General features: G+C 39.7%; 2 protein-coding genes across 3 annotated transcripts; one reads left to right on the forward strand and one right to left on the reverse strand.

Moving 5' to 3' along the window:
• Nucleotides 1-4,291: 4,291 nt before the first annotated feature.
• On the forward strand, nucleotides 4,292-115,737 carry LOC105930857 (ras-related protein Rab-26). Its single transcript, XM_012869246.3, has 10 exons — nucleotides 4,292-4,430; nucleotides 4,515-4,692; nucleotides 7,797-7,907; nucleotides 47,007-47,048; nucleotides 49,666-49,732; nucleotides 65,529-65,581; nucleotides 100,153-100,218; nucleotides 103,994-104,050; nucleotides 104,671-104,747; nucleotides 114,759-115,737. Exons 2-10 carry the CDS (start codon nucleotides 4,519-4,521, stop codon nucleotides 114,859-114,861), a joined length of 750 nt encoding a protein of 249 aa, XP_012724700.2. The 5' UTR covers nucleotides 4,292-4,430; nucleotides 4,515-4,518; the 3' UTR covers nucleotides 114,862-115,737.
• LOC105923731 lies at nucleotides 87,727-92,065 on the reverse strand. 2 transcript variants are annotated; one of them, XM_036142494.1, is made up of 3 exons: nucleotides 91,989-92,065; nucleotides 89,425-90,461; nucleotides 87,727-87,918 (listed from the first exon to the last, which is right to left on the reverse strand). In XM_036142494.1, exons 2-3 carry the CDS (start codon nucleotides 90,419-90,421, stop codon nucleotides 87,878-87,880), a joined length of 1,038 nt encoding a protein of 345 aa, XP_035998387.1. In that variant the 5' UTR covers nucleotides 90,422-90,461; nucleotides 91,989-92,065; the 3' UTR covers nucleotides 87,727-87,877. The 2 variants fall into 2 exon arrangements, with proteins under 2 accessions (XP_035998387.1, XP_035998386.1); XM_036142493.1 differs by lacking the exon at nucleotides 91,989-92,065 and adding an exon at nucleotides 91,098-91,140.
• Nucleotides 115,738-144,179: the final 28,442 nt, after the last annotated feature.

Here is a 144,179-nt window from a genome sequence, read left to right on the forward strand (position 1 = left end):
TAGAGCCACAGTGGACAGTTGTCTGTATTGTCGATGGCTTCGCAGCAAACCCTCATATTGAGCATGTACGAAGCGACAGTGGAGAGGAAAACTCCCCGTTAACAGGGAGGAAAACCTCCAGCAGAACCAGGCTAGTTGTGAATGGTCATCTGCCTCGACCAACTGGGGGTTAGGGAAGACAGATCAGAGACACAACAAGCACAGAAACACACTGATTCAGGAATCCTTTCTATCTTATATAGTAATGGCAGATGATCTGCCCCTTTGGATGGTATCAATATTACAATATTATCAAAAAGTCAATTTGTTTCAGTAACTCAGTTAACTAAGGTAAACATCTTATATAGATCTGTTGATCACATACTGATTTTAAAGCCCTTATTTCTGTTAACAATATTGTTGTTTTTTCTTACATATAATGAAAGCACGACATTTAAGATTAAAATTTTACATCAAACCGATAATGTGGACTTAATGAAAAGCATGTTTAATAGTTTCTTTAAGGTTATTTTTTACTTCTAATCTGACAAATGAGTCTCAGTGGAACCCATATTCAAATCTATTGAACATGACTGTACATGCGCCACCTGGGGAGTGCTGTGGTTTGAGGCGTATTTGCGACAGTAGTCTCTAGGGGTTAACAGTGGGAATCCACAAATCCATTCTTTGATTCACCTCAGATCCACCTGGAAGGTTTTCTGCCAGAAAATTTAACCTTAGTCTCATTTTGGTTAAAGCACCTGGTTCAAGGTAAAGTTCCAGCAGAGTTATGCACACGTTTGTGACAGTAACATCTCCAGTGGGCATGTAGATTGGGTCCAATGGTTGTTATGGCAGCTTGTGAGCTTTGGGGATTTTTTTAAACCTCCTTTGCCATCCTGTGTGCTGTGCATTGACCATGTAAATATGGATCTTTATACAGCCTAATAGCCAGTGGATGAACGATTTGGGTCTCTGTGTCACACCTTAGTTATGGTTCACTCATTGGAGGTTCCTAGAAACTCTGATCAACTTAAAGTATAAATAAAAAATGCCTGGAGTAGTTTTTTGTAAGAGGATTGTTCTGGGATTTTCTCACCAGTGACTTATTGAATAATTATCTTACCTAACATGGAGTTTTCTTAATAATGCTGTGTCTCTTGCCATAGCGCATTTAAATATTTGTTCTACTGTTACCAATACAGAAATTTTTTTTTTTCTTCCCATTAAAATGTAAAGTAAGATAAATGGATCTACACAACAGCTAGACCAGTAGGTCAAAGTGTTCCTCCATCAGTTTGCCTGGAAGTCCAACCGTGTTGCAGCAGCAGTCATGAATGGGTGTGCTCCACCTCATGTTTGCGGCTCATTGGTTTTGATACATCAATCGCACAGCAAGGGTGTTTTTAATAGTCTCCCCTCCACACGGATCTGCATGCTTTGTTGCTGCGTCCCCCGCCTCCAGACTGCAAATCAATTTCCTTGCAGCCCTTCTATCAGGTTTTTATGGGTCTTTGACGGTTTACTTACAGATTGCACACTTCATCACGCCGCCGTGTATTTCAGGCCCCCAACCGGGTCGCATGGGGCAGACATTTCTCATCATCCACCGACTTAGATTGGGATGTTTCCGGTTGTCCTCTGGCTTGACGTTGAAGCAGACACGGTAAGATTAGGAATGGCTAAAGAACAGAGCCCTGCAAAGAAAAATCTACCCGGAAGTGGAACGTGGCTCCCATTACATGAAGAATAAATATCAAAACTGCATCAAAAGTTCTTAAAGAGCTCTTAAGTTCAGTGGGTTGGGGCAGAAAATAAATAATAAAAAATATAATTTTATTGATCTCACAAAGGAGAAATTTACTTCTGCATTTAACCATGATGACCTGCAGATTTTGCTCCAAAGTGGCAACAATATACAAAAACATACTGGACATCTCAGAATTATGAGTTACCCATACTTACAAAAGTGTCTTATATGGAGGTGGTATTGGGTTCCTAAAATGCATACATCCAGTTTAACTAAAGGAAAACTGCATTGAAAGGGGAAACTGAAGTTCTGGAATGACCACATGTGCTTTTCAGTTGATTTGTACATGATAGATGTCATTATTTGTGTAAAAGTAGTAAAACGGTGTATCATGGTCTCATTCCTTTCGTCATGTGCAAGGTAAGGGCGAGCAGAATGGTTATCTGGCTCCCATTGCTAAACCAAAAATATTTGCTAAAATAAAATAAAAGAGAACTATAGGGCAATGCAGTTACAGTATTATCAGTTCATATGTGTGTGTGTGTGTGTGTGTGTGTGTGTGTGTGTGTGTGTGTGTGTGTGTGTGTGTGTGTGTGTGTGTGTGTGAGAAAATGCAAAACACTGTGTCTCTACGCTCTTTCAGGAGGAGTGAATGCTGCTTGTCAAGACTCAACGCAATCTGCTGGGTTTCCTTAGATAGGAAACCTTTTCGACCGATGTGTCTGGATATGATTGAATTTGACTTTGTAGAGTGCCTTGAGATGGCGTGTGTTGTGAATTGGTGCTATATAAATAAAACTGAATTGAATGGTGTAGGTCTTAACGTGAATTGTGCTCAGTGATGGGTGCAGAGGGGCTCGTTTTGTTACAGCACAAAAATCTGGCATTTTATCAGGGGCATGCGCACGTTCATGAGCCGCCAGATTGACTGGTCAAACACTGAATTGTTCTACGGTAAATACTGATCCTTTGAAACAATGGGACTTTCAAGTCTTTCAAGTGTACTATCAACTTCTATGAAATACATATTATCAGGTGTCTGCAGTGTTTCTCCTCCAAATGTTGTCGGGGGGGGGGGGGGGGGGGCATTAATATAGTGCTGCTTCTATTTTGGGTGGTTGCAAAGATTTTCCTTCCACTTAACTTTCCATTAATATTACAGAATACAGCTTTATACGAGCAGACAGCTTCTGTCTCGATCTTTCCATCCTGCTGTCTCCTCCTCTATATGTTTCTGTCTCTAGCATGTATCTTTATATATGGTCATAATTTGAAGGCTACTTGCCTATCTTTCTTCTGACTTCTTGATTGAATAAAAATCTCTTTAAAATCCAGAGTGTCAGAGTTTAAAATATTATTGAACGTAAGTGTATTCAATTTTAATTCTATTACATTTGGAATCTGTTTCTGATTCATCCATGGAGTCTATCTAGCAACAAAAGTGTGTTTTCCAAGAATAAAGCGGCCATCTGTTTTTCAGTGAAGGACACATGAAGGTGGGTTTTTGTTTCCAACAGACTGTTGGTGATGTGCGACAATCAAAGCAAACAGGATTTTTATAGGACATCTGGAAATGACCATAGAGCCGTTTACTTGTTGAGAACGTGCTATATTGATTGTTAATGTTTACAGCAATCAAGTATAAACAGACGTGATCATCGTCACATTAAACGTTCTCGGTATATTGAAGTAATCAGGGCACCACGTGCAATAAACAAATGTGTCCTTCTGTTGTAACACAACAGAAAAAAACGGACAAAGGACACATTTATCCCATTGGATCCCGCGCTCCCAACGCAAACTATACAAATTCTGTCGGGGATAACTAGTTGGTCATTTAAGCGTTTCACTTTAATGCCCCGTGTTCCCCCATCAGAACAGATTCCGCCGACATCTTGACAGCCAGGAGACGCTCAGCACTCCTTACTCCATGGGAGTTTTTAGTGCAGCCGTCCTCAGAAATTGGGCCCGTTCACAAAACGCAGATGTGTTTACAAAGGCAGGAAAAAAGTATGTCGTGACGCTGAGCTCTCTCACCTAGCGGGTGTGTGAGTTTACCTGCACCCCCCCCCCCCCCCCCCACCCCCTTGTTGAACGATAGGCGAAATACTGGTCTGTTTTGGTAAATTAGACAAAAGTTGCATGTGTACGGAAAATATTATACTTTTATTTATTTTGCGGATGGGGTTTTGTCACCGTCTGTGTGTTAGGGGGCCCTGGGGTGGGTTATGGTTTGCCCAAGGCAATATTTATGCTAGAACTACCCCTGCTATGATGTTGGGAAGCATTGATTTCTGCCTTGCAGTCATCAGTTTGATATTGGACTGGAAATAAGCCTTTGCATAAAAAGCCAAAGCATATTTCAGATCGTTCTTTTTTTTTAAGTTGTTTTATTATGTTTGTGCATTTTATGGAGACCTGTTATTTCGCATTAAGGTGACGAAACAACAGGCTGAGAGAGAGAGAGAGAGAGAGAGAGAGAGAGAGAGAGAGAGAGAGAGAGAGAGAGAGAGAGAGAGAGAGAGAGAGAGAGAGAGAGAGGTAATCAGTCCTTCTTATCCAGCTGCAGCAGCGGGACAACAGCCGCCCCTTCTCACAGCCGGAGCTCTGACGTTTGTTTGTTTTTTTACGCACAGCCATGATCCTGACGCACAGGTGAACTTCTTTCCTCAACAGCGCAGCAGCAACAACTCAACGTGGGGTAAAGTGTTTCCTCCTCCCTAAGCATCCCGAAACTTCGCGTTCCCCTCTCGTTAAGCTTCAAAGTTGAACCGGCTTCTACCAGAGCCATGTCCAGGAAGAAGGCAGCGAAGGGAAAAGGGAGCTCCAAGAGCCCAAAGGCGTCTCCGAGCGGGGGGCGGACGGCGAAGGGTCTGGCCGCCGGCGCTCCGTCCTCGGCGCTGGTCTACCCGAGTAGACCCTCCATCAGCAACAGCGGCGAGTTCTACGACATCGCTTTCAAGGTGAGCGGAGCGGAGCTGGCTTTCAAAACGCCTCCCAGAACGCTCGCGCCGGCGAGGGTGCCAGTCAGAGAAAGCACGTGCAAGTTTCCCCGCAGCTGCAAATTGTACTAATTAGGCTTCACGCGGGCTGGGTTAAGTCTCGAGGCTGTCGTTAACGTAAAAAAAAATAAATAAATAAATAAAAAAAAAACTCAACTAAAGTGCGTAAGTACGATTTTTTTTTTTTATCAAACATTATTTAAAACTTGCGCTTTATTATGGCAGCATATGGAAAGATGTACTGCACCAGAAAGTAGAATAGGACGTGTTATTTATTAATTCTTTTCCCCCACTCGCTTTCTTGATTCATATAAAATAAAAAGTTGCATTTTCGACGCGTTCAATTATCGGCTGTCGTGGACATTTCAACCAACAACATATGGTTAATGTAAACGTTTTCATGTTACATTTCTGTGTTTCCTCGTGCCTGCCTGTGGTCAGACCGAAGTGGTCAGTAATGTTTCTTGGTGATGGAGGAGTAGGATGCGTGTGGCTGCGCCTCAGTCCGGCGCAATAACCCAGAGGAGATGATGGAGACAGGTTTCTATAATTAATGAGATCAATTATAACTGCAGAGCAGGAGGAGCAGGGGTCCAGCTCATAAAGTGGGTTTATTGCACCTACACATCCTGCAGTAGTATAATATTATCATATATATTTTTGAAGTTATCACCATAAAAAATACATAAATTAAATGCAATTCTCCTCATACACTAATGTGAAGCTACGTGGTAGATTCCTCTGTAAAATGTGAGGCTTGTGTTGAAAAACGTCTATATTCGGAATGTTTTGTTTTCCTCTTAATTCTGTGGGAATGCTGGCGGCCATAAATGAGCATCACAGTGAAAGGATTTGTATCTCCAACTTTTACATTTTAACATAATACATCCACAAAACTGAAGGATTTTATATGATGGATCAATTAGTGCACATTTGAGAAGTGAGAAGAGGATGGTCTTCAAAAGATCTATTACCATTTAAAAATCAAAAAAAAAAATAAGTCATTTAATCTCAGGATAAAAACAGTGGTTTGGTGAAGGCTTTTATAATTCTTTTAGCAGTTGTGGAGAGGTTGGAAGCAGAGTTGGGTCATAAAGCAGTAATCCCAAGTTTTCAACATTTAGTGGAACATTGTCCAATCCCTTACCAAAAAAAAAAAAATTAAAAAATTAAAAAAGGGAAAGGTTATGAAGCAACTGCAAGGATTGCATTGATCAGAGAAGCAGCAGGTCCATGCTAACTCAGGTGGAGCTTAGATGTGCATTGCACATATTTTGGCCTTTTTAAAGGAGCATGGCGCTTTTTTTTTTTTTTTTTTTTGCAGACGTCTTCCCCCTCTGGCCCCGAGTTGAAATGACACCAGTGTTGTGCAGTGTTGAAAAGAGGAGAAGCATGTGCCGCTGCGACTGCAGAGTTGTTTTTAATTTAGAGGCGTAATGTCTTGTGAAGTAAGAAAGTATTGAAGTTCGCCCTTGTTCGCTCGCTAATGCATCAATTATGGTGGAGACTCTACAAAGTAGCCGATGCTGCTCATCACCTCATGGATGCCTTTCTGCATCCATGAGAGAGAACTGGTTGGAGCTAATGCAGAGATGGAGGGACCTAAATACAAGCCAATCCTGGGAGAAAAAATCCTAAATCAGAGGTGGAGATGCATTTTTTTCAGAGTGCAGACATACAGTCAGAGATGTATCATAGGTGTCAAACTTCAGTCGTCAAAAGCTGGGGTCCTGCAACTTTTAGCTGTGTCTCTGCTTCAACACGCCCATATCTAAACAACAGGGCTCTGTAGAACTTTATGACCTACTCAGGATGTAGTTTAGTCATTCGATTTCTTATTTTTTTTTCTTTTTTTTTTTTTTTTAAGTTACAGACACTGGCACTCGAGGACCTCAGTTTGGCTCCCTCGTTTTGTGTTAGGATGGCTCCGTCAAACTCGAGACCTAGGGGCTCATCCCAGCTTAGAAACGGAAATGTATGCAACAGTTTTCAGAGTTTTGTTTGGAAAAGTCCTGGGAACCATGTTCCGTTTTCCTTCCACTTCATAACTTTACTCAACTTTTCGTTAAGACCGCAATAAATCGCATGGAACTTTGTTTCTGACGAAATCTGGAAATGTTCAAGGGGAGTGAATACTTTTCCAAGGCGCCGTGCTGTTAATAATTTAAATGGTGATTATTTGAGGGGCAGTGGTATGCCGATGCTCCAGTGCTCAGTGCTTTCCACACGGCTTAGAGTGAGCAGTGCATCAAGTGATGTAATTACTGTTAAACAGCCTGCTGTTGCTCAGACCGTTCCCAGTAGCTTTAGTGGGCTGTAGAGACAAGTTGAACATACAAGTGTTGGGAAAGAGCTGCTGGAAATGGCAAAGCTCTTTTATACTCAAGCTTTTTCAAACTGCTGTGGGACTCTTTAGAGCTTCTAACATTTAAGTTACCGTTTCACACAAAACCACAGCTGGAAAATGTTTTTATTAAGAAAAAGTACTAATTGAGATTGTTGTTTAAAACCTTGAGTATCTTTGAATCTGCTCTTAGTTTAAAGTTGAACAAAGCCTAAAAGCGACGCTCACGCTCAACGGTGCTACCATTCTACAATTATGGTACAAAAAGGGATTTAATTGAAGCTTTTCTAACGCTGCACTCAGGCTAGAGTTGTTTCCTAATTTTCTATTGGTAGTCAAATAGAGCACAGAGCAGTGTTACTTTTCCAATATCTGAACAGGGTTTAAAAGATTTAAATATTTAACATTGCATGGACAAAGTGATGGATAATCAGGACCCGCTGACGCAGAACATGTAGATAATTAGAACTGTAAAATGCAAATCAAAACTGATCATAATCAGTCCTGAGGGAATGCCAATCCAATCTCTTCATCACGCGCGTAGCGACTGGTATTGATTTTAACTCCCCAATCAACTACTGTACTAGCTGCCTCTGCATCCAAGTGACACGTTTGAAACCGTTTTAGTGTTTTAAATGTTGCGTCTAATCACGGCGAATCATTGATTGTATTTAAATTTCATCAAGTGAATCACTACAGTACTCTCTTGTGTCTGCTTTAGGTGATGCTGGTGGGGGACTCGGGTGTGGGAAAGACCTGCCTGCTGGTTCGATTTAAGGACGGAGCCTTTTTAGCCGGGAGTTTCATCTCCACTGTCGGCATCGATTTCAGGGTAAGCGCCGCGCTCACATGAAGACACGGCCATCGTGAAGCTTTAAGGTCAACTTCTTCAGAGGTCATCACCTTTTGGATGCTTCCCTCCACAGTGCCTTACAAAACAACTTTTCCATATTTTGTCTCGTCCACAAACTTTGATGGCTTTTATGTGACAGGTCGTGTGCAATTGTGTAGAGCAGGGGTTCCCAAAGTGGGGGTCGCGAGGCATCCCCCAGGGGGTCGTGAGATGATTTTGATGCTGATGTGCTTAAAGGTTTAGCATTTCCTTTTTTGTGAAACCGATACCAAAGTATAACTTTACAAGATGCTAAACATTTGTCATCTTGACGCAGGGAGAATGCTGCACTTTCCTTGTAAGAGTTCTTGTAAAAATACAACTTCATGTAATTTTACGAGACTTTATTCTTATTTCCACCAAAAAAAGGATAAAAACTTCCACCGGGCAGAAGAGGGCCGCCAGTCTCTGTCGCTGTTATTTTGGAGGTCGCAGGCTGAAAAGTTTGGGAACCCCTGGTGTAGAGAACAAAAAAAGCTACAATTTCAAATTCTTTTATTTTTATTTATTTAATAATTTATTGAAGAAAACACAGATCTGAAATTGTGGCATAATAATTTGTAAAACTGTGTTTTGGTGCATCTACCGGCTGAAACATTCTGGCTATTCTTCTTTGCATTTAAGCTCAGTCAGATGGCATGAAGAGCATGTGTGAAGATTTATTTTCAAGTCTTGCCGCAGATTCTCAACTGGATTCTCTGGATGAATCCAGTTGAGACTATGCTTTGATCTCAGCCACGCTATTGCAGGTTTTGGTGTATGTTTAGGGCCCTGCAGGAACCTTTTATTTATAGCCTTATAACAGGTTTTCTTTCAGGATCTGACTGTATTTAGCTCCACCATTCATCCCAATAGCTCCAACCAGCTTCCCCATTTCTGCTAAAGAAAATCATTCCCACAGCCTGATGCTGCCACCACCATGTTTTACTGTGGAGATGGGGAGTTCAGGACATGTAGCCTGGTAGTTTCTGTCCCACATCGCTTGTTGAATGAAGGCAACAAAGTCCAGTTTTGGTGTTGTTTGACCGGATAATATTCATCCCTGTTGTCTGCAAAGTGCCAACAGGACTTCATGTAACTTTCCTCCGACAATGACTTTGTTCTTCTCGCTATTCATCATGAAGATCAGACTTGCACAACGAATAGTTGAGCTGTTGACAGTTTCTCTTATCCTGGCTGTGCATCTCTGCAGCTCCTCCAGAGTTACCATTGGTCTGGTAGCTCTGCTCACACAGCCTGCCAGTTTAAGTGGTGGCCACGATCTGGTAGGTTTGTAGTTGTACCATACTTTTTGAATTAGATGGATTGAACAGAGCTATGTGAGATGTTCAGGTAACTCTGTTTGTTTAATAAACTGTCATTAAATGCTAATAAGTCCTGGCAGGAAACATTTAGACTGACTTTATCTGCGTTTACCCTCGATGTTGTCCTGGTGACATTTGCATATAGCATAAGTTTTGTTTTATGCCAATTTTTTAGGAACCTTTAATCCAGTATAGTGCATTAGAAAAATAGTTTGGGCGTTCTGAATAATTAAAAACATAATTTTTGTTCATTCTGAAAGTAAAACTAATGGTTGTTGTTTGCAGCAGAGAATTAAGCTTCTCATTGTAAAATTATATAGGACATTTTTGACCAATTTGTATAATATGATTGAATTTGACTTTGTAAAGTGCCTCGAGATGACATGTTTCATGAATTGGCGCTATAGAAATGGAATTGAATTAAAATAATGTATAAAGATTTCCAAAGAAATTTGAATGCTTGTTTACTGGTAAAACTCAAAATAGAAAAATAGATTCTTGGGATGATACAGGGAACCAGTTTAGCTTGATCTGATTTTCCATTTTGTTGTGACTGCAGACTGAAATAGCTTTTACGTTAAAAAAAAAAAAAAAAAAAAAAACAGGAACACGACAGAATATCAGCATCAAAGCATATATTTCTCACACTTCAACATGACGGCTTCTTTATGAGTTCTTCACTGTTAAATGTTTCTGCCAGGAGATGCTGAGCTGCATCAGACTGAGATTTCCTTTCCTGTAAGGAATCTCAAATGTAAATTATTATGACATCATCCGAGGTATTGTCCAGAAATGACACGCTCAACAATAACTGATCTTCAGGAGAGAACCGACCCTTGTGTTTAAAATTCCTTAAAGTCTGAACATTTCCTACCTTCATAAATAATCAGGCGTGTTTTTGGCTTTGATGATAGGTGTCCTTTTAAAAATGTTTAAAAACTGAGTTTTACAATCTTGGATTTTTCACCATTGTGTCCTGAAGAGGCTCAAGGTGTTTAAACCCTTCTTCTTAACCAGATATCTTCCTTTATGTTCAACAACACAACTGACCCCAATGAAGCAAAACTACAAACAATAATTTAAAATGACTATGTATTAATGCCTGAATGCATTATTGATTGTTTTACTGCTAGTGGCAAACCCAATTACTGGCCACAAGGCCTTGAGAAGCAGTTAAAGAAGAAGGGTGTTACAGTAGCAATAAAATCCCATTAAGTGTGGCTGCTGAGGACTAGGAGCGGTGACCTGTCTCCGTCTTTTACTGCCTTGTTGGTCCCTAAAGCAAGATCCTCCCAGAATGTGACGCGGTGCTTTAGAAACCCCATCCCTCAGGAGGCTTTCCGAGGCCCGTTTCACTGATGCTGTCAACCAGAGCTGTTTATAGGCGAACAAGGGCAGTAGAAAGATGCTAAGATCCGGTAAATAAATGCTCATGGATGGAAGCAGCAGACCTGAAAGGTAGTGTTAAACCAGCCCTGCAGGATGCCTTAGGATATGTAATAATTGATGGCAGGAAGCATTAAAACACGCAATATGTAGAGCATTGAGAATATATATATATTTTTCATTTTAACCTAATTAATCACCTGAAATGCAAAATCATTTAAGAAGCTGCACATCAGGTCAAATTACTCTGTGCTTCATGACGAGTTGCACACACAGATTTATAGTTATTCTCATTCTGTATATTTGCATTCTGCTCTAAAGACCTGTAAATCCACACTGGGTTGGTTGATCATAAAGAAATATCAGCATGCGCCATCACAATGAAAGAAAGCATTCACACATCGCCATAAACTTCATCTGAAACATTAGAATTCGGTCCTGTCCTCCTGATCACCTGAGTGATTGCTTAAGCATAGCTTTGTGTTTATGACGTCTGTTCTTGACATTGATCACTTTCTATTTTAGATTCTAACTACTCTCTAAATATAGCATTTTTTTTCATCTGCAGTATTAGAAACTTCTTTGATTCTTTCCTTTCTGCCTCCCTCCCACTCACTGACTGTAACCTAGTCGGCCTCTGTTGCGTCGGCTGTTCCTCTGTCAGGCCAGTTATCACGGGCCCATGTGGAAACGCGTTGCTACGAGTGCAGCAGGACAACAGTGCATCTGGATATCACACACAGTGCAGGACATCATCCCTGGCAAAGATCTGTAAATAGAAATCTATTGCTTCATCTTGAGTTGCAGCAGCATAATCTCACAATGATCAATTTAACAAAACAAAAAAACTTTTAATTAGATCATATTTGTTCAGTGGTGAAAAGACAGTCCCATTGTTAAGAACAGTTTTTTTCTGTTGTGGGGAAAATACTGCTCCCCCCCCCCCCCCCCCCCCCCCCCACGAAATTCAGAGGCATTTTAGAGGATTTTTAATTTAACTGAGGTTTTGAGGAAGTTCGAAATAACAAGCACTTCTGGAAGCCCCTGGATGCTAGGCTAGACTAAGATCCATGTTTCTAACAATCTCCACCAGTAGCTAATGGACTATGAACAGTAGCTACATGCTAGCAGTGGGAATCTTTTAGCAATTCTCCATTCACTTATATACTGCCTGGCCAAGAATAAAAAAGGTCACTCTAATATTTCGTTGGTCTGCCTTTAGCTTTGATTACAGCACACATTCACTGTGGCATTGTTTTGATAAGCTTCTGCAATGTCACAGGATTTATTTCCACTCAGTGTTGCATTAATGTTTCACCAATATCTTGCATTGATGATGGTAGAGTCTGCCCACTGTCCAAAGCCTTCTCCAGGACATCCCAGAGATTCTCAATGGGGTTAAGGTCTGGACTCTGGTGACTGATTCATGTAAGAAAATTTGTCATACTTCCTGAACCACTCTTTCACAATTCAAGCTCGATGAATCCTGGCATTTTCATCTTGGAATGTGCCCATGCCATCAGGGAAGAAAAAAAACATTGATGTAATCTGGTCATTCAGTATATTCAGGTAGTCAGCTGACCTCATTCTTTGAGCTTCATACTGTTGCTGAACCTAAACCTGACCAACTGCAGCAACCCCAGATCATAGCACTACCCCCACAGGCTGCTACAGAAGGCACCAGGCATGATGGGAGCATCACTTCACCTGCCTCTCTTCTTACCCTGATTCACCCATCACTGGAAACTCATCAGACCATGTGACCTTCTTCCATTAGTCCTGAGTCCAATCTTTATGCTCTCTAGCAAACTGGAGCCTTTTTTCCAGTTAGTCTCACTGGTTAGTGGTTTTCTTACAGCTACACAGCTGCTCAGTCCCAATCCCTTGAGTTCCCTTTGCATTGTCTGTGAGGAAAGCTCTTACTTTCACTATTAAACATAGGCTGGAGTTCTATTGTTCTTCGATTTGATTTCACCAGACGTTTAAGTGATCGTCAATCAGGATCATTCAGAATGTTTTTCTGGCCACATTTTTTCCTTGAAGACGATGGGTCCCCACTATCCTTCCAGTTTTTAATAAAGTGTTAGACAGTTCTTAACCCAGTTTTGGTAGTTTCTGTAATCTCCTTAGATGTTTTCTCTGCTTGATGCATGCCAATAATTTGACCCTTCTGAAACAGGCTGTCATCTTTTCCATGACCACTGAATGTGTCGTTCGACATGGTTGTTTGAAAAATGAGAAGCAACTCATTACACCAGTTAAAGTTAAAGAACTTGTTGCCAGCTGAGACGTAATCGCCCATGGCCATTATTCAATGGGAGGCTTGTACCTATTTGCTTAGTTAAATCCAAGTTACAACCTATTTTTTTTTTTTTTTTTTTGGCCAGGCAGTGTATTCCCACAAAAGAATTATAATTTAATTAGATAAAAGAAATTATTCAAATCAAAATTATTGTGGTAACCACTACCCACCCACAAAAAAGCAACTAAACAAAAACCTGCCGTTCCATGGAGTCAAATGAGACTGAGATTGCTCCCGTCATCCGTTACTAAAACTAGATCCTTCATAGCGTTCTGCCAACCCTCTCCTACATTCTCTCACAACTCCTTTATTTTTAGATCTGAGTGACTCTCATTCAATGCTCTTATTTGAGACACTCATGTTAGCTGGTATGCATCACTTGGGGTGCGTTGACAGAGATGCTCACGGAGATCAGGTGGGACAATAACGTCCCACCTGATGTTGTTACGATGGACGTTATTACAACTCTGTGCTATTGGTCGCTCTGTGGAGTGTTGGTCAGTATTCCTTGGTAATAAAAACGGCAGCAAATTTTTTTCATTATCTCAGCCTTGTGTGATTTATTTATTTTGGGGGGATGGCATAATCCAGGGTGCTGAATATATCATCATGGCCAACTAGTGACAAGCCACAGGGTACATCTCATTTTATTGCAAATATTACTTTTATGTTCAGAACTGCTACGTTTTAATTGTTACTGTTATATCTGTACACCGAACCACAGTGGCTTTTAAGTAGACACATATTTAGTGTGGCAAGTAATCCTGTTCTTCATTAAAAAAAAATACAATCCCTCTAAAGGGGTATAGAAATATGTAATCTTTAATCATGGCACTACTCTCAACATAATCTGAACATGACAAATGACTTCCAGGTAACTGAGACAAGAAATGACGGGGGTGGGGGGCAGTTAGCCCCGAATAGGAGATCTCCAGAATTTCTAGCACGCTTATTTGCAACAATCTGGAAGACTTTTATAGCTGTGGTCTGTAGTTTGGTCTTTGGACAAGATGGGCGCATGCAAGGAGGCAAGGTCAGAGATCCCTCCCTCTGCATGATCCAACCTAATCAAATGTTGCAGGAGTGGAGTTGTTGTATTGGGTTATACAATTCACTGAGTCAGAAGGTGCTGTACCACTGACTTAGAAAGTGTAATTTTTTTTTATTTTATTTTTTTTTGGCATCGAACAAGCTAATATTACAATTACACAATACTTGTTACATATTGTGAGGCTGTGTTTCTACCATTGTGGAAAAGGTCAATCGTAACCTGTCTGAACGTTTAACCTCTGCAATCCATAAGCACATTTATAAGCATCTGTCTTAAGTCAGAACACCTTTATTCATGTGCTCTTACGATCTATGGAATGTTTCCTTCTGTGTTGAGCACTTTGTGACTATTTGTATTCATTACTAGCCTCCTGAACGTTGCAGGAAAGGACTTAAGAGCTGCCTTTTGTTGTTGTTTTTTGAAGATCCTTTTGATTCTTGCTAGATCCACACATTTATACATGCAGATGTATAAATGTGTGGTGTCTGAATTTAAAATTTCAGTGAATGGTGTGTTTTGTAAATAAGCTTGCCTTTTTGACAGGTCTTGACTGTTTTCAGATCACAGCAGTGTCTTTATTTAATATCATTTTAGTATCATTAAAATAGTAGACATTAAATAAAAAATACAGAACATCTTAAATGTAACTGGAATCATTCAGTTAGACGTCCCACTTTTCATGAATGATGAATAACTTTAAAATGGATCTCCCTGAGGTGCAGGGTGTTCTTATTTTTCGATCCAATTAAAATCATGGAACTTCGAACTGCCTTTAACCTTTAAAAGCTGGTTCTGATAAAGCTTGACTTGCTGATAAAGAGTTTAGCAGATTTCACGTTTTCATTAACAGCTCTGATATGAGAAAATATGCCGTACCATGGAAAGGTACTAGCTCCTTACATATTTATTTGTGTTCTGCTTTTTATCTAGTTACGCTGGATAAGTCACCCTAAATCTCCCTCTGGTGGTTGTTTTGTGAGATTGTTTTGGTTATGCTGGGGAAAAAAAGAAACTAGAGGAAGCAGACAGATCCAAGATGGCGGAACGTAATGCTGAGTGTTCATAGATAAAACTTGATGAGATCTGTCCCTAAGTTCTGGTTAATGACGAAAATAATAGTTGCCTCTGTTTTGTGTAACATGGTGTGATAATTTGTACATTTAGGTAATTTATGAAACTGTTTTTTTGTTTTTAGCTTGCAGTAAGCAATGTAGCAAGCTAGTTTGCAATGTTAGTCGGCTAATACCATGCTTTGTATATTCCAGTTTTAAGATGGTCAAAGAGAAGGCAACAGTCAGAGGCCATTCTTCAGTAAAACTAAAAGAAAGAAAGTCTGTTTGTCGGCGCATCGTTGTCTAGCTGGTTAAAAACTAGAAAAACTCCAGGCGAGGACAGCATAATTTGGTTTTAGTGATTTTGTTTAAATATATCAGATAAGTTAAAAATGCAGTTTTCAAATGCTATTTTGCTTAATTAAATTTAAAAAGAAGTTATCCAAACCAACCTGGCCCTCTTTGAAAACACAATTGTCTCCTAACTTTAATAACTGATTGTGCCTCCATTGGTGGCAACAACTGCCATTAAGGATTTGGGACAACTGGCATGGATTCATCATATCTTTACTTAGATGGAGTTTAGCCTCCTCTCTTTAGCCAAATAGTTTGAATCTAATGTTAGCAGTGGGTTTCACCATGGATGCCATCTCTGGCCGTCTCTTTCCTGTTGTTGATTCCTGAACACTGATGGTGCACGGTGTGATTATTAGCTGTCTTAGATAAAATCTTTCATCGTCAAAGATGAACTCTGATCGTGAGCTTGACTCGGTGGCCTGTGGTCACTCAGTGGTTTCACACTCTCCCAATATAAGTTGACTACATGAAATATTAAATGGTGTGAAATGTTTCAGGTAAAATCATTCAGTGTGACTGCTGCTGTAAACCGTATCTGATTGTTATTTTCTTTCCCCCAACTGTAGGAGCTTCTACTGCTGTCTTGTTTTTACTCAACCTTCCCTTCTATCTTTTCACCTTTAGGTCTAATATGAGTCACACTTTGCCGTCTATTCATTAGTGCTTTTGGACTTGTCTGATGTGGTTCTGCTGCAAAAACAAGTTGTGCAAACTTGGTCAATCTTAGTTGGATTTTTGAAATTGCACACTGTTTACCAGGCTCTAGGTGGAGAACTGTTTTCCTCTGTGACCTCCTGGTTAAGTCTGTGTTGGTGTAATTTTGGTTGGCTGGCTATTCCTGGTTAGTTCCACCAATGTTTCATGTCTTCTCCATTCAGCTCTTACTGTGGTTTACTGGAGTCGTAACGTTTGAGATATTCCTCTGTAACCCAGTCCAGCCTCATGCTGGTCAGGGACTTTTCTCATCTGCTCTTTATGCCGTTAGATCAGTGGCACATGTGTTGTTTGACGTGTTGATTCAGTTTCTGTGATTTCTTTATTCTAGGGGTTTGGCCGTTATCAGTCCTGGGTGTGGCAAGTCAATATGAACCAAATAATTTAGTTAATAACAGCTAATTTGTCATTTAACAAGGGGGTCAGTTATATTTTAACTTAAGTGCACTCACTTTGGATTGATTTTTCTTCACCCTTAAAATATGAATTATCATTTGAAAACTACATTTTGTATTTACTCACAACTATGTTTAATACAAAAGTTGTTTAATCTCATGCTTGGGAACGTGACATAAAAGCAAAACAAAAAATCTATTGGGGTGAAAATATTTAACTTCATAATATCTAGGTTTACATTTTAAACAGTTGTGAGCATCTTATATTGGTTATTAATTGAGTTACTACAAAAACAGTAATCTGTGTTGTCTAGGCAATCCTAACATTAATGCTAAGGGCCAGCAGTGTTTCTAAATCCAGCTTGTTTCGCAAAAAAAACTGACTTTGAAAACTAGAAAATAGTTTCATTCTGAATGCATTTAGAAATCCCAGAAATTGGACATTTTATCTACAGGAAACGGAGCCAGTTCTTGTCATTTAGTTCACATGTTCATTTGGAAATGTATTTCCATCTTTTGTGCCCATCAGGCTCCGAAGTGTTATAATGTTCAGCTTTTGAGCTAATATATGCAGTTAATGCAGCAGTCAGAGTTAAACAGCAGCACTTTTCAGCACCGTCAGGAATATGCACCAGTGACCTTCCTGATAATGAGGTGAAGGTGTCAGAAACCTTGAAGAAAAGGCGATGCTTTTTCTCTGGAGAGGATGGACTTGTGGCAACTTCCTGTGCTGTTTATGTTTTCCTGAAAGAGACGACACACCAGAAATCAAACTTCAAACGCTGCTCTTCCTCCCTATTGTTGTCTATCTTTTCCAGGGAGACCTTAGTTAGAATTGCTGATGAGTTTGATCTGTCTCCAGACTGGAAGAATTTAGATTCTTCAGCTCATTGTGTCTCAGAGGCTTTGATGTCTGTGTCTTTTTATTTTTTTCTGCTTCTCATCTCCATACCTGCATACTATTTTCATGTGTTTTTGATGACTCTGCACTTCACTGGACAGTTCATCTTTACATAAACATGTGTGCTTCTCCTCCACACAGACACTAGTGGTTGATACTTTGCTTCATATTTTAACATGGTTCAATTATGTTTACTCAGCATACAGAAAGTTTTAACAGTAGAACCACCAGAGGGAGTTTTTATACTGCGCCTTTTACTAAGACAATCTAGACGTTTAGAGAGGCGGTTTGTGTTTTTCTTTTTCTTTTTTCTAAGCGTTTTCTAAATTCTCAGAGGAAGAAAAGTCCAGATCAAATCCTACACACTCATAACCTGGAGTTCTGCCAGAACTACCATTATTTTGGTCACTTTGTCCCTCATGCTGGTAATCACTTAACTGAGGAATTATTCATTAACTTACTTTATTTATTTAATCCTTAATCACTCAAACATTCGATAGTTCCAGCATTGTGTACCACATCCTACTGACAAGGTTCATATGTTTATCTCTATCACCTGCTCCAACGGACCTGCATGGCCCTGTCTGCCATTCAGTCTTTTAACAACACTGCTTCAGATTTCATACATTTGGATATTTAGGGACATTTTAAACTTTAGTTTGTTAATTTTTTATATATTATTGGATATGTGTTTGCAACAATTGCATTTTATATTGTATCACTCTTGGTCACATACAAATATCCACACAGTGACAGAAAGAATAACCTAAAACATACCTTTTGCCTTCTGTGTGTAACGATGTACTCTATGATGATTATTATGATCATTTTTCTTTCTTATAACTTGTGTTCTTTATGTAATGTTTTTTGACACTTAACAAATACAGATGAGTTCCTTTTCAATATTCCAAGCTGGAAATGAAGAATTCTATTAAATCATGACTTTATAGGAATATCTCAGCATCGTTACATGCACCTTATTTTGCTCACCAAGGTTATTGAAAATCTGTGACTGAAGACGCTGAGAGCCAAACGGCTGCGTCTGTGCAGCGCATCATTACAGCTCATCATGTCAAGCTTTTCCTACTCGCATCTGGACTCAGGTTTGTTCATGATGATTCCGAATGATCCATCTGCTTTGGCTCCAACACTAGATTGATTGTCAGCCAGCAAAGCTACGTATGGTTCTTGCACACAGCGAGTTCATCACCAGCTCTGCTTCAGTCTAAAATCCATTCCTTTTTTATTTTAATTCAACAACGGTTTTGCACAGCGGCAGATCAGGCTGCACTCAGGTCCCAGTTGATATGAAATGAAATTTGACAGCGGTGTGCTACTACGCGTAGTCACACAGCCGACAGACAGGATATCTATCAAATGGCCTCAGACCGAGCAGGAAGCAGCCCGTCAACGTGGAAACCTTCACAGGCTTCACACTGCTCCCTGAATCATAGGACCTCATCATCGTTTTTCTCCATTGTTGTTCCTTCACCTCTGTCTCACTATACCATAACATACTCAGGTAAAATGTTGCCATAAAATGTTTCAGATTTTGCTCTGGTTCTTTTGCGCTCTACTCTGCTGTGGATGAATAGAACTTGGTTGTTGTAGATGTTGTCATCGTCACATATTAGTAACTTTCTATGGAGTTTTTGTAATGTCAAAGTGGGGGAATAAAGATTTATTTATTTTTAATTTCAAGTGTTTACAAAGTTGTCACATTTTCTGCATTGTGCGTCTGTTGTAAGATTAGTAGCACCTTTTGAAAATGGCAACCTTTACACAGGATTTTAGCCTGATTTATTGTTAAAGGTACCTTTCCAAATTTTTTTAAAAAACCACAATTGTGCAAGAAGCAGAATTTAACTTAAAGTATACAATCATGGTTAAAAAAACAGGCCAAAGTCTTAATTCTAACAGTTTGTCAGCATGTAATAAATTGTGATGTTGGACTATAACATCAATGTAAGAATATAAATGCAGTAAGGTTAAAATATTTTCACCCAAGCATTCAAAGACTAAAGTAGTTATGTTTCCCAACTACTTCCTCGTCTTCTTGTTATCATCCTTAGCTTTTGAAACAGTTTGGCTTCTGCCTCAAGTGGTTACACAGCAGCTGTTTCCAAGAGGGAAATGTTGCTGTGAACATTAAGCGGGTGAGATTACAGCAAGCTTTCCTTCCAAGAGCATGAAGCAACATGTTCATGGGAAACGTGTTAATTTGAGAGCTGGCAGTAGTACTGCTGCAAGATGCTTAATCTCCTGAATGATCTCTGTAACTAAATGAGGAAATTAGATTGTTGTGAACTGCCATGTTGAGGAATGCAGTGCTTTCCAAAAGTCATAAAGCTCCTTGATCTTTTTTGGATTTTGTCCTGTTAAAAACACAAATCAATCTGTTTTATTGGGATGTTTTGTTGGGAACAAGCACAAAGTAGAGCATGACTGAAGTGGAAGGAGAAGGGTTCCATGTTTTCAACATTTATTTTTGAAGAGGCTATAGCATGCAAAACCAACTTTGCCACTATCTCCCCTGCCCCACTCTACTCGCCCTGCCCCGTGTCTGCTGCGCTGTGCTCCTGTTGGTTTCCCACACACCCCGGCAGGGTTGGTGAACGCCTCCTGGACGTGGCTTTAAGGCCCACCTTTAGCGGGCAGGGATGTTTGCTCCCTGCTGCTATTAAGCATTAGTGGAGCATTAGCTCTAAAGAAATGTGAGAAACTGTAGAATAAAAATGTAAAGAAATCGTTATAAATAAAAACATAAATAAAACAAAAAAAATCAAACAGTATTATTGTATATGCAAGAATGCCTTGAATCCACCGCGTAAATATCTGGATCACAGATCAGGCTGAAGTGTGTGTGTGTGTGTGTGTGTGTGTGTGTGTGTGTGTGTGTGTGTGTAAGAGACTCAAGCAGAGAGGGGAGAAGAGACTGATCTGTTCCAAACTGCCTTGCGGAGTAAATTTTTTATTTTATTTTTTAAAAGTTGGATTTTGGGTATTCACACTGTGCTACGCTGATTCACTGGAGTGCTCTTTGGGTTAGAGTCACCTGCTGCGGCAAAGGAAAGCTCCAGCAGCCTCCACGCTACAGACAGCAGTGTGGAACCCGCTCGGCTTTTTTTTAGAGAACATTAGTGGAAAAATCCTCTTAATGAAGACCAAGGACACATCAGCAGTGAAGATGTAGAGAGGATTTAAGCAGTGTTGCAGTGTGTTTATAAACCATATACTAAAGAGCAACTCAGATGAGACTCAATAGTTGTTTTTTTTTTTGTTTGTTTTTTTTGGCTTGTGTACAAAATGTCATGCATGATATAAAACATTGGTACATTTAGGATGATTGGCAATCGTATGGGGAAATGTTGAGGCAGTATCAGCGCTTGTAAGGACATGGAATCTGATCAGAATATGAATGCAGGGCAGCCCTGTTAGAAAACCTGATGGAGGCTGCAAAAGATTGGTTGGGGTTGGGGCTCACTAACAGGACACTTCCCTAAAACATACAACCCAAAGCAGCAATGGAATATTATTGTAGCAGCAGAAAGTCGCGTGGTTGCAGTTTTTTGTTGCTTTGTTTCTGTTATATAGAAAGCAGCCATGTTTTGTTGAAGTTTGAACTCGTGCAAAATGTAACGTTAGTGGGAATTCTTACTTTTGGAGCAACAAATAAATAAATGAAGAATAAAATATTTCAATTTGGTATTCAACCTAAAATTCAACCTTCTGTCTTTCAGGTCCAAACAGAACATACCAATACCCAATTCTATCTGTGTGGTGTTGGCTGCATCACTAATGAAACCACAGACTGATGCTAGTATTCTGCCCAGGGAGAAGTGTTTGATTCACAGTGCAAAGTCATGACACAACTTTGTAATAACCTGATCTGCTTGTTAGTCTTTATTTTATATATTTCTGGATGTCAATCTACTCCTGATGACCAGTCATAAACATACAGACACAGTCCAGCTGCTTTGCCTGCTGGGTTTTACCTATTTCCCTTTGCATCACATGACTCCTCGAGTACTTGTTGGACTCCCAGGAGACCGTTGTTACGGACAAGTAACCATGACAACATAGCAACTGTGTGGTGCCGGCTTCTATCAAATTCTGCCCGTTCAGCAGGCAGATGGCTCTCAGGCTTGTTTTGCCTCAGGTTTGCTTGAGGTGGACATTTAGAGTGTTTAACTGTTGTCTTACCCACCCAGATGAAATCTGGAAACGGTGGCACATTTTCAAATGGGTCTTTCAGACACTGTTTTGATTTGTGCCAAGCTAGCTGGAAAAATGGTTTACCTCAGACCTTTATAGCTGACTTCTCTCTGAGAGCTGGAAACGTTCCAAGTCAATCAGGGTGCTTCAGTGAAGGCTGCTGAACAGCTTCACCGGAGCGAGACCGGGTTAAAGTGTTGATCTGCTCCCCACGCAAGGCTTCACGTGGAGAATTGATTTCTTTCAGTGAGAAACAAATTATTTTCTGCTCACAGCATTACAGAATGGTTGATTGTATCCAGGCTGCTTATGAAAACACAACGCACATGTTCTTCCAGTTGTTGGTGTGATTCAGAAATGATGTTTGGACGTGTTGCTGGGGGGCAATTCAAAGATGGAGGCAAACAAAAATAATCTGCTGTCCTCTAAAATAAAATAGTAAAAAAGGAACAGCCCACAATGGTCAGGTCTGAAGCTATAAAACTGAAGCTCTGTCCACGCAAATATTTGTTGCGTTTGCACCTCTGTCACATGCAGCAGTTTTTCTTTAGACAAGTTCAAATGAACCACTGTGTAGACTGGATATCCAAAGATTAGATATTTGGCAGTGATGACCTGATGCATATTGCTGAGTTCATAAAAATGAAAAGATTATAGATATATGTGGCATGGTATGAAAAATCATCTCATCCTGAATGTGAATAGAATACAGGGGATGATGGTAGATATCAAGAGAGCAGGGAATAGGTCCAACACTATTACTACCTTAGGAGAAGTGGAGGTGGTGGAGTATAAATGCCTCCAGTGTTCACCTAGACAACTGACTGGACTGCAGACACAACTGTGAAGCTGTCTACAAGAAGGGACAGAGCAGACTGTATTTCCCGAAAGGAGCTTAGGCCCTTCAGGGTTTGCAGCAAGATGCTGCAGATCTGTGAGTCTGTAGTGGAGAGTGGGATCTCCTCTGCCATCATCTGCTGGGGTTGCAGCATCAGAGCGACTGACTTAGGCTACGATCACACTGCAGGTCTTGATGCTCAATTCCTATTTATTTATTATTATTATTATTATTTTTTTTTTTTTTGAGGTGGCTGTTCATACTACTATTAAAAGCTGCCATCATCAGACTTCTGTTTGAACGGTTCAAGACCACAAAACAACCAAACAAAACAATGTGACATGACCAATTAGGCTGTGGATGCTTTGAAAAATATCAATGTGTATCCGTAATGCCACATATGGAAGAGGCTCAAAGTTTTGTTTAAAAAAAAAAAGCGGGGGGGGGGGACTAGGGTGGAAAACGCAGATAGCGGCCGGCTTCTCTCCTTATTATTAGAAAGCTGTTGCGCAATGGGAACCAATGATATTAAGACCATATGATCACAAGATGAAGTGATGATGATAGGAATTGGGCCATTCACACTGGCATGAAAAAGACAAATTTGGGTCACATTTCCCTGCAGTGTGAATGTAGCCATACAGAAGCTCGACTAGCTTATGAAGAAAGGCCCGCTCTGTTCTAGGGACTTCTCTAGAACATCTGGATGATTTTACAAAGAGGACTTTATCATAAAAGGAAGAACATTATGGACAACACTTAGTATCATTTTCATCAGACTCTAATAAAGCATATTCTGTCAGAAGCTTCTCCAGACCTGCTGTAATACAGACCGCTGCAGGAGATGCTTCCTGACTACAGCCATCACCATCTACAGCAACTTGTTGAAGAAGCCCTAGGTTAGAAATATAAAGAGGCATTTGTTCTTTAAGAAAAATAAGAGCTTAAAACATGTTAATGTTTAATTTGACTATACATTAAGTTTTAGACATTTCACAGCGGTAACAGTGCTCTCTATACGTGATTCTGCTGCCAGTTCTCCCAACTTTCCTACTTTTATGTTTTGCATAAGCAACAGTAGGCTTCAAAGTTTGTTTGAAGCGGACTGTAACCAAGCCTTAAAACGGCCTATTTTAAGTGTTATTAAATTAGCATTTCCCCAGCACTACTTTTATTTCCGCCCATGGACCAGAAGTGGAGTGATATAGACTAACCGATAACAGGAAAGCTGATCCAATTTTAAGTCCCCGGCGAAACCCATATAATACTACCATTTACGTGTTTATACTTTTATTTGGAGAGTCATTAATGTGGACATTCTCATGAAGCTACAGGTAACATCAACAGATAATGAGCTATTGGTGCCCCATAATCAGCCATCACTGGCTAATCAAGCACATCATTTCACAGTAAAGCAGCTGCAGTCTATAGCTGACATAACAGCTTCTTTTCACTCTGCAATGTAGTCCGCTCCAACAGTAGGAAGGGGATTACATCGCAGGGGATTGTGGGCAAATGCATTTATAATTGAATAATTATACTAATTAAATTACTCATATATTGTAAATGCCTTGCTCAATGTCTGTGTTAGCATGACATCAGTGCAGCAAAGTTGTACTACTCGTGTGCCACCACCGTATACAGAGCTGTCTCACCCGCCTTGTCTAAAATAAAACATTGTCTGTGGGCCTCTGCGTTATCCTCCACTCATGCTGATCCCACTGTTGAGTTTGCCAAAAAGGTCACACGTCATGCTTTTCAGTTCTTTCTTTTTACATTGAAATCGTTCAGTTGTGGTCTATGTAAAGCGGAACTGCAAGGTTTCGGTCTGAATACTTTATTATTTACCCCAACGTTCCCCCTTTTTACCCCTCTTCTGAGGTATGTCTGAGAGCAACTGGTTTTGGTCTGGCCTCTTTAGAGGTGGCACTTCACACTCAGACCCCCTCCTGGTCACAGAGCGTTCCACTTCACCTCGATCGACCGTTTCTGTAGGATGCTGGTGGACTGTGTAATGAACAGCTGATGACTTTGCCATTTGTAGCTTCGGCATCCTTCAGCTTGGACTACAAAATGACAAATTTGTGAGGCTGGTAAGCTGGAAGTACATGGCCTTATTTATTTAGCAAATATTGTGACGTTAAAAAAACACATTAGAAAACAGAGAAAACTAAATGGCTTGAAAAATATGACCTGAAAACACCTTTAATTTTTCTATACTCCTAGACAATACTAAAAAAATGTAATTTAGCATAAAATGTCCTTTAAGGACAGCCAAAGTTCTGTGGTTTGTGGAGTTGTCACCATAACAGTGAAAACATAATCAGCTGGGTGAGAATAATCATACCATAGTTGAAAGTGTTGATCCGGATAGTCACTGCTTATTCACTGACCCCCAGCAAGTTGTTTTCTTCCCATCCAGGGATCCAGGCTGGCATCTTTTGGCCCGTTAGCTTATATCAACTTCTACTTTTAATTTTAATTATCTTTTCATAGATAAATATGCACAAGAATTGAAATGCTGAACCTCAGAATATTGTAGTCACTAAATCATCTTATAATTAGAAATGTTGTAGGAAGGAGGTCGAGTTGTTATATAAATCAAAGGAATAGGTTTCCCTTTGAAGACAGTGCTATGACTGCTGAATCATTCAGCTTGCTCCTGCACTGGCATGACAGAAACTGTTTCTGAGGGTTTTTTTTTTTTTTCGTTCTTAGTTCTGGTGAATTTAACTGAATGCATTTTTAGAAGGATGGAAATGGCTGTTTGTTAACAAACTGCCTCATCTTGCACGGTGCGATGGAAAGATTTGTCTGTAATTTTTCACAGTTGTGAGGACTCACAACACAGCTGTTATAACGTCTGCTACCCCCATATGGAGCTGCATCTCAGCTTCATTATTTTCACACGACTGCAACTTCACACTGCGTGTTTGTTTGCTTTTAGATATATCCATTTCCAATTTAATTATTTTAGCAGGAAGTGGAGCAGGATCTGCTCCGCTTGCAGTTTACAGTAGAGGTGTCTCAGGTTCTGTCTGCAGAAAAGTTACAGAGAAAGCAAGTGCTTTCTAATATTTTTAGCCCAAGCATGCATTGCAAACAAATGTAATAGAATATAATGTTATGTACCAAAATCGAAAGGCTTTGCTCAAGTCCATGTAATATTCCAATTTGTGAAAGAGTTGAGTAGGTACTCTGGGCGGGTTCTTTGTCATACCTGTCCGTCTCCTCTCCAAGAGACTTCTCCAGTCAGGAGTAAGTAAGTCAAAGTAAACTCAGTCTTATAAGCAGTATCTTCACATAGTGGATCAACAAGCTTAATGGTGGCAATCAAAACTAATTGTTTTACATGCAAAAGAGGACCATGAGATTACCAACCAATTGTAAATCCTCTGATGGCCGCTTCTTATTCCCCGGGGGGGATTGTGAGTCATACTCTCAATAACAGCATTGTAAGAGCGGGACAATTGGACCTGGAGGCCTATTTGAATTTAGTAGCTGCTGAATACTGATCTCTTTTGTAAAGCTATGACCTTCCAACATCTGATTTCTCTTTCAAAACTAAAGTATAGAAATATGTGATAATGGCATTCAAAATGCATTTCTTCTAGCCTGCCTAAGGGGGTGGTCTTGGTAGTACCTCTGTGGGAGTTTCTCGGTCAGTGCAAGGAGTTTGTGTAAGACACGATTGGAACACATACCAAAAGGTTGTTCTAAGTTACTTAAGCTAATTTAACTAGCGATACACCGATTCACTTTTGGCCAATCTGATACCGAGACCCGGGCTGAGCGTATCGGCCGATAATGCTTCCAAATATCAGACTTGGCTCGGCTCATGCACTTGCTCCATGATACTCTGTGTTTGCTCATCACTTGCTGCTGTGCATCGTCTGTGATGATGTAACCTGCCATTGCAAACGTAGAACTGAAGTGACTAGATGGCTGTAATTGTATTGCTGTCTATGATATTATTAAAGAAATTAGTGGAACGGACTGCTGGATGGAGGTCATTCATTCGTTCCAGGTAATTGGTCAGTAACGGACTCAATATCCGATCCGAGTATCGGATCGGTGCACCTCTAAATTTAACCTCATTCCATATTCTTTAAGATGAGGTTTGGTTCTCTAACTTGGATCTGCATTGAACCCAAGATTCACTGAATCATTCTTATGATGATGGTCCTTTTGTTATTGTGTGTGTTCATAGTTCCTTAGTTTCTTTTGATTTTGCTTAGTAGTTTAGTTAAGTTTCACTAGTCTAGTAGAGAGAATTTGTTGATTCAAATATATTAATTCAGATTAATAATCTAATATTTTTCTATGTATGTTCATTTACTTCTGTTAACATATTCTTATGCTTGAAGAGATGTTGTCATTAATTTTTTACATACCTGTGCAGAGTTTGCGGTTAGAAGAATGCCGGTGCTTGAATCATCCTTTGAACTATTGTCCTAATATCAGCTGATTGAACTGATATTCACTGGAGAATACCAAACAGACCGAGGGTTATTTAAAACCATGCGTAATGGCACAACAATGCTATTAGGCCAACGATATGTCTGTTACGCCTAGACAAGAGAGAAACTCATATTTTTCTTGACATAGTGTTGCACTTTAAAAGGTTTATTAAAATGTCTGATGAAGACGTGAAAATTCTGTAGAATGATGAGGAGCCAGACGTTGAAGAGCTGGCAGCCCACAGTATGTGGTGACAGGTTGGCTGACGCTGGCGGCAGTTCTATGAGGCTAGCGTGGGTAACTTATCAGAAGAACTGACTGGCAGACAGATCCAAAGAGCAAGGCAAGATTTCATGTCCAGAGTGCAGAAAGCCGATGAGGTGCCCAACAGTGGCAAGGTGAGAAAGGGAAATCCATGGAAGCAGAACTTGATCATAAACTTGACAAGGCAGGCAAAGAATGCTGGACATCTGTTGACAATGGTTTTAAATCATCTGGCAACAGAAGGCTGTGGCAACCGAGTTTATAAAGGCAGGTGAACAGGTGTAAAGCCTTGACTTGATTGAGCTGCAGGCTGGGGGTCACAGGCGCATGGAATGAACTAATCGTCATGGAGCAGGAGCGTGTCAAACAGATTAGGCCAGAACTTGACAGTCTACATGTCAGAAAGTCAGGTTTCCTTTTAAAAAGTTGCATAGACCTTTGGCCATTATTTTAAACATGAGAGAGACTGAAAAGGGAATTAAACAGCCACATTCAGGTGAAATTGCTTTGTAGTCTTGCATTTAAGACATGCATGACATGTACACAGGTCTTTGAGGATCTTATTCTGGCAATCAATGATTATATAATTGGCTTCTAAGAGCAGTCTAGTAGAAAGTTGCAGGTAATTTCATGCTTTTCGTATGTACAATTTGAAAGGTGAAGACCTTACAGATGAGGGGATTTTTAGAAGTATTCAGTTGCACAGAAAAGATGTCATCAAGCTTGTCATTTAGCGTTTATCCATTATTACTGTAGAAGATGAAGGATAATGATGATGTGGCTGCTTATCTTTCACCCCCTAAAAAGAGGATCTGAGCTAATCATATTTTTCTTGGGATTCCTTTGTGTGATATTACTGCACGCTGTTATATTATTGTTTGCAAGACAACCCAACTAGCTCCTTGCAATCCAACTTAATTTACAGTTATTGTAATACTTAGAGCTGCAGCCAACAATTATTTTAGTAATGAGTATTGTATTGATTATTCTGATGATTAATGAAGTAATCAGTTAAAAAAATAGCAAATTCTGCAGATATTGCATTTATCTACTTAAGCCCATTTTATGACTAATTAAAATACACGAAAAAGGGAACGCCAGGCAGCGTCTGTGAGCGGTGTCCACTGCCCTCACCATTGTCCCTACACATTTTCAGTCTGAGGCATTGCAAGCCCCATATCAGACAGAGATCTAGCTGGTCAGTATGCTCAGTTTGAGTTGTAGAGATTCTTTCAACATCGTAACGTTATCCAAATAAAATAGAACCTATGTAATAAGGTTTCTAAGTGGTTTCTCAAAAGATGAGCTGATATGTCTCAGGATGGTCTATAATGGATAAAAGTTCTAGGTTTTACTAAGGAGGCACAGTTGACCTTACAGAACAGAACGTTATTTTCTTGAATTATATTCTTTGGAGAATTTACATATTCATCAATATCAACTACATGAAATGGTTTATGCAGTGATGTCATGGCACCTCTAAAGTTATTTTATTTTTGCAGTGAAGGTGCGCTGCTTTGTTGTTCCATTTTAAACTGCAATCAGATGCATCTTCACATTCAGGACAGGACAACACTATGCACTCACTCATGCAACCAGCTTCTTTTCTGTTGCTGTTGGACTGGCTGGCTGCTTTCCTCCTACCAGCCTGTTCAGCCTTCTACCGGCTTACTCTGCCATCATTTCCAGTTGAGCCTGTCACACTTTTATGCAACACTGATTCCAGCTGAATTATCTCCGCCTGGTTCATTACATTTAGACTTTTGCTTGTGACATCTTTATGTTTGAGCCTTAAAAACCATTGGTCATATCTAAAGCACTTCTACTGCATCTTGTATTTGTGGCTGTTTACCTCTAGCCACAAATGATGCGCAGGTACAGTATTGATGACATGTCTGGTAGTACCATCAATCTAGACAAGTTACAGCGCAGCCTCTAGCATTTACCAACCTCATAACCTTTATCTGTTGAGCCTGAAATTATAACTTCCACTAGCAAGAATATAAATGTCTCTTGGAGAAGTTGCTAAGTTTATTAGCACCGTTAGACCAGAGGACACAGAGATAAGACATCCAGCTGTAGCCTGTAGGCAACAGTGGAGCAGGAAAGAAGAACGAAGATAGAATATACCTTCAGTTTGAGACATGTTCCTCAGCTGAACAACACGGTATCATTTCTTTATATCAAAAGTGAAGAAGCAGCTGCCAGAGTGGAGGAATGGAGTGAGGTTGCATATTTTCCTCTCTGTGCCTGTTGTGTGCAGAAGACTTTATACTTACAGAGTGGCTTAATACACTCTGTCAGAGGTGGTGTCAGTGGACAAACCAATTTTATATTTGTGGTGTTTTTTTCTGACCACCACTTTAAGGACAATTTGGGATAAAAAATTATTGAAAAATGTTTCCTGTAACCTAAATACTAAGTTGTTCTGATTTACTGTTTTGCCAAACAACCAAGTGATGGATAGATAAATATAGATAAACTTTATTCCGGACTCATGATCCAATAAATACATAAATAAATAAAATGAATAAATAGATAAGAATCAAAACACAATAAAAGTGCCATTATCAATTAAATTGGAGCTTTAAGAATACAGGAATACCAGTGTCTCCACAGCTTAGACTGGTACGGATTGCACTACATGTGGTGTCAGTAAGTGACAAGATATCATTGCCAAATGCATTTAACCCACAGATAAACTTATACATTAACTTTCGTAAAACAGCAGGTATGGTATTGACTCTTGCTGTGACAAACATCTCACTTGCACTAGTCCATTATGGCCATTTCAAAAGTACCCGCAAAGCATCATTATAGGCCACCTGCTGGTTGTTTTTTCTAGATGTAGACCACAGGTGAACGGTGAGCAAAGAGGTGCAATATGCGTTAAATAGTTCCACTTTGACTTCATCAGTGCATGCACCGAATTAACGAGCAAGGGTATTAGCTTGAGCATACAACATTCTACATCGTCTACAGATATCATCATCTGACAGATTTTCTGTGATGATGTGCCCAAGATACTTGGTTTTGTTTGAAACACCCAGCACAGTATTTGACAGCCGAAAATCTGGAAACTGAATAGATTTATCTCCTACAGATCATGACCACAATTTTAGATGGATTGTACTTAATGTCGTGTTTCAGACCATAGTCAGAACAGATGTTGAGTAGTTGCTGTAACCCAGCCTTACTTGGACTAAAAATTACTAAATCATCTGCATACATCAGGTGATTAAGTACAGAGTTACCAGCCACACAACCAGTGTTACAAGTTCTCAACTTGGTTGATAGTTCGTCTAGATACAAATTAAAGAGATCTGGGGACAAAGTCTCGCCCTGCCTCACCCCGTTACTAACTTTGAATGGAGCCGAGACACGGTCCCCCCCCCCATTTAATCTGCAGTGTTTGCTGAGCATACCAGTACTTCAAAATACAAACTATATACTCTGGTACACCTTTTTGTGTCAGTTTCATGAATAGTTTTCTGTGATTTATCCTATGCTTTCGGTGCATCCAGGAAACGCATAAAAACTGAGGAGTTCTGCTTATTATATTTATTTATAAATATAATATTTATTTAAATATTTATTTATAAATGATCTCTTTTAGAGTATATATACACATCTGTTCCCAGCCTAGCCTTAAAACCAAACTGGTTACCTGTAGATTTGATAACCTCATAAATCCTGTCCAGCAGGATTGATTCAATAATTTTTGAAACTATACTGGCCAGCACTATTGGACGGTAATTATCAGAACTGCCAATCTTCCCAGTTTTATCTTTGATGACGGGTACTAACAGGACACATAAAATAGAGTAAGGTAAAAGACCATATAAAAGAAAGGCTGTGAAACAAATGTAAAGTAGAGGAGCTAGCCTTGCACTTGCATTCTTTAAATGCTCTGAGACGCCATCTATATGGTCAACATTATTTACAGTGTATGGTTCACTGTGAATACAATTAATCTACTGTAATGTTGGTGCCAAAGCTCCACAATATTAGCAGTGCCTGATATGCCATCAACCGCACAGGGCAGGGATGTTTTGTAGGATGTAGTACCTCTAACTTCTTTCCAAACATCTTGCGTATTGTTACAAACGAGTTTCTTGGCCATTGAATCAGTCCTTATTGCTCTTTTATTTTTACCAATATAACACACAGCATACTTGAATTGGGCATTGGTAAACTTAAGTTCAAAGACAGGCCCAAATCCCGGTCTCCCTGCCTGAAGCCTACCGAGCTCTTTTATAAATTTCAGCCACCTGGGTACTCCAACCTGGCCTGATCTTATTTTTCTTTTTAATTTGTTTATGAAAGAGTTTAGGTGGTGCAATCAAAACATTAACTAGTTCATTATACACAGAACAGATGGATCCAATGTGCTCAGAATTTTTACAATTAGCATCTCTACAGCCGACTGCTTCTCTAGGCAGGTAGATATTCCTAAGTGAGTTATCTGTGCACATCGAATAGGATAGCAGTTCCTCCTTTGAGAGTGAGCTCCAGTCTAAGTGTAATTTGTTACACTTAGACTGGTTGTACTTTTCTGTCATTGGTAAACACTGTAAATGTATCTGCATCCCAAATGGAATATGATTGGCAGTAGAGAACTCATACAGGATTTTAATGTTGGTCAATGAGGCATGTGCATCTGCTGTGGTTACACAGTGATCCAACCATGAGGTTGTATGCCATGCCTCACTAATTTATGTAAGACTATCTGTAGGCAGCAGGACTTTAGTTGAGAGAATTAACCCACTATCCTCACAAAACAGGTTTAAATGAGTACCAAATATAGATTTAATATCAGTGATATCCAGTGGTGGCTGGCCCATAGGGGGCGCTCGGGCACTGCCCTCCCTAGGTGTGGAGAGGAAAAGTCAAAATACATATAGATTTTTTTTAAGTATTATTAATCTCAGTTTTTACTTAATAGTACGTGGCTACATGTAATAAGAATTATTAAAACACTTCTACTAATTGACTCTACCAATTGACTCTCATTTAACAGTGCATTTCCACCAACAGAACGTATCATTTCTCTTCTTCTACACTTGTGGGGCTGTCACTCAAGGAGCCCCACAAGTGTAGCGAAATAACCAATCGTATACTGTTGCTAAGGAAAATTTATAAATATTTGGCCAATCAGCATCGCCAAAATGAATGGCTTTGGGGCTACTGGAATCTTTGCCCCTGCTACACAGTGATAGGTGAATAGACCAGTTCACGCGTGACGTCACGAGCTACATCCGGGTAGGCAAAAACAGTACTGTTTTCGCCTACCACAGTGACAAAACGGTTTCAGGCTTGTCGCTTTCCTCTCCTCACAACAGCACTCCACTTTGGGGATTCAGGCAGATATGTAGTTTGACCAGAGATCTTGCCATCTCCAGGGGCAACTTCCACGTGCAATGGGCGTGGAAGTTGCCCCAGCATTTGCTGCAAGCCCAGCAGCCTGAGTAACTGGGTTCCCAGCGTTTGCTTCGGAGATCAGACCACAGTCTTTGCCACATCTGCGCTCACCATCCTTGTGGTCGCTGTCACTGCGTCCGTCGCCTCCGCGGTTGCCGCCACCACAGGTAACAGGTGCAGATCCACACCCGACTTGGTCCTCGGGTACCGCAACCACTGCACATTCCAGGCTGCACACCCGGTGGTTTACATCCGTTGTGATCACATGAAGGTCTTCACATATGTCCACCTGAAGTATTAGTGCACACTTCATGGCTCCAACCTCAGCGTGCAGTTGCTCCATTCTATTGAGCAGACCGCAGACATCCATGTTTGAGAAGGTAACAGGAGACAAATCATCCAAATAATGAGACAAAACGTGGCACATTTTCCCCACATTCATTAAGGACCTTCAGAGAGCTTTTGATGTTGTTTATGTCTTTTTGCGCTCTTTTGTGCGCTATATTTCGCTGCCTAGTAGTGCACAGGTCAAACGGCACTTTCTTGGAGGCCTCTATAGACTTTGTGTCGAAAGTGTTAATAGCCAGCAACACTATCTCATCCTGGCTCAGAGTTTTGATTTTCACAGCCAAACACTTATAGATGGTACATTTATTCTTTTAATAAATTTTTTTTGAGAAATGAGAAAAAGTGATCAAGGAAAAAAAAAAGGGAAAAGTCAACAAAATATTAAACAATAAGAACATGGCGTAGATATATATTAACATGTAGAAGGTGCGATGTATTGGTTCCAGAGTTTCCAAAGGAGAAAAAAAAAATGTTCCACTTCATGTCTTAGAGTAAAAGTCACTTTCTCCTTTTTTGTTTATTATTTATTTATTTATTCATTATAAATTATGAATCACGTGCAGTATGAATCACATGCAGTAGAACCCAAAAGATGCATGTGCTTTATTGGTAATCTATGGGACAGCAACACAAAATAAAAAGATGAATGGTTTTCAAAATATTTTACAGATAAGTCTGAAAAGTGTGAATTTGTATTCATTTCCCCAGAGTCCATCACTTGCAGAATTCCCCCCCCCCCCTTATTTCTAAATCAGCTGCAACCGTTTTGCACTTCAACACACTGAAGTTTTAGCCCCTTCTGGTTTCTAAAATAGCTCAAGCTCAGTCAGATTGTAAAGAGTGCCTGTGAACATTCAGCTTCCAGGTTTTGCCACAGACATATTGAAATTAGTTCTGGAAATTACTGGGTTAATTTAACATATTGTTATGGTTCTGTGTTCTCGAAGTTCTTTTTGTTGTTCATGTCCGCCTGCCACTGCTTTTGCTCTTCTACCCGTCATTCACATGAGATGATGGCTGTCATGTGAGTGGGAGTTTGGCAGAGCAGCAGGGGGCGGACCCTCTTAAACGCGCATTTCTGGGCCACGCTCACCATCTTTTCAATCTTTCTGAATCGGTGACGGTGTTCAGCATATGGAGGTTTTGATTGTTAGGGGGGTGAACTGCAGCTTATTGTTCAAAACAAGACCAAAACAATAGGACCTCCATGTCCATGCCATTACAATAAAGATATACTTTAATCTAAACCTTTTGGTTTGGTTTGCTGCTTTGGCCGTTTGTTTAGGATTGCTTGCTTTACACCTCACAATTATTCACTTCTTTGTGTTGATCTTTCACATAAAATCCCCCATAAATTTGCTTCCAATTGTGATGTGACAAAATATTGGAAATTTCAAGGAGTGTAAATACTTTTGCAAAAGCACAGTAATATTTTCTGAAAGGTCAGAGCAGAATGAAAATATTCACAGCAGCTATGTGTGAGTGGGACTCAAGGACACAGCTAAATAAAACAAAGGCTGTTAGATCTGAAGGAGGAGCAGAACTCAAAGCTTTGACAAACATGAGCGTATCGCTGAAAATAGTTTGCCCTCTGTTGCCGCTATTTTGAATCTAATAAAACAGAAACACACTTTAAAGCTTTGCAAATGTACAGCTAATCTGCTCTGTATCTATAGCAACCACATATGCATCATTCAGTATGAGTCATCCATCATTTTATTTAAACTGCTGGCGAGTCAGGTGGATAATGCTAATTATTAAGGGATAATGCTAATTATTAAGGGATGGAAATCTTTCTTGAACCAATTAGATCTCTGAGGTGCAAAACATGCCCAAAACACCAGCATTTTAAAAGGACCAAAGCTGCCATGAGGGATGACCCATAAGTGAACATGAACATTGTTTAAAGGCATACTATGCAACATTTTTCAGTTAATTAATATGTTCCATACCGTTTTGGATGATTAAATGAGTCATTTCAGGTTGAACTAAGGTTTTCTCGGCCGCCCTGGTGGTCTGTGGGGGAAATACCGCACTTGCAATTGCAGGAGCACTCGGCCCGCATTCACAGGCTCAGTAGTCTCGTGTGCATCGCAAGAGTCGGTCTTGCTTTACGGCGAGAACTGCTACACGCCCGCAGTGAAAGGTGTGCTCGTTGGTAGCGCAGTGGCGATATTTGTGCAGTTATCATGGCGGAACCAGCGAGAAAACAGCGAAAGCCCATGTCGGAGCAGGCAAGAAAGAGGAAAAGGGCTCTGGACAGAGAGAAGAGTCGTACACGGGTAAACATAGAAGGCTGCCAGGCTGACGCGGACCTCGCGTTTCTGCTGATGCGATTGTAAGTAACATTGTAGGGTTTCCCTCACGCTACCGCCTCGCCGACATTCCAAAAAAATAATAATAAAAAAATAAAACTAACTCGATATGCACGCCCTGCTCCGCTCAGCCGGTCAGCGCCGCAAAGTTTGTCTCCCCCCCGCTCCGCTCAGCGGTGCAAAGCTTGTCTCTCCCCCCCCCCCCCCCCCCGCCCCTCCGCTCAGCCGCTCAGCGGCGCAAAGTTTGTTCCCCCCCGCCCCCCCCCCGCCCCCCCCCCCCGCTCCCCCCCCGCTCCGCCGGTCGTCCCAAATTCCTAGGGGAAACTCTGCATAGGAATGGTTTCTCTCTCTCTGTGTGCATGTTCATACCTTCACTGTGTTAGTCATTTTTTGTACTGCCGTTTTTTCCACTTTTGTATTCGTTGCGTTCGCCTGTCTGCTAAGCTCAAAACAACCGCGCCTGGCTTGACGGACAAACCAGGAGAACAGCTGAGCATCTTTACGACAGTGCACTTTTACTTTCGCCCTCTGGGGGGAGCCTCGCTGGAAAATCAACGCCGGTTGCATAGTATACCTTTAAGTGATAGTCTTGAGTTGGCTTCTGTCATTAGCTTGTTTAGGGGTGTCCAACCAAGTCAACATAAAAAGTCAGAATAACGTCTGGCAGCATTGCAAAGAGCTGCACAACAAAGTAGCTACACATTTTTAGTAATTCAAATGCCTTAAAACTATTTTTCCCATACATTTCTGTATTAGATTTTCTTATTCATCAACTGATTACTTGAAAATAAAACAACTTAAGCCAATAAATTGACACTAACGTAATCTTCAGCTTCTGTCAGCCTACTCTCGTTACTTAACATCCCAACAGAACGAAAACTTTATTTGAAACTCATGATATCACACCCTAACCAGCTAATCAACTTAAAACACCAACGAAGGTTTCCTGAGCCTTTAAACGGTCTCTCACTCTGGGTCTGTAGGCGACACAAGTCCGTCATCAACACCCTTCACAAGAAGGGTAAGCCACAAAAGGTCACTGCTGAAGAACCTGGTTGTTCAGAGTTACGTATCTAAGCATATTAACAGAAAATTGAGTGGAAGGAAGAAGTGTGATAGGAAAAAGTGCACCAGAAACAATGAGAACCGCAGCCTTGAGAAATCCATTGAAGAATTAAGAAGGGGGAGGCTTCACCGACTCCAGCCTTCACTGAGACTGGCATCGGTGCATCAAGTGCCCCACACACAGACCAATACTAGACACGGGTTACAAATATTGCATTCCTTGCATCAAGCTACTGCTAAACTATAGACTGGACTCTTACTAAGAGGGCCAAAGTCCTCGTCGCAGATGAAAGTAAAGTCTGCATTTAATTTGGAAATCAAGGTCCTAGCGTCTGGAGGAAGAGTGTAGAGGCACAGAACGCATTGGTTGAAGTCCAGGATGAGGATTCCACAGTAATGATGATTTGGGGTGCCATATCATATGCAGGTGTTGGTCCACTGGGTTTTCTCAAGTCCACAATTAATGCAAACATCTACCAGGACATTCTTGAGCACTTCATGCTTTCTTCTGCTGATGAGCTGTATGGAGACGCTGATTTTATTTTTGACATAATCAGAGTCCTGGGGATCCTAGCAGGATCACCATTATAATGGCTCAATACCTGTATCTTAATCATGTTTCAGATTTTTTTCACCTTATGCTGTTTTTGATGTCAGCTAATCAGCTTGTAGCTAAAAAAATAGCTGACAGTCACAGTGGCAATTTTTTGCATAATAAAGACTGCAATGCATTTTTTTAAAGAAATGATACCAGTCAAAAGTTTGGTAATACCTTCTCAGTTAATGGGTTGTATTTATTTTTAAATACCAATGGGAAGTCCTTCGGTACTGTTGGAAAACCATTTCATGTGACTATGGCCTGAAGCTCGAGAGAATGCCAGGAGTTTGCTAAGCAGTGATCGAAGAAAATGGAGCTATTTTGAAGAATCTAAGATATAAAAGATATTTCGAGTTATTTCACTTTTTCGTGTGATGCAGAAGTGTATATAATTTTGTAGCAAAGTTTTGATGCCGTCACTATGGATCTACAGTCTAAGTAATAAAAACAGGAAAAGCCATTGAATGACAAATGTGTATCCAAACTGTACAGGTAGTGTGTATTTTATAACTATTTTAAAGATTGTTTTTGTTATGTTTTGTAGGTAGGCCCAAATGCAATGCATAGTCGAGACCAAAGACGATGCTTAATGAAGATCAAAACTTATAGAAACTGAACACTGGGAAGGCAGGACATGACACACAGGCATGGAAACTGGAGGAAGTAAACAAGATAAACCAGCAACGTGAACATGAAGCCATACTGTTTAAGATCTTTATAATAACGAATAACTCCAACACATTACTTTTTAAAAATATAATAAACACAGGAACCCATATAAACTGACCACTGAGCGTTGTTTTAAACATGCCAGACGCATAGAGAGCAGTGACCCGCTAAGCTAAAATCTTTGTCAGCCAGTCAGAATCCTTCAAAATAAAGGCGATGTTGAACAGCATTGTGCCTCAGTATTGGGATGGAGAGTTGGAATAAAACAGCCTCTAAGCGCTCTTTATCCTTTGCACCTAAATGTATTGGAGCAGCTGGGCTCATAAAAACAAATGAGCGAAAAATGTCTGAACCAACTGTAATGTTTATAACTTTCCTTGTACGCTTTTACCTCTTGACACTGAGCCAAGAATTGCTGTGTGGTACGACCGGAGATGGCGTAGGTTAGCAGTGATTGTGTCTGCTTTAACATTGGAAATATGTCTAATCAATCAAAACCCCAACGTAGAAATTAGCCCCTCCATGACAGCATTCATTTTTCCTCCACTGCATGGACAAGTCTATAACAATGGTCATGTGACGTCACAAACTGTGATCTTATCATGTACACACGCAGACTCAGAAACTGAGTTTTTAGAAATCTTCACTATGGATGGAGTTTCACAATCATTAATTTTTAGAGATGTAAAACTTTAGAGTTTATGTGTGGATAAAACGCCTAACCACACAAAAATGTATCCGTTTTCCCCGATATGCGGCTACGTGTGTACTAGGCCTAACTACTGGGAGGGAGAGGGCATGAGGACCAGGTGGAGTTGATGAATAAACAGGAGGGAGCAATGAAGGCTGAGCTGAGCAAGAACAATGACAGGACAGACAGGGAGGAAACAGAAATCTAACAGCAACATGATACAAGAAGGAATAAACAGAATCTACCAAGTAAATAAACCTCAATAAAAGGTGAAACTAAAGATTGCACAATTCCCGGAACTTAAAGAATAAGTTCAAATATGCCTAATACCAGGGGGTCGTGACAGGTTTTTGTTATCGGCATTATTGATGATCCAGATTGTCATTACACCCATCTATTGGACTGCAGTAAAAATAAAAATTAAAAGTTTTGAAGCTTTTCTACAGGATGGAGAAAGAGGCTTTGGGGGGGAAATGTGAGTCTGACTTCGGTTGGCTACCCTTTGTTTGAAATCTGTGTTGACTTTTGACAGTAAGACAAAGACGGAGCGGGTAAGCGCTCTCATGGGTCTGTAACTTTTAGATCCATAAGCCGGACTTCTTTGAGAAACATTTCAGACATATCTACACCAGCCTGGGGGGAATCGAATAACAATAGAAAATACTGTAGATAAGGGAAAATAAAGAAATAAAGGGAAAATCTTGTTTCAGCAGTTTGTTTGAAAGGAAACTCGGGGATACAGATCGGAAGATGTGATCATTCCGTCGACTGGTTCAGGAAGCAAAGATCAAAGCTCAAAGGAACAAGAATGTAATTGGATGGATGAACGAGCTTGTTTACTACATGAAAGTGACTGCCCTATAGATCAGTTTAAATCTTTAGGCTTCAGAAGCACCAACATTGGAAGCTTATAACAGGAAGTTTGCCATTGTAGACTCTGAAGAAAAGCCAAATGAAGTCATTTCTAGTCAAATATATAGAAAATAGAATGGGACGAGGAAGCGTGAAAGAGAGAAATTGAGGACAAATTTTGGATTATCATGTTTTATTACCGGATGTTGTAGATTAGGATGATAACAGATTTTATTTACAAGAACAAAGCATGAAAAATATGAGTAATCTGTGTAATATAAAATTGCATGGAGAAATATATTTCTGATGCTAATTGTTTTAAAGGTTGTGTGGTGTAGTGTTCCTCTTAATTACATTTTTCCCAACGGAAAAGGATTATCACTGGTTTTCTTTCAAGTTCTTTATTTTTATGCTGGTGTTTTTAAACTGCTCTGAATCAATATTTGTTTGAGAAATATCAGACCACATAACAACTATATGTGGTGCTTGTCAGAGCATGAAAAACAAGCTAAACGCTACACAAATTAATATTCGATTTTTTACATGGTGCAATTTCACATTTCCTATCAATCACACTTCTTTAGCAACATTCATTGTGTTTTAGTTGTTTACAGAAGTGACATTATTTATTTTTAAAACAGTTTTCATCAGAAGCATTGAGGTGCAATCATGTGGCGAAGATGCAGCAATTCTTTATTTAGAAAGAATTAAGTCATTTATTTTAAATATTTATTATGGTTTATATATTGTTTCAAAATAAGCAACTTTATTGTTTTTCAAATGCAGACATTTCAAAATGCTACATTCAGAACTGCAATCATAATACCGTAATATCGTGAATACTGTGGTATTGTGGCCTAATGATATCATACTGTCTAATACAGGCCCCTGCCTAGTGTCAGAAATTGAAAGTTTCTGTTTTACCATATATTTTACAGGTGGTACCATGTGAGTATCATGTTAAGAAGTATATGTAAATTTCTGAATGACACCCATTTCTCATGGTTTGTTTTGATGGCCTTAATTGGCAACAAGATAATTTCTGCTTGGCCATGTTGTTGCTGTCGTTGCATATATGGAGATCCCAGCCTTAGAGGACATATTTTTACCAGATTCATCAGGGTTTAAATTCAATGAACAGTTGAGATGCTAACACAACAAAGAACGTTCACAGCAGTTGTCTTCCACTTCTAATCAGCCGATTCCATTATGTTGATTACAACTTTTATAAAAGCAGGCGTATGTTGATTTTGGTCCCCCTGCCCCCACCAAACACAGAAGTAGGTCCTTCATTAGACGCAGTTCTGTCCAGACTGAGCCAGAACATGGTGTTTGGCAGCAACAGGACAAAGCAGATGTTCATGCTACATTGGATTATCTGAACCCAGGGCTAATGAAAAGAAATTACTTTTTATATTTCCTTTCCCTTGGTTGGATTAAGGAACAGATTTGTCAGTGTCAAGCCCGTGCCTTCGGTAGTTCCTGTAATCATCCCTTTTTATTTATTTTTTTGTAGCACACAGTTCTTTTTTTTAAATATTTTCTCATACCTAAACTCTGAAAACTTGAGGAGCCAGCAAGTTGTGATTATTTACTCTCACTAAGTCCACATTAATTGGTCAGAGCAATGTTGGCATATGCATTGTTAAAGCCCAGCTGTGTTTGTTGAATAAGCTTTTTGGTGTTTGCTGGCTGTTGTCTCCTTTTCAGCAGTGAATCATGTAGAAGCTGGGGAGGAAATTAGCAGCAGGTGAAAGGCAAATGCTGACGGATTATTTTGTTTCCCTGAAGTTTCTCATTATCTACTTTGCTGGCAGAACTTTTCCCTTTTCTATGTGTTGTTGAGCTACTTTGTTTGAAAACTTGCAACCTTGACAATCTTCTTTGCCTGCAAGTTCACTCTTTAGAGATTAAAATTCTATTCATGCAGGTCAAAGTTCATTATTTTAAAATTCAGAATTTCCAAATGAGAATATCTTGTGAAATCTAGCAGACTGTTGCATGAAAGAAACACACCAAATCCTTTATTATAACTTTAAATTTGGCTAAAACTAACAGTAATGTTTTTTCATTTCACAGACTGAGATTGAAAAACTAATTCGCATAAGTTAAACTGACTTATATAGATATAGAGCTTATATAGATTTTTTACAAATTGATAATTTTATTTAAAGTTTGTATGTGATCATTTTGAAACGTGTTTCAAAGTTGAATATTATACGAGACCAAAGAAAAACATTTTTTTTTTTTTTTTTTTTTTTTTTTTTTTTTTACTTGGATGTCAGTGAGAAAAAAACATGGTGTCACACCTCAGCAGCAGCGCCTCTATTATAAGGTTTCCTCTAAGGGTACACTACATGAACACACATTTCAGTAGGCTGACATCACAATTTACTATATACTACTTTTCAGATACACAACATGTAGACTATCCCGAGCTAAAAGCCACATGCATAATAATCTAGTGAAATTATCGTTTTAATTATTGTCTGTCCAGCGAATCTGTTATGTTTTAGTCTTTGAATTGAATTAGTAAAATAATTTTTTAAAGTAATTCAATTGGCAGTAGAGGTACTATGTTTTTACCACGACTTAAGCATATTATGGGCATCTGGTTTTGTTGTTTTCTGGTTTGCAGATTCTGTTCTCTATTCTGAGATGCTAAACATGTAGTATGTCTAATAGGTTTTAAAGAATAAGTCTTTGAATGCAGACCTTGAGGTCAGCATTTGTTGTCTACTGCTGAAGGACATCTTGTGTTTATTCATATATATTCAGAGCAGGTTCTGGTCAGGCTGGCACATTGATTGGCGTGGAGTTTATGGCTGCTGTTGAATGTTAATGGCCATTTGTGTGTAGGTGTAAATCATTGTGTATTTGCATGTTTGAATTATCCTTTTTGTATTTTTAGTTTTGTGTTTCTGTAATTGAAATGTTCTGCTCCTGCAAAACATGCCTTCCTCAATGTTGTTAGTCTGTCCTCCTGGTGTGGATATATGTGGGAGTGTGTGGGCGGGCACACAACCCAATATACTAAAAACGTGTCAGTCTTTTTAAAAGCCTATTCCAAAATCAAAATCTGCCATGTTCCTGTTGCTATGCATTTCAGAGCTGCCTCAGTAATCTACGCCCAGCTTTCAGCATCTGTTTCCACTGCTCCTTATTGAACTTTTGTGCGGGGCAAAATGGACACATCAGCAACTGTACCTTTTATACTCTGTTTGAACAAATCACATTATGAATAGTGTCCATAACACCATTCACCAGCAATTCTCTTCAACAATGCTCTGTTCTCAAAAGAAAGAGAATATTAGTGTTAGATTTAATTTTTTTTATGATCGTAAACAAAACTGTCTGAAATTGTAACTCAAATGAGATTTGGTGTTCATCTGAAAGTGTTGTTTTGTACGCCACATATAAAGTAAAGGTGTAGTCGTGATCAATGTCCCTTTAAGTCTACTAATGCGTTCAACCGGGGCAAGATGGAGTTGTCGGCAGCGGAAAGCATTTGTTTTACTAGTGTTGTACCTCACAGCCGTGAGAAATCTAAATATTAGAATGTGATCTAGCTCCCTTTAAGACAGCCATGAAAAAGAGGAGCCTCACAGCAGGCCCCTCTGGGACCTACACATCGTTCCTCCCGATTCAAATCGATCTCTTTTCCCATGGACCACCACAAAGTTAAAACTGGGGAGCTGCTGCGTCCAGTTACTGGCCAAAACAGACTTCAAACTGGAACCAAAGCTAAGTACAGTCTGCTTTCTGCAAAATCGGTCACAAAGCAAGCACCCACCACAGAAACAAGAGGCTTGTTATCGTTCTCTCAGCCTTTGAAGCAGAAACTGACCCAAGACTGAGCAAAGTGGCTTTTCCCTTCCTCGGCAGGGTCACGAAGCCAGGACAACCGAGAATAGCCTTCATACAAGGATAGTGCCAACTGCAGCCCGGCCGGAGACCCAGCAAGGCTTCCCCAGGGCACTTAGTTCCCAAGACAATCGCCTTTCCCCAGTTCTGATCATGATCTACTCATAAAACATGCCATTTGAAATATTATGATCGGGATAAGATCAATTGGAATGAAATTATCCAAATAAGAGGTGTGGTTCATGCTGATTTTCATGCATGCAAATGCTTGTTAGGATCAGGTTACTTTGAATGTGGCAAACTGACCTCAATGCGCATGTGCGCCCAATGTAAACGTGACATTTCTGCATTGTTGAGTGGTGGAAATTTGTCGGCAAGCAAAACTGTCTGTGCTCCTGATACAACCTTTCTATTCGAAACATTAAACAAGCTCAAAATTGTTATTTATTCAGTAACGTTTCAACCATAATTAGGAACTGTGTAAGTCCAGCCTGGTTGCTCTGAAGACGAACAATCTCGTGCAATAGTGCTTTGCTTACTGTTTTTTATTGTTCAGCAAAGACGGAAGTACTTCTTCTGTTTTATTTTTTTATTTTTATTTTTTTTAGGGAAATTTGATAACTGCCCATATCACAATAGTTCTAGTCTGAACAAAGCCAGCTCAATATAAAGACCCCTTATGATAGGATTAATTGATTGTGTGCTCATATAAATGGTACAATACAATTATAAAAAAAAAATAAAAAAACTGAAACATTTCAATCCAATCGTGAAATGTTTTGCATATAAACATAGCTATAGTTTGGTTAAAACATAACATTTGTGTTAGTTTGTTCCACAATTGTGTGATAATGCCACCATCTTAAGCTACAAATATTTTTTTTTCTGGAGAAATCATTACATTAACAATCAAATGTCCATAATTTTTATTTATTTATTTATTGCTCAGTTTGATTTCTCTTGAGGAACTAAAAATGGTAGAGCCATTTTCACAAACATTAAATTCCAAATACAGTTCATTTGACATTGTCGGTTTAAGTGCCTTACCCAGAGACTCATGGACTTATGGCAGAAGTATGATGGAATGGACTTTGAAAGCAGAAAATGTATACAAGAGAGGTATCACTAGCAAGAAGACTTAGGTAAAAAATAAAATTGTTGCACATCTAAGTTACTCCTTCAAAAAACAGGCTAGAACACACTACCTTTTATTTATTATAGCTATACAGAGGCCTTAAGCTACTTATTTGTCCAACAAGATTTAGTTATTTATTTGGACAAGAACTGACATCTCAGTGTCTGTAAGTAGTTAATACTGCAAATCTCTGCAGTTAAACAAGATTTCACTTATTATAAAACAAATGCAAAACAATTTACATTTTAATTATCTTTGCTATATTATATTAGCATTTAGCAAGATTAAAGCAGATGGCGTAACTATTGACAGTCCCTATGTGATAATCTACAATAGGCAGACCCTTTCATGTACTGTAAAACTTCCAGTCTTGCCAAGATTTCTCAATCCAGGACTCTCCCTGACAAACAGATCTGAACTAATATAAAGGATAAAACAAAGAAACTGTCTGGTAATATGTTCAGCTTTCTCTGCTGTTTTTAGTTCTAGTACTGTACTTTAGCAGAAAAATATTAAATTGATATGGTTGGGAATTTTTTTTTTTTTTTTTTTTTTTAAATATTGATTACAACCAACCCAGATTTTTGGACAGTATGTCAGCTTTGAGTCTGAACTGAAGCAGTGTATTCCCTTGGATAGTTCATCTGTATATTGCATGGCGAAACAAAGACAAGTGACAATTATTCATTCACACACTTTAAGCTGTTTCACAGAGCAGGATAATTTGCCCGATTTTTGCCCCGATCTTCCTCTTCCGACATGTCCCGACTATTGGGGTGGCTCTTAAGATAATAGGAGTGAGGGGCATTTGAACACATTTGTGGCTTGTTTCATACTAATTCTAAGAGATATTCCTGATGTGAGTGGTTTAAGAGTATTCTAGTTTTCTCGGGAGGACGTTGGTACCATACCGACCTCAAATCGGGAATATTAAACATCTTGGATTGTCTATCTAATATCCTAGCGTATGGGGTGTTCCCCGAGGACAAATAAGCACACCGGTCGTTGAATGTGATATGTAGCCAATCAGAAAGGTAGGTGAGAGATACCTCAAGAAAATCCCCCACAAAACTCTCCTCTACATCATAGTGTAGCAAACATAGAGTCCCTGTTTGCGCTACCTCCACTCCTGTAACCAAGGGCTTTGTAATGTAATTTCTCTGTTAAAATCAGACCACAAACTACCTCCAATATTCTTCTTTCACATCCATGTTTATGCACTCTAAACTCACGTTTAATCTTGAGAAGTTTAGCGAGATTTCCCGTCCGAATGTTCCCGAGGGAAATCTGTTGGTGTGGTGTGTTATGACCGGACACCCCACACTGTTCGAGCAAAGCTGTTATATCTAGGATTGTTTATTGCTATATGTAGTGTCTCTCAGGCTTTGAAAATCAGCCAACAATTTTAAAATGACGTGTGAACCAGCCTTTACTGCTAAGGGCAATTCAGAGAAGCCCATTTACCTAACACACAGGTGTTTGGACTGTGGGATGAGGCCAGAGAACCCAGAGAATTGTTCTTGTACAGTAAGAACATGCAAACATCTTGGAGGAGGCCCTGGCTTGGATTCAAACCTAAGACCTTATTGCTGCAGGAATGTGTAGCTCCATCCTCATGGTTAAAATGTTTATTATGTCACAGCACATATTTTACTATATTTGTTTACAACCGTGGTCTCAAACTGAAATCCTCGAGGTCTGGCATCCTGAAACTTCAGGATGTGTCCCTTGCTGTAAACACCTTAAATGTCGAAACTGCCTCACTCAGTCAGGTGTGCTGAAGCAGAGACGCAGCTAAAAGTTGCAGGAGACTAGTTCTGGATGACTGTTTGAGTTTGAGACACCACTCAAGTGACACCACTTTAGTGTCTTGTAGCGCTACACAGCAATATCAGACATACAGTTTTACACTTATATTGTATCTATTATTTAGAAGTATTTTGAGAAAGCAGGTTATAATAGCCAACTCAGCCTTTACACAGGTTTTCTTTGATTTTTAATACATTTACCTGGCTGAGAACTGCTACTATCATCTGTTTTTAAACAATGAAAGATATGAAGCTGTCAGTCATTTGTAGCGTAAAGTCCTTTTTTTCCCCATCTTACTCTGCTTTTTCAGTAGAGTTCCCTGAGGTATGACCCGAGAGAAACCTCAGTCTGTCAGTGAATACCAAGTACTCTCACAGCAACTCTACCTTCTGTTTCGTCTGTCTTCAGGGGACAAATATGTGATAGTTGTAAGAATGGAGTTGGTGAATGCAATACACGAGGGCCATGATTCAGCCTCAAACCCCAGCAGGATTCAAAAATAGCTGTTTATCAAGTGTTACAGCTCTGCGTCATCTTTGCATTTTCTTTTTTTGTAACTTCAATAATCGGTTTAGATCCTGATATCGCCAAAGTCTGCTGACCGAGTCCGTGTGGCCATCCATTTTATTGGCCAGTATATCACAAACCTTGTAATGATCGATGGCAAAGTTAGCTCCATTGGAGCAGAATCATTCCTCATGAGGTGACACTACAGAGGGATGGAAATGCTTTTGTGTATTTCTGTCCATTATGCAAACTGCCTTGCAGCCACGGTGTTGGTAAATGATGCAACTCTCTGAAACAAAGGCTAAATCAAGCAAAGCTGAGGATTTGTGACTGTGACCTATAGACGGTACAGTGTACTGACAGCATTACAGCAGTGAAAGAGGGCGTCCCTGGAGAGGCCATTCCTTTTTACAACAACTGTTTTTCTTTCCGCTTTCAAATCAGCCATTCCTGCCTACTTGCTCTCCCGCTTTGTTTGCATGTAAATTTAACACATTTACAAGATGATTTTCTTTTGTCTTCCAGAATAAAGTCATGAGCATCGACAGCGTCAAGGTCAAACTGCAGGTGAGAAACGACTGAATTTAAACGATTGAGACGTTTTATTCTTCCGCATGCATTTGTGAGTTTTCCAAAATAACAAATCTGTGCTAAAAGTTGACAGCGGTGTAAATGCCTTTTGTGTTTCTTCACTGCCTTAAGTATGATGGCAAAGAGGCATAAACGAGTCAATGAGGCGACAGTTTATCCATCGGTCAATTAGTCAGCAGCACTGCCTCGCTGAACACACCGTCAAGAGACACAGGAGAGGGATGCAGATGATTGTCAGTCAAATTTCCTTTTTCCATTACACAACCCTCATGCTGTCTTTCTTTACCCCTTTCTCTTCTTTAATTAATTCATCTGTCAGTCTGTCAAAACTGGTATTTCAGGGGACATTTGAAAGGATACGCTCAATTTTTATTTCCTTAATTGACGCACCACTTTATGGTTTGAGAGCTCTGTCTAGTCGGAGGAGATGCCCTTGCCATTCTGTAGACATCCCTGCTCCTTAGAGGTGACATTGGGAAGTCAGAGCTGAAATACTAAATCTTTCCACTCTTGATTAATGCACCGCACAGGTCACAATCAGGAGGAGAGGTTTTGTAGTTGTCAGTCCATTTTTCATTCATCTGTAAACCCCAGTGTGCCATTTTCATGGGTTTGCGGAGAATGCCTGTTAGAATATTCTCCTTTTTTTCAACACAGCTCCTGGGGTACTCTACCGTGTGTAAAATTTAATTTAATCTTAGGAAAAAATATCAGCAGTTATAAATAGCTGCCGTTTTCCTTTGCAGTCTGGGAATCATGAAGGAAAGGATGAACTAATGTCTGAGACCTAAGAAGGAAGGAGATTTGTAATGCTACTTGTTATTACAAAATCATTAAATTTTACTGTTAATGCAACAAAACTCTGTTCTAATAGTTTTTTTATGAGATGTGATAAATATCTGCCAGTTTTATCGAAGTAGTGATATTACAATTTTCTTTAGATGGCAATAAAATGAAAAACTAATGGGTGGGAAATGTCCATAACGTAGAAATAGGCCAGTTTTACAAAGTCTAATTACCGGTGTCCTCTGTCCATAAAGTCCATAAACCAAATGGCTTTTGGGCCATAAAAAGCTACACTGAAGGGTGTCTCTTCAGTTCAGGTTATTCTCTTCTTTGAGGTTTTACACAATATACAATGTGCAACACTTCCCATAGATTGAGAATTTACTTGGTGGTGGGCAGTGCAGAGTAGCATGGTGCCAGTCTCAATAAAGCAGACATTCCTCATACTGGAAATCTCACATCTCAGGTGTTACTTATTTACACTGAATAATGTGTAATCAGAGTTTTACCCCACCCTGGTCTGGAAGCTGTTATTTGGATTTTGTTTTTTCTTTCCTCAGTGCATAATTCCTATCTCGATTTGTCAATCGATTGATTCAACCAATCAAAACGGCACCAAAAGCCTCATGCTAGCCAATTACTGGGAGGGGTGGGTCACTACATTCGTAGCCTACTTGGAGACGACTGTGGTCACCGTAGTGTGGCATGGATATTCAGACTTATGTCTTAAGGGCCTTTCAGACAGGAAGCGATTTGCGCTGCGCTGGCCGCGGGGTTCAGCGCAGCGCATTTGCGGTTTCTATGGCAACGCGTGCATTCATCACGGCGCGCCGCGCTCGCCGCGCTCAAAGTTCAACTATGTTGAACATAGTTGAACTTTGAGCGCGGCGCGCGAAGCGGTGCGCTGCGCTGTGCTTGCGCTTTGCTCGACGCAGCGATAAACCGCCCTGGCGCGGCGCAAGCCATTGAAAAGAATGGGTTTCACAGCGCAGCAGTGCGGTCGTCGCAGCCTGTCTGAAAGGCCCATGAATACTAAAAGTGGGAACTGAGCAAACGGGAGCGAAAAGGAAGCAGCGGCATTAATTTTAGTTGGAAACATCGACTCTGGAGTAAACATTCATGCTGGGAGGGTTAGCTTGAAGGCAGAAGAGAACACTGCTTTGTTCTGATCATTATTCTCTTAAGCTGCTGTAGTTACCGTTCCTTGTCTGAATATTTACTTCAGTCAGTGTTCAGCCTGACATCAGTGCTTATGTTAGCCAAAGCATCTCTTTACTAACAGCTAAACTGTGTTGCCAGATCTGACAATTTCCAGGCCAAACACAACACAAAAACAGCCGCCCAAAAAAAAAAAGCCCAAATCTCAAAATCTGTTAGCTTTTCAATCTGTGATAGAAATCTGAAAGGGAGAACTATACATTTATCCACTTTGTAGATAAAATTGCACAACTAAACCGTGAAATCTTTATTAACTACCCGCTGTCACAATAATCTCAATTGCTTCTGTTTTATTGTGCAAAAGAAAAAAATAAATTTGTTATGACAATAATATAAAAGCCACAGCAATATCATTTTCCTGTTTCCTTAACAGGGCACACAAAATGCAGATTTTTTTTTCTTGCTAGTGTGTTCATCTTGCTTTACATCCATATGCTTAGCGGCTATAGGGGTGTGTTAGAATTCCCTACTGCAGGTTTTAGTTTTTTGTTTTTAAAACAGCAAGTTATTTGCACTTTTTTTTTATTTGGCAGATATGTGAGTATTATCATAAGTTGCCTAAACCCCTTTCTTCCATCTTGTCTTTCAGATTTGGGACACCGCTGGTCAGGAGCGTTTCCGCAGCGTCACACATGCCTATTACCGGGATGCCAACGGTAGGTTTTCCTACCTCTGTGTGTATGCGAGTACACCGGAGTTATCACGACTGACATCACAGCTGGCTTTAATTTTCTCCTGACTGAACTAAACTGCCCTGACATTTTACTGCGCTCCTGTCTTCAATATTTTGTCTGACATCTGATGGCTCATCACAGCTCATCACAGCTCCCTCACTCCTCTTGGAATGAAAAACTCATTATTGTAGGTAATAAAATGTACTTTAAATGACTATTGCCCTGTTGTAACTTGACAATCTACAAAATGAAAGTTGGGTGGAAGTGTGTTGCAAAGATCTATTGAATAACCTTAAGCTAACAGTATAAACGGAGGGGTTTATGTGATAGACCAACACTGTGCATCATCAAGTGGAAGAAAAAGTACATTTGGTTTTCAAAATGGCTTCTGAATTTAAATATATGACAAGTGTGGTATGCGTTTGCATTCAGCTTACTCTCACACCCCTAAATAAGATCCAATCCAACTAATCGCCTTCAGAATTCACCAAATTACTAAAAAAGGGTTACCGGTGTGTAACTTAATCTCACCAGTGGCATTATGAAGACTAAGGAGTACAGCAGACAGGTCAGGGATACTCTTATTTTTTTTTTTGGTATTGTACCTTGAACTTAACATGACTTGACTATCACATAAAATTCACATAAAAAAATATAAAGTTTGTAGTTGTATAGGAATACTTTAAGAAGGGAATGTAGATTTGAAATGCTCTCAGCTGAGTTCACATTGTGACTCTCTCTGCGTAACCTGAATGATCAAAAGTCCAGTAACACAGGCGTTTCCTTCAAAGTCAGTTTAATAAATTACAACCAGAAAAATGTGTGTTGGTTTCCAATTTCTCACTTTTAATTATTGGCCTATGTTTGATTTAACACATGGTCAGGTCCGATTCCATCTGATGTCAGGTTATTTATAACTACATGGGGGAGTATGCCTCTGTGGGTCACTGTGGCCCATTGCTTGTTATTCTGATCTGTGAACTCTACAGTTTACCCTCACTGATCTTTAACAAGATACCCAGGGAGCCTTAGATCAGAATCTCTTAGCTGTCTGTCCATTCCTGACTTTTAAATAAAACTCATTCGGCCTGACAGGCTGCTCCAGGGGACAGGATGCAGCCCAAACACCGCTGACACCAGAACTGTCTGTTGCCATGAACTAATGGACACATTTTTTATGAGTCAGACTTTAAAAGGTAAAGATCTGGCTGTCAGAGGAGTCTACCCAATTTGAAAACACCAGTAAGTTGAAGTGAACAAGTTTAAAGGATATTCAGTTCCTCAGCTTAAACTTGGAACGAAAAAATATAACCCTCACAGACCTGTAACTTCTTTTTTAAGAAGCTCTTCTGTCCTCTACTTATTACCTGTATTAATGGCACCAGTTTAAACTCATCTGTATAAAAGACACCTATCCACTGACTCAGACAGACTCCAAACTCAGCTATGGTCAAAATCAAACAGCTGTTGAAGGACAACAAGAAGAAAATTATAAACCTGCATCAGGCTGGGAATTTTGAGTCTACAATAAGTAGCAGGTTGGTCTAAATAAATCAGCTGTGGGAGTAATTGTAATAAAATGGAATGACAAAATTATCATGAAAACAGTGAGCAAAAATCCCAGAACTACAAGGAGGGACTTGACAGGGGCGGTTCTAGACAGGGGCCAACAGGGGCCCATGCCCCTGTAGAAATGGCCTTGGCCCCTGTTATGGCCCCGGTACTAAAAGCATGATGTTAAATAAACTTCTCATAATTATTTGCAATGGCAAAGAAACCATAACTGATTGGTGACTTTGACCAATATTATTTTTTACCTATAGAGCTTTACTCTAAAAAGAATTTAAAACTTAAGATGTTTCACGTTTAGCTTTAGCCGTATTGAGCAGGGGGCAAAGTTTTCAACTGCTAGATCAGGGTTCTGAAACCTGCCGTTCCAGAGCCACAAGTGGCTCATTTAATATTATTACACAGTTAAATATTGCCATTTTATTGTTTTGAATTTTTTTGTTCTGTGCCCCTGTGAAAAAACACTGGCCCCACCTTGGTCCCCCTGGTAAATTTGGTCTAGAACCGCCCCTGGGATTTGATGAATCATCTGCAGAGCTGGGACCAAAGTAATAAAGGATACCATCAGTAACACACCACGCCGAGAGGGACTCGCGTCCTGCAGTGCCAGGCGTGTCTCCCTGCGTAAGCCAGTACATATCCAGGTCCATCTGAAGTTTGCCAGCGAGCATATGGATGCTCCAGAAGAGGAATAGGAGAATGTTATGTGGTCAGATTAAACCAAAATAGAACTTTTTGGCACAAACTCAACTGGTCGTGTTTGGATGAAAAAGAATGTACAGTTGTATCCCAAGAACACCATAGCACATGTGACCCCAAAATACCAGCTACAGTGTGTGAAATCCTTTTGAAAACTTGCAGACTAACAGGAAACACTTGACCTCTGTAGCATATCCTTTGTTGGCAATGACAAAGTTTTGGTATTGACCAAATACCTATTTTCCACCATAATTTAAAATTAAATTCTTTAAAATTCCTACAGTCTGATTTTCTGGATGTTTTTCTTATTTTGTCTCTCATTGTTGAAGTGTACCTATGATTAAAATTCTAGTAGGAGAACTTGCACAATCGGTGGAAATACTTTTTTTGCCCCTGTAAATAAATGTATTGGATTTTTCTATAGCTGGACTTTAAAATAGAAAAAGGTTAGATTAAAATTAACATCTCTTGCGAAACGCATTACTTTTCTCTTGTTTTTTTTTTTGTTTGTAATTAAGATTTTTTTTAAATTTTGTAATTAAATGTATATTGCTTTACGGTGATTTTTAGAGTATACTCTATTGCTGAAATGTGTATTTATGTCTTACATTTGAACAAATGCTTAGTCATTGCACATTTAACAGATATGAAATTAATCTCTGTCTTTGAATAGGCTAGATAGTTCTTTAAGATGCATCAAATTTGCTGACTGTGTAACACTGTCTAATTACAGAAATGTAGGCCCTGCAGTGTGCCATTTTGCCCTGCGGAAATCATTTGATGTATTTTTTTGCTCAAATTTGGCTCAAGTATGATTTTCATTAAGCTCATTATGTGGGGCCAAGAAGATCCTGACTATCTGTGCAAATGAGATGAGCCCGGTGCAATCTGCCTGGCCCATCTGGTGTAGGGCACCAACAAGTTCTGGACGGGTCCAGAACCCAGCTGCATACTCCTGGCACATCTCCCCCCACTCCTCTATGACTGGAGTTGACAGTTTGTCATTTCCACAGCATGAACTGAAACCACAGGGTGCAAAATATGAGAAGGGAAGCACACTCTGTAGGTGGAACAAGTTAGATGAGGTATGTTGCCCGAGAATGGGGGCAATTTGAGTGCAAAATTAGATGGAGGAAAGAAATCTGATGTAAGAATGAGAGAACAGAGCGCCCTTTGGAGAGAAATGTGACTTTACCGTTTCAAGGAAGAGAACAAAGTCCATCATATCAACGTTTCAGAATCATTTAAATATGAAATGGTCTAGCTTTTAACTGTGTGATTGAAATCTAAATTCTTGGGAGACTAAATACAATTGGACAAAATTAACATTTAAGAGCAGAGTATTTCTATCAAAAGCACTCAAGTCTGTCCTTGCTTGAAGAAACCCACATCACTAAAAAGATAATGAACCAGAAGAAATGGACTGAGAAAATTTATTTTGTGAAACAGGTAATGACTGCGTTACAAATTATGCCTTCAAATGGTGGCTCATGATTGAGAGTATTTTAGGCAATATTGTTGAGAACCAGGACTCCTGCTGCTTCATTATCTTGTAATGGCTCCACTGCCCTCTTTGTGTTTCCCATGTTGTAATAAAGCTGTTAATGACTTTCCAGTACATCTCAACCAAATACACAGCACTTTGATTCTAATCCTGCTGAGTAGTGACTGTTTAATATTGTTAACTACATTCAGTATTATGATTTTACTTTAAAAAGACAGTAGGATTTACGTCTCTTTAAAATGACATTTCTAGAAGGGTATTATGCCAGTTCTGTGGTTAGAAAAGGTCAAAGCAAGGAATCAAAGAGACTGGGAATCAGCCTGAATGGAATGGTTTTAGAGATTTCATCACCACCCCAACGGATGCACCAGATCAAGTTTAGATTAACATCTTGTAGAGAGGGGAAAACATGCTTCTAAAGAATGGAGTAATTTGGGTAAAATAAGTGATGATACACTCACAGACATTATGATCTGATGATGTTCATCTAACTGGACTGCTTCCTTTTCAGACTTAAGAATTTTGACTATAGCAGTGGTGGACACAGTCGCACTAATCCACAAACTGATAATTGCGGTCCTAACTTTTGTTTCATCCCATTATCGTTCACGGTAAGTTTAGAAACTACGGACCCGTTAGCCTCCACTTTATTGGGTTTCGATACGTGCAAGTAAAATGACGACGTTCATGATATTCATCTGCCGTTTACGTCACTGTTCTGGCTCTCACTACACATCCACACAGATTTCTAGCAGTAGCAGCCGCGACCCCACAAAAAAAACTTTAATAGCTGTGCTGTTTTCATCTTACCATCTTCTTCTTATGACGTGGTCATAACATTGTATACTCCCATTAATACTTGATTCTCTCCTTGCTCAAAAACAGAGATGCCGGTATCCGGTAACGGTCCACTGCTGTGTAACCCTTACCCTTTAATTAGTAGTGTAACTGATCTTTCTGAGTCCGTTACCGGCACCGCATGAGGTGGAAGGAGAATGGATTTGGAGCTGGGCTCCTGGGTCACTGTGGTAATTTAAGCAACTTTAATGTGCGTCCATTGTTCCCCCAACAGAACAGACTCCGCCAGTGTCTGCACAAATAATAGTTGGTAAGCTTTTGGTGCCATCCTGACTCTGTGGCAAGCTTTTGGTGAAATTGGGTGTGTTTACAAAACTCAGATGTTTGCCAAAAGAAGCAAAACTATGTCACAAATCTGCACACTCTCTCTCCTGGTGGGACTGGGAATTCCCCCGCATGTGAACGTAATGACCCTTTAGCTGAAAGTAAAGGAGCAACAACTTGGCTTAGGAGACAAACTAAAGGCTCCCACATTTCCGGCCATACTGTGAGCTGTGTGGGCTCCCCACAAACATTTTACCCATCATAGTTGAGCGAAATTATTGGCTACATTAATTGTGAAAGAAATCTACGACAATAACCGACATCGTTTTGCCCATGTCGGTATTTTCAGTATTTTAAAAAAAAATAGAAGTAAAAGTTGCTTTTATAGATAAAGGTATGGTATGGTCATGTCTCTTTAAGACGCTGCTCTACATGTACGGTCTGTGGTCACGTGACTCCACCCCATCCAGCGTGATAACCAGAAGTGAGATGCGGAAGCTGGGACAGCAGTAGAGTTGCTGGAGAAGGAAGAGAAGCAGCCGTTAAGCATGTTGCAGCCACATCTGATCTCTGGCTCAGTACCACGATGGACCCGCACATTAGTCTGACTGTACATTACATCTGATCTGTGACGAATAGAAACTGCACACCAGAGTGCTTGAGATGGCATAAATTTTCAGTCAATACCAGAGAGGTGGTCGGACAGGGTTTAGGCGCAATGCTGTCTGCATGGGACATCAAGAAAGGGACCCTTGTCGCTATAACTACTGATATCGGCACAAACATAGTTTGGGCACTAGCATCGACCATTTATCGTTTCTGAGGTTAACTGGTAAATATACTGCAACATTGATTTTAGGCTATAGCGCCAAGCCCTAATATTAAACCTACAACTTCTATTTTATAAAACAAATGAGCTAGTTCAGAGCTTTACATAATGTCTAAACACCGAAATATTAGACTTCTTTAATCTGTTTTTCAGGAACCAACTTTCAAAACGTAACATTATGAACCTAAATAATTTGTCGAGCTGCAGCTCTTAGGGGAATTTTTACCTTTTTATTATGATTGATCCACTCTTCTGCGAAAACGTGATGCTTCAGGGATGAGGCCTGTTGCCCACACTTAACCAGGAGAAGCAGCAGAAATGGTAACAGGTGCTGGAACTTTCAGAGGGCTAATGGAGTAGAGCACTGGTCGCAAAGTAACATCACTCGCATTCGCTGTACACTAAAATCAATAGCTGGTCTGCTATGACTCGTGGTGCTTTGTTGCTTCTGTTTGTAAGCAGATGGAAATTTACTTCTCTATAGGTTAATGCCTGGAATAGATACACAGATCACTGCACTGAGAACGACATGTAAACACTTCCCTTTGTAAAAGGATGTCTGGTCAAAGCTCCATTTTCTGTCTTTTGTATGGGCTCAAAGTTCAGTATCAAGTGTCATACTAACTATGAAACAGAATAAACAGCTAACTGGAGTTCAAACATTTAACATAATGATACCTGTACAAAGATACACATCATAGGAGTGTACTGTGGGAATCCTTCCACAGCCCTCAGTTGTTAAGACTAATTTTCAGTGTTTACATAACACTTTATTTCCAAGTGTCATTTGAAAAAGATCATCAGGATTCATAGGGTTAAAAAAAATTATATTTCTTGCTACAATACACAAATTGAACACCAATTTAGTTTGTGTTCCTTTAGTTTGTCCTTGGGCAGGGATGTCTTTACCTGAGAATTACATTTTATACTCAGTAGCCCCAACAACTGGTCACCTCCCAAACCAGAAAGATTCAAATAATCCTGCCTCTCATATGTTGTTTTTATTCTGTGGCAAACACGACTATTCCTGAACACTTAAAAAAAAGAATCCCACTGAACAAAGTACAGCAGGAGTGCTTTGAGTAAGTGATTTCATGTGAGAAAACATTTTGCTTAGTCTCATTGCCAGCTGGTAGTACGGGTGTGTGGACTAAAGAGTTATTAATGTCTGATCTTTGGTTCAAACCAAAGGTATCGCTATACATAGCCAACAATTGGATTCATTTTAGATACATAAATGAACTCAATATAGTCACCTGTCTATTATGTCTGTCATGACTCAGTGACTTCAGGGTAAAAATCAGATTCAGTTATATGAAACAAAACTGCAATGAAATTATACAATCCAAATGAGTAAACCTAATTAATTGATTACAGAAAGTCTCTATAACACTTTTTTATAATGCATTCCTGTTAAAACAAACAAAAAACTATCTACTTACAATTGACTAAAACAATGAGCCTTCTGGTCTTATATCAGATTGTCTTTATTGCATTTTTGGTTCAGAATTGTCTGAATTTCTTTTAGGATGTAAATTGAAAACATTTTGATGAAATTGAATTGATGAATTTATTAATTAATAAAACAACAAATAATAACCTTAAACATTGCGGTCCTCAAGTATACATATACCCGGGGGTTCTTTAAACAAAAACATGCAGGTTGTATATTATTACTTTTTTAAATATCTGACTCCACAGATTTAGTCAGTCTTCAAATTATGCTATGGACATTATCTGAGCTCTTCCAAAGAGTTCTTCCTCTGTACAATATTTTAAAATATTTTTAAATTATTGTGAAATAAAACACTTGAACGGCCACTTTACTGTAACCCTTAAGAAGGCTACAAGTGGTCATTTCACATCATCTTGACGCAAACTGTGTTATAATATACATACACACAAGAAATTGTCAATCTGTCCAAGAAATCTAACAAAATTTAATATTATAAATCAATCATTTTAGCTTTCATAATCACAGAAAATTATCTAAACTAAATATTTGTGATGAACTGTAATCAACCAGTGTGAAATGAAATCAAAGAAACCACAAACAGCTACGAAAGCAAGATTTTTTTTAATATATATAATCAAATTTACACAATTTCGAATGACATAAATGAAAATATTTACAACTCCCAGCCCGCACACGACTTTGCGGCATCTGCCTCTCTGAGATTTGATTGTTTTTTTTTTTGTTTTTTTGTGTGTGCAGCTTCTCTGCACCTACATTGCCTCCTTTTTTTTTAACCTTCTGTACTCCTGTACTCTTGAGTCTTGATGGCTTAGATTACCACCTAAGCCATCAAGGCTTAGGTGGCTGTCTCTTTTCCATAAACTCACCTTGAATTTCCTCTCCCAGCTGCTTCAGAAACTTCCATCGCAGGATCTTGCTGCCAGTGCACATCTGGAAGAGGACATGGACATGTATTCCTGCATTTCAACTAACCTGAACAATTTACATTTTTGTTAACTTTGAATTTAGCTTTTTCCTTCATATTTTGTTTTTGCATTTTTAGGGTCTCCTCTAGGAATGCTGATTTGTCATTTGACATGTCTCTCTGTAAGTATATGTGAATTCTGAGCTGGTGTCTCACCATAATTTCAATATGGTTACATAATGAGCATAAAAAAATCGTGATTCTTATAGGTCCAGTATGTTACAAACTAGCATCAGGGCATCTCCACGTACCATCCTTTGCCTATTATGTCCTTATGCATCTATTCTAGAATGTCCCCAAGGTATTCTGTGCTGCAGTAATAATGCACAGACTGGTTTTTTCCTCTTTTTTTTTTTTTTTACCCAACAGTGATGTAGAACCTTGTTTACACATTGCTGAGAGTACACACAATTTAGCAGGGCTTTCCCTGATAAGTTGTTAGCCTTGCAGCTTCACATTTCAGCTCCTCTGTAGAGAGAAGCTCTGCTTGCCATTTGTTGGAAGGAGGCAAAGTGGTTCTTAAATTGCTTTAAGAAACGCATTGCCTTCCATGAAGCTAACCTCTATGCCACTTTTACTCCCTTCCTATATATGGAACCCAATTCAGCATGTATTTTGACTTGACTTTTGCTGCCAGCCAGTATTTGATCTCAAATTTATCTGTCTTATCTGACATGTACTGGATTAATTTGCACATGGTCTTGGTTTGGAACTGTTTTGGAGATGTTCCTGAACAAATAGTTGTCAAATTTCTAGCGGTGGCTTTCTACTTTTATTTTGCCAGGTAAAATCAAAATAGACCGGCGCAGAATTCCCTGCAGTCAAAGTGACAGATTGTGGCCAAATGAGTAGAAATACATTTTCCTTTGCTATAAAAGTTTTTTTTTAATTCAGAATTTGCGGTTTTAGCAAAAGCTGGGGAACTGCAAGGTTTTATCTGTTTAATATAGTGATTGAACATGCAAATTGATTAAAATTACTCCTTGGCTGTGCTAGTGTTAAGTTTTCCTTATATTTATTTATCCTTACGGGCCCTTGGCGCTAAATACACTACATCTGAATACATTACTTGGTTTTTATTATACAGGTGCATTTCACACACTGGTTTTAATGTTATGACTCCACAATCCAGATAGCTTTGGTTTTTCTTCAGATTGATGCGATCTTTCACTGGTTGCTTTGACTTGATTAAATTACACATGCTGCATTTTTGCATTTCTGGCTTGCTTCTTTCTTAAACGCATCTACAGGCGCAACTTTTATTGTGTGTTCAGCACCAAGTTAGCATATTCACTAATTGGCAGATGGGAAGTTCACAGGAGACACTCAGCCATTATGCCAAAATAATTATCTAGGCTCTGACCTTGTATGATAGCTATTTCAACACCTTCTAAATGAAAAAAACAAGCTTGATATAAACGAGGTACCACATTGCAAAATAATGATCATTTCCCACAGTAGAAAACTGTTAACTAATGCAAGTAAAGCCTTTATCTTGGAGGTGTTTGGCCTCTTTTTGACAGATTAGACTCCTTTCATTTGTCTTCATGATGGCAAAATGTATTCCTATTTAGCGTGCATGCGCGCATGCACATATCAACTTCTTGTGGTGTACTCGGATCTTCTTACAGTGGTAGATAACCACAGGAGCAATGAGGGAGGAAATTAACTTGCTGGACAGCTCTTCCAGCTCAAAGTCTCTTTGAGACTTTCCACTCTCCTCTGTTTCTTGGTTTGACACACTCAGACAACACTCACAGAGATTACAACTCATTAAATACCCTTCACAGACTTGCCTAGCTAAAATATACAAGCAAAGGATTTAATTCATTATGGGTCGGAGATAATGCAGCCATGACTGAGATGTAGAACGGTTACGTATAGAGAAGAAAAGTGGAACACAGGCAGAGTAAGAATAAGGATAGTGAGATATATGTAACACAGACAATGACTGTCGGATTACATACGGGAGGAGGAGGTGAAGTGTTTTGGAGGTAATAGCCTTAGGCCACATTTTCCAACTGAAGGTTAAGCCATCTGTGAAAATGAGGTAAAATGGCTTTGTAGGTGTAATGATTTTTTTTTGTCCTACAGAGCTCCATAATGCTCACATTTTTCCACTAAAATATGCCCGAGGTGATATTATTCTCTGTGGCAGCACAACACTGTTGGAGCTCATTAGGATTCACATGTGCAGTTATGTTGTCAGGGAGCAGACTAATGCTGTGCTATAGAGCAGAGTTCAGCACTTTCCTGAGCTAACTCTGTAATCCATTTACATTTATTTGTCCCTGCATTTCACCTGCTCAAATATCTGCAAATTATTATTCGGGCGGCAGATTATAGATAGGTTTTTATAGGTTATCTCATCACTTGAGGCTTGGCTCTAAGATAAAGTCTAACGTGGTGTGGTACCATGCTAAAGTAATGTAGCAACTATCAGCTTATTTAAATGACTCTAAAGTCCATAAAGCAATATGTAGATTTATGTAGAACAATGAAAGAAATCCTGGTATTAACTGTTAAATTTAATGGAAATACAGGGAGATTTGTTTAAGAGAGAAACACATCAATGTGAAAATGGCAAATATTTTAAAGATTACAAAAGAAACTGCTATAAGTCAACTGCTTAAGACTCAAGAAACAAGACAAAACAAGCTCAATCTACAACCTACCTAAAATTATCAAGATAGTAATCAACATTAACACAGTTGTCAAATAACTAAGTACAAATACTTTTATTACTTTAAGTAGACACTTTGGTTATTTATACTTTACTACAGTAATTATTTTTTAGCCTACTTTTTACTTCTACTCTTTACATTTTCATGCAATTATCTGTACTTTCAACTCCTTACATATTTTGAAGGTATTCACATTACTTGTATTTTATTTCACCTTATTTTCTTTCGGGTTTGTCAAAAAAAATTCTGATAATCAAATATTGTTAACTGAACAGTGATTTTAATTGTGACCAAACAAATTACTAAATGATTTTTTTTTATTTTAATGCATTGCCTGAATACACACTACATAAAACTACATAAAGAAATGTACCTAGAAGACAGAGGCACACAAAGTGAACAAGGTGACTGAAGCTGCGTAAATCAAATTCAGGGAATTATTTTAATGCAACAGTTTAACAGACACAAAAATACTATGACGAGGCAGCAGCTGTGGTGTGCCTGTGAGACAGAGCTGAGGGAAGTGAGAACTCTTGTGGCAGCTCCAGCTCTCACTGCTGCTTCAGTACAGTGACTCCAGAATGACTGGTGCTTTTGGTAAAACCACCATTAAAACAAAAAAAGTTGCCAAAAGTGGCTTGTTGCCAGTCGCTTTTTGAAATAAATTTACTAGAGGGGTCTGAAAAGTTGCAAAATAGAGCAGCAAAGATGCTTAATGAGAACTGCACTGTCGTCTCTAGCTTTCCTTCCCTCCTGAGAGCAGCACAGCACAGTAGCAGTGTTGCCAGATAGTCAAGTTTTTCCAACCCAAAAATCTGTTAAAAACCGCCACAACACACAAAAACCTGCCCAATCAACTAAAGTTATACTTACTGTATGGGTGGGCCTGAATGCACATCAATACTATGCGTTTTTGAAAGCTGCGATCCAACACAACCCACTCAGAGTTCTTTGCCTGACGACAACGCAGCAACAACAGATCCGGTGAGAGTCTCATGTGACACATCCTCCTCTGTTTGCAACATGTTTGCAGATCAGATTAGGCTTCAAAGCAACCTTCGTTTCACTTTCAAAAGACTCAAACTATGATCACTGTGCACACATAAATATGCAAATCTTAATTCTAAACATTTGAAATAATTACTTTTGCTATGGTTGAACTGATGTCTTACCTTTATTGCCAAATCCACTGTTGGCTGAAAGGCTGAACATCTGCATGCCGGCCATCCGAACGCTGAACATGTGAATGCTGAATTTACTCCATTGAACTATAATACAATCCGTTGTGATTTCTGATCAGTCGCTGCCACTTTTCTGTTGTCAACACCTTGGAAGATAATAGCCAATCAGTGATGGACACAGATCAGGGATTATTGCTATGAACCAAAGATTAATGAAATTATGACATTAACCCTGAAACTGCCAAACTGACTTCAAATACGTGCAAATTAAGTCTACCCGGCTAAAGCAAATTATACCCACAAAATCAAAATTCAAACTGCTCAATTGAGCAGAAAGCCACCTAATCTGGTAATACTTCACAGTAGCTAGTAGCCGGCTTTGCAGCCAGACATGAAGGAACAGGTGGTGTTGGTTTTTCAAAATAAAGTACATTTATAATGTTTCATGATATGTAAATTAGTTTCAAACTCTGATTATGATTAGTGTGCCAATATAGGCTATACATAATATAGCTTGAACATTGTTTTAACATATATTTTTGTTAAACTTTATTCTGAAGTTGTGGCAGCTTTAATTTTGCCGTGGCGGTGCACAACGATCAATTACATGTAGAGAAAATCCTGATACAAGGGCAATCATATAAGAGGGTAATGCACTCATTTTCATGTCCAGTTTTGTTATCTTAAATCTGTTGCCCTCATTCATTCCTGTAGGTACACTTGGAAGGTTTTCAATGATAAGTAAAAGGTCTCTAATAATGTCTCTGAAGTTTTACTTTTCGTACCAAAACTTATAAGTAACCAGACATCAGATGTTGTGCTCCATGAAACCCATGTTGGTCTTCAGTGTTGCCCTTTATTATATTTGCATTGTATTAAATATTTTTTCAATGGACATATATGTCGGTGAAAAAGCCAATCCAATTTTTTTCATATGTTAATTATAGTAATGTTGGCCTTGAATTGTTTTTTTTGTTTTTTTGTTTTTTTTTTGGGGGGGGGGGTTGCATTATAAATGTGTAGAAGTTGCATTGATTCCGACAGTTGGATCCAAAGGCTCCATCTGGGAGATCCGGAACACTAACTAAATGATCCACTTCATGTAGTTAGGTTGCAGGGCAGAGACAGAAAGGGAATCCAATGTCGGGGCTTAGGTCATGCACAGAGAGGCAATTAACAGGATGAGGTTTCCATTAGGACTGCAGAAAGAAGCGAGTCCAGGATCCACACTTTGTCGTTCACGAGGGGCACAATCCAGGCAGCGATATCTGAACATGGACAGAGGCAGGCAGACTTGGTTGAGAGAAGCTTCAGGGTTTACGAGGTCCAGAAACAGAAGCCAACAGGAGAATCCAACAGGGATAAGACAGGCAGAAGAAATCACGAGAACGAGACAAGGTGATATCAGGCAGGTAATCAAGGAGTGCTGCATGGTTTACTCACATGGTGGTTTCAAGAATCTGGCAGTTACACACTGGGAGAGGCTTGAATATATAGTGCACTTCCTAGCAGCAACTCCACTTAAATGGAACTGCTGTGGGTGTAACTGCTCAGACCTGCTTACCTGAGCTGAGCAGGAATAAGTAATGATGTCACAGAGACTGCAGGTGGGGTTATCTCAGACAGGAACAGACTGAATCATTACAATTTTGATTTTAAATCCTGGTTCACTTCCAATGTCCTTAAACTGAACAGTGATAAAACTGAGATCCTCCTCATAGGAACCAAATCTGTATTACCCAAAGCAGATAGTTTCTCCCTTTCACTTGATGGTTCATTAGTCTCTCCCTCGCCTCAAGTTAAGAGTCTAGGTGTCATCCTCGATAGCGCTCTATTCTTGACCTTTTACATCAATAACATCACCTGTTCTACCTATCTTAATTTACGCAACATTAATCACCTTAGTCCCTCCCATAGTCCCCTCACCGTGCCTCCATTGATTTTCATAGCATTGTTACGTTGACAATGCTATGACTCCATAAGCTACAAGTGGTTCAGAAATCAGCTACTTGCATTATTACCAAAACCCCCTCATTTCATTACATCACCCCACTCCTACAACTAGGGTTGGGAATTGAAAAGATTTTCACGATTCCGATTCCCTTATCAATTCTATGAAACGATTTGATTCCTTTTCGATTCTCTTTGATTCCAATTTGAGGGAAAAAGCAGAACAAACAGTTTGATGATGAGCATCAACTTTGTTTACTTAACTATCACACGACCTTACAAACTAACTAGGTCACGATGTTCACAGCAAATGTGCAACTAGAGTAAATTTATATTAGAGTAAATTTTGGGAAGGGGCGAAAATACTGGTTAGCTGATTGGCCTATGTTGGTGATAGACGGGCCAAATAAACCAATCAGATCAACGAAGCATATGAAGTACTCGTCAACATGCTCTGTTACGAGCGACGACGAAAACACAACCACAAGCCAAGCTACTCTTGCTGCTGCAGGTAAAGGCTCGTTAGCTCAGCAAAGAAATACTCTGTAATTCCGATAAAACTTGCTCGATAGCCACGCTAACGCTAGGTTCGTCGGCTGAAGCCGCCATGTTCTTTAGACTGAACTGTCGTGCTTTTCGTTGCGTCACACCTCAACCCGCCTCAAAGCCAACGCTGATTGGACGTTCGTTTGGTGAACGGCTCCAAATTTTCTTTAACGGAAAGTAGCCAGACTGATCTGCGAGTGAAACCTTGAAAGCTCGCGAGATCAGGATGGTCTCACGAGGCTAATGGAAATGTCCAATAGTGGTTCTGAGAATTCAAAAACTGTTTTCTTTGTGACTGCTGTCTTTAGTTGGGAAGTGATTGTTAAATCAGAAATTAATGTAGTAATTGCGTCTTAAACTGCTCAGCTATCTCATGTCAACAGTGTGGTCTACGTAGTCAGCTGGAACTAGGGTGACCAGATCTCAAAGAACCAAATGTGGGACAACAGGATGCTTGTGAGGGACAATGCGAGACACATAACTATGATGTCATACATTTCGATTTAACACAGATCGCAGATTATAATAATCAGTCTCTGCTTTGCCCGTTATTGCACAATTATCACAACTCAAGTTTATAAAAGGCATTTAAATATTTTGAAGTTTAATAAAACTGTTACATTTTAGCCCTGTGACAGGCAACATGTCAACGGTGTGCCGCGTGTCCCCGCTTCTCGCCCATTAACCGCTGAAGATGGTTACCAACCTCCCATGACCCTGTGGTACATAATTGGGTCAAACCTAACTGCACTACCATGCCCCCCCTAATTATTTTATTCCTTCTGCCATTAGGTTTTTAAACAGTGCTAGTTTAGAGGTTTAGTGCATCGTAAACCTCTGTATTTATTTAACGTTACTGTATTTATTTCACTTTTTTTTTTTTTTTTAAATCTGCTTGAACATTGGTCCCTGTTTGTTCCATGTATTTTGACCTTTGTATTTGCTTCTTTGTCCTGGTACCCAAATGCAATATGATGTTATCTACAGTGTTGCTGAATGCTTAATTGATTGTCGTCTTGTCCTGTTTAATACAACTGGTAGGCTAAAACTGAAGTGCCCTAGTGGGATAAATAAAGTTGTTTGATTTGAAAATGGTCAATCAGTTGTAAGGATTTTTTTAATTTTTTGTCAGAAACTAACAGAAACTATTAACTGAAACTAACTGAAGCTTGATAGGACTTCCTCCACAGGGTTTGCTAAATTATTGATGAAATAAAGCTAAAAACAACTATTTTTTTTCTTTCTCCTTCCAGCTCTGCTGCTGCTTTATGATGTCACCAACAGAGCATCCTTTGACAACATCCGGGTAAGATCAAACACCTTCAAAGATGTTTGTCTACCATCTTCTCCCTCTTTCTTCTCTGTTTTGTTCCTTTTGGCTACTCTACCCACCTCTGGTTATGTGGACAAAACTCTTTATTGTCCTGATGCATCTCAATAATCTTTGTCCCTTTATCCTTGGTCTTTATCTCTGTTTTCTCTGAGTGAAATCAGTTGGGAGTATTGTCGAGGATAGATCCTAACTCTAAGCAAAACTTTTCTTTGTATGGCTGTGGATCATCTGCTGGGTATAATTCAAATACTTCTTCAAAAATGGATATTTGGACCAACTTAATAGCATCTTGCCTCCATGACCCAGCATGTGTGTGAGGCATTGTAGTACCTGAAAACATTCTAGGTCTACCAACATCAACACATTTTAACGTAATATTCATGTATGCAACCATGTTTCAAAGCTGTTTGCAAACAAACTGAAACTCACTGCTGGGATCAGATAATGAACAGGGCCACTGAGTGAGGATCACAACAATGGCAGCAAATGAGGGAGGTGACAAAACTGAGCAGCATGGGTGTGCAGATAAGAGCACACAGTGTCCCCTAATAGATGGATCTCTTTGTAGTCAATGCCTGTGTGGTGTCTGAAGTCTTTCCCTCTGTTATTTTCCAGCCATCTCCTGCCCCATTTATTGCTGCTCTGCTCATCTCTTACTGCCGCATTTCTTTCCTTTGATGAACATGAAGCAAAGAAGAGAGCAGGACATGTTTGTTGTAGGAGCATCTCGTGAATGATATATTTGTGTGTGTTCACATATACACACTGTCACATAATTACAAACCTCAGTGTATTTTATTAGGATCTTATGTAATAGGTCCACAGTAATTCTGACATCAGAAGGAAATTAAGTCTTTGCTAAAAAAATCCCATTCTTTGCAAAATAGCTCAAGTTCACTCAGATTTGATGGGGAGGATTCATGAACATCAGTTATTTCCAAGTTTTTTTCACAGATCATCAGTTTGATTTAGGGCTGGACTTTGACTAGGACATTCTAACACATAGCTATGCTTTCGAAACCATTCTATTGGAGCTCTGGTTAGGATTGTTCTGCTGGAAAGTAAACCACAGCATCTGGTTTTCTTTTTGTTTTGCAGCTTCTAGCTGTTTTTTTATCAGTCATCGCCCTTTATTTACTTCCATCCATCATATCATATCATAAAGCATCATAGGAGCAGCTCTCCTATTCCTGCTTAACAAAACCATCCCCACAACAAGATACTGCCATTACATTTCAACATGTACCCAATTTGCTAGCTTAGGTAGGAGATATATATTAGGTAGGAGATATATATATATATATATATATATATATATATATATATATATATATATATATATATATATATATATATATATATATATATATATATATATATATATATATATATATATAATCAGCTTTAAAACATTCTACTGAACCCTAGGAGGGGAAACAAAGCGAGTGAGGCATAAACATGCTTGGTTTTCTCATTTAATCCATCTTAATTTAAATGTACGACGCAACGCTGCTTGAAATTTAATTTATTTCACTTCAGTAGACAAATCCTTTTTATCCCTCATGTCATGGTATAACACAGATACATCTTAACCTCTGCTTCTTTAGCGGAGAGCCCTTATGTCATCTACATGTGTGAAGCATCAGAAGTTTGTGCACATTTTCCACTGTTAGGCAGTTAATGTTTTGTAGTTTCTATCATTGGGACAAAAATTGTAGCAATGACCAGAGCAGATGCAAACACAGTGGGAGACTGATGAACAGCGTATGTGTGTGTGTTAACTTGCATGTTTTCATGGTTGTTGTTCAAGCTGTTATTGTTTCTGGGGAGGTTAGCAACAACACCTGTTCAACACAGAGCTTGAAAGGAGATTATAAGTACGTTATATAAGATGTCCCTCTGTCTCACGTGTATTTTATAGCTGTGAGAAGAAAAGCAGTAGAACTGTGGAGTCATGCTTCACTGTATGAGGTTCTGTTCTCCTGATCTCCCTGTACACCCAAGTTCCGGATCATTTATCACTACTTTAGGCTGTCCAAAATCCCACATACTCTTCTGCTTATGTTTGCCATTCAATCGAAATTATAAGTTTACCCACACTGAGTACTATTTAAAGGTGAACTGAAATCAAATCTGCACATGTTGACCCAGCTGGAATATCGCTTCCACAAAACAAACAAGTTTTTTTTCCCCCCAACCTCAAACGTAAATAACTTGTTTTTAGCATTTTTGTCAAGAACTGATGAAGTGGGTTTATTTTGGTGGACAGAGTTGCCTGACGTATAGTGAGTCATGGCCAACTACAACAGAGCACTGGAGAAACAACACTGTTACTTTCCAGTTTTTTACTTGAATACAAAAAAATGCTGGTAGATTTGGTGGGAGAAGTGGATATTCAACTATGTTACGCAAGTTCAGGACATGACAACTTGCATTAGTTCGGGACGTGACAGACTGCATTTCCCATAATGCAATGTGGTCAAAATGGCCACCAACTCCCATCATGCAATCTCGACCAAGATTTACCGAAGCAACTTTGTCCCTGCGCTGTAGATGTGCAGGAGGTCGACTAAGAAGTACTTTTGAATTCCCTCTGATCAAAGACTGAGAGCCGTTTGATCTCCCGGTGATCGAAAGAGGACCACGCTTTTGTTTTGGCCGAACAAAGCGTCTGAACGACCAGAGAACGAGAAAGGCAAAGGGACTTCCCTTCCTGTTTCCCGCTATCCGACACCTGCGTCCACCGAAGAGCATCCAGTACGCCGCGGACTGGGAGCACTCCAGGACATCCCCTGAGACAACACAAGTAACGGGGCTTTCCCCCTTTTTCTTTTATTCCTTTTTCACCCACAAGGTGACCGTAGTGTGCCTGGGCAGGAGTAGGAACTTAGGGTAATGCTTGTTACTCCAACACGGAGTTGTTTTTATTTGCTGAATATTTTCTGTTATATGTGTGCATGCATTTTGAAGGTGATTTTGGCTGTGTTGATTGGTGATTCATAAGCGACTCCGCCGCGGGTCGATTTTTCCATCTTTCTATCTCTCCTTGTTTCTATCTTTGCTTTTTCTTATCAGTTCAATTTCTGTTAGAGCTCAGTTTGCGGTTTATTTAAACTCCTCAGTCAGCCGCTCCCCCTCTGGCCAAGGCACCGCCCCACTTTAGTGCAAGCGCTTACTGCATCATCAGGATCGCCTCACGCAAGGTTGTAGGTCCTACGTCATCATAGTCGCCATCTTGGGAGGGTGTCGCCGAGCTCAACTATAGTTGGCTGTTGTGAAAACGTTGAGGCGTCCGTCTGGATTCTCAAAGCGGTTTCAATGCTGCGACGTCCAATGACAATGTCTTGAATGTGGTGTTTAAACAACTGTGAGTTGAACTAAGATTTGCTACCTCTCATCTTATTCCATTTTTGACTTTTATTTCCACATATATTTTGCATTTCTAGTTTAGTAGCGAGTAGAATTCCAAGGTTGTTGAATAAGAGAATTACTGTAACAGGGAATTTCCTTTGGTTCAATAAAACAACAACAACAACTGTGGAATAGTAATTGTTTGTGTTCATTCCAATTCACAGTTGCATGGTCATTGAGAATTCAGAATGACCTCCTTTTGAGTTAACATCAGATATTAACACAGATACATTTTCATTGGATTGGTGATAACAGGGTAACGGTTTAAACTGTAATTTCAGTTATAAGTTGAGTTATCACCGTTGCTGGATAAATCTGATCGGTCAGTACCCGATCAGATCATTGTGTTCCAGCACAACCGAGTTCATAACAGCTAAGAGCTGAATCTCTGTAATGAAGTGAAGACTTGACTATGAGCACTTCACCATGGTGAAGTTGGTTTCAGGTTGGCTATTCATATTCTGCGAATTCAGGTTGTCCTCCTGTTTGACAACCACCGTGTGGAAGGGAGCAGGCAGAGAGCAGCTGCCCACAGACTGCCTGTATCAGGTCAAACAGAAGGATGGTGGCGCTGAATCCGTAGCTTAGAACTGACTTTACCATGGTGACTGTCATGACTTTGAAGATGTCATGACAGATGCTCAATAAACCAAACAGTGAGTTTTATTATATATTTACTACGTTTAAAGTGCGTCTCCTCTGTCTCTAAACTTGCTCTGTGCAAATATTTTGCTTGTCTCCAAACATTCTGTGAAGTGTTTCTGCTAACCAGCTATATCTGCACTCCTGCACCTTGTTGCTCTTCAGTACTCATTCATTTATATTCATACCTGTATGACACCGGCACATTCTTGCTTGATTTATGCTCCTTGTATTTTTATCTGGCCCTCTGTAGCAGCATCTTCCTCTCCATACGCCTTAAAAAAAATAGTCCAGTAAGCTCCTGCTGATGGCAATGGCTCCTGCTGCCATTGGCCAGTTATCATGGGGGTGATCCAAAAAAGTGTACATTTCATGTCATAACTTGCATATCCAAGTTTGTTGAAGTTTTTTGTCTTTCTGTAAAAATAAAACACTCTATATGACACTCTAGTGGTATTTTTAGGCTGATTTGAACAATTTATTGCAACACACTGAACCATGTTGAACCTGCATGCATTCAGTTGCTGTTAAATGGTTGCATGTTATTAGTCCTCGGTGGCTCACCTTACTTCACACACCTGAGTGGTCACAGAAATGCCAAAAGCTTTTATTCAATATGTCAGAATTTAAGTCTAATTAGTACAATTGTCTCTTTAGTTCACATTTTTATAATAAGCATATGTAGTGCTTCTATTTTTAATTTATATAAAGGCTAGTTCACATGACTGGATAATTAGCCCAATTTTTGCTCCAATCTTCTCCGTTCGACAGGCCGTGTCTATCGGGTGTGACTCTAAAGATAATCTTAAGAGATATTCCTGCTGTGTGTGGTGTGTTAAGAGTGATCTGGTCCGCTCAGTAGAACTTCGGGACCACTCCAACCTCAAATGGGGGATATTCAACATGCTGGATTGTCGAGGCTCGATATTCTAGCGTGTGTGGTGTTCCCTAAAGACAAGCAGGCAGTCTGTTAAATCTGACGTGTAGCCAATCAGAAAGGGAGGTGAAGGAAACTTAGAGAGACAAAAAAAACCTAAAAATTCCAACTGTTTTCAGATACAAGCAAATTACCAGAATTATGCGTTATTGAAAGTGTTAACGGATGCCTACACCTTTAAAAAATGGAAACGTGAAAATGACAGGTCAGTAATTATTTCAGAGCGTGATTGTGAAAGTTATTGTGTAGCACAATAGAAAACATCTAATTCAGGTTTGTGGGGAAAGTTTTGTTGGAAAAACCTTATTTGCTTCTTCTAAACCCCAGACCAAACTATGTAATACGCCAAGTTATCTCTCTGTTGAAAACAATGCGGAGGGCTGAAAATGAATTATAAAAATCATATATTTTGGTTGTGTCCTTTAATACCCTGTTTTTGGAAAGCGGTGTCCAAGATTTTAGGAATGGTTTTTTGGCTCGACATCCATTTTTAATCAGAGAATCTAATTCTAGTTGGACTTTCTAGGTGGACAGTGCAAGACAAGAGGAGCAATACTTGTTTCAGATCCTTAGTGCAGCAGTCAGGAAAGCAATTACAAGAAAATGATTTAAGCCTTGAGCTCCCACAGTAGAATAGAAATAGCTTTATTCTCCCACAATGGGGAAATTTGGGCGTGACAGTGGTGAAACCACGTAGACAGAAAACACCAGACTTACACACTAGATTGAATAATATCAATAAAAAGCTGAATTTAAAGTTAAGATGTAAAGCAGAAGAGTAAGAACTTATCAAAAAGGGAAAAACTATTGTACATTCATTAATAGATAATATGCATTTTCAAGTTAAAAGAGTAGGCTGCACAGTGGCGCAGTGGGTAGCGCTGTTGCCTTTCAGCAACAAAGTTCTGGGTTTGAGTTCAACCCTGGGTCTTTCTGCATGGAGTTTGCATGTTCTCCCTGTGCATGCATGGGTTCTCTCCGGGTACTCCGGCTTCCTCCCACAGTCCAAAAACATGACTGTTAGGTTAATTGGCTTCTCCAAATTGTCCTTAGGTGTGAGTGTGTGTGAATGGTTGTTTGTCCTGTTTGTCTCTCTGTGTTGCCCTGCGATAGACTGGCGACCTGTCCAGGGTGTCCCCTGCCTCTCGCCCGGTGAACGCTGGAGATAGGCACCAGCACCCCCCGCGACCCCATGAGGGATAAAGCGGTTTGGAAAATGGATGGATGGAAGTTAAAAGAGTAAAGATATTTACAGATCTATGTGAAATTGTAAAAGAAAAACACTCCCAGAGAAGCAAAAAAGTTTGCAAATGGACATTAACTTCTGAGAGACTGTGTAAACGATTCTTGATCAGATCAAGAACCTGTGGACCCATTAGCACGTTGTAAACATTTGAGCAGTTGGGAGCAGCAGAGATTGTGAAGTCTAACAGCAGCTGGGAGAAAGGACCTGTGAAAGCGCTCCTTTGAGCATCTAGGATGCAGCAGCCTGTCGCTGAAAACTCTCCAGCTCTGTAACAACTCCATGCATGCATTAGAGATGTTATTTTTCTTACAGTCCCTCCTTCTCCCACCACCTGGCCTGGGTCCAGGGTGCATCCCAGGACAGAGCTGGCCCTCCTAATGAGCTTATCCATTCACTTCCTTTCAGCTATAGATAATCTGCTGCTCCAAGAAACCACACCATAGAAGATGGCTGAAGCCACCAAATAGTCAAAGAAGGTCTGCAGGAGCAATCCTTGCTCTACAAAAGTCCTCAGCCTCCTCAGCAGAGAGTCTGCTCTGACCCTTGCTGTAAACAGCATCTGTGTTGTGACTCCAGTCCAGTTTGTTGTTCAGGTGAACACCCAGGTACTTATAGGTGGGTCTGCATCTGTGAAAGTTCACCACGAGCTCCTTTGTTTTCCCTGCATTTAAGCTGAAGTGGTTCTCCTGGCACCAGTCTACAAAGCTCTGGATCTGCTGTCTGTACTCAAGTCATCCTCATCTGTGATGAGACAGACTATGGCAGTCATCAGATTTTTAAGATCCTGATTCATTACTCAATACTGTAATAGAAACATAATACAGTTAATCTAAAAGTGCTTTTCAAGGACTCGAGGACACTGTTCAATTAAATACACAGTACAAAACAGTTAAAATGCAATTAGTATGAGTTCTTAAACGTGAATTTTATTGGGAAATATAATAAAATTTTCAATCACATATATGGAGAAATCATACATAATTGTTTTGATTTTTTTTTTTTTTCATTTTGTTTCCTGTGCATGATTAAATATTTGCAGAAAATAAACCTGCAAAGCAACTCTGCAGCTGAGCACGTTCTAAATCAAAACCACTCAGAGGACCTAACACTCTTAGGAATGGGCATTTATTGTTTGGGTGTGGGGGGAGTCCACTGTCATCTCCACAGTCTTGAGCTAGTTAAGCATAGCTGCTTCTGACCACATCAGTGAACCAGACAGTTCCCTGTAACAGACTGCTTCCTGCTTTGATGTTCTAATACATTTTGCTAAAAGAATGAGAATCGTTGAAATAAGTTTATGAAATAGCTGACTGATTTAAATAGTTGTCCATGAATCAAAATTTAAGTGGATTTTAAAAATAACACAATTGTAATAATCAATGCTATGTTGAATTTTTGTTTTAAATAAATGTGATTATACCTTATATTTGTTTGCATACTTAGATACATCAAGTCTTAAACATTTTGTGTATAAATATCAATAAACTATGGTATTTTTACTCTAGTATGCTCTACCACAAGAATCCCTTTCAATGTGTTCTGATAGTGTTGAAATCTCAACTTTTATGTAAAATATTTGCTAATTGTCATTCCTTAGAGAGAAATACTCCAGTATGATTCGGCAGTGGGAAAAACTTGAACAAAGTGGATTTCAGATAAGTCGGTTTATTTAAAACTGGTGTTGACTACACAGTATTACAAAGACTGCTTCATCCATTGTATCCTCTCACACAAGGCTGTCTCCTATAGTGTGAATCCATTAGCAGCTGAGGCTCGAGGTGAAGGCTAAAGAGCAGCTAAATGATGGAGAGATAAAGGCACAGGGCCCAGTGCTGTCCATCTCCCACTGTCTTATTCTGTCACCCATGCTTTCCTTTGCTCTTTCACTCTTCTTTTCATTTTCCTGCTGCCAACAAGCATAGCCAAGGACGTTGTCTGCCTTTTTTTGCTGCTTTTATCAGTCGCACAGCATCTCAAATCCCTTCATCGCTTAAGATTTAAGCTTGTCCAATTTGAGCTAATGTAAAAAAGTTGCCTGTTCAATTAGCTAAAGTAGAAATGCTGAATAGTTTGCCTGAATAAAGTTTGATACTGGATTTTGTTTTATTCAGTCTGTTGTAAAAAAAAAACAACGGACTTTTTAACATTTCATGTTAATTTTCTTTGCCTATTTTGATATTAAGGATTATTCTATATCACGGTCCAAATATTTAACCACCTAACTGTATGCCAAATGTACCTGGTACAGTTGACACATGGCCCCGTTTCTGGCATTTATTTTGGAGATATTTGGGAGTTCTGGACAGCCATCTGTGGCTTTGGATGCAATTATAAAACCTAGAACTGTTTACAGACTTTCAGTGATTGTTAATCTAAAGCTTGCATGTTATTTAAAATATCATGGAATTGCACGTTTTTGTTCCATAGGAATCCTGTCACCACTGAACTCTAAAGCATGAACTGATTCTGATGAACACACCACCCTTCTCACAGTCTACCCAACTTTTTATTTAGATAAAGGTTGTTTGGAAGCATACAGTTTTTTTTTTTTTAAGATTTATCTCACTGTTACATATGACGTATGGCCCAATAGTAGTTTGGCTGCTTGTTTGATGACAAGTTTACAAAAGGCTCCCCGGTATGTGGGAGCACTGGGGCAACAGTAGCACAGGAGTTAGGGAGTTGGTCCTGCAGTTGGCGGGTTGCCTGTTCGGTCCTCTGCTCTGACCGTTTCAGTTGTTTGTCCTTGGCAAGACTCTTCACCTGCGCCTCTGCCTGTGAATGTGTGAAAAGTGATTGTAAAGCGCTTTGGTGTCACCAGTTGTACAAGTAAAAGTCATTTACCAGTTACTGTGAGCTGCGCTGACTTTCCACAGAAGTGTTACCCATCATAGTCGAATGTAGCCATTGCCTACATTTCTTGTGGCAATTCCCTACAATTCCCAGATTTTCTGCCAGCGGGGGGAAGGGATGGTAAAACGTTTGATTAGCTAGTGCCACGAGAGAGGGTTGTGCATCTTTTCGACCGCCTGATTTGGAGCATAAGCTTGGTGTCACATATAAAACAGTTTGATGGGAAGACTTCTTGCCGCTGAGCAGTTTATAGTGTGACACCACACACACGGTTTGCGTATACCCGTCTGCTCAGAGTCTGCCTAGAGTATATGTAGAGCACTGCATGAGATTGAACTCCAGCCACTGACCTTCATAGATATCTGAAAAGATTTTCAAGTGTTTAGTGCTGATTAGAACAGTACACTTATCAATTTTCATTTATCAAAACTTAATTTGATATATTTCTGGTTGTAGTGTGTTGATGCCACAATGTTTAAGTAATACATCGGGTTGTTTGCAGACTGATGTGTTGCAGCTAAAAAAAAGTCCACATGTACCACAGACCTTTGTAAAACCTGAGTGTCCACTAAAGGCAGAAACCATTGGTCATTAAAAATAGAAGATCATCCAACGCCACAGATGGCTGTCAAGAACTCCCAAATATCTCCAAAATAAATTCCAGAAAAGGGGGCCATGTGTTAACTGTACCAGGTACATTTGGCATACAGTTAGGTGGTTAAATATTTGGACCGTGACAACTTTTACCTTTAAAGGGAACATGCCATGCTTTTTAATGTCTTCCTTTTTCACATGACTCACTGTGGCGACCCCTGAAAGGGAAACGTAAGGATCATCGTGAGTTCACACTTTGCATACGAGTCTCACTTCAACATGTGTGTAGCTGACATGGAGAAAGATGCTTCAGGTCATGGAAGATGTTGAAAGCACAGCTTAAAAAAGAAAGCATAAAAGAACATGTGGATTAATTCAATCAGATTCAGTCATTTCCTGGTTCTAAAAATTCTAAAGCTGCAGGCCTAAATTGGGCTCTTTATTACTCAGTATCAGCATCTATCATATCTACTGGTATAGGTCCCCTAAAATAATGTTGTCAGCTTGACTTGGTAATATTTTTGTGAATTGGGCATAGGGTTTGGTGCTCATAATGGTGAGCACCAATAGTCTTTGTGAGATGGTGCACACAAGAATCATAATTTAATTATCACTTGTTTAAATTATTACTAATAGATACCGTTTTTCTTTAATGGCTTGATTCTTGTCAGCACATGCTTTTACACAGGGGTGGTCCTAGCCTGATTGGCAACCCGGGTGAACCCCCCGCCACCCCATACATACACACACACAATGAGGAGTAACGGATCAAACGTGAGGAAGAAACCCGCTAAACCTCCTAATACGAAGAAAATATATATGTATTATTACAGGCCTATGTAATATCCCCCCCCCCCCCCCCCCCACCCGCAGGTGGAGTCATGCGTTGGACACTTTGAACATTGTCAGTACAGGGGGAATCTCAAGCTGCACAAGACGAGAAGCTGCCTTGGGTGGCTGCCCATGTCGCTCATTTCACAAACGGCCACTGCTTTTACACAACATAAGATAAAGTTTGTTAAATTGTTGCATTTAAATTTAGTTAATCATAAAAAAAATGCAGAAGAATGACTGGCATTTACTAGAGCTTTTATTATGCACATGTGCACATTGTTTTCTTTAGTATTTATTGTGTACAGTGATTTGTGTACAGAACTGGATTCCCAAAATATACCGGCACCAATAGGCTTTTCACACATTGTGCTAATACACAGGCAAGAAATATGCTTGTCCCTATGAATATAAAAACTGTAATTATATCCATCCATATTATGGACATAATTGATCAGTTACTGTCATCCTGTGATTGTCGTCATGCCAACTACTTCTTGAGTAATACCTTTGTTTCTGTCTGCCATCCCCCTGACATTTAATTGGGCCATAATTGTCTCCCTTTTTGGTTGCAACAATGGTGGGTGTGTCCAGTTTTGAAAGCTAATTATGCAAAAAACAAATCACATTTGTCTAGTTTTTCACTGTAATTATACCTGTCTGCTGCCAAAGAAAACAATTTGAGTAGAACGTGTTTGAAGCAGCTAGACAACATCTTTTATAGCTGCTGCCTAAGCTGTACTACTCGGAAAATAAAATATCACCTGCATGTAGTTGTAGATTTTCAGCAGCTGAAACTTTTAGACCCCTAAATCTTTTACAGCCCGATCAGGGCTTCACAGCTGCTGCCATGGCAAAATGCACCCTATTTGGTAAGGATCTATGCTTACATGCCACACAAATGAAACAAGTGCAGCTAGAAGCACATGCATACAGAGGGGTGCTATTGATCAACATGGTGTCTGCACAAAGGCCATGAGGGGTGAAAAAATAAAAATCACAAAATCTTGAACGACAACTTTCCTGCAGCCGGAAAGACATTCCCCATCAGCAGAGTAAAAATCAATGTGATGTACACCTGATGTGTGCTGGCACACGGCTAGATAAAGGTTTTTCCAGAAGCGAGAAAGGGAAAAAAAGTTGATTCAACAGTTATGTTACATCAACATTTTCTACTCATAAAGTTAAGGCCAAAATTATTCATTCACATGGCATATTCACAACTACATCCCCAAAAAGGAGGATATTGTGGAAAATGTTCATAGTCTTTGTCACTCATTTCAGAAAGTGAAAGTGATGTATTCATTTCAAACAGTGAAAAAATCTTTTTCATTTCAAATCAATTTTCATGATTATGGATAAAGAAAACTAGAAATGTTGTCATGATTCTGTCCTGCTTTCCTTTTTTCTTTATGTCCTGTGTTATTTCTTGGGCCGGCTGTGCATTGCTCACTGCCTCCCTAATGCTTGTGAGCACCTGCACCTGCTTCTCCTCTGCAACAACGCAATTAATTCATTAAAATGTTCGCTCTGTGTGACACGATCATTGCGCATGCTCTGAGCAGTCAAAGCATCCACTGAAATGTGATTTCACCACTTCTTCCTGTATTTTTGTTATTCCCTTTAAATCATGCAGTATTCACACAATTACAACTAAATGCAAACAGAAACATCCCACCCAAAATAAAATAAAGGAAGAGACAAGTAAGAAAAGCGAAAAATTGCCTTCCCAGAAGTTCTGTACCATCAACTCAAAGGAGTTGATGGTACAGATCGTGCTACCGGTGCAGTTGGGGTAGTGACACTCCTCCCTACTTTTTCTGTGTTGTCAGACGTTGTAGTAGCAAAGGAGCGCAACAGAATCTGAAAAAAAGAGTCCATTTTAGTGAGACTTATGACCATATATCTCAACAACGGTTTATTTAATCTGTATAATATTTGTATCAAAACAGTTTGGCCAATGTAATCTTTCTGTTAAGTTTTTTTTTTTTTTTTTTTTTTCCGAACCAGTCATGTCACAGGCACTTTAAAGAGCATTTTGGAAATTCTTGTTCAAAAATACTGAATTTGAGCAATTTAATTTTCAAAAGCACTAAAAGGATGAATCATCCAGAAGAGGTAAATAGTTTGTCTCCACATCTTATCAAGTTACAACAAAAATATTTCATGAGGACTTTACGTCTTGTAGGGATATTTCTCTAGCTTTCTGCCTCCTCTGTGTTCGTTGAATCTTCTTGTCCTGCTCCTCCATGGTAACTAAAGCGTTTTCTGTTGTGATTTTTGCCTGAAGCCATCCCCACTGTTAGCTGGCTTATCAGTCAGGGATAGAAGCAGCATGCAAAGGCCAGTTTGTCTTATCATTATGTAAAGTACACTGAATAGGCAATTAAGCTGGGAAGGAGTTTTGTAAATGCAATGTTAATTCATTTTTTAGCCTGCCAGGGGAATTGAACAAAAACCTTTTGGCTTTATTCCTGGATCACTTAGGTGTACAGTATGTACTGTGTGTCAGTCACACACAGCCACGCTTTTGCCTTACAAATGCAACATTTTCACATTGAAGCAACCCATGGAAATTATTACACTCCAAGTTGAATGGAAAAGCAGATTTATATTTTCCTTTATAGAAAATCTTTAAGGTCAAAAAGAAATTTAAAGTTCTAATTTTCTTTATGATTTTGTCCGTTTTTTCTGATGTGCATTTTAACTTTAGACTTCTTTTGTCAAACATTTTTAAATACATAGTAATGGACAATCATTAATCATTATAGAGGAAGCATTTATACAAAAACCTGTATAAGCCTGGTCTGATATTTCCAAATCCCTTAAGGCAAGGCAAGGCAAGGCAAATTTATTTATATAGCACAATTCAGTACAAAGACAATGCAAAGTGCTTTACATGATTAAAACATAGCAAAATAAAACAGAATAAGAGCAAGTAGGAATAAAATATAGATAGAAAATAGAACAAAAAAGTGGTGATTCAGTTAACTAGGACAGTTGAAGGCAATTTTAAACAAATGTGTTTTTAATCTTGATTTAAAAGAACTCAGGCTTTCCGCACTTTTACAGTTTTCTGGAAGTTTGTTCCAGATAAGTGGAGCATAGGAACTAAATGCTGCTTCTCCTTGTTTAGTTCTGGTTCTAGGTATGCAGAGCAGGCTGGAGTCAGAAGACCTGAGTGGTCTGGATGGTTTATACGCTGATAACAAGTCTGTGATGTATTTAGGAGCTAAGCCATTTAAGGATTTATAGACTAACAGTACAGTTGGAACTATTTGATCCACTTTTCTTTTCACAAGATAATCAATAAATACCATAATGTTTTAAAAAACATTAAAAATTGCATTTAAAATTTAATGTTTTTAAAAAAATTACCCGTTTTGACAAATGGCTAGGTTTTAATTTAAGAGCCTTGTTTGTCTTTGTAAGGCTCTGTTTGTTTGCAGAAGAAAATTTATGTCCAAAGCAACTGTGATGAATTTTGGAGACTTTTTACCATTTCTCTTATCATTATCACTGTAAATACTGCTTTTCACATTAAGGTTTCATGGTTCAGTTTTAAAACCATAGGTCTGTTCTGCATATAGCAACCAGAATACAGATTGAAAACATGGACTGTGACATTGCCACTCCTGTCCAGCAGAGGTATAGAGGACTATCCTGACTCTCACCAGATGAATGTAGTTCCCCTTAGCTCCACACGTCTCCACACATCCATCTGGACTCTGTGCCAATCGTAGGGATTTCAAAACCACGTAAAATGGACGGGCCAATCAGGATCGCCGGGCGGGATTTTCATAGATGTGACGTATCAGAGAAGCAACGGTTTCAATTCAGACAACAGTGTTGGCTCGCTGTAAGGAAGGAAGCAGCAACAATAGCTCCTTTTCCATTGCCTCTCAAGAGCCTGGGGCTCGTGATAAGTCTGAGGCTTGGCAAATCACGGGTAGCTTTTCCATACACGTTTACCCAACTAATTTAGTTTACCTGCGCTTTACTTTCCCGAGGCCAGCCGACCCAGTACTTCTCTGCTTTCTCTGGGCTTGTTGAGGGGGTGGGGTTGTGTGCAGTCAAAAACTGTCCACCTCAATGGTGGAATAAGGAGATGAGAAATTTACAAATCTATCAATTTTATAACCTCAATTTATCACAAAAAGTGGTTTTAAGATAATTTTAGGGGAGAAAGTACATCTCCAAACTTCATCTGGGCATAGCAGATAAAAAAATAAAAATCTTGGCTGGATGTTTTTGCCGTTTTTTTACTTTTGGCCGCCCCTCCCGCGTGGCTAAATGCTTCTGCTCTGCGCACCTGTAAACATTTATAACTGCGCGGACAGTCCCACAAGAAAAGAGCATGACTGATGAGCAAGCGCTACTTCTGGCAGAGGTTCGTGAATATAGACGTCTGAGATCCAGCCCAAAAAAGATTACAACAATCAACAAATGAACAATTCCCAGATAGAAATTGATGTTGCTCTTGAAAAAAAAGTAGGCTTAAATGTTGGAAACAACTGTGTTTTCTACTAGTGAGGTGTAATACGCTTGGCAAAGGAGCACAAAGTTGCCCTCTAGAGTCTGGAAGAAATGTGCTACTTCATAGGAAGAACGCATGGAGCATAAACGTTGTGTCCGCACGTCTCATCCCGCGCAGAACGTACATGCATCAAGCATAAAGCACCCTTTGGCCCCAGAATGCTACCCGGGCGCTGCACAATGCCAGCCCACTGCTTCTTAACGGATGGGTTAAATGCAGAGAGCAAATTTCATTGAAATGTATGTTGCAATAACGAAACGGTCATTATTTTATTCATTATTATAAGTGAGCCCTAATGATCCTGTCTGTAATTAAATGTATGGTAAAATGTCAGGTTACACAAAGAGGAGACTGATGCACTAATGATGAAGAAACATTAGGTAAACATTTCAGAAATATCTTGTACCGTATTTATGCATTTTTGCAAAGTTTTGATTTCTTGCATTTCACTTATAGAGTGCCTTATGTGTTTGTAAATGTTTCTTAAAATCTAAATCCTTCAGCAATAAATGTTGAATATTTCACAGAAGCATCTCAGTGGGCTGTAACAAGGATAAGGTGGGATCAGGTTCAGTGTTGTGGTCTTGATGTTAACCTTGTATTTTTTTCAGCCTGTCCATGACATTTCTGCCAAGCCAACCAAATAAGTTAAAACACCCACATATGCAAACTTGTGCACATCTTGGGTAAACAAATCCTGGCACAATGCTCACATGATTTGCCATCCCGTGCTCATACAGACTAATAAGTGTCAGCCTGTGCTGCTCTTCTCTCTGGGAGGAAGGAGATTTCTTCCTCCCCCACTTTTTGTCTTCTCTTTTCATTTTTCCTCAGACTCCATCTGTCCATCTCAGACTTTTGCAAGTTTAGATTCAATTTATTTGAGTTTGAGCTGTTCCTTTAAAATAGACTAGCAGACAAAATTATATATCAATGATATCATTATGGCAACCAAATTATGACATTTCAGCTTACTACCTTTGGCAGGATGGCAATACACAGTGCTTTGCCTAAATATAATAGCATCTAACGCAATATCATTTCCCTACCAAAGCTGATAAACACTGACATTTCAAAGGAGCTGTAAAAATCAGCAGACACTGCTCATGTATTGTCAAAACCAACACCAAAAATATGTTTTGAACTTCAAGGGGATTTAAGTTTAGTTAATGTGGTGCATTGGTGAATTACAGTGGTTGGACAATGAAACTGAAACACCTCTCATTTTAGTGTGGGAGGTTTCATGGCTAAATTGGACCAGCCTGGTGGCCAATCTTCATTAATTGCACATTGAACCAATAAGAGCAGAGTGTGAAGGTCCAATTAGCAGGGTAAGAGCACAGTTTTGCTCAAAATATTGCAATGCCCACAACATTATGGGTGACATACCCATCGTTTAAAAGAGGACAAATTGTTGGTGCACGTCTTGCTGGCGCATCTGTGACCAAGACAGCAAGTCTTTGTGATGTATCAAGAGCCACGGTATCCAGGGTAATGTCAGCACACCACCAAGAAGGACAAACCACATCCAACAGGATTAACTGTGGACACAAGAGGAAGCTGTCTGAAAGGGATGTTCGGGTGCTAACCTGGATTGTATCCAAAAAACATAAAACCACGGCTCCCCAAATCACGGCAGAATTAAATGTGCACCTCAACTTTCCTGTTTCCACCAAAACTGTCTGTCGGGAGCTCCACAGGGTCAATATCCACGGCCGGGCTGCTATAGCCAAACCTTTGGTTACTCGTGCCAATACCAAACGTCGGTGTCAATGGTGCAAGGAGCGCAAATCTTGGGCTGTGGACAATTTGAAACATGTATTGTTCTCTGATGAGTCCACCATTACTGTTTTCCCCACATCCGGGAGAGTTACGGTGTGGAGAAGCCCCAAAGAAGCGTACCACCCAGACTGTTGCATGCCCAGAGTGAAGCATGGGGGTGGATCAGTGATGGTTTGGGCTGCCATATCATGGCATTCCCTTGGCCCCATACTTGTGCTAGATGGGTGTGTCACTGCCAAGGACTACCGAACCATTCTGGAGGACCATGTGCATCCAATGGTTCAAACATTGTATCCTGAAGGAGGTGCCGTGTATCAGGATGACAATGCACCAATACACACAGCAAGACTGGTGAAAGATTGGTTTGATGAACATGAAAGTGAAGTTGAACATCTCCCATGGCCTGCACAGTCACCAGATCTAAATATTATTGAGCCACTTTGGGGTGTTTTGGAGGAGCAAATCAGGAAACATTTTCCTCCACCAGCATCACGTCGTGACCTGGCCACTATCCTGCAAGAAGAATGGCTTAAAATCCCTCTGACCACTGTGCAGGACTTGTTTAAGTCATTCTCAAGACGAATTGATGCTGTATTGGCCGCAAAAGGAGGCCCTACACCATACTGATAAATTATTGTGCTCTAAAACCAGGTGTTTCAGTTTCATTGTCCAACCCCTGTAATTGCATGGTACCTGGATTATATTGACTCTGTGCTTTGGCCCTAAATGTATAAAGCAGGATTTTTGAAAGTGATTATCATGTAAATTCAAGCTAGACCATGGTGCATGCAAATGTAGGCTGAATTCTGGGATTAATCAGAGGTAAAATATCATAGAATTTGGTCAGTTGTGCATTTGGTAAAACAGAACTCCAAGTGGAGTACATGTGTACTCTTACACTGCAGCTCACAGTGAAACATCAGTTTATTATCAGCTGCCTTGGACTTTTTGCTCAAGCATAATACCTCCAAATAATTCTTTTGCTGGTCTTTTTGCCTTTGCGTTTTGGGCTAAATAGGGTTGCAAAGGCTTTTGTTGGGTAGTACTTGCTAAGATATTGGATTTGATGCCTTCATTGTCAGCCATGATGGTTCAGGTGAGCCTTTGCTGGGAAGGAACGGGCAGAGCGTTTGTGTTTCTAGTGCTGATGTGTGAAGTTCTGTGCTAATGAGAAGAGGGACTTGTCTTTAGAATCTTTAAAGAATTAATTCTTTTAAGTGTTGATTATTTGAAAATATGGATTACGTAGACAACACTGACGTTTTTACAAAAATACATAGCGGTAATTGACTAACTAAATTTAAGGAGTTTCACAAAAACATGAAATTCCAGTAAAATTGGGATGTTTTTCTGTCAAACTGTTGAAAATATATGCATTAGCCCTATGATTTAGATAAAGTAGAGAAACAAAGATGAGCTCAGTTTTACAGGTCCAAGCTTCAGGCAGCTCATTAAAGATGATCAGTGCCATATTCAACACTATTTCTGCAAATATAAATTTGATCCCCATTTTTTTTTTTTTTTTTATTCTGGTGAGTTGCTGAAGTTTTGGTTCAGTTTAGATTTTACATTTATCTGTAAAGAAAGGCATTCCCTTCTTTTAGGCATGGAGAGTTATTAAATTGTTGAAGTTTAAGTTTAGTTTATTTATAAAATCTGAGCTCCTTTTATACTTCACTGCCAAATTAGAGTAGCTGAGAGGTACACACAAACCACTGTAAAGCCACACATCTTCTGCTTGTGATTTATGAGGAAATTCAATTAAAGGGATTTGCTCATCAGTGCTTGTTATGGACTTTTGACTTAGACCTTATCTAAAGACATGAAGTGTGGGGACCCCTGATATAGAGATGATGGGGATTCAGATATCAAGACTGGAATTAAAACAAGCAAAACTGGGTTATTATTTTTGGTAAATAGCATATTATAATGCAACACATCAATGATTGAAGCTCGAAACTTTTTCCTGTATAATGCATTTTGTTAGCTCCAAACTTCCAAATTGCAATGCAGTCCGTCTTTTCCGAGTGTCATTGCGTAAGAAAGGTAGCAATTTATCCTGTCACCTGTACCTTGTAGCCTGCATTTTTATTAAAATACATTGAAGTTTGTGATGGTAACAAATCAAATGTTAGAAAATTGAATTGGGACATTTGCTAGGTACTGCATTAATAATATATTCTAATATGTCTATATAAAATTATAATAAAACTTGAAAAGAATCATGAAAACTGCCCCAATTTTTGCCAGAAACAATGAAACAATCAGCATGTTGAGACTTCCCAGGATTTTCTACCGGATCGTTTGCTGTTATTACAATGGCGTCCTGCTGGTTAGGATGCTGTTCTGCCTCTAAATGATTACTGCTGGTATTTGTGGCACTTTCTAACATCTGTTCTCATTAGTAATCATGCCAACCAGAGACTTTTTTTAAAATGCAGGAGCAGCTGACTGAGCTTTAAAAAAAGAGCCCACAGACACCTGGAATAAGATCCAAGTCTCTGGCAAGTTAAGTACAGATCTCAGATGAAGAGAGGGAGGAGAACTAAGAGAGAAGGAATCATTTGAAACAATTTCCTCTCCTGAATGTCATGGGGACTAAGGTGTTTGGGAAGTAAATTAGACATTGAACAATGAAAACTGATAGTGCAGTATGATTGGAAGGAGCCTCACTGAACAACAGTACCTCCTGACTTGGCTTCAGTCTGAGGCAGACAGAGACTGGCTGGAGTCAGCAGCAGGTGTTGCAGAGCACAAAGCATCTGTTTAGAAGCAGTTTAGCTGTGTAAATGTGGTAGTCCCTGCACACAATATCTTCATCCAAGAAACAGTTCTCCAGTGCATTCATAAAATCTCTGGAGAATTCAACCACACCGCCTTTCTCTACTCCTTTTGTTTGTCAGCTCTTTTTTATTTTCAGTGTTTTTCCCAATTTTCCCTAATGATTTCCCTTTGGGGATTAATGTCTTGTATTGTGCAACTAAATTCAAAACTGAGCTTCCCTCACATTTGTCTTTTTAAGTAAATGTAACAAAAACAATATTGCAGCAATGCTGCAGTTTCATATTGCCACCTAAAATGTGGTCTTTTGTAGACTTAGAAATCAGCAGTCTATGGTCACATGACTAGAGGACTGTTCCCAGCCTGCACTCCAGCTTTCTCCTATGACTCCATCTAAACTGTTCCTTAACACAACTCATCTTTCGCCAAACCTTAACAATTGAACAGACAAGACAATTTACAAAAAAATATTTTATATACAAACAGTCAATTAATTCCAATCTTGCCACAACGGAAAGTTGATTGTATAACTCATTAACATTGCAGCAATCCTGTATGTTGGGCAGCATGCATGTGCATTTAAACAAATACTCCCGTACACAAATTTCCGCTTTTCCTCTCCAGATGTAGTTTCTGCAATGTTATTAAAAAAGCTTTTGTTCCTGCGGCTGTTAATAAACTGAATAACATGTAAGGACCCTTTGCATATTTAATGGTACAGGCCTGTTTTTATTTTTAGCATTTTTATTTTAGTTTTCAATTCTTTCAATTTGCTCTTCTTTTAATGATTTAACGTGGCTTAATTTAAAAATTATTTTGTAAGTTTAGATGTGTCCTAGGGTGCACAGTGGTGCAGTTAGTAGCACTGTCGTCTTACAGCAGGAAGGTCCTGGGTTCTAAGTCCATCCTGGTTCTTACCATGCATGGTTTCCCCAAGTACCCATGGCTACTTCCCACTGTCAAAAACATGACTGTTGGGTTCATTGGCCCTTAGGAAAATGGAGGCTCAGCTGGAAGACAACATCAATGATGTTTGCAGAATGCTGACTACAATCTGAGGTCACAAACAGAAGGTCCAGGCTGTAGGTGACTTAAGCTGGATAATTAAGCTGAATCAGTCTTCTGAGGTTTGACTAGCCACTGTCCCCTCCCCCAGCAGTTAACATTCAGGGAACCGATGTTGAGAAAGTGGAGTCTTCTAAGTACCTGGATGTTCACCTTAACAATAAACTGGACTGGAGTCACAACACTGATGCTCTTTACAGGAAGAGTCAGAGCAGACGCTACCTGCTGAGATCTGTTGGAGTGTAAGGAGGTTTCCCCTACCTAACTGTACCACAGTTAGAAAACCATGAATTTAGTTTAAAAAATTAATGTACTTGACAAATTGTCCCCTAAACATTAGAATAATATATGATGACAAAGCTAAAAAGTGATGGAAAGTTAGCAGGCTTAATTTTAAAATTGTTAAATGTAGCACAATATCTTTTAGCTTCCAGATGTTTACATCAGCCTAGAGCAGGGTTGTCAAACTCATTTCTATATGGGGCCACTTTGGCATCATGAAGTCATTACAAGGGCCGGTTGCACGTGTGTAGACGATACTTTTCATTTCATAATTTCATTCCAGTTCACATAGAAGTATAAAAAATGCACAGTAACATAAAAGTAGCAACCTTCGGCCGTTTATACAGTTTATCTGCAAAAAACGTCGATTTTGGGGTGAGTTACACTTACAGGAGGCACAGATTTAGCCATTTTATACACTTTAAAAGGATATATGCCTCTACTTTATTTTTTTGGCTCTTGAGGGCCGGATTATTTACCTTGACGGGCCGGATTTGGCCCACGGGCCTTGAGTTTGACACCTGTGGCCTAGAGTATTTGAACAAAAACATTTGACTTCATACAGGAAGTAATTACACCATCCAAAGCTTGTTGAAAGTTTTATGTAATGTTGTGAGAAAGCCATGGGGCAACAGAAGTTTGTTTGGACAAACGGTTGAAGGGCCTTAATAACACATTTGAAACAAGTTTCTTCACCACAAAACGGTTCTTTACAATATTACCACACACTCTGGATTACATTAAGGGGAAACAAATTGTACCCCTCTGGGACATGCAATGTAATAATTATTGCTAACTTGGGTTGTGCACATTTGGGTTTAGTTCCAAAGCTTGTTTGTGCCTAAAGGATTTAGTATTTTTATGTCCAAGTCGTTTTTAATAAAGGATTGCTGTTGTTTGTCATTTCATGCACATCATCAAACAGGTACACCGACAATAGTTATATCATGATGCATTATAATATCTAAATTCCTGACTTTTTGTCCAACTGCTAGACAGGTTGATACATACATGGATTCAAGAGTCATTGTGATTTCTGTAAAATTAATTTAAAAGTAACAGCATACCTGGTCTTATACGCACATGTTTAGTATGACCAATAATTTACACATAAACATTATACAGTAGCACTCAGCCTACAGAGCATGTACCCCCCCCCCCCCCCCCCAATCCCAGACAAACACCCATAAAAAGTCTTCTGGGACGGTTTGTTCTCCCAGCTTCACACCCCATGGTAGTAATTTGTGACGCTGATTAGGAGCCTCTCCAGTTGTCTTCTCACATTTCACAGCCAGGGAAGTGTGGGGTTCACCTGTTCCTGTTGCAGACGTCAACAAGGTGCAGCTCAGCTAAAATGAAAGATAACGCTGTTAGAATTGACTGGACGTGTAAAGCCTTCTCTTTCTTCTCTTGGTGTTCAGAGAAAATCATGATGGCCGGGGAACTTAGTTCTGCAGCAAGCTGTAGAAACTGTCGTATGCGTCATTTTAATTCACTTCTTAACAGGATGTGTCATCTGTGAGCAGCTAAACTCACATGAAAATTGTTTTAAATCCCCTGCAATTTAAAATGAGTAACACTGAAATGAAATATCACCTGAGGGTCGGATAAGAAGCTATATTTGCGAATATTAACAAAGTACACTTTCACAAAAGACCTTTATGTATGTTGCAGTCTTATCTGTTGAACAATGATGTCACTGCAGCTAAAACAGACCCTAACTAGCTTCATGAAGTAACTTTTGTATTTTGACATTTTTGCAATGACATCTAAGGTAGTGGATTCTTGTAAGTGAAGCAAGTAAAGTTTATTAAGTGCAATTCACAGATGCAATGTCACAAAGCACTGTACAAAATAAGTTAGAATCCAAAGGTTTACTTCTTGAGACGGACTGACGAGTTCCAGGAAACGAAGGGGGTTGATACCACCTGAATCTCTCATTACCAGGTCTTAGTAGAGTTGAATGACTGAATGCCAAGGAGGGAATTCAGCCATTTAATCAGAATCAGATATACTTTAATAATCCCAGAGGGAAATTACTCCAGGTGTCTTTGAGACGGTATGAATCTACAAGAATTGTAGCACTCAAACACTCGACTTGAGCGTCTACATAGGAGTTTATTTATATCTCGCTGAGATTAGCAAAGACTGGAGACCTATTAGTTTTTTGAACATACCGAGGCTGGACATGGACTTTAAATTGATAGGAAGTGAGTTCCAAACTGCAGATCCTCTCACAGAAAGAGTACTTTAAGCAAAAGTGTTTTAATGGCTGTATAGAGCCACTCTGGTAGGTCTGCTGTTGCCCTCCAATTCCTGTATACAGTTGCATAATAGTTTGGGTGAAGGTCCATTTAAAAATCTGTAAAAAAAATAAAGAAATAAAAATCCAGAATACCGAATGTAGCCCGACTATAGCAATGATGATATCTGATTGGCTTTTGATATAGAACCTTCAAGGCCCTATTGTAGAGCTTTTTCATTGATTTGAGGGCAGTTTGGTTAGTCTGTGATCAGACAGCAGCCCCGTAAGACAAATGAGAAAGAATCATCGAGTTGGAGAACATCTCTGCACAGTGTTTGACAATTTTAAAACAACTTTTTGGATATAACAGTTCAGCAGATTTTATCATCATCACTTTTAATATGTAGCTGGGCATCCAGAATTATTCCTAATTATTTTTCCTGTGATACTTGTTTGATGGGATCGCCGTGGATCCAAATATACAAGGACTGAGATGCAGCTTTCTTTATTAAAAATTACATTACTGGGAATCTTTTTCCTCTCTAAACCTTAGGCAATATAATCCTCCTTTTGCAGGTCTGTAATTGGATATTTATTTTGTGTGACTTACCCATTTTTGTCGCACATATGTTATGGTCCATATCATGATGCCAAAGTGTCGGTGTTGACTTTCTTGCAGTTATGTTGTTGCCGTTGGTTGTAACAGGCCTGCAACGCTTCCGTGAACTTGCAATCAGCTGTGCTATTTTTCTGGCCGTTGCCGTCTTCTCTGGAACAGGTGGAGGTATTTTTGGACGCCCTTGAGTCGGCGCTTGAGTCGGCTCGCCAAAGACGTCGTCGGATTCGTCCGAAAGGCTAAGGGCCCGGAGATGCACAGCATGGAGCTGCTCAAGGGTAACCACAGGCGGAGTCTTCCCAAGTGATTTCAGGAAGGCAGAGGATTCAGAGTGGTGGCGGCGGGAAGGTTTGGGTCTGAGTGCAGGTTTGGGTTGAGATGAAGGTTCTGGGTCTGGAGAGCTGGGAGTGGGGACTGCAGGGAGAGGAATTTGGAGAGACAGCCTTTTGGTGCGTGCCTGAGAAGAGCTAGACCTGGATTTGGGTTGTATTTTCCATCCTAAAGGATCTGGGCCAATGATGACAGATGTCGGCACAGAAGTAGGTGAACAGCAGGAGGAGGTGGAGGAGCAAGAGGACGATGTCGACATAAAGTTCCCAATGGGGGGGCATGAGTACCGCTTGGAAGAAGCATATGATGATGTCTGAAGTCGCAGAAGAGAAGCACTACGCTGAGGAGGCTCAGGTTCCTTCTTGTTCTTCCTCACCATAATCACAGGTGGTGCCTGGCATTTACAGAAGTCAACTGACCACCGTCTCTGATGAGAACGCGAGGTAACGTTAGATGTCGAGACTGTCGAATTAGGCCGCTCTCTGGGGACTTGGCTGCGTGTCATCCGACATCTTGGTCCTGGATTCTCTCTGCCTTCTCGACTCTGTGCACTGATGCTGACAGCATTCATATTAGGCCCTTTTTCCCTCATTTTGGCAGAGTTTTCAAAAGCCGAGGCTGCATTCACATTACCATTAGGAGCAAAGGAGCATTTCATCATGTTGCTTGGCTGGGTGGAACCTCAGTGTGTAAATAAGTCCCTAAGGAGGAACATGAAAAGAAGAAGGAAGGGTGTGTTCAGGATGTTTTTAGATCTGAAAAGAGGAACAACAGGGGTCCATCTGGGCTTTTCAAATAAGGTTTCACAACTATCTGTTCACAACAGATAGTTGTGAACAGATCTTCCTGATATGGCAAAACATGCCCAAAACATTGTACATCAGTGGAACTACACTTGTTCTAATGGTAAATGACACATTTAACTTAATCTGTAATTATGTAAATGCTTTTCTTTAAAGGTTGGTACTATCATACTAAATACTTATGTCATAATGTTTAAAACATGTTCATAATTTCTTTTTTTACTTTGTTCTAAATCCCATTTTAACTGATGGGGTCATTCAAACAGTAAAACAGTAAAAGCCAAGTGAAGGATCCAACAAGTTTATCGAGCATTTACCTTTTTTCTAAATGTTAATTCAAACATAAAATAAGAATAAACAGTAATAAGAGCTTACTATGTTTATATATATATATATATATATATATATATATATATATATATATATATATATATATATATATATATATATATAAATAATATAAAAAAATTAATAAATAATCTTCCACCTCACTATGCAATATAAAATATCAAATAAATGAAAGATGCCATTTACCTGCAGCACTGTGTTGATCTGAGTATACTAATCTCTTCTGAACAGTTCTATCATTAATATCCCTCTTGGTCTTATACCCTTGTAGCGATCCACCCAGATTTTACCACAACTTCCTGATAGCAACACCCTGAGAACCGCAGATGCCTCAGTTCACATGCTGCCATGCACTCTCCACTACACAAACACTAGTTAGAGTTGGCAAACAGTTGTTGTCATCTTACCATGAAGCAAGAGTGTGTAAAGGCTTTTGTTTAACCAAGACATTTCCCAGGGTTGTTGTAAATGCTTCTACTGGCAGATACATGAACGATTGTCACCCAGCAGTTTCTTTAAAGTGCAAAAAAATCCTTATTCAAAACCAGTAAAGAGTCCCCTATGCTTTCTCAGTCTGCTCCCTATATTAAGATTAAACAATCTCAACAACTAGGTATTTGCTTTCCTGCATTTCATAACTACTTTCTGTTTCACAAACCTGCTGCGGCTGGAGCCAGAAACAGTCACAGCCACACCTACAGGGATTTTTTTTATACAAGGAGTCAAATGATTGTGTTGATGTAACTTTAAAAATTACTTAACCCAGCTCCTGGTGCAGTGTTGTGTCATCTTTCATTTTAACGCCTGCAACGCCCTCCTAACTGGGTTCTCAGGCTGTGCTGTTAAATCACCGCAGAAGCTCCAGAGTTCAGGGTCAGGTCTTCAATCGACCTAAAACGGCATAACTCTGATTGTTGAGCTCCACAAGCTACCTTTAGCTGCATGCAAAAAATTCAAGTCACTGATGTGAGCCGACAAAGTCCTTAAAATGGCTCCCATCTATCTGAATGCTCTCGGCTTGCAGCGCCTACACTATGCTCAAGATGACACGCTCTTCTCAAGTGTCGTTGTACCTACCTCTAGCAGAACAGCGGCATTCCTGTGTATCTTCAGAAACTCTTGAAGAACCAGCTGTTCAGAGAGCATCTCCTACCCTAGAACCTTCCCTCTGCCCCCCCCCACCCCCCTTGCACTAAGGACATGAGGAATTACGCCACCACTCAAATGAATAGCACCCTGATCAGAGAGCCATTTGCCCTTGTGAGAAACCCCCACTGGTTGAGATCCGTTTTTAGTAGCTTGAGCCATAAAAGATCATGGAGTTGTAACAATATGCACATTTTTGACCTCTAGGGACTTCTGCTACCAGTGGCTATAATTGACTTGCAATAACTTTTTATTAGTATAACATAACTTTTCACTAACACTTTAAACCTTCTGTAGGTCACTAATAGTCCGGCCCTCCAGCAAGGAGGACATGTACTGCACCCCTTTACATGCCTCTGGCCGTTCTACTCTTCCTTTCTTCTGGTCTGTGAATGAGTCGTGTAGGTGCAAAGTCAAATGTCAAACTGGAAGCTGTGCAGATACTCCTAATCTGACAGCGAGTCACAAAGTATCGACCCGAACACGTGTCTTCTGTGCATCCTGCCACATACTTTATGAATTTTAACAGTGTCGACAGCTAGTCCTTTGAAGTTTGATCTCTTTCAGCTCCCAAACTGTGTTCCTTCCCCTACCTCTCACCTAATCCACCCACAGACTGCCAGGATCTTTAAAGGCTGTGTGAGTAATTGGCAGGTTTGTGTGTTGTTGGGTGTAGGGGCTCACGCATTGATCTTAGTGTAATGAAATGATGTAAAGCTCTAGGGATACTGTAAACCTGCACACAAGGGGAGGGATTATTGCTGATCTGAGAGCTCTAGTTTTGATGATTCACATAGAGAACAGTGGAGGAAGACAGGTGTGTGTGTGTGTGTGTGTGTGTGTGTGTGTGTGTGTGTGTGTGTGTGTGTGTGTGTGTGTGTGTGTGTGTGTGTGTGTACAGTATCTGTGTTTAAGAGAAAGCCCTGACCTTTTTTCTTCTTTCTTTCAATACCAGTGAAATATATTTGCCTCTGCTCCCTCCTGGTAAGAGTCTGCATGTGCTTACTAATGCTCTAAATGGTAACAGCAGCTCTATGTTCAGCTTGCTGTCTCCAATTTATTTCAGTTTTTCTTTCAATTTAGTGTACCGCACCTCATCCTGTAGAATACTGTCAATTCTTAACGTACTTAAAGGTGAAGGAGATGGAAAGGATATAAGCCAAAGACAATTTACCACTCAGGAATGTGGTAGGGAAATATTGTACAAGGTCTGTGTTTGAAGCTGACACAGAGATGTGTTCATATTTTCAGAGCACAAAAACCAGCTGAGCTGAGATACAGTTTATAGCTGAAGCAGAAAACGAACATTTGAGGCCTGTTCCCCTGAGGGTTGTTTGGTAAAATACAAGATCTCTTTTTTTTCTTTCTTTAAGCAAAGTGTTAAGGGCAAAAGACTGTCCGCTAGTCAAGCAGAGACCAGGATTAAGAACCTTGTGGACAACAGAATGTTATTTATTCACCTATGTGATAGAGCTCAGTAAAAAATTACCGAAGAATGCTCAACCTGTTTCAATCCTTTTTCAGATGTCATTAAAATTCAACATTCAAATAAGAAAAAAAAAAACATCATGAAACGAGGATTTTATGCAGTCTGGAAAAGTAAATAAAAAGATTCCTGGCCCTATAGGCTGCAATATCAGCAAGGGCATTTATTCATAAATGCATTCATTTATATGCCCACCCATCCATACATTTAATCCATCTATCCTTCCAGCCATCATTTTGTTCATTCATTCATCCTTCCATTTATTCAATCAATCATCCTATTAATTTGTCCATTTATCCGTTTATCCATGCATACATTTTTTTATCTATTGAATTGTCATTGTGTCCATCCATCTGTAGTGTCCATCAACCTATCCGTTCATACACTGCAAAAACAAAAAAAAAAAAAACGGTTGCAGACTCTAATACTTTGTTGGTCTGCCTTTAGCTTTGATTACGGCACACATTCACTGTGGCATGGTTTTGATAAGCTTCTGCAATGTCACAAGATTTATTAATGAGTGTTGCATTAATGTTTCACCAATATCTTGCATTGATGATGGTAGAGTCTGCCCACTGTCCAAAGCCTTCTCCAGCACATCTCAGAGATTCTCAGTGGGGTTAAGGTCTGAACTCTGGTGGCCAATCCATGTGAGAAAATGATCTCATGCTCCCTGAACCACTCTTTCACAATTCAAGCTCGATGAATCCTGGCACTTCATCTTAGAATGTGCCCATGCCATGAGGGAAGAAAAAAAAAACATTGATGGAATAAGCTGGTCATTCAGTATATTCTGGTAGTCAGCTGACCTCATTCTTTGAGCTTCATACAGTTGCTGAACCTAAACCTGACCAACTGCAGGAACCCCAGATCATAGCACTGCCCCCACAGGCTGCTACAGAAGGCACTAGGCATGATGGGAGCATCACTTCACCTGCCTCTCTTCTTACCCTGATTCACCCATCACTGGAAACTCATCAGACCAAATGACCTTCTTCCATTAGACCAGAGTCCAATCTGTATGCTCTCTAGCAAACTGGAGCCTTTTTTCCAGTTAGCCTCACTGATTAGTGGTTTTCTTACAGCTACACAACTGTTCAGTCCCAATCCATTGAGTTCCCTTTGCATTGTCTGTGAGGAAAGCTCTTACTTTCACTATTAAACATAGCCCAGGGTTCTGCTGTTGTTTTTCTTCGAATAGATTGCAAACATTTAAGTGATCACAGATCACGACCAGTCAGGATTTTTTTCCGCCTACATTCTTTCCTTTAAGACAATGGGTCCCAACTATTTTTCCAGTTTTTAATAATACGTCGGACAGTTCTTAACCCAATTCTGGTAGTTTCTGTAATCTCTTTAGATGTTTTCTCTGCTTGATGCATGCCAATAATTTGACCCTTCTGAAACAGACTGTCATCTTTTCCATGACCACTAAATGTGTCGTTCGACATGGTTGTTAAACAAATGAGAAGCAACTCATTGCACCAGTTAGAGTTAAAGAACTTGTTGCCAGCTGAGACATAATCACAGGCAGTAATTATCCAATGGATTTAACTATTTGCTTAGTATGGCTATTTATAGAAAACAACTATTTGCTTAGTTAAATCCAGGTGGTGACTTTTATTTTGGCCAGGCAGTGTATTTGTATGCATACTTCTGCCACTTCTCCAGAGTGGGGGTTACTGGGGGCTAAAATGTTATTTCCACCTTTCAGGTTCTTTCTAATTCTTCCCTGAGCCCTTGGTTTTTATCCAGTTTCTCTTGATCTTTTTTCCTGATGTTTCCATCACTCGGGATGACCACATCCATCACAACGGCTGTCCTCTGCTGCTTATCAATGGTTACAATGTTTGGTTGGTTAGCCATTACCATTTTGTCTGTTTGTATCTGGAAGTCCCACAGGATCTTAGCTCTGTCATTCTCCACCACCTTGGGAGGTGACTCCCATTTTGACCAGGGGTTCTCCAGTTGGTATTCTGAACAGATGTTTTTCTGTACACTGTACCAGCCACTTGGTTATGGTGTTCCATGTATTCCTTCCCTGCTAGTGTCTTACACCCTGCTGTGAGATGCTGGATCTTGCCTGGTATGGTAGATCTGGGCCTCTATTGCTCTGGTGCTCAAGGCCTGCTCCTGTGCTGCCATGATCAGTGCTTCACTGCTGTCCTTCAGTCCAGCCCTCTCTACCCATTGGTAGGATTTGGTTATATCTGCCACTTCAGCTATCTGTCGGTGGTACATCCCATGCAGGGTTTTTCCTCCCATGATGGTTCCTTCTCTTCCAGCTTCCATTGCTTGAGACATTCACTCAGTGCTTCATCCTGTTTAAAGGATTCTACTCCCCAGTTCCCTGTGTATGTGTTTAAAGTTACGTTGAGTTTAGCTCTGCTGATCTGATCTTCTTGTGACTCTCAATATGTGTTAGGACTGACTCTCGTGTATATTGTCAAGGAGAGAAGCAAATTAATTTCTTATTCTTCCAAAGTTAGATATGTAATCTCAAGGTCCTATGAAGTCAGTCTTTAAGTAACAGTATCCATGAAGGTTTTGCTCAAAGACGTCTACTTTCTATTTCACGGTTCTGACAGAATACCTTTCCCCTGTTTTTTTTTGTTTGTTTTTTTTCAATAGAAACCATTATGAAATACTTCTACCTTAATATCATTGTTACACAAAGTCACACTTTAATAACACTAAACTTGTCTGTTTAGTTCTGCTCAGATCCCAAGTATTAATAGAATAATATAGGAAATCAAAGAATTCATAATCTTCTGTAAAAAGAAAATTGTTTTTGCATTTATTTTTCGTGTCCTTTCAGTTATCTGTTTTCTAGATTTCATCGCTGCCTTCACAAAAGCCCACTTAGGATATACACAGGTTTTGAAGAGCTTTTTTATGTGGTTCTGTTTAAATGCATTGAAACTCAACTATGGGTAAAATGGGTACATAGCTTCTCTGGTCCTGCTGAAGAAAAGCAATGTCTTAAGGTGGAGATGGTGTGTACAAGATGTTGGGGAGGGTTATATTTTCCCCAGAGATACACAGATGGCACTTAACATGATTAGTTTGTCTTCATGATGCTCTTTATCTATTAATGCACTGTTACAAACCTCTGAGGCTTTTACAAAAACAGCCAAATTGCACATATTTGGACTTCTAAGGCCAATTAATTGAACCAAATTTTAATTTAGGGTATCAGAGTAAACAACTCTGAATGCAAGCAGAACATTTGAGTTTTATTTTTAAAACATTTTGAAAGAAATATGTATATTTCCCCTTCACTTTTTCTTCATTCACTATTTTGTATTAATCCATCTGATAAAATCCTAGAAATTTTTTTTACTTGTATACTTGTGAAAGGCATTATTTGCATATTTGGTTCATTTAGACATCACTAAAGTCAAAGTAGTTTAACTTAAATTAAAGTGATCTGTGATGAAACCTCAGTATTGCTATTTATAGAAAACAACACGGTGTGATTATTATACTATGTTTCTGTTTGAGTAATTGGTAATCTGAGGTTGAGGTTGTTGTTGTTTTTTCCTTGGGTTTAATTTTGTCGCCGTTCTCAGCTACATGCCAACCGAATGTCAAATCGCTTCCTAATCGGCTTCAGGTAAGTATGGAATGGTCGCTGGATCTGAATCCAAACCTAAGCCCTCCTATTTTCCGGGATATATTTTAAGTGTTCATCAAGTGGTGCCAAACCTAGATGTCATTTTTCATTTACATCTGGCTTGAACTGGTTATGCAAGCAGGATGCAGCTGAAAAAAACAAACAAAGCACTAAGAGCTGATTATGTGAAGTTATCTGTCGTCCAACCAAGTGATGTCACAAATACAATTATTGAGCCCACAACAAATGAAGCTTTTGTACTTAAAGTTTACCAGGGAGCTCACTTGAGGATTAGTTAATCAAACCAAGATTGAAATAGTACAGAAACCAAGAAGAAAAGAATAAACTCACAGATGAAAGTAAAGAACCTTTGAGTTTAGTTTAAAGGCGTATAGTCACACTATTTGCTTATTAAAAAAATACCAAAAACTGTTTGATCAAATAACGTGGCTATGCACATTTAAAGTAAAAAAGAATGTAACCTTTAACATTTTAATGGGGAATAAACTATTTTTCCCCATGAACATGTTTTACACTAACATTTTAGCATCTTACACGTCAAAGTGCATACTGTGTATGTGTGGTGAGAAAAGACTGCTGTAGAGGTGTCTTAAATGGATTTATTTGCTGGATATATGAGCTTTATGTCTGTCCTAGTTATTATGCAGCATAACAGTATTTGTATTTAGTCATGTAAAGAGTCTCCCTGTCAGTACAGTCATGATGACTTTTGATCCTCTCTTCTAGACAACTTTAAGTTTATTGAGGTTTGGAAACATTTGTTTCTCCACAGTTCTCTTAAGGTCTGGACTTTGTCTTGGTCATTACATCCACGACCCCGGTCTTACATTGAATGTGGTGCAGTTATGGTTGCGCCATCGCAAGGAACCCAGATAATTGAAAACCAATGTGCCAACTCACAGCAGTTGCATTGCAAAATTTCTGCAAGAAGGAAGTTTGATTGGACGCCACCTCAGTTATCGGGTCAAGCTCATGATTTTAACTAGCTAAACACAAGCTAAACAGAAAATGTTGCACGCTAGACAGGATAATGATCTGGTGAATTTCAGAATAAAATCATCACACCAACTTAGGTAGCTTGACTAGTGTAAACAAAACGGTGACAAAGAAACATGAGGGAAAAAAGGAACTTTTGGAGGATGAAATAGGTTAAGTGCACAGATAACGAGTTTTACCCTAAAAAAAAATAAAACGATGGCTGTTTTTTAATCAATTATGAGGGATATCAACAGAAAGGACCACATGAACAACCAGAGCCGCAGCTTGGAGCAGTTTGAGTTGAGATTTGCGTAAAACCAGACCTGGATCAGGACCGCAACCCACACCGCATTCAATGCGAGCCGACGGCAAGACCTTTATTTTTTTATTTTTTATTTTCTGACATTCTGATGTCAATTACGGTAACTGCCATGTTTGGGGCATTGACCAGCTGCGTGACCAAAGTAGAGCCAAGCCTTGGCTGTGGTGTCACATTTGACTCCAGAATACTTTGTTATACACAAGATATATGTACTATAAAAGTTTATTGCATGATAAAAAAACAACCTTTCTAGAGGGTTATACAGCATGCCCATCAATAACAAAATACATACCACAAATAAAAGCTGTAAAAAAAAAGCTATACTAAGTGTAAAGTTTTCAGGATTTAAGAAGTCATTCAACTTTTGATATTTTAAAAACTTCAAACCTAGAAAGTCGGTACGTCTTCATGACAGGTGGGAGCTCTTTTTTTAATTTTATTTTTATTAAAGTCCCTGAAGGCAGAATGATATGGTGGCATTCTCCAACCGACCGGAACCCCACTACAATTTCCCACAGGCAAAAACAAATCTCCTACCACAGTAGGAGAGATCCACCTTTAAATGTCTGTCTTCAGTCCATAGCTGTAAGCATTACAGAACCTTAGCAGACCTCATGCTGACTACACATCCATTTTATTTTTGTTTGCTTTTTCCAGACAGTTGGTCTTCAGCTGTACATTTCAATGATGGGTACAAAAATATTTTCATAGCATCCCTAACATCATGTTTCACATTGAAGATGAACAGCAGCAGTACTCGCGTTGGAATTAGGTCTTCAATAATCTTCACAAGGAAGATGAACGTCGTGTCCAAGACCGATGGCAACAAAAAGGCAGGGACATGCTAGTTGCCATAGTTGCTCATAGCTTTGTATTTCCATCATGTCCGTCTATCAGTTAAAAGGTTTACCAGTGCATCAATCAAAACCTAAATGAAGCCTGACCGCAGCATTTTGTCTGACGAGCTGAGCATCCCAACCTCCCAAAGAATGTCACATCTAGTATTGTACACTAAAACAAACAAAGCTCATGTTGCCTATCTCTTAAATGGTGTAATGGAATGTTGCCAAGTGCATTTTTTAATGTCAATTTAATTGTGTTGTACAAGCAGAAGGACTTGACCAATGTTAATTAGATCTAGAGATACTGCAATAATTTGTCTGTGTCTTTTTCTAGTCCTGTTGGAGCTGGATCTGTCATTATGTTTCTGTGCGTTTAAGATGAATGGTGATGTTACTGCTCTTATTTTATTTCAAAAGTTTGCAACTAAAAGTGGAAGGATAACACAGGAATAAATAAGAAGGTTTCTAGGGAAAGATGTGCATGACTGAATCCCAAAGACTCAAAGGGATTTGTTTTTTCTTTTTTTTAAGCAAGTCTGATAATTGAGAGAAAAGAAACCATTTGGCTGTAATTGGAAGGAGATGGATAGGACAGAGATGCAAGAAGAAAACACAAGAGTTGATGATGATCTAGGGCAGAGAACAACAAATGCATCTGTTGTCTTTCTCTTAATTTCCTCCTTCATGAAACAATCCATCTTCTAGAACACAAGTCTTTGTTCCTGACCCTCCCCTTCACCGCTGCTATTTCCTTCTGTATTCCTCCCTTTGTCCTATTCTTCTCCTCTTTTAGATTTCTTTCCTAATCTTTGCTCTGTTTTCATCCTCAGGCATGGCTGACAGAAATTCACGAGTACGCCCAGCAAGACGTGGTCGTCATGCTGCTGGGCAACAAGGTGAGGCCTTGTTGGCAACACTGGGAGATAGATGGGCAGATGGACACAGAGGGTGGTTAGGAAGGCGTAGTAAGAACAGGAGTGCCAGAACACACTGGTAACTAGATGGAGCAGTTGGGTATTTAGATATGTTTAACAAAATGAATGCACATATGGCATATTAATTATTGTTGTATAGTAGCTGTGCTGCCTCAATTAGACAGGGCTGAGGTTTCAATCTTTGAAGAATCAGTGGTGTTATGATGAGTAAACCAAAGCCATTAAATTTATAATCCCAAACACAATGACACAAGTGTTGCAATGAACGCTATCCTTTTGCTGATGTTGGTTGATCTCACAGTAGCTAAAGAGCCAATGATAACGCCGCATTTCACAACTTAATGTAAACTTCAGCTATCAGTCGTAGTTCGTAAGAAGGTGATGTGGGAGTGTTATTTTTAGAGCTTCAACTTACGATTGTTTTAATAATAGATTAATCTCTCGTTTTTTGGGTGTTTTTTTACAATTAATCGATGAATCGTACAACAAAGCAGTTTTATTTCCACTTTTTTCAAAAATAGAACATTTGGACTGACAGAGCAAATAAGCAGACAAAAAGCAAGTTGCTACTATGGTGTTCTACCACAATAATATTATGTAATAAATATTTTTGCTTCAAATGTTGACTAGATTGTTAGTCAATAATTTACTGTATTTTTCAGATTATAAATCACTCCAGAATATAAATCACATCAGTCAAAAAATTTGTAAAAAAAACCTCCATCCACTAAGGTTTTACCCAACACATTTCAACGTAATGGCCCGTTACGCTGAAAGCTGTCAAAATGATGCCTAAATTAGACAGAGAGCGTAACGTGCTACATGCTAAGCTAACAGTGCAACACGGATGTTTCAGAGCAACATAAAGCTGACGTGCATCAGCGAACTTGTAACCCGTCCGGACAACAGACCTGTAAGCTAGCGCTAGCTGTTACTACCTTCACGTTCTGTTCTGTTCTGTTCGTTCACTTCTGTTGCAGTGTGGGCCCTTCGAGCTGCATCACACAGTGCTCCCCCCTTGAATGTATACTGAAACAGCAAAATACAAACATGTGTTCAGTCTTTATGGTCAATAAGTTAATGTTTCAGTTAATTTTTAAGTGGTACAGGAGCAGGATAATTTTCACAAGGCTAGCGAGCCCTCTTGTAGCTATAGATGGTAATGTTTTCTCTTCTATGCTGGTCAGTATGAATTATCATTTAAATTTGATCTGTGTCTCACCTGAATATAAGTTAAAGGATTGGCTAAACTGTGAAAAAGTGTTACCTATAGTCTGAAAAATATGGTAATAGTCAATGTTGCCTTTATGAACAGCGATTTAGCACAACAAAAGTGAAGCTGTAAATCATCCTATAAAGTCTTAATTATTTTTTCTTTGAAGAGTCAAAAAGGGTATTAGATATTTAATACTTTATTTTTCTTCTGAAGGTTTTACATTTTGAGGGTGTCCTTCAGGGATGCTTATGTCTTGTTTTTCTGTAAGAGTTTTTAATTTAGGTCTCCCTCTTATCATTTTGAGTGTCTCACCAAGATTTCATTATGGTTACATAACAACAATAAAGACTCTTGAAAAGTTAGTTTAGAGCCCTGCTCCTCTCTCCCACACAGTAACTTCACTCAGATTTGTCAGCGAATTAAAACTTAATCAGCAAATTATTGCCACCGGAATGAAATTGTATTCTGATTGAGGGGGGCTGGCTTATGATCCGTAATCTGATCAGCGTCCGTCTAAACACTTGTTCCTGCTCAGCAGAGCTGGAGGAACCTGGACTGGCCATCAAAAAAACTGCTCCGGAAACACTCGAAAGCGAGCGGAGCCATGCGGAGCGCGGCCAATACGAGCCAGTGGGACTGGGCCTTAATCTGCTACATTTGCAATTCCAGGTCATTTAAGTGAGCTGGAAACATTCCAGCCACATAGGGCTCTTCAATCAGATCCCTTAACTCATTTGCTAGAGTCATGTACGGGTGTATCACAGTAAATAAGAAAATTATGTAAAGTACAATTATTTTGTTAATTTTGTTAAACAATTACAGCTCCCATACGTTTCTTATGTTGAAAGAGGTATATTTCAAGCATATATACCTGTTCTTTTTGCTTATTTTTATATCAAGGTTTTAAGGAAGCCCAGGTTGCCTAATTCTAACAGCCTTCACCTCCTCTGCATTGTTTGCTCTGGTGTCTCATCTTCCTCTTGAATATATGCTCTAGATTCTTTCTGTGGGGTTTGCTAGTCAATCAGGCACAGTGATACAATGATAATTAAAGCAGATAGTGTTACTCTTGGCAGTGCTGTTTAGGAGCAGCTGGAAAATGAAAACTTGTCCTCTAAAATGGCCTGGTAGATTGCTATGCTGATTTTGAACTTGATAAAACCTAGTGGACCAACACTAGGAGACGAGACCACAAATCATAACTGAATGTGGAAACGTTACGCTGGACCTAAAAAAAAAGTTGGTTCCATATTTCTTCACTCTAAAAATCTAGGCAATTGCTTTCCAAATAAAATGGAAAGTGTAATTTCATCTCAAAAGTGGACTTTGAACAACAGAGCAGCACTGCGGTCCCTTTTGTCCTAAGAGCAGGTAAGATACCTCTCACTGCTTTGTTCAGAGCTCGCCTAACACAAGCCACACAGCAGTTTTAGTCCATGTCCTGAATACGTCTGTGGAGTGGCTCTCGAAGCTCTGACTGTTGACACCTTATGAACCTTCCACAAATGTTTTGCTTTGTCTCAAAATTCTTTCAAGCTATGTTTATCCCTTTTGCTTGTGGATCTTCTTCAACCATAATTTTTTTATTCCACTAAACTTTCCATTAAATGGCTGCCTGCTTACAACACCCTGAAAACTCGTCCCATTTTTAGTGGTGTCCTTTTGTGGTTTTAAAACTGAAACTGAATGTTTGATTTTAATTTTCTGTAAGCCAAAATATCTGAATTTTAAAAACTATTAGTGTGTGTAATAAATCTGAGTTTCACATTTTGAGAAGAATTGACAAAATAAATGAATGTATTGGTGGTATTCTAATTTACCGAGATGCAACTTTGTTGTTAGCCTCGTGAGACCATCCTGATCTCGCAAGGTTTCAAGGTTTCACTCGCAGATCAGTCTGGCTACTCTCCGTTAAAGAAAATTTGGAGCCGTTCACCAAACGAACGTCCAATCAGCGTTGGCTTTGAGGCGGGTTGAGGTGTGACGCAACGAGAAGCGCGACAGTTCAGTCTAAACAACATGGCGGCTTCAGCCGATGAAACTAGCGTTAGCGTGGCTATCGAGCAAGTTTTATCGGAATTACAGAGTATTTCTTTGCTGAGCTAACGAGCCTTTACCTGCAGCGAGCAGCTTGTGGTTGTGTTTTCGTTGTCACTCGTAACAGAGCGACGACGAAGCATGTTGACGTACTCGTACAGATGTTGATCTGATTGTTTTATTGGCTCGTCTATCACCAACATAGGCCAATCAGCTAACCAGTATTTTTGCCACTTCCCAAAATTACTTCAACGGAAGGTTTCCAGATGGATATGCGGAGCAAATCCATCTGGCGAAGTCAGGTAACTTTGTTGTTGCAATATGCACAAAATTATGTTTTAGTATGGTCCTGCTAAAATAACCAAGTCATTACCCTACAAAAGGTGGACTGAATTATTGCATATTATGTTCCCACTTGACACAATATTACTAGAATATAAGAGCAACCATTTCTAGGTCAGTATGTTGTCCACTGTGTTCCAGGCTGACTCCCCACATGACAGGGTGGTGAAGCGAGAGGAAGGCGAGAAACTGGCAAAGGTGAGCTTTCTACAAGGCCAATTCTGTATTATGTGTGGAACTAGACAGAGGTTATACTGTTCTTCATCTACTAGTACGAAAACCAGTCATCCACCTGTGTTTGTGTCATTGTCTTGATTCCACATTTCGAAGCACTATTATAATAAATGATTGCCCCTTGCTAAATTAATTATCCAGGCCGTTTAACTCAGATAACGTCTGATAATAAATATGAATTCATCGGGAGGAATCCAGCCAAGATGTTGCAACTGTCAGGATGACATTCTCAGCAGGAATATTAAGACATTTTGTCCTCCTCAAAATGAGATTTCTATCCCTGGGAGCATTTTTCATCGACTGTGTTCACTGTTGCTTGAAAATTAGAAAAAATAAGGAGAGAAAATTATGTTTTAAAAGCAAGCAAGATTGACATGTTTTCAAAGCAGGGTTGAGTTATGATTGAGCCATTGATTTGCATCTCTCTCATACTGTAGGTACTCTGCAGGTATTTTAATCTCTAAGCTTGAAATTTTGCATTGATGAAAGACCTAATCTTTTTCAGAGCTTCAGGTTATTTTGTCCTCACTACATAACCATGGATGTGCTAAATCCCACTGTTGATAGATGATTTTTCTGTGCAGGAGTTTGGAGTACCCTTCATGGAGACGAGTGCTAAATCAGGACTGAATGTGGAGTTGGCCTTCACTGCTGTGGCCAAGTGAGTCACAAATACAAAATCACAGCATGAAAAGTGGCAACTAAAATAGTGTTCTGAGTTTTATAAGAAAGTCTTTTTTTTGTCGCTATTGCCTGCTTGGGGGTTAAACAAAAATTCATTCCAGTTCACCTGGTGACCATTTGAAGCAGGACCATGAAGATCGAAGGGACTCCATCATCCTGCTGTTTCCTCATGGCTCAGAAAAAATAAAAGGCTGTTTAGTGTACAGTTCAAGAGATTAGGGGCTTCATGTCGATAGCGACCAAAATGCACCACTACCACAGGGGGCAGCTAGACCACTGCTGTGATTTTATTTTATTTTTTTAACCTGTATTTTAAGCAACATTTGGATTTAGGTTTCAGTTGATTATGTTAGAAGTAATCAGAGCTTTGATTTCTAAAGAAGAACTGAATGAAAAAGACCTGAAGTTTAAAGAACATGAGCAGCCTGTCTGATATAGACAGACTATAGAAAGATAAATGGAGCTATGTTCTTCCATTATGCACAGTACTGGCTATGATTACTGGCAATTGTGGTAAAGATGTTTAAAAGCCTTGAAGTAAATTAATGCAGTAGCATTAAAGACTAAAAAATTTAAAAATAGGCATTGGCTTGATGGGTTGAGCAGTCGTCTTGCAATCGGAAGGTTGTGGGTTAGATTCCAGCTTCCCCTTGTCACATGATGATGTGCCCCTGGACAAGGCACTTAACCCCAAATTGCCTACTGAGCTTCATATCGGTGTATGAGTATGTGTTAGTGAGAGCAATTGGGTGAATGTGGATAAAGTGTACAGTTTCAGAAAATCTATTTGGCTTTCAACATGGGATACTTTTAATAAAGTTCTAAAATACCACTGGATTGATATATGCAAACATGACCAAATAGCCTCCCTAAATGGTGAATGCTTCAAGAAAGCAAAAACCGCTGGAGTGAAAACCAGTGCAAATACAGATGCAGAAATACTTACACTGTTCACATGTAACTAGACATCTGAACAGCAATGTTGTGAATACAACTAATTTTTCTCACATTGTTAAAACATCTTCAACCTGAAGGAATGAGATCACTGCCATTCTTAAACAGGCATGCAGAAGAAAGGTTAACCCTCACTGAGAGTTCTCCTTATTATGGATGGTGTTTACATCCCACCACTAAAATGTACTTTGTTGAAGAATAGCTGATAACAGACATGTGTTGGTGGGGGGGAGAGGGAACAGTGCCTCTAATTCTTGGGGATTTTACCAGTGCAAACTTCTCCAATTAACTCTTCCAAAATACAGACGTAATATTAAGCATCCCACCAGGAATGAAAGAACTCTGCATCGCTGTTACTGTACACCACTTTAAAATATGAAGACGTGCAGTTTTAGGACTCTCTGATCAATTTCTGCTTCATGGCATCCCAACTTGTGGGCAAAAACTGAAAATCTCTAGGCGTGTGGTAATAACTGTTAGGAAGAGACACCCCAGACTGCACAGATTGGAGTTTGTTGGAAGCTTTAGTCACTAACCTGAATAGATGAATGACAGTTTGACACAATGTGTCAGTTTTTGTGAGGATGTGTGTGGAGTAGGGTTGTTTGGTATAGCGCTACTAGTTTGTTACTTAGAGAGAGAGAGAGAGAGAGAGAGAGAGAGAGAGAGAGAGAGAGAGAGAGAGAGAAATATGACTTCGGCGACAACACATAAAAGCATTGATTGTTCTGCAGTTTACTGTTTTTAGCAGGCAGTAAGTGCTGCTGCTGCGAGCCCTGCCACTCCCACCTTCCAAGCACTGAAGCTACTACCAAAGAAAAGACTCACAACAGTAAGGATTGGGTGCTGTAAAAGCAGGCCAATGACCATCTAATGATCTTGCTTCAGTCTGGAAGATCTTGAAAAACATTACATGCTATAGGAGCTCATCTTCACAAGCTGTGATTACCCACTTCTTCTGTAGATTTGAAAACCATCCATTCACATCTCACTGCCACACAAAAGAACTTCCTGTATCCTAACCAACAACCCTGCAACCCTGTCGTGTCCCCCCTCCACCCCCGAGCCCCTACCTGCACTAAAGTTCACTAGAAAGATGTAAAAGGGTCTTTCTGCACCAGAATTCCAGGAAAGCCCCAGGACCTGATGATATTTCCCTCTTCTGCCTGAAAACTGGCTACAATCTTCACTCAGATTTTCAACAAGTCTCTGGAGCTGTGTGAGATTCCTTCCTGCTTCAAATGCTCAATCAGCATCCCGGTCCCTGAGAAATGCACCACCACAGTATTAAAAGACTACGGACATGTCCCACTGACGTATGTGGTCAAGAAATCCTTTGAGCAACTCAAGCATCTGAAAGAACTTAAAAGACCCATTGCAGGACCCCCTGCAGTTTGCTTACAGACAAACGGGGTCAGCAAATGATGCAGTCAACTTGGGACTACATTTCATCCTGCACCACCTTGACCACTCAGGGCGGTACGCCAGGATCCTATTTGTGGACATCAGCTCAGCCATCAACACCATCAACCCAGTCATCCTTCACCAGAAGTGTTCCCTGAAAAGGTTCTCTATTTAAGGAAACCCAGCGGATGGCATTGAGTCATTGACTAGCAGCAATCATTCCTAAGGTTCAGGGTCAGTGTGATGGGCCATCTGCCACGACTGACTGAGAGTTTGAGAAGACATGCGTGCAAAAAAACAGAAGCGCTGATGCATGAATACTTTCTGTTAGAGAGGGCAATGGCAGAATAGCTCCATAGGTGACTGTGTGTATGAAAGAAACAGTTGAGCAGAAAGACTGTGAGTTTTCTGGTCAAAAGGATGAAAGAGAGCACATACAGTTAGTTGCAGTAAAAGCTCAGCCAATGGCTATGTCTGGGAGAGAAACGGGGTTAAACTCTGAAAGACGGGGTCAACTGTATCATGTATAACATGAAGTTGTTGACAGCAGTAGCTCAGCCCATCTGCCCCCCAGGATGTTGTCACAGCTGGAGACAAGATGACGCCAGAGTGGGCGACTTGCCTTCTGTCACTGTCAACCTTGTGTGTAATTGTGCTACTGTCACAGTAAACATGATATTGGTGTAGGATCGGCAGACACTATTGGATATTAAAGTTTCATTAGATTATCTAGTGACTATTAAATATACTTTGACCTTGACCATCCAAAGTGGGGTTGATGCTGTCTCTGGATCAAACTAGGTTTGCTCCAAAATGTTTGTCAGTTATTCATATATCCCACATTGTTTTCAGGGTAACACCATTGAATGATGGCATGCAGCTAAACAGGTCGTCACTAGTTTCACTGATGAAGAATGTGTATAGTTATGTTGGAGATCCACTTTTAGAATGTTCAGCTTTCTACGGACTGTTCTAACAGCTACAACCAAATCCCACACAGGGATGCATTTGCTTTGCAGTTTTACGTTTTGATTATATGGTTGCTCCTTTCATCTTCCAAAAACAGAGGAATCTGTCTGGCCTTGTTGTTCTGAATCAAGAACAGTTTTATTTCCTCTCTATTTGCCCAAAGGCATGCTAAAACTATTCCTTTGCTCAACCATCGAATATTGCATTGCAGTAATAGGTCATTTGCATCGTCATCCATTTCACTTTCCCGAAACTTCCGATACGGGCAATGCTGACAAGATGATGAAGCCCTGAGAAAATTTATGAGTTTAATCTTATCATCTCCATATTCCTCCAAAAGAGTGGAGCACAGAAGTGTCTGATGAATAATAGTGTGACATGAGGTTATTTCTGGATTGTCTTGTTTTAGACTAGTAAGGCAATGAGAGTTTATTTGTATAGCAGATTTCAGTACTCCGTGTTTCAAAATAAAAGCACATGAACATAAAGCATATTCTAAACTCTCTTCATTATCATTCTTTTCTTTTATTTGTATACTGTTCAAGAAATAAAGGGAACACTTAAACAGCACAATGTAACTCCAAGTCAATCTCACTTCTGTGAAATCAAACTGTCCTCTTAAGAAGCAACACTGACAGACAATCAACTTCAACTGCTGTTGTGGAATAGACAACAGGTGGAAGCTAGAGGCAATTGGCAAGTCTCCCCCCCCCCTCCCAATAAAGGAGTGGTTCTGCAGGTGGTGACCACAGACCCCTTTTCAGTTCCTCTGCTTTCTGGCTGATGTTTTGGTCACTTTTGAATGCTGGCGGTGCTTTCACTCTAGTGGTAGCATGAGGCGGAGTCTACAACCCACACAAGTGACTCAGGTTGTGCAGCTCATACAGGATGGCACATCGATGTGAGCTGTGGCAAGAAGGTCAGCGTAGTGTCCAGAGCATGGCGGGGCTACCTGGAGACGTGGAGGAGGCCATATGAGGGCAACCACCCTGCAGCAGGACTGCTACCTCTGCCTTTGTGCAAGGAGCTACAGGAGGAGCACTGGCAGAGCCCTGCAGAATGACCTCCACCAGGCCACAAATGTGCATGTGTCTGTTCAAATAATCAGAAACAGACTGCATGAGTGGTGTGAGGGTCCAGCATCCATAGGTGGGGGTTATAATTACAGCCCAACAACGTGCAGGATGTTTGGCATTTCCCAGAGAACACAAAGATTGGCAAATTTGCCACTAACGCCCCCTGTGCTCTTCCCAGATTAAAGGTTCAAAGGTTCACACTGAGCAGATGTGATAGACGTGACAGAGTCTGGAGATGCTGTGGAGAACATTCTGCTGCCTGCAACATCCTCCAGCATGACCGGTTCGACAGTGGGTCAGTAATTGTGGTGTGTGGTGGCATTTCTTTGGGGGTGTCTCACAGCCATGTGCTCGCCAGAGGTAGTTTGACTGCCATTAGGTACAGAGAGTAGACCCTCAGACCCATTGTGAGACCATATGTTGGTGTGGTTGGCCCTGGGTTCCTCCTAATGCAAGACAATGCTCGACCTTATGTGGCTGGATTGTGTCAGCAGTTCCTACAAGACAAAGGTATTGATGCTATGGATTGGCCCGCCCATTCCCCAGACCAGAACCCAACTGAGCACATCTGGGACATCATGTCTCGCCCCATCCAGCAATGCAATGTTGCACCACAGACTGTCCAGGAGTTGGCGGCTGTTAGTCCAGCTCTGGGAGGAGATCCCTCAGGAGAGCATCCACCACCTCATCAGGAGCATGGGCAGATGTTGTAGGGAGGTCATACAGGGACATGGAGGCCGCACACGCTACTGAGCCTCATTTTGACTTGTTGTAGATCCGTCTGTAGTGTGTTTTTGAGTGCGGCTCTAAGTCCAAACCTCCACGGGTTAATAAATTTGATTTCTATTGATAATGTGTGTGTGATTTTGTTGTCAGCACTATGTAAAGAACAAAGTGTTTAATAAGAATATTTAATTTATCCAGTTCTAGAATGTGTTATTTTAGTGTTACCTTTATTTTTGAGCAGTATATATTTATATATTTTTACTTACTATATACACACAGAATATGCAAACATATCTCTACTTATGCAACCTGCTGCAGAAAGTACACAGTGAAATGCTTATGTGTAGTTTCATAATGTCTCTTCAGGTTGGTGCTGTTCACTTGGAGCAAATAAGGCAGACTGTTCTTGTAGAGCTTGATGCAGGCGAAACCAACACATACGAGTCCGTCAACTTTTTGCAAAACACTGTTTTCTCCATCACATTCTATGATTTCTGACATTGCCGTCATTATGCTGATTTCTCTCAATCATATACACTTCCCTTTGTGTGCCGCAGCAATGTTGATTCATTTACCTAGAGACTGCGACGGTACAATGTATTTCATAGCTATCCTTGCAGCGCTGTTCAGAAACATTTTTCATGACATAAAAATGTCTTTTACAGTATGTGTGCTTGACAGAAAACCCTTCACGGTTTAAATGGAATACTTAAAACGGACCGGACTTGGACCAGAGTCCACCGATTGCAGACCCTTGGTCTAGAGGTTGTTCTGGAAAGTTGGAGAAACCAAGATGGTCCTTTTGCTAACACTGTTAAATTGTGACTTTTGGTGAAGTTTTATATATCTTTATATTTCAGTTCATGTTTTATCTAAAAGCCACCATTCCACAATGTTACACATTCATTTTTCTGTCTTTAAAATTTGTTAAGTAAATTAACCTGACATCCCTGTGTTCCTCAAAGTGTAGTAATCCGCCGACATTAAGAAAGTTTAGATTTTTTATAGATTCAAAACATACTAATTAACTTAAAGTATAAGTAAAAAATGCTTCCCTTACATTGTTTAAAAGCATTGTTTGCGTTGCCAATAATTGGAGTGAGTTTGTTGAAAAGCAATTATTGCTTAACTGTGGATTATTTCCCCACTGAATAAATCAACTCAAATTAAATGCTTGATGTTGTTGCCCTTTGTTCACAGCTTAATAATTTATCTTAATCTTAAGGCTTTTAACACATCTTTACTGGGTTGCCAATTAATGTAGCCAACACTGTATATTTGCATTTTAGGACTAATAGCCACAGTACAACTGAAAAAATGTCAAAGTTAGCTTTTCAAATTAATTGAATAATATGAAAGTAAACTGTGAAAAATATTTTAAAAAAAAAGCAAACAGGGTACTATTTCAGTAGTGTTTTTTATGTATAATGTTGGACAGTTTGTGTGGGAGCTTTTCTCTTTTTTAGCCTCGTTATGGTAACAGGCTGGCATGCTGAGATGTTGCCAATAATAGACTCGCTGTCTGGCACACAATCCTTCTGCAAATACAGAAAATAAAATCTGATCTTTTCATCTTGTAGTCATCTAGCTCATGTTTGCTACTTCATAGCTTTGCATCTCTCACCCCTTTTTGTCTAAATCAAATCCCCACAAATACTATTGGCTTCTCCCCTTCATCATTATCTGTACCAATGAAATGAGTGTTAAGTAAAGCAATTGAAATGGGCAAAAAGCATGCGGGGTTATGTTACCTGCATATTGAAGAGAACAAATTACTACTTTTTCCAACTCAGCCATTTAGCTATTTTACTGCTTTGATATCTAAGCACTAATTAAGATATTTAATTTTGTGCTGAAAAAGTATCATGTGCGCCCTCTTTCAATACTAGGTTAAAAACCTCATCAAGCTTCTGTTTTCTAAGTCTTAATGAGCTAATTTGCACAACAAGCAGGGATAGATTGCTGACATGCTTTGCCAAGTACAGACCCAGAGGCTTAAAGGTTCAGGAGGTGGTGGGATGCCAGGACCATTAGTTTGAAATTATTACATTTTTAATGGAAGGTGAATAAAACCAGCCTGGAGCCTCCTAATGAGAAACAAATCTACCATAAAAAAGCTCAAAATGGCAACAAAACAGTTCATACGAGGCAGATGGCCACAAAGAAATGCAAACAGAGGAGAAAAGCTTTCTGCTACAATTGTGAGATCCCTTTTATATCTCAGAATAATAAGGTGTATTCCTACAATCCACTAAATCCTACACAAAGCTTCCCCCAAAGCTTGCAGTATGAGAGTCCTTGTTAGAGGATTTCCAGTATTATATTCTGCATTTGTTCCACTCGGGATAACAAACTATTCAGATCTTTTCACTAAATTGATTGGTTACTATCTTACAGCCAACTCAAGGCATGGAGTGTACCGTGACTCGTGAATGTCAATGTATATTGTCTTTTAAAAGTATTACTATGCATTGAACCTTTTCATGTTTTGCCACATATATAGATTTATCTCTTGGCCAAAAAGCTTAATTTGTTCTCATCTTACTAGATCACCTTCCACATGTTTACTGTGTCCTCTAGTTGTGTTGTGCCAACCTGCCAACAAGACTGCTCTTTAACAATGACTGTCACTTTTCCATAGAGGCCAGATTTTTGAGGTTCTCAACAAAGAGCGTAGATTTCTGCTGACATAACTGTGGATATCTGCAGCTCCTCCAGAGTTGCCACGCGACGGGCCTCTTCTTTCTCGATTTCTGCTCCTTTTGCTGGCCTGTCATTTTAGGAGGATGGCCATGTCTTAAGTTTCCAGATGTACCATATTTTTCCAGTTTTGGATGAGGGTTTGAACAGTCCTCCAGGGTTGGTCGTGATGAAGCTGCTTCTTCACCAATAATGTTAAACGTTTGACACCTTCACAGAACAGATGCATTCAAGCTAAGCTTAGATTTTATACAGGTGGACAATATTTACCAATAGCGTACCGCACACGTGACGTCACCATCTCATCAGCAACGCCCCTTGCCGCTAAGGTAGGACAAACAGGTTGAGAGCGCTCGTAGCAACCAGCCATTACACGTACAACAGATACAACGATATGACCGACTTTTCAGCTGTTAAACTATCGCAAGAAGATGTCCCAGCCGCCCGGTTTACTGGTAGAACTGTGGAACAACCAACGTTCAGCTCAAACTATGGTTTGGTTGTCGAGGGCTTAGAAAGACTGGAAAACGGGCCGAGTTGATAGAACGGTAAGTCGATGTTTTTTTTTCCTTCTCGGCGTTCATGGCGTCATCGGCCGTTTTTTTTCTGTTTGTAATCACCATCCAGGAATCGGTATATTTTGCCAATCGGTAGCTACAAAATAACTGTTTACATACCTGACGGGAGCAGGCCGGCGGGACCGCGCGCTTTGGTGGCAGAGGCAGACGAGCGACGCCAGAGGCGCCTTCGGTGGGTGACAGGGACCCAGACCAGGGGTCGAGCCCGGCTCGGGCGAGGCCCACGGGAGGCACCGGGCGTCGGGGGAACGGAGGGGAGAGAGGAAAGACGATACGCCCCGGGGGCCGCGCGGCACGGCAGACCACCCTGCCCACATCCACCCGCGAGCGGAGGCGTACGGAAACGGATGGCCAACACGTCGCGCAGACCGGAACGCTCGCCCTCCCCAACCACTCCGCGAGCCGACGTCCGGGCACCGCAGGTCATGATGTTTTTTTGGGTTGAACTGTTGTGTAGGCCGACCGCACAAGTGTACACAGCGCACACATTTCTCCTTGGCAGTCTTGAATTTTCGGGAAATTAATGAAGAAAACATCCTTCATATGAGCGTACCTCGAGTCGCTGTTGCACGTTCCATAACAACAATGTTTAAAAACCACGGTTAGGAGACGTCTTAGACTTGGAAAAAGCAGTTGTTTTACCGAGTAAAACCAAGGGTAACGTACAGCTCTTTTACAGCGAAAGAGCGGAGGACAACGCAAGTTTGTCCTACCGCGTACCACGTGATGTGACGTCACGTTCTAAAAATAGCTCGCTCGCGGAACGCCATTTAGGTGACTTCCGAAGGCTGTTGGTTGGTGGGAGTTTTATATTGGAGTACCTGAGTAAGTGGGTTGACTACAAATGTATGCCACACATTTTAGATTTTTCTTTGTAAAAAAAATATATAAAAAAATATGTTGTCATACAATGATACTTGTATGACAAAATGTGAAAAGGTACAATGTGTATGAATACTTGTGCAGGATGCCATAAGGGTGGCTACTAATAAGGGATTCCTTTATAAACATTTTACCATCTTAGTTATTCAAATATAACCAAACAGTATGTATAAATAAGATTTGATGCAAAAAGTTTCTAAGTTGAAATATCTATATCTATGCTGTTATGAACTTTTTCTCCTGGAAATTAATTCACCGCAAATCCAAAAGAAACACTGGTTTATTTTGGAGAAACAGTGATATCCTGTTTCAGAGACATTAGTGCATCTCATGGTAGAGACAAATGCTGGATAAACTATGCTGTGAAATATAATTTTTTAAGTAACCACTTTAGGAACAGGTATGTCTCTACTTTTTTACAAATGAATTAGTTATTTAAACTGAATGTCAGATGTATTCAGGTTATTTTTATCTGATCCCCAATGTTGATTAGTTTGATCTTATGCATATGTTTTAGAAAAGGACAGACAGAAGAAATCTGTAGAAGGGCCAATATTTCTTCCCAGTTTTCTAGTATTTTCACTGTCCCGTAAGCATTGAAAGTGTATGAGTGATTAAGATCTTTGCAGAAAACCCACAAATATATGAAGCACATACAAGAGGGTTTGTTAATGCTGACCTTCTGTTTGTGATCACCAGAGAACTGAAGCACCGGACCATGAAGGAACCCGATGAGCCGAAGTTTCAGCTACAGCAGTACGTGGACAAAGAAATGAGGGTTGCTGGCTGCTGCCGGTCCTAGACAATGTCCCATGTGTCTATCATGGTTGTACTGTAGGCAGTCAAAGGAAACAGGGACATTATTTTCATTATTATTATTATTATTAACTACACAATAAGCTAGAGTACATGTGTGTCTGGGAACGACCCCGAAACTCACTCACTGTCTCGGTGATTAAAAGGCCAACCTGCTCTCCCATAACCAACCCATCTGCTGCAACTGTGAATGTAAAATAATTCCTGTCCACATGCATGTCCACACACACGTTTCAGCTCAGTTCACTGCCTGCAGGATCTATGTTGGCGAGTTTCTCATATGTGATGTAAATATTTAAAAAATAATTTAGATTTTGTCTGTTCGGCGCTTAGTGGTTTGTTAAAGCATTAGAACAGAACTGGGTGTCAAAGATGTTGTACAGTTTATCAAATCAACCTCAAGAAAGCAACAAAAAGAATTAACCCTATCAAACTCATTTGTACCCTGAACTGATGCAGCTAAAGTAAGTTTCTAAAGCCACTGTGTCTACTTGTACAGTATATAAGCTGTTTTATTGATGTCTGTGAAACTCAATCGGAGTGTTCGTCCCTATGTATGCTCTACATTTCAGATATGTGATAAGATTTTGGCACTAAACTGCATTCAATTTCTCAGTAATTTTCACACAAAATGAAATGTAAATAACCACATCATCAGCAAAAGACTGTACTCTGCACTTTATCACATAGACACAGAGGGGGTGTTTTTACTTAGATGATGTCCAACTTATTTATGATGATTAAAAATGCTATCAATGTTTTTTTTATGATTATAAAATGTTTCATTGCAAAGTACATACAATTGGTATTCGATGTAAAGGTTCACTCTAATAAAACGGTCTCATTTAAAGCCCTTTCATTACCTTTAGTTGAAATTTCTTTTTACTTTGTCATTTTATTGGTAGAAGTAGCCTGGGATAAAAGTCGGCATCCCCTTAAAGTTTAGAATACTGTGGGAATTAAAATCTGTTGGCAGAAAAGGTTTTGCTGGTGTTTTATCAGTATACAACGCTTGAAAGTATCTCAGAAAAATCCGCTTTTTTCTATGAATGATGGGACCTTTTTCAGAGAAGTTGTTGATTCTATATCCCTCATATTGCCTGTTAGTACAGGAGTATTTACTTAAACTAATTGCAGATCATTGTTGCTCAAAGACGAAACCATCTAGTCTCCCCACCCCCTTGACAGATTACTTGATCACTTTGGATTATAAAATAAGAAATGGCCTCATTGTTCCACAATGGGGAAATTTGGGCATGACGGTGGCACATACACATAGTTATACACTAGTAATTAATAGCAAGCTAATTTAAAGTTAATTTTCTTTTTCTTTAGAAATGAACTTGTCAGACAGGCAAGAAAGATAATTCACAATTGTGCAATGTATACCTCTGTCCTCTGAGATCATAGGCCTCGAGTGCTTTGGGGTCATGCAGCAGGGGATGCAGAACTAACGGATTCCCACACTATACAAATGCAATCAGTAAATTCAATGATCCTTACCGTGTTATGATAGTTGGCTGCCTGAATATACACTAAATTGCCAAAAATAGTTGCTCACTTATCCAAATCATCAAAGTCGGGTGTATAAAATAAAACACATAGACATCAGAAAAAAATAAAAGAAAGGATATGGAAAGGAAATATTCCGGTGAATGTTCCAGTAAAAGGAAAGCTGAATATTTCAGCAGAACCAGAGATTTTGGACAACTCCATGCTCCCAACTTTGTGGAAACAATTTGGAGATGACCCCTTCCTCTTCCAATATGACTGTGCACCAGTGCACAAAGTAAAGTCTATGAGGACATGGATGAGAGAGTTTGGTGTGGAGGACCTTGACTGGCCTGCACAGAGTCCTCACCTCAACCCCATAGAATTTGGGATGAATTGGAGCAGAGACTGAGAACCAGGTCTTCTTGTCCAACATCAGTGTCTGATCTCACAATTGTGCCTCTGAAAGAATGGTCATAAGTTCCCTTAAACTCCAGAACCTTATGGATAGCTTTCCCAGAAGAGTTGAAGCTATAATAGCTGCAAGGGGTGGATTAACATCAGATTGAATCCATTATAGTTTGGGGTTTAATATGACCTCTAGGTGTCTCGGGGTATGTTATTGGTGGGTCCTGTGTTGCAACCTGTCTGTTAATTGTAAACCCTAATAAACTCATATAGTTCAAGGATAAAAAGGATTTTCTGGAACGGGCTTTAGGTGCAATTTGTAGGTTTTCCATCAAATGCTGCTGAATGCCAACAAAAATGTTTAATTTTTATTTTAAAGTGTATCATATCCATCTTCAAATTTGAGTCATGACTAGGGGACAGCTCAAATGAAAGCCAAGGCATGCATTTAGATTGCTTTTGTTAAATGATAATGTTCTTTGCCATCATTTCTAGTTTCCTTCTGTTTTTAATACAGTGTATATAGGTTTTATATTTATATCACTACCAGTATATAAATATGCTGTTTGTGAGAAGGATAAAACCTTCAAACAGAATATCTAAAGTCAGGATTAGAATAGAGAATTTTCCCAGCTTTCAGGAATGTTTGTTCCACCTTTTATCTCCCTGCTGAGTTTTTTTCTTCAGTCATCAGAGAATGAAGCTGATCTTTGTTATGCTGGGTTTTGGTGTGACCCCACCCCCTGAAGGAACAGAAGTTGATTCCAAGTTCAAGGACACTTTGTTTTATTCTTCAATTGTATCAAAAAGACAGCTTCATGTGTATCCTCTCTAAACAGAACTCTTTTTGTGTATTTGACAGAATATTTTTCTGAATCAGAAGAAGAAATCACTTTTAACTGGTCTTTGAATCTGTATCTTGCAATTATGTGTTTTTGTTTTAATTTGTGTTCAAAAATAATTTTGGTCAGATTTTCTTCTGTGAATCACTGGTGCCATCCTGTGGTAGCAGATGTAGGTACAGCTTGTTCTGAAACTTTCTGCATCAGAATGATGTCTTTCTGCACAATCTTACACACACACACACACACACACACACACACACACACACACACAGTATCTCACAAAGGGGCCTACACCTGTCAAATTTTGTTAATATTTTATCTTTCTTTATAGGACGACACTGAAGATATGAGACTTTTAAAATCTGTAGTCAATGTGCAGCTTGAATAACCATGTACATTTTCATTTAATGGCATGCTCACTTCAGCTGCCAGTTTAGACATTAATGGCTGTCTGAGTCATTTTGCAGGAACAGAAAATTTACAGTTACACAAGCTAAAGACTTTTGTGCGATACTATATTATTTTGAGAGCAACCACATTGTATAACAGGACATGCACAGCTGGGACATTGTTGCTAAACAGACTTTTTCCTAAAACTCTTACCCAGCAGTTTCAGTAGTGACAAAATTAAAAAAATTGTAGTTCAGCTACTGTTGACATTTTCATAAAATTCAGATATTGTAAAAAGGTACAAAAGTACTCTTCAAATGGCTGTAGCAGATATTGGCTACTTTAATAATATTAGGGATGTTGATATGAGCCAATTATTGGTAATAAAAAATATCAGTCACAGACAAAAATGAAGTCATCTAAAGATAAGTTCTTAATTTTTACAGGAACTTCACCAATGCATGTGAAATAGATTAAAATATTTTAGGATCAATATTAATTAGTAGAATCAAAGTGAAACAGTAGAAACGGTGTCCTAAAAGTTGCAGAGGACAAAGTCCAACATGAATCAGTGAGTGTCCACCTAGCAAGGAAGGCCTGATATGATCCACTCTAAGTAGGGAAATTTGAATCGTTAAATGGGAAGAAAAAATTGGAAGTTAGTTTTTTGAGTATTCTCAGATTAAGATGTTTTTAGGTCCAACTCGTGTGGTCACTTTTGTTACTCCTGGAATGTCCTGGATCCTCCAGATATGCTTACACCGACTTCTGCCTGGGACACTTTTAGCACTCCCTGGCAGAAATAATGTAAAAATAAGTCGTTATTTTAAATGGGGTCTTGGATATGACAGAGACAACCTGTATAAATAAAGGGTTAGAATAATGTGATTGCTTGTAAAAAAAAAAAAATTAAAAAAAATAAATAAATAAAATTGGTTTGATGTAATATTGTACTTTTGCTTGCCCTGCGACAGACTGGCGACCTGTCCAGGGTGAACCCCGCCTCTCGCCCAGTGAACGCTGGAGATAGGCACCAGCACCCCCAGCGACCCCATGAAGGATTAAGCGGGTCAGAAAATGGATGGAAGGATGGATGGATACTTTTGCTCCTGGTTTAAACAGCTAAAAGTTCTTCACTTTGGATTCACAACTGGGTTATTGTTAAAGCACAGCACACCACACAGATGTGTGAAAATGACAAAAAATAGTGTCTCATAGAGCTTTACCCAAGAACAAAACAAATGGACGTAGCAAATACCGTATTTTTCAGACTATAAGTTGCATTTATTTAAAAATGTATGTCACACAATCCAAAACATAAAGACATTTAATCTGTTAAGGCAACTTATTCAATTTCACAACTGCATCCACAACCACCTGAATTACATGGAACCTAACTGGGAGGTTGATTGGGGTAAATTAGCATAACAAGCCAGCAAATCCAATCCAGAAAGTTCTTGTCTGCGGATTTCAGCTCAATGGCCCGTTATGCTGAAAGTTATCAAAATAACGTTACCTCTTATTAGCTTCACAGACAGTCCAATAAGACGGTTCTGTCATGCTCTGGGTTCTTCGAGTTGCACCACTCAGTGGTAGTGCAACATAGAAAAAAATACAGTAATGCCTGGCAATTATTAAGAATCTAAAGTTTCTTCTGACATTTGAGTTTCACAGATATGAGATCTTACCCACAAGACTTTATCTCAACTAAATCTGTCTCCAAAATGTCAGTTTTACATTATTAAATCTTACGATTACTTCTGAATGGTTTCCTAAATATAAATAAGCTGGTTAACCTTCATGATCCCCCGTTTTATCTCATACAGAGTCTAAAAGAGCAGGGCCTTCATAAAATGGAACAATACAACTACACCCAGGAATGATGCAACCAAGATTATTTTCCAAACCCAAATCTTTCTTTTAAGAAATAAACTTTATTTTGGCAAATGTCAGGGTTCAATCTGGCCAAGTTTTTAAATCCAGCTGGCCACCTGAGGTGAGCAGTAGAGCAAAGAGTCTTGAGATGAGACTCAAACATAAAAGTTAGACATGCCATTCAACAGAATCTGAGGGTTGTGTGCAGCATTTTGGTTTCAAAAATTCCAGAGTGATGTTCAATCCATCATCTGATCACTGGTGTTCAACCAGTATCACAAAGACTAACTGTGAAGCCTGCTTCAACCCATCTTTTCACAATAGAAAGACAAAGGTAGAACTGCAAACCTTCAAAGACATGGGTGTACACCTCAACCAACAGGATGGGCAAGGAGAACATTAAGAGACGTAGCCCGGATGACCATTAATTAATTACTTCTGGGGGAACGGCAGAAATACACAGCTCAAGTTGGAAATTTTTTTCCAGAAAAAATTTCAGTCTTTCACTCCACAAATTTGCCATTCCTTGAAATTTGTCAAAAAGAAAAGCAATATGTCCCATACCAATACCAATTCATGCCACATTCTTTTTTTTCCCTCGTTGTAAATAGTGCTGAAGATGGTGCAGCCTTTTTCTTGCACTTTAAAATTATTGGCTATTCTCTCCACCACAGAGACGAGAAAAAAAAAACAAATGAACTGTCTTTTTAGTAGAAGCACACTAAAAATGACACCCTCCCAAGTATGTGCAATACATGTAAAAGGAGCACATCATAGAATACTTTGTAATTCATATACATCTGAGTAAAGTAATTTGAAAAGAATGGCTAAACCATTGTTCAGGACCTTTTAAAATTGTAGGGTCTGTTGTTTAGGAAGCTTTTTGTTTGATGTATAATTTATCTAATACCCCGTTTACACTACCCCTGTTTAACCGTGCTGAGACCAGTCCGAGCTCGGTAACTGAGATAACTATCGAGTGTAAATGGAACGCGAACTGAACTGAGCCAGACACAACCGGACCGCACTAAATCCAGACCAGTTCAATAGGTGGGTTCGGCTCGGTTCTTCAGTAGCCCGGTTCTCTAATAACAAAGAGCGCATGAGCAGACCGCGTCATCTCCTTACAGCCAGCTGACATTTCTGACATTCATAATAATGCTAGCTTCCCTACCGTGACACGATTTCCAGTGATGATTCTGCTTAGCAGTGTGATGAAGCTCAGCGTCTGTCGTTGTTTCCTGCGTCTGTAAATCCTGCTTAGACGTTCGTTTGTCTTATCCACTTCCCAAAAGCCGACTCTGTCAAGTAAATTCACAAAAAGTTGCCTTCTTTGCCTGACTCTCCGCAAAAAACAAAATATCACAATAATAATCAAGCATAACTTCCTGAATGTTACGGGCGCCGCTATTTTGATTTGCTTGATTTCCTCCTTCAATCCTAGAGAGCAGTAGTACCGCAGATCGTCACTAGGAGGCGAGGAAACCAAGGAACCGTGATAGCGTGATGTGTAAACGGTCGTGAGAACCAGGCTCAGACTGAGCTCGGCACGGATCGGTTTAACAAGGGTAGTGTAAATGGGGCTCAAAGCTACACAAGCATACTGATAAATGTATATATAAAAAATAAAACAAGAGGTGTGTGCGTGTTCTTGTAACTAAGCGTGAATTTTTTTTTTGCTCATTTTACTAGTAAAGTGAGGACTTTGAGGTAATGTGTGGACCTTTTTTGGTCCTCAATTTTTTTCTGGGCTAGGGGTTAGGTTTAGGGTTAGGGTTAGGCCATGAAAAGGGTTAGAAATTAAGGCAAGGTCCTCAGTAGGCGTGCGTGCATGTCTATCGTTGTGAGGACCAAAAGTTAACAGTAGACCAATGTTGCGTGGACAGTTGGCATTGTGAGGTGTGAATTGAGTTTAGGTTTTGGTTAGGAATGTACGCGTGACCTTAGGTTTAGTGTTAGGGTTAGGTTGGAGCATAGAAAGCAATAGAAAATTAATGGAAGTCAATGGAAGGCAAGGCAAGGCAAGGCAAATTTATTTATATAGCACAATTCAGTACAAAGACAATGCAAAGTGCTTTACATGATTAAAATATAGCAAAATAAAACAGAATAAGAGCAAGTAGGAATAAAATATAGAAAGAAAATAGAACAAAAAAGTGGTGATTCAGTTAACTAGAACAGTTGAAGGCAATTTTAAACAAATGTGTTTTTAATCTTGATTTAAAAGAACTCAGGCTTTCCGCACTTTTACAGTTTTCTGGAAGTTTGTTCCAGATAATTGGAGCATAGGAACTAAATGCTGCTTCTCCGTGTTTAGTTCTGGTTCTAGGTATGCAGAGTAGGCTGGAGCCAGAAGACCTTAATGGTCTGGATGGTTTATACGCTGATAACAAGTCTGTGATGTATTTAGGAGCTAAGCCATTTAAGGATTTATAGACTAACAGAAGTATTTTAAAGTCTATTTTCTGAGATATAGGGAGCCAGTGTAAGGACTTTAGAACTGGGGTTATGTGCTCTACTTTCTTAGTCTTAGTGAGGACACGGGCAGCAGCGTTCTGGATCAGCTGCAGCTGTCTGATCCACTTTTTAGGAAGTCCTGTGAAAACACCGTTGCAGTAATCAATTCTACTAAATATAAACGCATGGATTAGTTTTTCTAGATCCTGCTGAGACATCAGTCCTTTAATCCTAGAAATGTTCTTCAAGTGATAGAAAGCCGACCTTGTAACTGTCTTTAGATGCTTTTGAAGGTTCAGGTCTGAGTCCATCACTACTCCCAGGTTGCGGGCCTGATCAGTGGTTTTTAGCTGAAGCGACTGAAGCTGTGTGCTAACTTTTGATCTTTCCTCTATTGGTCCAAATATTATTACTTAAATGGAAGGTACACACAATGCATACATACCATTTTGTGTGTGTGTGTGTGTGTGTGTTCTTGTACTTGTAGCCGAGTGAAAATGCTCTTCTCATTTTACAAGTAAAGTGAGGACTTTGATGTAAAGTAAGGCCCCTTTGTCACCCCCCACATTTATTCTGGGCTGTGGGGTTAGGTTTAGCACTATGGTGTCAATTAGGGTTCGGGTGAGGCCATAGAAAGTCTTCAATATGAATTGAAGTCTATTGTAGAAAAAGCACAGTAGCACAGTCCTCACTATGTACTTGAAACAAGCATGTGGGCGTGTGTGTTGTCTTCAGAAAACACCTGACACGTTAATCCATGGGCAAGGGGAGGAGCTGAGACCACGGGCACTGATTATTAGGTCGAGACGACCCAAAGGGATGATAACAATCATCAGTGGCAAAAGACACCGCAAGGGCTGGGACGTTTTCACCTGAGGGCCTTTTATTTTGATTGGTTTAAAAATGTTTGCAACACCGTGACATTGTGCAAGCAGAGCTAGAACAAAGTGTAAAGATCCAGCTCCATCAGCAACAGCAAGGGGAGGCACAAAGCGACCAGAAGGAGGAGGCAGGTCAACAAAAATAAAGCGAAAAGGACAGATAATACAGGTGGGAGTACAACCAAACAGGATGTAGGAAGAGAAATCAGAGGAACACAATGACACTTTGTGAACTTAGCGTTAAATAGGGTAGTGAAACCTTTCATCCTCAGACCTTTGGTCTGCTTTGCCTTTTAAAGTTTGAATTTGAACAAGATTGTTTACGAGTAAAAAAAAAAAAAATCAGAGTTTTTCACCTTTACAGGATCAAACTGATGCCAGTTACTTAGGAGAGCATATCAATGAAAAAACATCCACTTTGGATGAGTTAAAACGCTCTTGTGGCTCAGATTGAGACGACTTGAAATGATTGTTCGGTCATTCACCTTTAAAGCCTTATGGGGGAATGGCAAAAAGCTCATATGAAATCTCTCCTCAAATTTACCCAAATGCATGTGACTCCAAGGACAAGGTTCTTTGGTCTGCATTGTGGTCCTCGAACTACATGCCTCTGTTGGTGAACACCAAACGCTGCACATTTTCAGAAACACCATTTTATCAGTCAAGCATGGTGGCGACAGCATGATGCTCTGGGGATGCTTTTAAGCCTGAGGCCCTGGAAGGCTTGTAAAACTGGAGGGGAGCATGGATGCAGAAAAATACTAGCAAATCCGGGGGGAAATAGAAAGCCAAAGCATATCTGATTCTGTCAGAACTACAGTTTGGGGTGAGATTTGTTTTCCACCTGGACAATGACATCAAGCATACTGCAAAAGCTGAGTGAAAGACAACGTGAACATTCAGGAGCAGCCAAATCAAAGCCCAGATTGCAACACTTGAAGGCAGTGGTGGGCACAGTTGCACCAGTTCGCCAATAGATAATTACATAACTAACTTCTCGTTCAGCGCATTATCGATCTCACCAAGTTTAGAAACTGTTTGTGGAGTGCTTAGCCTTCACATCATTGGGTTTCAATACCTGTACGTACGCTGGCAGCATTCACAAGATATTCATCCGCCGTTAACGTCACTGTCCTGGTAACTTCTTGTGCTGTTTTCTTCTTAATGTTCTTGTTATGATGTTGTGTTAATATTTTTGGATCCAATTGCTCAACAGCACAGAGATGCCGGTATCCAAAGTGGTGTGAAGTCTTCTTCTGTTAAATGCGCATGCAGGTCGCTTTGGGGTCTTGAAGCATTCAGATAGAAGTCTGATGGCCTTCACATTTAAGTAGTGCTGTAGCCGAGCTTTCGGGGTTCTTTTCCATCACTGGATGAGGTGGAAGGAGATTGGACTCTGAGCTGGACTCTTATTTTTCCAACACTTCACTACAAAACACCAGCACTTCATTTATACTGCTTACAAGCAGCTCCTGTATTATAGTGTGGCGGGTTGACATTTGGGCTTGTTTGTTTTTATTGAGCTGGTTGCTTGTTTCCCTCACAAGAACTGGCAACACTGGCTTCCAGCCTGCACTCACACTAATACAAAGCTATCCTCTCATGCAATTTAACCTATTTGATTATGAATATTATTAATTATAATTGGATATTGTAATTGATATGTGATTTTGGTCAAAAAATGTATTAAATAATTTCCTGTTACAGCAAATACTTTGTTTAATACTAATACTATTTGAACACACTCACCACTAAATGAAACACAACGTAAAAGAGGAAAATAGAAACAATAACAAACAGCAAAATGATGAAACTTGGATATAGAAACCTTTAGGTAATTTTCTAACTTAAATAAGCCTCACTTAATTAAGCATGGAATGATCACCATCAAGCATTGAAATGCTGTTTACATTATACTGAGATGGATCTGGCTAATAGTTGGGGTGATGTGATAGCGCTTCAAAACACTTGGCCTGCTACTAGTTCCGATTAGCCACAGAGAGCTTCAAGCTGCTAAGCTGAAGCTCAAGATGGCCACCGATCAGGTGATGAGCTAACCAATAGCCACAGTTAGGCCCACAAGGCCGGCTAACTCGAGACAAAGGCTACTAGCCAACCCAATGAATGAGCTTCAAACTAAATCTGCGTAAAATCCAAAAAGCAGAAGCTAGAGAGAGAGAAGAAAAGAAAAAGAAAGGATTGGAGCCTAACAGCATTCAGAATAATATCCCTGGAGCATATGGCGTGGCTCATTCCTAATAATAATGATAAAACCCAAGCCAAAGGAGCGTCTATTAAATACTGATCTGAATGGTGACTATTTATGAAGTCAGATAACTGACATTGTTATGTAAAAATCCGTTTTCACTATAAAAGCTAATACGATGTTTTTTGTCCACAAAGCCAAAATCATATTTACTATGAATTCATTTATGAGAGCAATGAAGGAATAAAAACGTCTGAAGGAAGTAAATACTTATTCAAGGAATTGTGTGCACTCTGCTGACACTTGTCCTTTATTGATAAATCCAGTGTATAGCTAAGTTCTGTTTATGCTAGTTTTAATTGTTACCTTTTAAATACACTTCATACATGCCCCCTTCCTCGCCATTTTTGCCCAGTTGTTTTTTTTTTCCCACTGCTAATGATGATTAAGAAAAAAATCCCTCTTTCTGACATTTTGTCCACTTTTTTGTGTAAATCAACTGTGCGACATGGTCTGTGTCCTCGGCTGCTGGTGGAAAATATGTTTCCATGCATGCGTGATCGGTGCAGTGTGTTGGGACGAGCTGTGACTCACATTCTGAGTCATTGTTATTCAAGTTTCAAACGTCCCAGTCTGGAGCAGCATGACAGGGACATTTTCCTTCCCCCCCCCCCCGCCCCATCTTGTTTGTTTAATAGCATTTATTTTGAAGACGCTCCATTTGAAGTATGTCACAGTGACATACAACAGCATCACCACATCTTAGGTCAGCATAAAATGAATTTGATTATAAATGGATATGCCTCTTTCGTATTTACGTGCAGAGTGTATCTAAGCTTGTACCTGAACCAAGTAAATCACACTTTTAATACCTATATTCCCTTAGACCTGAGAATTTTTTTTTTTTTGTATTCAACAAAAGTGTGACGTTTTGTTCTATGTTTAATGTTACTTAATACTTAAAATAATTGTCATGTATATGGGTGGAAGATATATATAATTTTGTCCTTTACAGTCCCCTGTATACTGATTTGAGATTTTCCTTATTTGAATGTATAAATAGAAGTAATTCAGATGTATTTTGGCTATCTGAGGATAAAATTCTTAGTTGGATGTATGACAGGTATATTTTTGCATTAGCTACTTTTATTTGTAAAGCTTGGGATAGAAGACAACAAGTGCTATATCCTTGTTGAGTATAAACATTTAAAGATGCATTGAATTATTTATAGTGCCTGTGAGTTGTATGTGGCCATTTTGTTTTGTATTGTTTTTATGTGTAATGTCTTATGAGCCCATGTGGGCTGGGCACCTATGATGCATGACCCTAAAATAAAATCACTCAATCAATCAATATAGCACATATTGTTGTTGCACTAAAACAATTTGAAAAACTAATTCCTAAGGGAATTAGGTTTGTACTCCCAAGAAGAGTGATGGCCTTGTGGCTAGAGCAGGGTGCTTGTGTCCTGGGAAGTATCCATGTACATTGGTTTAAATCCCACTGACTGTCACTCTGGGTCCCTGAGCCAGACTCCTAACCCCAGAATATTCCCTGGATGCCACACAGTGGCAGCCCACTGCTCCCTAAGTCAGATGGGTAACTGCAGATTACACATTTCATTATAATGTAAAGTTGTAATGACAAATAAAGATAAGAATGAATAATACTAATTATTCATTCTTATTATTAGTATTAGTATTATTATTATTATTATTATTATTATTATTATTATTATTAGTAGTAGTAGTAGTAGTAGTAGTAGTAGTAGTAGTAGTATATCAGTCTATACACAACAATCTTTCTTCTATTTACCATTCTTCTGGTTAATATTTTATTATTATTGAAGAAGTTGTAATACCTCTAATCCTCAGCAGGTGTCCCCCTTGTAACATAGATTTTATAGTGGCATTAAGCAGCCTGGTCTGCTCACTTTTTGATTTTAATTGCTGATACAAATTCCCTGTGTATCTTTTATTCTGTCTTTACTCTTTTGTGAATTTATAGTGAAAGTTCCTGGAATTGTAGGTATTTGGTGATTAGTATCCTTACCATATAGCTTCATTTTCATACCATGCAAATTGTTGCTAATACAATACCTATCCTCACCATGTGGTTTTATTGCCAGTCCTAACTGTGTAATTTTGTTGGTAATTACAAATTTAATCATGCAATGTTGTTGCTAATCCCAGTCTTAGCAATATAGTTTTGTTGCTATTCCCAATCCTAGCCACCGCATTTTGTTGCTAATCCCAACCCTGGCCATGTAGTGTTGTTGCTAATCCTAATCCTAGCAATATAGTTTTGTTGCTAATCCTAATACTAGCAATATAGTTTTGTTGCTAATCAAACCTTAACCATGTAGTGTTGTTGCTAACCCCAATCCCGGCAATATAGTTTTTGCTAATCCCAATCCTAACTGTGCAGTTTTGTTGTCAATCTCAACCCTAGCCGTATAGTTCTCTTGCTAATCCCAGACCTAGCCACATAGGGTTGTTGCTAATCTAAATTCTAGCTATATAGTTTTCTTGCTAATCATAATCCTGTGTTGTTTTGTTGGTATTCTCAATCCTAACCATGTAGAGTTGTTGCTAATTGCCACCATAACCATGTAGTTTTGTTGTTAAATCCAATCCTAGCTGTGCAGTCTTGTGGCTAATCCCAATCCTAGTCATGTACAGTTGTTCCTAGTTGCAGCGATAACCATGTGGTGTTTTGTTGCTAGCATACCTCTCAACTTTTGACGACTGTTGAGAGTGAGATTGTGGTCGGGGGGGGGGTAGGCGGGGGGGTTGCTGTTGTTCGATTCAAAACTGTCAAACGGGGGGGGGGGGGGGGGGGGGTGCTGTTGTTCGATTCAAAACTGTCAAACGGGGGGGGTGCTGTTGTTCGATTCAACACTGTCCAACGGGGGGGGGGGGGGGGGGGTGCTGTTGTTCGATTCAAGACGGTCACTATTTTAGACGGACTTTGCTTTCATGTTACAGTTTGTAATAACACATGACGACTTACCATTTAATTCGCACACGACACGGACCGCACAAGTGGTTCACTTTGGATGAGGGAAACTTGTTTGCGCGGCGGCGGTCCTTGCAGCTGTGTTACCTCTACTACTGGACGTGCGGAAACCATTGTACCGCAAATTGGTTCCGCCATGACGCGAAGCGTCCGTACGCGTGCGTTTCAAGACTGAGATTTTCATTGTAAGATTGAGATTTTCAAAGTAATGCGTGTGAGCGTGTGCAATTGATGAAATGCGTGTGTCACACGGTCAATGCGTGAGAGTTGAGAGCTATGGTTGCTAGTCTCAATCCTAATCGTGTAAGGTTGTTGCTAATTGCCACCATAACCATGACGTTTTGTTGCTAATCCCAATTTTTACTGTGTAGTTTTATTGCTAATCACAATCCTAGCCGTGTAGTTTTGTTTAGAATCACAGCCATTTAGATTTATTGGTTGTGCTAATTCTTATCAATGTAATTTGGGAGTTTTTTTCCTGTATTTTCTTCTGGTATTCTACTTTTGTTAGTTATCCTGATTATAACTGTCTGTTTTTAATGATAACTAATGATTTGTAGGACTGTATAAAAAGGAAGCCATGTTTATCGATACATATCCAGTTTCTTTTACAGTTTTTTATAGTACTTGTTGTACTAATGTTAGCCTTGACGTTTACAAAAAAATAAAATTTCCTTATGCAATTTTTCTGCTCCTATAAGAATTTGAACAGCAAAAGCAGTGCATATACAATACTAGGGAGAATATTTGTACATCAACATGCATTGCAAGAATCTGTAGCCTTTCTGACTGAATTCTGTTGTTTATGTATCCAGTTAGCTTAGCGGCTAGGTTAGCGGTTAGCTGTTCATTGTACAGTCTTGCGCATGCACTGTGATTTAAAAAGGGACTTGGGGAAACTTCTGGAAAAATTGACGATCCTACCTTTGATTACAATGAAGAAGTCTGAATAGAAAAATAAACTGAGATTTCTACACTTCAAGCTTTACATATAAAGAGTTTAGATAATTTCCTACTTCTTACATCAACAAAGGACTTCAGATTCTGGTTTCCTGGTTCAGTTTGGGTAAACTAAAGATGTTTTTCTTTTGTGAGATTTCAAATTGTTATCCCACATTAAGGGCATGATTTGGAAACACTGAGTAGAAAGCAGCTTCAGATGTTATGTGCATGCCGCCTGACTGTGTGTAAATATGTGCAATGGTGTGAATAAGTAAACAAAAGACAGTCATAGACATCCCACTTGCTAGGAGAGGCCTTCGTATGGCTTCTTATAACTTGGCGACAACCATCTGTTGCACAGGTTACTGTCCGTGTCATTAGCCCTTTGTGAGGGCACCATAACCTCGATGGCTCCTCTGCAGAGGCCAGTGTGTGTTTACGTCCGGTTGTGTGTGTCCATCCTCAGCCAGTTGCCAAGCAGTCCTCTCTGCTTGACTAAAGTGAGCAGGATCCCCAAACAAAGCCATGTGGTGTGTACATTTGTGTTTGTAAAAATGCTGGTTTGAGTGTGCCATCGAGCCCATCGGGTTTCTGGAAAATCACACTAACTGTGTATGCTTAGCGCTGTTCACACACAGCAGCCCAAATGTAACGTTGTAGATGATTCCTGCTTAAAGTTAGCAAATTAGCCTGAGGCCGTTACTATTATTCACTTATTTATACTTTCTCTTGGATGAGACACCTTGAAGGGGAGGATAGTGCTATGTTTATTGAATATATTGCTTCTATTTTTGTATTTTTGTGTTTCTTAACAATAACAAGATAAATGTTAGTATTAGTAACCATCTTACAAATAACACAAAACATCTAAACACAGCACACTTGATGTTACTCCTTTGTGTGTCAGGGACTGATTTAAAGCACATAGTAAAGTTTAGCGTCGGGTATATCTCATCTGAGACACTACGGTGGCTATATTTGGACAGTGGGGCGCATTCATTCAAACGCAACAAGCAGGCCAACGGAATTCAGTGTGAAATGCCATCTATTACTGTGGTTTTATAAGAGCCCGACTTTGTACCTGCAATACTAGTATGAGTGGAAAGTTTTCAGGCATTTCTGCAGGAGTCAAACTCCTATTGTTTATATTGGCCATAAAAAAGTTTACATTGTGAAAATGTAAGGTGTATTTGTGAAAGTTAAGAAAAAGAGATCATGATCAATAATTTGACACTTTGTCCAATTTACTTGCAACACATGTCCTGCACAAATCAATTAAAAAATGCAATATACCTGCAAAGGGTAAATCTAAAAAATAAAAAGGTGCAACCGCCAGGTTGCACAAGTGTGCACATTCAGTTAAGAACTTACTTTTAGCTGAGATTTAGCATTTAGATTAGAAGTCTTTTGGCATTTGATGTGTTTGGGTGTGATTTACGGTTATAAAAAACTTCATTTCCATAAGGGTTCTATACACCGATGGGACATTGTGTGTGTTGTCCAGTCCCCTCATTACGACCAAATAGAGATTAAGTCTTTTTAAATTGGCACTGAATGTCTGCTAGGATAGCGCTATTGTTCAATAGAACTACGAGCGTTAGTGCAGCATTAATAGGTAAGATTAATGTCAATTTTAATGGTGGTTTTGTAACGTTAGGATTAAACTCAAGCTAATGTAAACAATGACCACAGGAAGTGCCCCAGCACATCATTTTCCGGTCAATCGTTCGCTTACAGCTCCCTCAAGCTTCCTAACTTACCAATTCGAAAAATAATTACATTAATAGAAATCAAGTGTCCTAAAAGTTATTGATTTCTACTAAGCAAATCATTCTTTCACATGTTGTTTCTTCAAATCATGTTTTATATAACTCATATTTGTATTGTGAATGGGTTTAGACACTAAAGGTTCTTCTAAATGAGTTAAGCTAATTTAACCTCATTTCACATTTTTTAAGATAAACTTTGGTTCTCTAACCTGGATCTGCAGTGAGACAGGATTCACTGAATCATTCTGATGGTTTTCAATTATTTGTCCTTTTGGTTTCTTTTGTGTGTACATAGTTCCTTGGGTTCTTTTTATTTGTATTTTACTTAGCAGTTTAGTTAAGTTTCACAAGCCTAGTAAAGAGGATTTGTCTATTGAAGCATAGTGTTAATTCAGATAAAAGCATTATATTGTGGTGTTCGCCGGATGTTCATTTAATCCTGTTCTTGAACTTGAAGAGAAGTTGTCACTCCTTTATTCCATGTGTTCAGAGTTTGTGATTAAAAGAATGCCAGTGCCTTGATTGCCTTTATCTAGGTCAAGCATGTCCAACTACAGTTCTCGAAGGCCAGTCTCCTGCATGATTTAGATCTGTCCATGCTCCAACACATTTGATTAAAATGAACGATTTACCTTCTTAGTCTGTCATCGAGGACTGTAGCCTACTAATTCAGCACACATAGTTTCAGCTGTGTTGAACCAGGACAACACCTAAAACATGCAGGACACTGTCCCTTGAGGGGAGTGGTTGCCTAGTGGTTAGAGCTGTGCGCTTGCATTCTGAGAAGGATACCCAGTTAGAACCCTGCAGACTGCCTGTATAGGGCATTAGCTGAGATGGCCATGGAGTTCCAGAGCAGCCTGGTCTGGCTAGAGCCTGTATCCTCACCAGACCTATCGAACCTCCCACCTGAGAACCACAACCTCTGAAGGGCTTTTAGTAAGAATCCGGCACTCACGTTTCCTCCACATCCACCATATGAAAGCCCATGAGCCCAATTATTACCATACTAAGAAAGCAATGAGTCTCCAGTAGTTAAAAAATGTCAAGCCCTCAATTGCTATGATTTGGCTCAAAGGCCACAGCAAAATGAGAGGCACGCCATGTCTCACAGTTCTGAAATATTAATTCAACACAAAGTAAGGTTAAAATCAGAGCAGAGACAAGTTAGTGTGCACACACAGTTAAAAAAAAAATCTTAGGGCTTTACCAGATCCACAGGTGTTCCATGTCAGTAATTACAAATTAAAGGTAAATGCCCAACCTAACCACAAGGATCTTGCTGGGGTCATAACAACAATTAAAGGGTGTACATAGATGCTTAGGTTTATGACACCCCCAAGAACGCCCCAGAGCCAAAAGCTCTTTGTCTTCTTGCTTGCTTTCTTCCATAGTGCATCCTGTCGCCATGCGGTAGGCAATGCACACTCATTCATGTGTTATGAAAGAGAATACATCAGACCAGGTCACCCTCTCCCATTTAACCATGGCCAAGTTTTGATGTCCATTATCGAAGCTTTCAGAAGTGCAGAGGGATCAGCACGAGCACCCTGACTGATCTGTGGCTATGCAGCCCTAAACACAACATTCTGCAGTTCAAATCCTAAGTGCTCATATAGAACGTAGGAGGACCTCTTCCCTTGTTTCATTAGGAGATTACATATATTATCCAAAATTCTTTTTTTCACTTCTAATAATGGGTTGAAAGTATCAGGCTTGTAAACTGCGGTCAAAACAGTCACGCTAATAGGGCTGTTAAAGCCACTAATGGGGCCCTTAAAGCCACATGAACGATTGACCCTACCCTCCATTCAGTACAGTGTTTGGATTGCTATCGCTTCACAAGCCATACATGTCAGCTAATGATTCAACATGTGAATTGTTTTGGTCACCTGTCTTATGGCGTCAGTGTCTGCACATCCATCTGTAGTGATAAGTCAACGCTGATATGTACCTTTAAGGAAGATGAAATCTGAGGCCACCTCTTCTGTTAATGTTTGTTTATCATGCGTAAAATAAAGGGCTTTGACAGCAATTGATTGTGTATTATGAGACCTTTAGATCAGAACCAGTATTCCCTTTTTCAGCAATAGGACATTTCTCAAATTATGTCAAGTTGCAAAATTCACAACAGCGCAGTGCACATGCACCGTGGCCATATTAGAGTCATACAAACAGAGCGGTAAAGCTTGAATAGTTTACTTGTATGAGTCAAATGATGAACAGATCTGTCCTGAATATCGCCTCGACAGACATGGCAACAACAAAACACCGTTGCGTTGGTACCTGCTGGAAGGACTTGCGATATGATGATTGTGGCTTGGCAGTTTTCCTACAGAATGGCGCTTTGTGGTTATTGCACCACACAACAAGAGTTATTAACCAGGCTATCACTTGTTTCCCTCACAAGAGTGGTGATCCTGTGTGTGTGTGTGTGTGTGTGTGTGTGTGTGTGTGTGTGTGTGTGTGTGTGTGTGAGAATTTTGAGGCAACAGGAAGATGGTTTCCTTCTAGACAGCCTCGTCTACCTTTCTACCACTACTGCTGTCTTTCCCCTCATTTTGAGGCCTCTATATTTCAAGCAACACTTAAGCTGTTCTTCACTGTGTTGAAATGAAGCTTGCGGGACATTGTTATCTTCCAAAATGATTGGTATTGCGGTTGTTGCCATTGTAGTGCTCTGTTTGTCCGACCATCCGGGAAACCCAGGCTGTTTCCGGGCAAATGTGACGTCATTTGAGAAACGTCCTATTTGAAATACCGTAGATCGTCTGTTGGATCCAACCATAAAGGTCACTCTTTACTCTCCAGACAGGCCCTCTGTCGTCAAACTCAATCAATTTCTTACACTGCCCATTCTTCCTGCTTCAACGTGGAGAAAAAAAGTGCAGCCCAATGTACGCCACCCCTTATCAGCTGCAGTGATTAAGAGTGATTACATCAACTCTTTAGTTTGAAACAGAGATAATTCTAATGACAATGAAGTCTACGTCAGTCTGAAGACATCTTTGAGTAGCCATAATTGTTTGGATGAATCTGATGGAGCATTGTCCTGCTTAAATAGAACTGATTTCCTGCATCACACTCACTCACGCTAAAATATTGTTGGAGTAAAGGAAAAAGGCAGGACACAATACAACCTACCTGACCTCTACGTAGATACAGTCTTAAATTAATATTGATCCACCTTTGCTCCACCTTTGCTCCATCTATGTATCCTCTACTTAACTTGTCAATAAAACCTCCAAGAAAGTTAAATTGGGTGTATTTTGTGGCTGTCGTGCTCAGGGCTTCTCTTTAAATGCTCCCTGCCTTTGACCATGTCACTGAGACATACCAGCTTGTACTTCCCGGCCCTCCCAGGAGGATAACATATGTCTGATAGTTTTCAGTAATTTCCGTATGTTTTCAATGCTTGTGGATAGGGCCTTTTTTACGGTCAGTTAGCAGGGATTCAATTCAACTGAGCTTACATTACAGCTGATTGGACTTAGACTAATTCCACTGGACTGACTCTTGGCAAACTATTCCCACTCACAAGCTCCATGGGGCTTAATAAATAATCTCAAATAGTCTCAACTTCATCACCCAGAACTGACTACTTTGAAGTGAACTGCAAAGATTTGTTCTACTAGGATTTTATATAACAAACCAGCACAGGTACCACAGAGATGGATGGTTTTCAGACCTTTTTTACAAATATAAATCTGAAAAGAGGATGCTTATTTACTGTAATACCCCCCCCCAACAATAACTCCAGTGCCACCAACTAGTTTCAGAGGTTGTTCTGTTAATGGCTGAGTAAATTAGTGAACAAAAACTGTCATGAAGACCAAGGAACATAGCAGACATGTATAGGGAGAAGTTTAAAGCAGAGTTGGGTTATTAAACAAAAAAATGGAAGGGTTATGGCTCAACAGCAAATCTATCAAGTGTGTCACGGTACCTGACAGTAAAGTGTTTCTGATTCTGACATGGCCGCCCAACCAAACTAAGAGACTGGGGCAGGGTGAGCATTAATGGTAACCTATGGTAATTCTGGAGCAGCTAAAGAAATCAGATGGTAGAATCTGTTATAGAACAACTATTAGTCATGCCCCCCACAAATCTGACATGGAGGCTGGGTAGATGGAGCTGAAGTCTAACCCTGCATGGAAACCTGTTAGAGGGTATGAAAGCCTTGAGATGAGGTTGAAGATTAAACTTTTATCACCAACATACTGTACAGTCACAGCTACACTGATATCATCCTGACAAAAGTGTATGGCTGTATTTGAATGACCCTGAAAATGTCCAGACTCAACTCCAATTCAAAATGGGTTTAAAAAGAAGATTGGGGAAACATTTCAGCTAGTCAGATAAACTGGCCCTCTTGCATTAAGTCAACCCACAGACGATGTCTTCTGTTTTTCCATCATTACGATTCCGCCCTGCGTTGTTCATTAGTGGAGTGGATTGTAAACGTGTCCCAATCTTTGTAGATAAAAACTATTGATGTTCTTGGAAACCAATTATATTCACATATCAATACTGGAAATCAGCAGTTCTTTAATGTTTATCAGCGCGTGACTCAACTTACAGTAATATGGATTATTCCAGTTCAGTTCACACATCCCAAGTGGAAAACATCATTGTGTGTGCAGCTGCATTCAGTCTTCCACCTCTGCAGTCACTTACAACAATACCCCCCCCCCTCCCTCCCCCCCCACGAGCCAAACGAGCAACAATAAACACAGAGTACGTGCTGTGAGACTCACGTGCATGGCTCGTTTATTTACTTCACCAAAGTGTTGGGTGGGAAAATGAATCACAGGTCTCTACTGTACTTTATGTTTTGAGCTACCACTCTGTTTCACCTTGCCCTGATATGTTTTCTTTTTTTTTTTCTGACGGTATCAGACAAAAATCTGGTGAGTTACACTGCTTTGCAGAATTACTGTCTGGGGGTGGGGGCCACCTTTAACCTATTTATCATTGGCAATTATCCTGAAAGATTCAACTGAAAAACAAACAAGTGTGTCAGAGAGGAAAATAAAGCTGCAATAGTTTGGTTGACTAAATCATTAGCAGTTGATGGGGATTTTTTGTCTCTTAACTGAACTCAAATTACTTCTAGTATTTATTATGCTTTTGTGTATCTTTTCTCCTCTTGTGTTTGTTTAGTGTGTTTTTTACTCTTTTATTACTGTTTGCAATACTGAGGGGCAAGTTCAGCAAACTATCAAGCTAATACTAGACTTTTGGGGGGTTTATTTTTAACAGCCAGTCCAGTTCCCTGCTGTTTCTCTAAAGGCCCACTGCCCTAAAAGCGAGGGTGGAATGATTGTGGGAGTAGGTTATAGAAAGATTGTGCTGCCGGGAGACTCTACTCTGCAGGGATTTTCAAGAGGGAGAAGTACTTAATACCAGTGCCATGCCAGTGGGAAATGATTTTAGAAGTGGTATTTTTATGTCTGTACGCTGAGAATTATAAGCATCATATGCTTTTGTCCAAATGTTTGGTCTCCAAATGGAGCAGATGGGCAAGTGATCCCTACAGGGGGTTGATGGGTCCCACTTGGTATGGGACTTAAAAGCATGGACTTGTGTGAAATGCAACTTTAGTTTTATTACAGCCACTTTATAAAACAGCAGTTGGGTCTCGCTCACAGAAACAAATGTTTTAATGTTTAATTGAAGAGAAGTTACTTTCACTCAGACAAGTCTGCATATTAAGGTCCTCAGGTAGGATGGCTGTTTGAATCGTGAAGTGATTGATACCACCATCTTTGAGTTAGACACAGGTCTTGGATTGTGGGTGATTCAAAGATGATTTAGAATTAACTTACACTCTCCTGAACCACATTCCCTGTACAGTCTTATAAATAGCTTAATAAACTCTGAATAAGTTCCCACTGCAGCATATTGGCAGCGGTTTTACATGAATATAAACAATACAAATGAGTCAATATTGCAATCCAATTATTTATAGTGGTGTTTAGGATTATGTTGCACGTTACATGGAAAAGTTTTAGGACCAGGGCTACTTGAGGAAAATCGCTAGTCGTCTTCCAACATATTTCTGATGTACTGTTGGGATGTTTATATTTTTAGAGGAGCGAGTTTATTTTCCTAAAACCACTAAATCTAATCCAAATGTTTAGTTTTATTTAGAATTGAATGCCCTCTGTTTTTGTTTCCCGAAAAAGCCCCACGTAAATTAGCACTGTTAGCTTACCCGAGGAAAGTAGCTTTCTCAGTGGAGGTGGAAATCTTACTTAGAGATGGGAGCAGAGCTCTCAGGCCTCACGCAATGAGCACATGACACGTGCATTTTCCTGACTTCACATGGCACACATGCCATCCCTCACACTGCAAAATAACAAAACCCACATTAAATGGGTTAGGAGTGGTCTGTTCACTGAACTCAATGTCTGTTCAGAGCTGTCTGAGCCCCACCTTCTGTGGAGCTGTTTCTGTAGCACATTAATATTAACTTGTTAATGATTCTGTTGCACACTTTATTTTACCATATTTTTTGGAATATAAGGCTTTATATGTTTTATATGTGACGCTGAGCTTGACACACAGAGCTGCTCCAAGCAGGTGGTCGCAAGTACACGCAGCATCACAGTCCCTCTCTGTTCTCACTGACAGGTGTGCGGTGGGAGCCTGCTGGAAAGGAAACGGCCCTAGGTGCTCAGCTAGCTAATCACACTTTTTACCATCTATTCCGCCGCTTCATCCCACTGACAGAAAGTGTGGGAATTGTAGGAATTTGCCACAAGAAATGTAGAAAACAGTACGCTTGACTATGAAGGCTAAATCGTCAGCGGAGAGTCAAGGCGAAGTCTGCCAAGCTCACAGTATGGGCACAGTACGCCCGAGTATGGTGGAGCCTTTAGGAAGCCGGGCCCAGAGTACGCACTAGCAACAATGAACCTAGTAAGTTAATTCATTATAAAGGTTATGTTTATTTTCGCCTTATGTTAGAAACAGGACAGTGTAGTCCTGTAGTCCCACCCACCCCCACCCCACCCGGGTTCCCAGGCAAGTTGGCTATATCATGTGGAATGCATCTTGAGCTAGATTCATGCACAGCCCCTGGCACTGTCGGTTCTAGACCAAGTTTACTGGGGGGGGGGGGATCATTCATTGGGGCAGAGAACAACAGAAAGGAACAAAAACAAGGCAATATGCTGCCGTTTAATATATTAAGTGAGCCTGAGGGCAACTTGTTGCATACCGCTGATCAACCAGATGAAAAGCTAGGAATCCTATCTCAATATAGCTGAAGCTAAAAGTGCAACACCTACATTTTTAACCGGGTCGTTTTCACAAGCATGCAACCCCTGTTGCTTGTTTCTTCAGAATCAATGTTTGATTGTAAAATGGACTCTCTGTATACAAATTTAAATCTTTAAAACAGACAATGTTTGACATTTGTACATGGAGGCTTTGTTATTGAAAATAAAAAGAAAATAAGTAAGTTGCTCTAACCCCCAACTTACACCCTTATCAAAGCACGGACAGCCCTAAAATACCAGTTTTCTTTACAGCATTATAGATTTAAGTCCTATAAAATGCCATTACCACCAGTACTATATGATACTACCACCACCCTGGAATGGTGCGTTCTTGGTAATCTGCAATGTTAGTTTTCACACTCATATTGTTTATCATGAAGGGCTGAAAATCTAATTTAGTGTCATCCAACCAGAGCACATGTTTGCTGTGTCTTCAGTATTGCGTGTCGAAATGTTCAGACAGCATGAGCTTTCGTCTTGCCACTCTCCAAGAAAGGCCTGACTTGTTGAGAGCATGACTGTCATGCCAGCTGATCCTTTTACCTTAACTTTGGCTTTCTGCAGCTTCACCAGAGTTCCTGTTGTATTTGCCTTTTGGTGTTTTGTTTTTAAATTAATGCTCTCCTTACCTAGCATGGTAGGTTCTTCTGACTTGTAGAATGAATAAGAAGGATTATGGTTTTTCTTAACAGATTTTTTTTATTTTTTTTTGATACACTGTGGACACACTGTATATAACTTATACCTTATGCACCTCTCCTCCTTTTGGCACCTTCTTTTTGTTTATTAAGCCGATGTGTGACAAGTAAATTTCTCCAATGTGAGATTAATAAAACCCTGTCTTATCTTATCTTTAAAAACTTATCTGGCAACATGCTGAACAAAGATCCCCATTTAAGTGCTTAAGAAACATTGACAGAGTTGTGCGCAAAAACAAAATGACATTGTCACTGGGTGTGTGGAAAAACCTTAAGGTGCCTCACAAAGATATTAGCCTGACGATGGGCTTTCTTTCTAGTTTAACAGAACACTCAGTCAATTTCACACTGATATTACATTTCACTGGATTTCACCTGAGTGAGAGTGGGATTACACGTTGAGAACACCGTAAACCTGTTCACCCTGAAAACATCACTGTATCTATTCATGTACCCACCATTGCCCTGCATATAAATCGCACCTTTGCTGTAGAGTTTCCAGCTCTCTTACATTGCATCACGGCAACGTCTCGATTTCAAAGATCAACGGGGACAAAGCGGCAGATAAAAGAAACCGATCTCGTTTCTTGCTGCTAGATTAACAATAAATAAAGAAAACACTTAATCCCTGTGACCCCAGTTGGAGGGGTTTCCTGTGATTAAGTATTCACATTTGTTCTGTTGGATAAATAACTCAATGATATCAGGGTTTTGTATGTAAAGTTAAAGCATAACTGTTGAATAGAGAGGAGCAAAATTGGTAATGTGTCACAGATGGGTCTGCAACAACTGCTTGTTGACACAAATAGTAAATCAGCCAATTGTAGCACTGACACAGGGTACTTAAGCGTGGTTGAAAACGACTTGCTGGAGTTCAACCCGAGCTCAGAATAGGAAAGAAAAGGAATTTAAGTGACTGTGGTATTTCAGAAACTACACCTTCAACCGTTTCTCTGGTTTATGGAGAAGTGACAATGACTATTGAGTGAGTGGACAAAAAGAACCCTTTGGGTGATACTCCTCAGCCAGGTACATCAAACTGAGACTGCAGTTTATGCAGGCTGACCCAAATAAGTCAATACTAGATTGGTCAGTCTTAGGTGTAAACAGCTTGAAAAGCATGGATCCATCCCCCCTTCACTGACCTTCACTCAGGTCTGTGAAGGTCAATATTTTCTACTTTGGGTGTCTTAATACCAACTAAGGATCATTTTAGCACGAGACAACTTGAGCATTGCTGCTGACCAGGTCCTTCACTTTAAGACCCATCCTTTGATGGCTACTTCCAACAGGATAATGCACCAAATCATCTCAGACTGGTTTCCTGAACTCGCCAATGGGCTCAGTGCACTCCAAAGGGCCTCCTCGGTCAACATGTTTTAATGGAAGGATCTGCATGATGCTATCATATCAATATGGACCAAAATCTCTTGAATGCCGTGTTCAATCTATGCAATGCTGAATCAATGCAGATCTGGAGCTCTAAGGAGGTCCAAGCTGGTACTGGCTAGGTTTAATGGCTGGTGAGGGTGCAGCTAAGTAAGAAAGCATGAAACCTTTGGACTCTGCTGAAAGACCAGGTGGAAACTTATGTGTTGGGAAAACAGGCATCAGCAAACTTCCAGAGACATGTTTGCTGATGCTCTTACAAAATAACATTTGCAAAGAGCCATAAAACTTACTTAACCTGTTGGAAAATATGGATTTTTATTGTTTCTCAAATACACTGTATGGTTTAGTTTTTATTTGCAATTGAAGAACAAAGACTATAAACCATTACAAGCAACCGAAGACTTTCTTTCCTGTAATGAGGCCAATCAAGTGCTTCACATATTTATGATAAATCAGAACAGTTATGAGTGTTGTATGTGCCTAAAGGACTAAAAATATCTCTTGTACAATAAAGGTGTTATCCTGCTTTAGAAATTCAGTGCACATGTTGCAGAAAACATACGAAAAACCTGCTAAAACCAGCATTCCCTTTGTCTTTTTTACATCATTCTGGTTCTACGTTTATAGGAACCACTGTGGAGTAGCTAAAACTCAACATGTGGCTCAAGAACCACAGGTTGCAGATTTGTGGTGTGACACAACCCACCCCCAGATTACTGGGCTGTAGTCTATATTTTCTCGCTCTGAATGCCTTAATAATCATGTCAGAATACAAACTACTCTTACCCAGTCAGATGTTGGTGCAAAGGATTCATTTACAGGCTTTAAGGCACGTCGTTTTAAACATATTTGTGCCTATTTCTTCAGAAAACATGAACCACCTCGGTCAATTTCACAGTCTGACATTCATTTACAGAGCAAGATTCTCTTATAATCCTTCGTCCCGCTCCATGCTGTTCAAGCACATAATGTCTACCTCCAGTACAAGCGGGACATTTCGTCATCATCTCAGCTGATCTTCACTTTGTGTACAGCATCTTTTTTATTCTGTACATTGTGCCCAGTTGTTCTCTGATATTTAGCGTTAGTCATTCAGCCGTATTTAGACCAGGCTGTCAAAGTTGTGCCAAAAATAGGGTGGGTTCTTTTTCCTTCAAGTTCTTCCTGTTTTTAGAACAGTAAATCTGATGTTGTTAATTTCACTGACGCTTTAGTAATCCCAAAGCGATATTAAATGTTGTTGCAACTCACATTATAGGGGTTTCTTTAATGAGTTTGTTGTAGATGCTGATGGCTGCAGGCAGTGAAGACCTAGAGGTCTGTCTTGCAGTGGTTCTGGAGAAGCTTCTCACTGAAGACACTGTTGAAACGACAATCCGATGAAGAGGATGCTCAGGGTTGTCTGCAATGTTCTTCATTTTATGAAGAATTCTTCTTTGTCAAATCATCACCAGAGTTTGTAATAAGAGTTCCTAGAACAGAGGCGGCCTTCTTTATAAGCTTGTTGAGCTTCTTTAGGTCACTGACTTCTGAGGGCTGTCCAATGCCGACTCAGAAGAGTCTAAAGCAGGGGTTCCTAAACCCCAGAAATAGCAGTGTCAGAGACTGATGACCCCCATTTTTTGTTTTCTTTTGAGAGGGGGGGAGTTGTCAGAATAAAGTCATAACAGATGGTTTTAAATTTGATCCAAAAACTGCATCTTATCCCATCTGCAGACCTGATGGACTTGCATCGTACATGTGTGTATCCTGGGCACCTCTGGTTGTTTATCAGGGTAAGCTGTGTTGAGTGATCAGTTGTGTGTTAAGCTTAAACACATGCTTGAACTCTAATAGTGTTCGGTTGATGAATTCAGTTTACTCTTGCAAGCAGTATGACGTGGAGTGATGGATGTTACAAAGATTCCTCTGTTCCTGCTTGATGCAGTTATCTAATTTTTCTTCTTGCCTAGGAAACCCCCCTGTATCTCATCTCCTGATTTTATCTCTTTATCTTCCCTCCATGTCCTAGGCCACTCCACTCACACCCCAAAGCCTTTTCCAAGGCACTAACAGACTAGTGAGTGCCATTTGGTGTAAGCCACCGCAGACCAGCTGCCTTAAGGAAGTAAAAGACGTAAACACGATCCAAACCCATCAAGATCCACCTGAATTGACAGAGTAAGGAGAGAATCCACAGATCAGGTGGGGAAAAACTCTTGATCAGACAATTATTAGTCATGCTTTCCACAACTCTAGCCAGTATGAAAGGATTGCAAGTTGAAAGCCATTAGAAGTCTGATTTATAGTGTCCTACAAGGCATGCAAGAGGACACAATAAACATGGGAACATTTTCTTTAAAAGGAAAATCACTCAGGTTTGTTGTTGCAATATGACCAAATGTTAACCTAAAGACTAAGGGGTTGTATTCCAAACCTCATAAAATAAAAAATGGAAGAATATATAAAATTCAAAAACTAGGAAATCATGACTCCTGCTTACTTTGGTGTTTTAAATGATCTGGTGAGCTGAATTGTTCAGTGACCGTTCAAAGTAAGTGTTTACTTCTTAATACCCTAGACCTTCTGCAGTGCTCAGTAGATGTGGTAAGAGATGGCAATTGGATCTAGGTCATCCAAAATAATCCTTCGTAACATTCAAACATCTACAGGACAAGGGGTTCTGTAGGTCACTGTAAATGATTTATAGAACCCGCTCCTCTTCCTCACTGTGATGCTTGAGCTGCAGGGACAGCTTGTGAGCCTGCAGGCTGCCATGGGAAACCAACATCAGTGCCGCAAAGGAAATAACAGATGAGTTCACAGGGTCGGCTTCTTGCTAACATTTGCATCTGCAATGAAAAATAATGAAAACTGAGAAGTTTAATAAATTCAGCTGAGACAGCATACTTAATATTGCATGCATGAGTATTACTCCAAATATAATAACAGAGTTGATCAAAACATGGAATCAAATTTCTTTGCACGACGTCAGGCTGTTTGTATGAAGCAGGAAATGACCAGTTTGCTAGGCCTGTCAATTTAAATAAGACAAACCGTGACTTCTCTGGCTTTGATGAGTAATAAAATGAAGAGTGATGGTGTGGGCTTGCTGCTCAGTGTGGGATGAAGATAGCAGCACACGGCCTGAAAGGGACCAACAATGCCTAGCATCTCTTCTAAAGCTGTTTTTTCATGAAATAGAGACATCTAATGGTAATTAGTACTCTAGCAAAGTGTTAGTTCCCACCATGACAGCTTTTTACCTTAAACATTAGCATCACTGTTCATCACTGCATTTTAGCTATAACTGCCCCCCCTAAAACAGGAGATATACCCATGTTTCCTAGGTCGTGTTCTGACCATAAAGTGATTCACTAAAGGACTGTGCCTGTTTTTCTCCTAGAAAAGCATTGAACCCTTAGTATACATTGACAGTAAAGGTTTGCTCTCCCATGGAAGCTATTTTTGCTCAGTCCCTTTCTTTTTGTTCAATCATATACAGTATACCTTAACTGAAGCAAGTGAGACATGTCATGCTTTGGATGGATAATGGGTGGATAATGGTTCTCACTGTGGTTCACAAGAGCCCCAAAGCCTTAGAAATGGCTTTGTTACCCACTCCAGACTGATAGATGTCAACGTTTTCTCATCTGTTCTTGAATT

The sequence above is a fragment of the Fundulus heteroclitus genome, chromosome 10, assembly GCF_011125445.2.
Source record: "Fundulus heteroclitus isolate FHET01 chromosome 10, MU-UCD_Fhet_4.1, whole genome shotgun sequence".
In the NCBI taxonomy this organism is placed as follows: Eukaryota; Metazoa; Chordata; class Actinopteri; order Cyprinodontiformes; family Fundulidae; genus Fundulus; species Fundulus heteroclitus.

Bases quoted from the DNA above. Each gene is read 5' to 3' on its own strand.
- LOC105930857 (XM_012869246.3), top strand. From the start codon at position 4,519: ATGTCCAGGAAGAAGGCAGCGAAGGGAAAAGGGAGCTCCAAGAGCCCA. The intron at 7,908-47,006 runs GTAAGCGCCGCG...TTTGTCTTCCAG, and splicing joins CTGTCGGCATCGATTTCAGG to AATAAAGTCATGAGCATCGA. The intron at 65,582-100,152 runs GTAAGATCAAAC...TTTCATCCTCAG, and splicing joins CATCCTTTGACAACATCCGG to GCATGGCTGACAGAAATTCA.
- LOC105923731 (XM_036142494.1), bottom strand. From the start codon at position 90,421: ATGATGAAATGCTCCTTTGCTCCTAATGGTAATGTGAATGCAGCCTCG. The intron at 87,919-89,424 runs GTAAGTCACACA...CTTTCATTTTAG, and splicing joins CATATGTGCGACAAAAATGG to CTGAGCTGCACCTTGTTGAC.